The sequence below is a fragment of the Aythya fuligula genome, chromosome 18, assembly GCF_009819795.1.
Source record: "Aythya fuligula isolate bAytFul2 chromosome 18, bAytFul2.pri, whole genome shotgun sequence".
In the NCBI taxonomy this organism is placed as follows: Eukaryota; Metazoa; Chordata; class Aves; order Anseriformes; family Anatidae; genus Aythya; species Aythya fuligula.
This window is the reverse complement of record NC_045576.1, coordinates 7,207,339-7,351,517: the sequence shown is the minus strand read 5'-3', so window position 1 is coordinate 7,351,517 and position 144,179 is coordinate 7,207,339. Positions and strand designations below refer to the sequence as shown.

The 144,179-nt window shown below is 38.5% G+C and overlaps 2 protein-coding genes across 2 annotated transcripts; both read left to right on the top strand.

The window, feature by feature from the left end:
• The first annotated feature begins 54,254 nt into the window (after positions 1-54,254).
• ANKFN1 (ankyrin repeat and fibronectin type III domain containing 1) lies at positions 54,255-108,907 on the top strand. The gene is made up of 17 exons (XM_032199815.1): positions 54,255-54,455; positions 60,285-60,495; positions 64,718-64,912; positions 66,405-66,518; positions 77,042-77,139; positions 78,656-78,746; positions 80,667-80,774; positions 86,959-87,058; positions 88,275-88,407; positions 89,022-89,138; positions 92,879-93,094; positions 95,208-95,374; positions 96,784-96,934; positions 98,741-98,909; positions 102,366-102,532; positions 105,629-105,845; positions 108,057-108,907. Exons 1-17 carry the CDS (start codon positions 54,270-54,272, stop codon positions 108,851-108,853), a joined length of 3,237 nt encoding a protein of 1,078 aa, XP_032055706.1. The 5' UTR covers positions 54,255-54,269; the 3' UTR covers positions 108,854-108,907.
• Positions 108,908-136,869: 27,962 nt separating this feature from the next.
• Positions 136,870-138,467, top strand: NOG (noggin). Its single transcript, XM_032199694.1, has one exon. It carries the CDS (start codon positions 137,443-137,445, stop codon positions 138,112-138,114), a length of 672 nt encoding a protein of 223 aa, XP_032055585.1. The 5' UTR covers positions 136,870-137,442; the 3' UTR covers positions 138,115-138,467.
• Positions 138,468-144,179: the final 5,712 nt, after the last annotated feature.

Here is a 144,179-nt window from a genome sequence, read left to right as displayed (position 1 = left end):
ATTATTAACATGAGTTGGATGCCTGAAAAAAAAAATCTATCTCAGGTACATCGATAAAAAGATTAAATGCATACAGGAGAAAAAGAAATCCAATTCATTGACAGCTTTGTGGCTGCTGTTTACTTTCTCATAGCAGCAGAAGAGACAGGTGTGAATCAATCTCACCCAAGGGCATAAGAAAACATGACAATGATATCCAGAGTTATCAGAGCAAATACAGATATTGGAAATGCTCTTAGTGATAACATGGAAAATAGGTGTAGTGAGGAGATCTCACGTATATGACCGTAAATTTAGTCTGAACATGTGTGTGCGTTTATATATAAACTTGAATATAGTATGAGAGACTGCTCATTGTAAAGAGAATAATTAAATAAGCTGGGACAATTTCACTCATGGTGTTATCACTGAACTTTGCTGTTATTTAGACATTTAAATTTGCTGCAAGTGGCTGAAGTAATTTTAATATGTTTTCAGATATTGATCAATGTGTATCCACAGGTTTGATCTATACCTTCTTAATTCAGTGTAAATACTTTTTTTTTTGATAGACTCCCATCAATTTTAGAAAGCTTGGAATACATATCATTTTCTTGTATAGAAAATTAAGTGGAAATTAATTTAATTTAACTGGGCCTGCCTGCCTTGGGAGTTCTACTTGTTTTGCATTCCTTCATTTTCCTTTAGTGCGTATGATTCTGCCATAGTGACTCCTACAATCATCCTTACACTTTAAGAAATTGCAGACAATCTTCTCTTCCTTTTGTAAGGGATTTACATGAATATTTTTGAAATTTTCAGTAGAAAGAAGCAGAACTGAGGGTTTCGAATAGAAAACAATGAGCTCGTTTGAGATTTAGAAGACTTCCATGAGACTATACAAGTATAGTGAAATTGCCAGAGACCAGCAGTGGGAAGGGAAATATCTTCATTATTGCAGCCAATTTTGTCAGTTTTACTTGAGGAAAGTAGCTGCACAGTCTAGAAATATTGACACCTTCTTGAACTGGAGGTGAAGGAGTTTCATATTTTTGAAAATGAGAGGAGTTGCCCTTGCAAACAGGGCAAGAAAGTTGCAGAAAGAAAAACAGAGACACTGAGCTGAATTAACTGTGTCTCACCAAGCTACTGGAATGTCCACAGGCTTCCTTAAGACTTGCTGTGATATGTCTAGGACTGGGATTTAGTCTACTGTATACAGCACAAGATTAACTGATATTTGGTTACTTAACTAAGACTTATTTCATTACTAGTATCAAAGAAACAAGACAGCAGTTCTTTAGAGATATGTCTAATTCTGGCTTTAACTCAAGTTTGGTACCCTTGCTCAAAACTGAGATTGCTAGTGACTGAAGGTTACTCCTACAGTACAAATAGTAAGAACTACAAGTTAGTACTCAGCTGAGTTTGGGATGTTCAATTTATTTTTTTGCTACGAGAATTTAAAAGCTTGTCTGATAAATTAGTGCATCAATTAACTGTGGCTGGTTATTGGTGATTCTGGCTGATCTGTTCAGATACCAGTTAAAATGAGCTTCACACACTTTGGCATAATCTTATTTACTCTTCCAATGCTATGAATAGAGCAGCAACTTTTCTTCTTACGCTGACAATGCAAATGAGGGGGAAAAAATAAATAAAATTGTTACTGTGTTCTGATATAACAGTTATTTCATGACACCTTCCACCACCACAGAACCCAGCTCAACACTACTTTAGGCACTGGTCTTTGCCTTCTGAACATTATCAGAGGCCAGATACTGTGTGAAGTCGAAGGCTGTCGTTCTCACTCTGGTGATTTCCCTGAGTTTCTGATAAATATTTCTGATTTGCATCTGACTTGGATGTACAGGTTATAGCTAACCTAGGCAAATTGCAGATCCAATTCTGAGCCCTAGACAAGGGTACTATCAAATATTTCCTTTAACTCACTATTTTTTCTTGGCTAGCTATACTACAACTTTCTGTCCAGAGTCCAGGTTGTTTGCTCGCTGTCTGTACAACAAACTTAGACACCTTTCACAGGGTGCTAAAGCACCTATCACTGCTTCAGACTTCCTACAACCTATACAATAGGTGGTCCATAATTATTTACCTGCAGGTTTCAGAAGTCCTATTAATGCCCAAGATGGTCAGTGAAACTTGCAACAGAGTAAACGTAGATAAGTGTCAGGACACTGAAAATAGCTGTGTTCTTGTGCATACACAGTAACCTTCAGTCTTTAGGGCTGTTGATCTGATTCACAAGCACGAAATTCATTTAAAAGAAGACGAAAGGGGGGAAAAGAACATTCTTTAGCTTTTTGAGCCTGGAAGTTCTGTGCTACTGTTTGCTCAGATTTTCCAGCGAGATCACTTCCTGAATGGGGCTTAATATGAATAAACATTCTGAGAGACAGGTTCAAAAGCTAAGCATGCAGAGACTGTCCAGTTTTGCAGTATCCCATTGGTGACAAAGCTGAATTTAGTTGAAGTTTTTCAGTAAGCTCAGAAAATTGTACACTTGCAAATGAAAATAAGATAAGCTTTTGTTATATATTGCTTGATAAGTTTCGCTAAATGTTTAATTTTAACAATTCTATTCAGATTTTAAAGGACCTTAATGTATTCATCCACCTTGTGATTTCAGTAGAGCTATTTAGGGTGAATAGACAAACGCCAGAATTTCATTCTAGAAGTACCTGCCAGATTATATGGCTTCATCTCTTTCAAGTACTATTGCAAAGAAAGTCTGCAAAATATCCAAAGTAGCATGGCTAGCATCAGTTATTTTAATAGTAAATTTGTGTTCTCATTAAAGACCAGGATTCTGTCTAAACACAGTGCAAAAGATGTTCTTCCCATCATCAGTGCAAGCCTACCCAGGAAAAGAAATGCAAGATAAAATATAAAGTAACAGACACCTGGTGGTTTATCCTAGGTCTTGCATAGTAGTTTTTGTTAACAGTAGTTCTTAATGAACTAAGAAAGAATGGCTGTCTTACATCCATTCACCACTTGTGATTAGTTCCTAAGGTAGATGCCCCTCTCACTATTACTTTATTGAGTAACTAAAACTGTTTATGCAGCATAACAAAGCTATCTTAGTTACAGGTGTAGTGCAAAGAGACATTTCCTAAGTATAACAGAAGCATGAAGTACAAAAGTTTACGAAGACCAAATACAAGAAGCACAACATAACTGGTCAAAATAAGCTGCAGTTTCCTCTGTAGCCTGCTAGCTGAACATCAGAGAAATATCCAGGAACAGCCTTGAAATTCTGCTAGCTACAGATGTGACTCCTCCCCCCCCCCCATCCCCTCCTCCCCCAATTATTTAGCAGTGATAAACACTACATTAACTGCCCTCTTCACTAGTTAAAGTGGCATCCAGGCATCACTTTCAATTCCTGCAGCAACCTGGACTCTCAAAGCTTCTTTAATAGAGTAGATGTTGCATCTCTTCTCTGGCCTTTCCTAGTTTTAAGGATCCTTGATCAATATCAGTCTAGGTTTGTGAGATCAGTACTTGCTGTAGTATGGCAAAATGAGGTTTCTTTTTACAGTATCAGGGCAAATAATTTCAGACAATCAGTAGCACTATAAAATATATGCTATCTCTGTGCCTGACACTGGGAAATAGAAATCCATTTTTCCAGCTGAATGAAAAATAGGAGGTCCGAGTGTCAAAATCTCAGCACTAGAACAACTTGGAAACTTTCCAGTGGAACATTTTTCTCTCAGCTAATGCCAGTTCACCAAAACCTAACACGTTGCATGAAAATGTCTATTCCAATGAAATTTTTGATGGAAATGTGCTTGGTTTCCTGCCAGCTCGCCCGCTTTTCCCAGCTCTCAGCTCCCCGGCATCTCACCTGGAATAGAGCCAGAAAGTCAAGTTTCTTCACGTTCTTGGCCTGTTTGGCAGACTGCCACAAAGGATGGGAGTCTGGGCTCCCGAAAGTGGACAAGAAACCTTATACATGCACATACAACCATACACATACTCTCACAGGTCATTTAAATCCATGTCAGTTCATTCAAAGTAAAGTTGTTTTTTTTTTTTTTTGTTTTTTGTTTTTTTTTTTACATAGAGGGTCTTTTAAATATGACCCTCCTATGGAAAATTTCTCATGTTGGAATTTTCATTCCAAGTTGTAACTGAAAAAATTGGGGAATATGAAAAAAAATTCCTCGTAAGGGAAATTCTGGTTCCTGTGCAACTGCATGTTGCACTCTTGTCATTGAGGCTATCAGCAGTTCCTTCTGCATCTCTTTTTCATTGCATAACAAGGTCTATATTTGTAACAGGTAAGGTGTTTGCATACTCAACAAAACAAGATAATATTTTTAGAGTTTTCTAAATATTTATTTTAAAAATTCCTCTTAGGACACATTAAATAAGTCATGCAATCCTGTCTTGGTCACTAACTTCAGTCTGGGGACTAACGGGGCAGTGAGTTTCAATGTCTTTTGCTGAATAATGAACAGAAAATAGGCATATATACTGAAATTCTGTCTGAGAAGTCCCTGAAGCAGGAGCACTGTAGTGTACTTTTCCATAGCCTCATTTCATGCACTGCAAACTGCTCAGTTGCTTGTTATAAGTAAATAAATAAACTTCAATCACACTGTGTTAGGTAATTTCTGACCAGGGGGATGTGTTCACGTCTGAGACAAAAAGCAGTTGATTCAAGTAGCCATTAATGAATTCCTTTTCTGATTATTCTTAATACCTTGGATTAGCATAACAAAGTCAGACTCTTTAGGAGATCAGTACTTGAAGCAGTTAATTTCTCAATTGAGCTTTTGAGAAGCTTGGATTTATAGTAATAGATAAACTTCTTACTATTTCATCAAAAAAAGTTCCTGAGTAGAATTCCACTTCTGTGTAAAATGGTGTTGTGGTCATCAAGTTTCAGACCAACTACCAATCCACCAGAAAACTCTTGCTTTTGTAATAAAAGGAAAATGTTAAACGTTCTTCAAAGCAAGGGGATATCTTTCCTGTATAAGACGCTAAAACTGCTATTAAACAGATAAAATTTATTTCTTAGTCAAAATAAGGGGAAAAAAAAAAGGGGTGGTTCCTTTTTGTAGAGGGCATTGTGTAGTAGACCTGAATTGATACTGTCCTTGGGTCTTTCATAAAATTTCAATGTGATCTGAAATTTCTCCCAAAGCCCTTTTATTCTGAATCAATAAAATGGGATTGATCAGCAAAATACTCAAGTATTAATAATAGAAGGAAGTGAGTAAAAAGTGTGTTGGCTGAAACTTTTTCAGACCTAAAAGCTGTCACCTCCCTTACTGTGGCTGCACAGAATCCTAATATTCTTTACTTGCATTAACCTTGGCAACAGTCTAGCAATAAGGAGGTGAAAAAGGGGTATTTGTATGTCTACATACAGGATCAAGCAATTCAAATTAACCCTCTGAAAGGGGTTTTTAGAATTAATAAAATCATAAGCTTTTAAACTGGTTTCACATGAATTGTTCCTTATTAAAAATGATGCAACAGAAACATGCATATTAATGGCTGTTTTCTGATGTCCCTAAACTGAACTCTTCATTGCCCTCTCTAATCTCCTAATCTTTTTGCAAAGGAGAGTAGAAAGGCCTCTCTACAAAGCAATCTCGAGTGCTTTATTTGAGTCATTGGGGTGAGAGGAAAAAGGCGGGGGGGGGGGGGGGAGCAACACATATCATGTTGTAAATACAATTCAACATGTGCAATGAAGTGACAGCTGAATTCTTCAGGCCTTTATGTCAAAGAATCAGTGTTGGACTGTGGTGTGTAAGCGAAGACGCCTTGTACTGTTATCTGACTAGTGTTCTCTAAGAGCAACAGTCTGACTGAGGGGAAAAAAAACAACTCTCCTGAAAATAGAAGAACACTGGCACTGCCTTTCCTCAGGAACTACCTTCCATAAAGTGAAGTGTGGCTCTTTACAGTAAGACTGAACTAGTTCTGACCTCTCTCCACTGTTGCAGGCACTCACAGCTGCTCTCTGGTGGAATGAGAAAAATTTGATTTCCATACAGAAGTGCATCATTTCTGATGTTGAACGTTTGTCTGCTCATTCAGACATGACCTTACGAATTTTTCTGATTGTTCTCTGGATGTGTTAGGGACTGAGTCCATGCTTGAAAATCTGGATCTGGATCCAGGTCTTTGGCAATTTCTACCCCATAATATTAAGATAAAAACAAGTAACTGTACAGAAAAAGAAAACAGTCACAGTGTTTTGGGATACTGTTTTTCATGTCACCTCAAAGAGAGAGAGATTGTTTTTATGTAATGCATATTCTACTGTATGTTTTCATACAAATGCTGATTTTCTGAATGTAAACAGAAAGTTTGAGATTAGATTCCAGGTGTTTGTCTTCCCAATATAATAACCTTCAGAACAATTTCTATTAGGTCTTATTGTTATATGAGCCCAAACTCACCTTTATCTAGAAGCATGCATCCTGATATATTTCTTAAAACCAAGGAGGGACACAGATACAAAACAGGGATTCCCAGCTCCATATGCTGAATCAGACTGAGACCAATGGCCTGTACAGAAGGTAAATTCTTAAATATTTGGGGTTCAGGAACACAGAGACAGTGCAGTGCTGGCCCAAGGGGAAGAGAGGCAGCAGAGAAAGAGAGAAATCACCAAGAACAAAGTTAAGCATTCTGGCTTGGATTTTCATAGGAGCCTATGAAAGTAAAGGCATCTCTCTTCTATAGTCTGTTGTGAGTACCTATTAAATGATTATATTTGTTGCTGTTGATCTCCTTCCATTTGCTGTAGTAAATTGTATCTGGTTTCTTGATCTATCTTGCTGTAATCAGCTACCTTAATCCCAATAGCTGATTACAATAACTAAATTAAACTGTCTGCTGTGGTATATCGTCCCATCAGATGGCACAGATGAGATCTACAGCCTCCCTGGAATCACCCCAAATCAACTATTAATAGCTGATTTTAATGTAAGAGTTCCTAGGCATCTTCATTTTTTGCTCTCGTCCTAAGATACTCCAGAGGGTTTTTTCTTCCTGAAATTGTTGTGCTGTTTTCGGTACTTAAGAGACAGACTCCAAACGAAGCAGCCGTTCTTAACCTATGCAGACAAAGGGAGTGGTTCCCTTAGCAACAGGAACCATGTGGAGGTTCTCAGAGAGCTCTCTTTTCCCCCTACTCGTGTTTTCTTTTAACTCAACATTTTGCACAGCATCTTGCATGGAGACTCCGACAGCTGGGCTGGAGGCAAACGGTTCTTCCGTCTCTAGCTAACCAGTGCTCGAAAGGCAATTGTTCCACGCTCATCAGACAGAAAAAAATGATAATCATGGGTAAGTGAACTGGCACACAATCAGAGTTCATGCTGTGGAGGGGGAAAGTTTACTGGCTGGCAACCAGAAGCGTCCAGCACTTACCAGTAGGCATGTATGTTTGAAAGAGGGGTTCTAATGTGATGTTTACCTTGTTTACCATTTTGATCCTATGTCTGCATTTAGCAATTCAGGGCTTTAAAACATTAGCACAACTGGGTTCTAGTCCTTAGGATGCTACTGACTTCCTTTATAGTCCTGGACGTGTCACCTCACCTGTCTGTTTTCCTTCCCCATCCACTAAATGGAGATGATACACCATGAGGATGTTGAAAGGACTGTGAACTACTGTAGAAATATACCCTATTGCTTGGCAAAATTATATTTGCTTTTGAAGTTAATGATAATGTGTGCAGAATCTGAGATAAAGTATTCCTCTTTTATTGAAGATTTAACTAAACTTTTCTGTAGACCGATCAAGTTGCTTTTCTTCATGGTGCAATATCTACAGATACAGGAGATATGTGCATATGCATCAAAAAATGTGCACGATGGTGTATAAATTACAGAAATAGAGCAGTTCATTTCCCTCAAAATAGCTGTAGCATTGGTAAAGTTGTAGCTGTGTTTCAATGAAGTCCAGCATATTATAAAATAATGGAGATTAATCTGAGTGTTTTGAAGTAAACACTTGTTCTGCTGTTCCTGAGGTGTTATATATTACAAGAGCTCTTGTCAATGTCAGTTGAAAAGCTTAGTGCACAAACTCCGTAAGTTTGCAATCATTTTACCTAAAAAGAGACATATGAATTCATCCAATTTTAAGCCAGTTATTTTGTGGGATACTCACATAAGGGATGAATTTGTCTCCTCTGCTCACAATTTTTCATCACATTTGAAATAAATTTCAGGCATTTGAATTCATATTTTGACAAACAGTGCTGCATACTGATCATTTGGATGCAGGCTTCCTTTTTTTCCACACCTACAGATGAATCTCCTAATGTCGCATTGAATGCATTTACCACTACAGGCAACTTAGTTGCTCTAATTTCAAATGTGATTACTGCAGGAAAAAAATAGTTATTGGCAACTACATGTGCAGTCACTGCAGAATTGTCATGCATCAGCTATCCACAGTCATGTCAATCATGTTCTCATAATACTTTTCCTATTCCTTGGCAATGCTAATCATCTGTGTACCACTTGCTATGTACTTGTACAGCACCTAGTACCACTGAGCATTTCCTAAATGAGCACAGCTTCAAATGGTCATAACACTCCCTTTTGCATGATCATTTACAATTTGTCTCTTAGCTCCAATTTAAAGAGAGAATTGCCATGTTTGCACTTTTAAGAACAATGTTAGCTTTTGTGTCTGAGTAATGATGAAGGCAATAATGTAGTATAATTGAAAGTAATTGTTTCTCTTTTCTCTCTGTGTTTTTGTTTCCCTCCTTTTATGCACTACTTCAAACAGTACTTCTGCACAAATCAGTTATACCAGCTAAAGTACAGAATTAAAATATTTTACATTTAGCAGGCAGTGTCTGAGTTACAAATTATAGTTCAGTATGTAAAACTTGTTACAGGTGAAGAGCATCCTTTGTATCATCCTTTTAGTTTTTTTAAGAAAAGATTTTAAGTTATTACAGATTGATGTTCTGGTTTCCCCCACCTCCATTTGGTGTCTAGTTCTACAATTCCATTGTTGGTCACTTACCCTATTTTTTGGGTAGAAAATTTTCATTCTGGTAAACAAAAATGTCAGTTCTTTTGCCAGACCTGCTATTAGTGATTTTGTATGAATAAGCCACTGAGAGGCACTTTGAGTTACTTCAGATTTAATGTTTGTACTGCTATTAGTAGTTCTACTGTGCCTTTCATCTAAGCATTTGAAGTACACTGTGAACATAAACGAAGCCTTCCCAGAAATCTGAAGACAAGGAAGTAATACGAAGGGATCACTTCACCCACAAACTAAGTAGATAACAAGAACTCTAACAATCTACAAAAGAGCTATATGTCTTAGAACTGGAAGTAAGGATTTGATGTAGAGGTGGATTAGATTGCTACTACCATCTATGTCAATTCCTCATTGCTTCACATATCGGATACATATATAGAGTAAGCTGAAACTGAGAAAAAGTGGATGTTAGTCTTAAAGATTAAACAAATGAATGATAATTGGCCTATAGGAAGAGTTAAGAGAAGCTTATTTATGCAGCTGGCAGCCAAGAGTTTGGATAAGTTTCATGCTTTTAGTAAGGATAATCGCATATAGATTAAATTTCAGGATTTTACCATTTTTATATGCTTATGATTTTTCAACACTAAGTAAAAGGCAATGCTTAAAATGTGAGTAATTCTTTTTTTCAGTCTGATTTATTCATTAAAAAGGCAGCAGCCATAACTCCTCCAAGATACCTCTGGTTAAAAAGTAAATAATATATTAGTTCATGCATAGATCATGACTTTATATCATAGTTCTGAAACAAGGACTGGTGTGATATTCTGGTGTGATATTGCCCCCAGCGATCTGTCAAGATTCACCTGATCCATTGCTGAAATACATTGTTATCATGTGCAAGTAGACAGAGGGCATCCTCTTCTGTAAAAACTTTTCAGAATCTTTTCTAGGGAGAGCTAGAAAACCTAGGAATTGTGAATGGCTTCTACACATCTGTTTCTAATCCTGGAATTGGTCTGGAATTTTCAGAGCCTTAAAAGATTTAAGAAGCCAACACTAGTTACCATATACAGTCTGTAGCGGCTGTTCAGCAAAGTAGCTAGTCTTGATTCTTGTATCATTTAAGTACTGATTCTGGGTACCTCTACATGGCAAACTTTGTACCATAGCTAGAGAGATGATGAGTCCATGGAACTAATATCCCAGCTTGTTGTATATATAGATGGAGGCCCTGAAAGTAGACAAAGCATCCCAAATCTTTCACTATGCTAACATCATTTTTAGTCATGTTGTATCACTGAGCAAAATGTAATTGTTATGGTAGTATATGCTAGCGTACTCCTGCTGACATAGGTTACAGCAGTTCTAAAAACACTGCAGCAATGGGTTTAGCTTGTTGCATGTTGATGAGAAGACAAACTCTCCAAAGAACCACAAGAGCAACCTGGCTTTTAAGGTGAACTAAATCTAGTGCCTTCATACCTTCGCGTTGCTAACCAGGCCTCCTGTGTCTTGAAGTCCTTTTTAAATTCACAGATATCATACATATGGAAAGACTGAATGTTTCTTCTCTCTACTTGGATGCTATCAATAGATTCCTTATGGACAGCCCTAAGGAGAATCGGTATGACTTCCTCACACCCTCATTTGCCATCACTTGCTTCTATTAATTCTTAAGTCATGGGGTTTGTGGAGTTTGGTTTTTATCCCATCATATGAAAAGCTGATTTTACTTCTTTATCTGTTTTTGTTTGTAGATGTTGCCTATTCTTACTTCCTTTCTCTTATTCTTACATTCAGTGCATAGAATCCTTTATTTTCCTTTCTCTTGCTATACTTTCAGCACCATCTTAAGAAAGTACATAAATGTGTTTTTGTACTATCACTATGTGGAAGATATTCTTAATTTTAATAGAAGTACTCATGGGTTTATCCTTCAGATTCTAGTGCATTTCCTGGGACAGTTGCAGGAAAAAAAAAATAATAATAAAAAAATTAAAAATGTGGCATGGTCTTAAAAATAAACGATAAATATGTTTTATGACTTCATTATCCTTTCTTCTCTGTTTCTAGAAATATTTCTTTTTGATCTAAAAAGGTAAAGCCAAGATCTGTAAAAGTCTTCGCTGATTTTGTGTCCTTCTTTAGTGTCATCTTCATGCCCATGTTTTAAGGATCACCTCATGTTTGATTCACATCAAGTTCATTCCATAGTAGTAAGCATTGAAAGTCTGGAGTGCCTTTTGAAGGAGTGTCTTGAAGTTAAGTATGAACTTAAAGTCTAAACTTGCCTTCCCCAGAAACATATCAGAAACACATACCCAATGGCACTGAGTCAAGGATTAGATTCCTGCTTAAGGGCAGACAGACAGTGAGCTGAGTAAGACAGAGATCTGCAGAAGGTTCCTAAAACACCTTTTTAAATTTTTTTTCTTAAAAAGGCTAATGTCTCCTTTTCCTTTTGCATTCTGACAGTGTCAAAATTAATGATCTCTGGATTTAAATTTCACATGGAGTCATGCTGAGAGTATGTACCTGAATCCAAGTTTCTTCTAAATACAAAGTTGCTGCAGCTTTTGTTCAGAGCTAATCCTTGTGTGAATCATATGGCAACGCTCAGCATGCCTGTTCTCCTGAAGATGTTCCTTTGAGGTCAGCAATTGTCTCAAGCAAATATTTGCCACTTCATAAATCTCTGCTTGTATAGGCTGGATTCTATAGCCTCTCTTTTTGGGGGCAGTGCAAGATTATACAATAGCTATCATGCATCACCAGGGGAGTAACAAATTCTTTTGGAAAAGGACACTATATATTCAGACTGAAACACAATGTTGTAGCCAAAGTAAGTTTTAGATCAGATTGTCACTTGAAATGGATAGGGATTTCAAGTCCTACATTTTAATGACTAAAATAATATGTCATGAAACCGACTACATATGTAGTCAGTGCACTTTTGAAAAGCAAAGGGCAAAGTCTGAAATATTTCACTGAATGTTTGATCTTAGTGCTTGAAGTTTCCATAATAATATTTTAAATTGTAACTGTTTTTCAAAAATTATTATAATAAAGTGTACCAAATTTGTTCAGAAGTTACCATTGAACTAGAATTACCATTTAGCTAGCTGTACCACTTGAAAAATATATATATCACTAGGTATTTTATATATGGAAAATTTGATACATGGTCATTGCAAAAGGATATGGAAAAAAAAATGCCATTTTAATTGGATTCTGTCTTGTGTGACAATACTTTTTGGTTTACGAATAAATCATTCAATTTCTATTTAATAAGTAGCCAGAAAGTTATTTTTTAACAATAATCAACATAGCATTTTACTTTGAGTTGGAATTTAAACTAGATGATTGGTTGTTAGGAGCTCTTAAAAAACAAATTTGCTGACACATAAAATATTCCATGTCTAATTAGGTAATGTTGATTATGTTAACTGTGACCTCCATTGTATAATTCCTTTTGTATAATCCTAGCACTCTTCACCGAGGCACTGCTACTACTGCTACAGGCATGACGTTTTAGGAATTTTAAAAACTCTGTAAGATGATAGGAAAATGAAGTTTTGGAGAGCATACTGGATTCTGAGTAAAGTAAAAAAAAAACAAAACAAAAAAAAAAAAAAACAGGCTGGAGGGAAAAAGTATTTTGGAGGAGCTGAAATTTCTTTCATTTTGCCAATGGCTGTTCACAGTTTGGTGGTAACTACTGCTCCAGACAGCTCCCATCCTCTCTTATTGTTGTCTCCATTGAACAGCAGCAATACTTTACTACTCTATTGAAGGAACAAAACAGAAGCTGCAAAAACTGCAAAAGAGTTTCTCTAAGTGATATCTGCTGTTGTTTTCCTATGGCTATTGATTTACACCCAAGGCATACAGTAATAGAGCTGGGAAAGTATTTGCACTGAGCATTGCCAGTCTTCATAGTCTGGTTCTTGTGCCTTAAAATTAGAGCTAGGATTATATTTATACTTATGATGAGAAGCAAAGAAGGAACTGGGATAGAGAGAGGAGAGAATCTACAGGAGGATGGCAATTGGCAAAGTAAAAATATTTTAGCCTATGACCTCCTAGTCTACCTGGCTACTTGGTCACAGAACTGTGCCTTTGCAGTCAGAGGTGGCTAAGTGGAAGATAAATGTATGTGGTTCTATCCACCATTTGTGTCTTGCATCTAAATATCATTTATAGGTATTAGATAGTTCTCTGCCTGATAGTTTGTTATGAACTCTGTTAAGGTTTCTGGTATTCTTTTTAAAAGGATGATTAATTATAAACATTTTATATGATTTATAAATGAAATCCCCTGCAGGAATCTGTAGAGAGAAGAGAGGTGATGGTAATGCATTGTTTAGGTATGATGCCGAGAACCTGTACTTTGAGATCAAGCATATTTGCTGCATGTGATTTTTTTTCATTTGAAAACTTTTGCTGAGCTTAATATTGTTACTGAGAAATGTGAAGTTTCAGAGTTTTTATTTAAGCTGTTGACATATAGTGTATTTAGTTGTAAACCCAGCACAATCTATGAATTGTGTTTCAGACTTACTCTTGCAAACACTTACTCATGGATCTTGCCTCAAGATGAGCTGTCTGAATAAGTAAGTGTGCATATTGGGTCTTTCTTGCTTTAAATCAGTGAGTTAAGAAAGACTGCTTCTTTCAGGACACTGACTGATTCATGCATGTTATCAAAAAAATGTAATACACCATATTTCTTTCAAAGTGCCCAGCCTGCTTTACAGGGACTTTTATCCTGCTCACAAAGCTTGCCTTACAGGACCTGGTTTCAGCAGTGATGGGCTTCCCAACAGGTGGTTAGATTGTTTAGTCCATGTTACTTAGGCTACTATGTTCCTCAAATAGGATTTTAGCTGTATTGTGGTATTTCAATTTAATATTATAAAGGGGTTTTTCTGTGTGAGAAAGGGAATATAATCTAAAAGCCTCTGAAGTTAGTGCAAGTTTTTTTGGCTGATATCAATGAGCTATGATTTTAGCTTCCAAAAGGTGTTTTGGAGAATTAATTAGCTTATTTATATTGATATCTCTTTTATGAACCTGATAATGTGTTTTCTGTCTTACAGTGGAAAGATGTTGTACTGAAAATCATAGGGTCTTCATGATATGAATCATGAAATTTCCAGTATCCAGTACTGCAGCTGGGCATGCAGTAGCTCATGCTTCATTTTGCTATTCTTTTATCATTGTCCATAAGGTAAAGGTTGAAATTATATACAAAACCCAAGACATACAACCGGTCAGACACTGCATTGCAATGGAACTAAGCAGGCTCAGTTTTTTATCGTGTCTCTACCACTACTTACTATAATCACACGTAACTATCATCTCTTCATCTCACTGTTTTGCTGTGACTTATTCGTACTGAAACCTCAAACAGGAAATAGTTCTCTTACTGAATGTCTGTAGAACATATAGCCCCAGTTTCAGCAAGGGCCTCTTGATACTATAGTAATAAAAATAAACAATTAAAGTCTAGAATAATTGTTTTAATTAGATATTTTAGAGCTGACCAAGTGCAGATTATAGTAGAAATGTCTCATGTTGTCTGCTATACAGGGTACAGAGTAACTGGTTTGTGTCCTTAAACTTGACAACAATATTCTTTCCGACTGGAGTTATTAACCTGTATTCCCCACAAGAACTGAAATGTAACACCAGTATGGTTACAAACATAATAAAACTCCATTCCATGTTTCCATGTATTACTAAATTCTTTTATTTTGAAAAAGTTTAATTATGCTCTCATGTATCCCTTCCCCCACTCCAAAATCTATAACATTAAGGATCTACACAGATCATAATTTATCTCTATAGAGAGATAAATTCTCTATCTCTATAGAGATATATATATATCTCTTATAGATCTATAAGAGAGATTTTATCTCTCTATAGAGATAAATTATGATCTCTCTATACTTTTCCTTTTTTCTTCATACTTCTGTATTAGAAGAGTAAGAAGAATTCTCTTATAGATCCAACCTTTTTCTTCCTTCTGGAAGTTCTGGTTTCCGTTCATAGTTCTCTGTTCTGTAGAGTTGATAAAAATATTCATTAACAGTTGGTCATTTGTAAAGTTCCAGTTTTCAGCTGGTGGAAACTTTCAGTTTTACTAAATTTGTGTTGTCATTTTTAGTAACTGAGTGCTACTACACAAGATGTGCACCATGTTTAGTAAATAGAGAAGGCTGGGGAGAGAGAGACACCTTAGTTTTGTGCAAAGTAGAATTACTGGAGTCTTCTGGTGTGCTTGTCTTTCAGGTGTGAGTAGGGAAATTCTTGCAGATGGTAATACAAATTGACACAGGGTTATAGAAACAAGCTATAGAGAAAAACAGATTAATTGGTTCCTTTCCGTAATGAAACACCAATAGTTTGTACATGATTCTAAAGGTGAAATTCATCATTAATGGTTCAATTTTCAATATCTGAATAGGAATGAATAGCTTTTAAAAGTTCTTACTTACAGTGTTTTATTATATCCAGTAGCAATGGCTTCCACCGTATATGTGACAGTGATCTCTAGAGTGCTGAGAATTCAGCAGACATTAAAAAAAAATAACAGCTTGTGCTTCTGTATAAGCAGTATTTTGAAACAGTGACTTTTAGTAATCTTTATTTATTGGACAGTCACTTCATTTTTCAATGTAATGGTTGGACTCCGAGATCTATACAGGAAGAACTGGATTTTTAACCTGCAAAATCAGGCACCAGCAGATACATAATACACGTCTCAAGATATTTTTGAAATGTCACATAAAATATTAAATAGCTAATAGAAAAATTGCTGCAAAGGAAGCTGAGGTGTCAGTTTATGTGCCTTAGCATATGCAGTAACACTGTGTGGTCACTTTGAACGCTCAGTAAGTACAAGACAGTTTATTCCACTTTCTAAGGATTTGGGTTATGGGGAGTGGATTAACACAGGGAATTACTGCAAATTGGTATACTGTAAATTCATGTCCCAGTGTAATTTGCAGTAATTTCCTGCACAGACAAATGCAACATTTATTAAAAGGAAACTGAAATAAATGAACAGACAGAAGCAGAGCTTGCAATCCAGACTGCAAAACTGAAAAGAAAAAAAAAGAAAAAAAGAAAAAAAGAAAAAAAAAAAAAAAAAAAAGCTTTGCATCTGGCTGTGTATTAAGGATACCAAATCCATAAAAGGGGATATTGAGGATCTCCTACAAGTTCAAATGAGGACAGCTATGCATCCTTCGAGAAGCTATGACCGAATTTCTATGGGTAGGAACATAAAAATAGACTGTCACCAATTTCATGCTTTTGGTTTCATGGTCTGTAAGACAATCACTGGTGGCAGACAGACCACCCCAGTTTGCATCAGACTAAACGTTGTAGGAGATTTGGAAAAAGCAATGCTATTTTTACCTATTTTTTCCTTGTCTGCTTGATAGTGCATGGGGAAGGCTTTTATGTGGTACATTTGGTCAGACATTTTAGGAAGAAGTGGTAAAATTAAAGTATTTGCTAACTGCTGTGAAAATTAAGTGCGGTCACTGTGTAGGGGGGAAGATGGGAGGATTTTTTATGTCATCCCATCCTAGTGTACTGAAGTATTTGTTCCTCAGCAATGTGCTATTGATATAGGAGTGGGACCTAAAGGCTCCACAGCCATTTTTTCTGCCTCATTTAAGTACATTCATTGCAACTAGAAATACAAACATAAAAACTGGCTCACACGAGCCAGGCACCTGAGCATGCTATGTTTTCCTATGAATTTTTATTTGTCTTTTCATTCTGAAATTTAAGGATTGAATATATTGGTCTGATATCTGTAATGGGAACCTCTATAAATCCCAATGACCCCTTTGCAAAATCTTGCCATTTGAACAACAGTCAAATATATGGGCCATTTCCTGGGTGGACTTTTGTTGTCACAGTAGTATATTTTTGCAAAGTGGGATGTTTCTCGCCAAATTTGAGCATCCGTTAACAAAAGCCTTCATTCTCAGAGGCCTCTAGGAAACACATAATCTCACAAATATGTCACAGGCATACAAGGGTTTACCTGTGCATATTGCATAGGTTTATCTGGATTCGTTACCTCTAGTGAATAGGAGCAAATGTCTTATTCACCTGCACCTGCTTCTGCAGCAGGCAAGCTTATTGCAAGCAGAAAAGTGTTTCAACAAAGGGAAAATGAAAGCTTTTCATTGCAAAATGGGAAACATGGAGACAGAAGAGAAAAAGGGAAATAGTAAAATAGACTGAGTCTGTTTCCAGCATCCTTTCTAGGCATCATTCAAAGCTATGTTAGACTGTATGCAGGAAAGGCATGTCTTGATATAGCACTCTCCTTCTTCAATGCTTCCTGTTGAGAGTTCAGCTTCTTGCTTCATGTATCGATATTTTTATTCACACTGCCATACTGTACTAATTTATCAAATTGGACCTTTTCCCATTCCCTGTACTATGTTTCAGCTAAATATATTTATTATGCCCTAAGTGTTTTTCATAACGTTTAGAAAATGTTTTAGCCTATGACAGTGAAGGAGGAGTTGTACTTTTGTCGCCCCTGACATTTATATCCAGCCTGTTCTTTAATATTTTCAATATTGCAGTGCAACAGTCAAACAAGTAATTGGCTGACATGCTTTATTGCCTTTACAAATGCCCAACCTGAACCTTTCTGAATGCTGCTTAAGGCCATTAATTCTTGCCCAAATCACTATGAATAAGATCAGATTATTGCCTTTCTTTTTGTAGCAGCTTTTCGTGCCTTTAAATATTGCCTTAATTCTTCCAGATCTTTCTGTACAGCTTACATTTTCTAGATCTTCCCTAGCTTTTTTGCTTTTTTCCTGTACAGTTCCTCCCATCATTGTGGAATATGTCTGAAGTGCTATGCCCAAATGGGATTCAATATTCCAAGTGAGTCCTCCAAGTGAGGGGAAGATAAGGTGATCTTTCTGCCCCTCTTCCCCAGTTAGGGGGGATCAACTAATCAACTGATCAACTAATATTATTTTTTTATCTTGTTGAAGAGGGGAAGCTAACTTGGAGTTAACTTTGTTCAAAGGGAATAGGGTAGTGCCCCTTCATTAGTCATGCAAGAAACTCATGAAGAAATAAAAATAAATCTGATCTTCATTCCTAGTTTGTTCCAGACAAATTCTTTTATATAAATGAATGTTGTGGTTCTTTTTCCAAGAATGGTGTGGCTTGATTGGCTGGGGAACGGTATCTTTTTAGTTTATATGGAAATTGCCAAGAAAAAGACGAAACGAGAAATTTATTTTCTTAATTTAGCTGTCACTCCAGGAGGCTGATTTCTCAAGAGCATAAACCTCTGTTGCATCATTTTATTTTGTGCTTTTCACAACTGATTAGAGAAAATAATGCCAGGGAACTTAGAAGTAAAAATGAGAAAAACTCGAAGTCATGAGCTGGAATAAGAATGAAAACTTAACTGACATCTGGAAATAAGCTGTCTTGATAAGAAAGTGTTCCTACGGGCCTTTTGTCTTTCAGGGTAAAAAATAATTCAATGTAGTTATTTTCCCATTTTTCTCTGCTGGAAAGTTGGGCTCTGAATTTTGCTATTACCACAAGAAAATTTTAAAATCACATCCTTGATGTTGTATACAAAGCTCTTGCCCTTTCAGATATCAATTGACCAAGGTATTTCAGCCCATGCATAAATATAAGCAGATTAATTAATTGGGTAGAAATGTTTGTGTGAAGTCTTACTCATAAAGACTCAAGCTTTCAAGTATCTTGTTTAACTACATCTAAGATGTTCAGCTATTATAAAAAATAAAATAAATCTGCATGTCATAATACATATCTAAGTATGAAAAAAAAAACAAAACATATTTGTTTTTGGATATACCTGTGGATCCAGGGTTCCATCCTTTGGATTGTAGCTGACTTTCAATACAGAAGATATGTGCACCACTTAGCTTAGATAGCAAAATAGGGTAGCCCAGACACACCTCAATGGAGGAAGGTAACATCCAAATTTTGCTAATCTTAGTAACTCTTTGGAGATGCTTGCCTGGCTCCTTTGACAGTAAAGCAAGCATTTACTCCCTCTTTAGGTACCTAAAATGAAGGCGGGGTGTCATCGTTTCCTCACTATGCGTTCTAGCAATGCTAACAGCATGGCATTTTCATTACAGCGATATCTATCTCGCTGGTAAGTATTTTGTTGCACTTTAAACTTTTTATGTTATTGACTCAATGACTGCATCTGTTTAGACCTAAGTACATACTTTAATATTTTACTGCATAGGAGGAAAAAAGTCTCTTCATATTGACTGAATGAATGTTAGAAGAGAGACCAATATATATGAAATTCTAATGTTGTGTTACTAACTAACTGCTGTAATGATGCTCACCTACTTTATGAAATCAGGATCTGGGCCAAATTTTGTCAAAGCTTTACAGCCTAGATTTTCTTTCAGTTTTCACAGTTTGCAAATGGTGGAAATCTGTTGCTCTGAAGCTTCTAGCTTGTTTTTCAGGCTGTCAAAGCTCAGAAGTTCAGACAGACATTTGGCTGAAAACCCAAAAATTGAAACTTTCACCAAACTGGCAAATTAGTTGAGTTTTACTTGTCAGTGTGTATAATGCTGATACTGACATTTACAGCAGAAAATACTCCTTTTCCTAGCTAGATATTTAAAGCTTTAAAATAAGGTTCTTTAGCTTAAATATTGTGACATTTGTGAACTTCTGCCAATTTTTAACAGCAAAATCATTGGCTCTTTGTAAATAAATACTACAGGCATCTCAATACAACACTTTAGACTTCAGAAATTTCCATCTTTCTCATTCTGATCAATAACCGATTCTTCAGCTGGCAGAAAAACTTCCTATTATATATATGCTTTTTTTTTACACACAGACTTTGTTCATATCAGTGGATTCTGTAAGTGAAATAGTACCAATATACAGGAGGAATGTCCTGAAGAGCAAGGATAATTTTTCAGTAATTGGGCTTGCATATAGAGTAGTGAAGAATTCACATGGTTACAGATGTTGGAGAAGATTAAATATAAAGGCGCTGTTACCTGCAGGAATGAAATCCATCTTGTCAGCTAGTTGGAAGACTCGTGAGAAGGAATTTCCTGTTGTGGCCAATTTCTTCTCTCCTTCCTCCGCCCCCATTACGTCTTTGCTGTGCCTGCTTCTTCAGCTCTATCTGAATATATTTTCACTACGGCACATTTAGTTATCAATCAACAGGAATCTCAGCTGCTGTTGTGCTTGGTGCACAAACTGTTCTTTCTTTACACTAACAAGGAATGCCTGAAATAGCCAGACACACAGCACTGATTGATGCAGCTACAGTTTATGCACCTAGCTTCAGACAGTCTGAAACTGCCAGAATTAATGGCTTATTATTAGAAAAATACTTCTGCTAGACTTATAATTTAGAACCATTTAAATGTCTGAGGCATAATCACTGAAGTTAAAGTTTTAGTTCATGGCTTGACGGGACGAATTAGATACATCAGGTGTGTTTTTTCTTAATGTTTTTGCTATTTTAAGGATTTCCTGTATTCTAGGATGTGATACCAGGGATGATCAAGATTAATGCACAACTTTCTGTAGATTACATTGCGTCCCTCTCTTATATCTCTGAGCAAAAGAGTAAACTGTCCCTGCTGCACTGAGTCAGCCTAGTTCAAGCAAGGTCTGGATCTCCTGTCGAATACAGCTCCTACTTCTCTGCTCTTTCTGATAGCAATGTTCTGTTGTTAACTTCAGGGGGGCATTACTCCTGCTCTGAGCAATAGCCTTGCTTTCTTTCTGGGACAGAGATAATATCTGAACCAGAGTCTACTTGCAGAATACAGGCTCCAGCTTTTGGCTGAAAAAGGGTGCTTCCTCACCAAAACAGAAACCCTTTTAACTCCTGCTATGCTGTGCCATGCCATGTAGAAGTTCAGTGTGCAATTATACTGCCTTTCTTTATCCTTGTGCAAAAGCACAAATGCTTAGTGTAAAAGCCTGGGCAGTCTTATATGGGCTGCTCTGGCAGCGTTGCTTCACTAAATGAAGACTTCCTTTTAATTAATGGCAAAACAATCTGTTTCTGACCCCCACTCCTTCCCAAAATGAACTGAGTATCAAATGTCTGTACCACAAACAGAACAAAGAGTAATGATCATTTGGAGTGTGACTGCAAATGCCAGTTCTATTCTTCCAAGTAAACTTCATGTGATTACTTGAAAGACATCTAGGATTGTCATTTGCATCTCTCCTTCAAGTAACCCTATGGTTTGGTTAAAACCTGGGTTGTCAGAAATATGGGAAAGAGCAGAAATAGCTTCAAAAGGCTCCATTGTATATATCATGAGATTAATTAGGTTTTTATTTATTTTTTTTTTTTTTAAATTATAAAACTACTTGTATAAGTATATTTATTTTTAATTCTTTTCAATTAAAAAGTTAAACACAAACTTCCCCACTGCATAAACTATAGAGAGGGGGAAGAGAAAGACTTAACAACCTTAAGATGGAGCTGATATTTTCTTCCTAATCATACAAGCAAAGAGCACATTAGGAGGCTGTTGCAGTGAGCATGGTTTTAAAAGGCTGAGAATAAAAAATGACCAACCTTCAGCTCAGATAGAATGCCTAAAGCATATTAACAGTCTGATTTGGGGGAAGTTGCAAGAAAGATGGTGGGACCCCAGAAGTTTAGGACTGTGCAGTGTTGCACAAGCAGGAAGTGACCATACATTTTCACTTACAATCTTGGACCTTCTGGTTTGGTGAGTGCCCAGTGCCGAAGTAAACACCAAGAGGCCATCTCTGTAAAGAGTATCTGTATTTGCTGTAGTACTGGCAGAAGCAACAATTGCCTTTTCTCCTGGATTTATTCCATGACATACAACAGAATTAAGGACTTTGAAGAGAACATGTTGTAAATTAAGGGCAGGTATCGAGTGAGATGTGAGAGGAGTAAAATACTGCACAAGCAGGGGCTATGGGACAAATAGCTCCCATTTGCCACACACATTCCCTCTGCCTTTGAATGTGACTCTCAGCCTAATGGGTAGCCTTTCTATTTATGTATGAGAGTTAATTTTGTGACTGGCTTTCATCCTGAAAATGAACCGTGAGTTAAAAGCTCCAGCAGCAGAAAGTGCAGAAAATTGAGCTGTGGGAAACTGAGTGCTCAAGAACAGGGGATGGGCTGCCTGGTGAGGGGAAAGCAGAAAACAGGAGAGGAACTACAAGCAGATAGATTTGCATCAGTGGTTGTAACTGAGATTCAAAGCATAAGGCTGTGTGTTGTCTAAGCAACAGTCTGCACTCAGAAAAAGATACCAGACAAACCTGGATACTCTTGTCACTGAGTAGGTTTTGTAATATGTAGTACACAGCCCCAGAAAGCCTGAGCAAGAACATCAGTCTCTTACATTTTGCTGAGCAGTAAATAACTATAGCGCTGCCACTGGTGTTAATGCAATGCTTGCAGGTTGTGTACAACTGCGCAGAAGAGTGAAGTTATCAATGCAACTAAGGAAGCTTTTATCTGATGGAGTCCTTCTGTGAGCTAACTTAAATATTTTTTTTATGCTATTGCAAATACTTATTTGTATATCACCTGTTAGTTATCTTTTTTATCTCTATTCTGTTGTAGCCTAGTAGATCAGAACATCCAGTGCTTGAATCATTTCAAGCTTTCTGTCAACTCATAAACTAAAAAATATATGCTGAATAGCATCATGTTTTTTACAAAAAGTTTATGCTATAGCAACCATCAGTACTGGTGGTTTACCAATCCGTTTTTAAAGAAATTTTTTTTCAAAGGCCACTATCTCTAAGTCATCAGTTAAATAAAGATTTCAACACTATTAATCTTTCCCTTTTGAACTAAAAGTATTCTGTCTATCGGCTACTGGAGGAATAGAAATGTTTTCAGACTTACAAGCTACCAAGGGAGTCAGGAGACCCCTGTGTAACCTTGAGAATATGTGGGGCTGCATCCAGAGCTGCCTGTGTGCTGAGGACACGCAGTGTCAGTCTGCTAGCTTGGTTGGTTGGAAAATAAATTATTTTCCTGCTTTTGCAAAGGGCATCTTTTTTTTTTTTTTTTTTTTTTTTTTTTTTTTTTTTTTTTCTCCAAGCTAGACTCCTGGTAGCTGAAGTTGACATGTTCATCTGCAGAGCACAGCAGCAGTCTTTGAATGCTGGTTGTCATGCCAGACCATTGTTCCTTGGTCTGTCAGAGCACTAAGTCACTCGGTAAATATACATGGGTGTTAAGTATATCTCTGTGCTTTTTCTGCAAGAGCTGCGTCTGAAAAGGTGTTTTAGCTTGAGCAGTGGCTGCAGAAACACAGTTAGTATTGATTTTGCAGGTTATCTGAGGCAAAGTGTTGTTTTGCTTTCTCAGGATAATTTGAAGTATCCTTTATAACCATGACATTCAGACATCCCTCAGAAAAGAAAGAAATTTGAAGCTTTTTTTTTTTTTTTTTTTTTAACCAATTCAAATACAAGTCCTTTATATTTAGCCCTTCTTGGTCAGTCTCAATACAATGTTGTGTATAAATAAAATACAGCTTTCTTTTCTATTAATTTCCATTTCATTTGTTTCAGAAATAGATTAATAATATTATTAGTTACAATTCCCAAGTATTTCATTTTAAATGGCTCTGGGTTGGTATTATGGTTTTATACAATTTAGGGCTAAATTCATGACATGTTTGAGATTCACTAGGAAGTTCAGTCAAGGACATATTTCTTATTTTTATTTCACGTCCCAAATTTTACTGACTTGGAGTCTTAAGGTTAATAGGCATATTTATAACTGTACCCACATCAATCTATATTGTGGCTCTCAGTAAGTGCTAGAGAGGAGTTGTTTGCACAGGAAGTTCAGACAAATTAACTAAAGATATGATTTTAAAGTATATTAGTTAAAGTGCATTAAAGCTTGGTGTGAATGTTCTCATTCAGAATTAAAGTGACCGTAGTTCACTTTAGCGTAATGCACTTTAAATTCACACCTTTCAGCTAATTTAGCTTAACTTCCTGTGCGGACAAGCCTTAAGATTGTTCCCATTAAATGGCTGTGCTGAGCTTTATTTTCTACTTCTTAAATGCAAACATGTAAAATATTCTTATGTTCTGAAGAGGCCATGCTTAAAAAGAGATTTTGTTATGAGTTTTCCAGTCATGACATTTGCTTAAATGGGGTATTAAGTAGTAAACTTTAGGATAAATTATACTTTAAAAATAAAAATAATCAGTTATGAGATTAGTAAGATGTATAATGTATTTATCCAAACAGAAAACATTAGACATGATGGGCAGCATGTGAAACCATGACTTTTACTCATGAGTCTGACTTAGTTTCACTTGGGAATTCATTGGAGAAGAATGAATAGAGTTTGAACTACTTTTTTTTCAGGATTCCTGAACATTCAAAGCCCTGGAGGAAAGGTACTGTACATACGCAGATCAGCTCACGAGCATATCCACAGCAACTTTGATGCTTTGAGGATGTGTCAGACTGACGGAGGGGGCAGAACTACACCCAGAGAGCTCTCCCCAAGAAACCCTGTCACAAACATGGCAGTGCACAGACATTTGCTGATTTAAAAAATTATCTTGTCTCACTATTTAATAATAATTTTAATGCATATATTCCATCTGGAAGATGGATGGTTGATGATTATTTATTACAGTCTATGTACTTGGGGATACTTAACAGATATAATCTCCTTATTGCTCAGCATAGATTTATCATTAGTTTAGGTTTGTATTATTTATTTAAGTTTATTTTATAATTTGTTTAATAGGATTTAACATATTAGAACCTTATTAGAGTTGCATATTTGTTATATAAATATGTTATATATATAAATATACATTTTTTATAAAATTTAAGATATAAACCAAACTTGGTCTTGCTACTACTAACTGAGGGCTAACCCCTGTTACGTGAATTTATCGTGGCGACATGATTTACCCTTTACAGAAGTAGTGCTTTTGCAGTTACCTGCAGATAGCTGTAGCAGGCGCTGTACAGCTTGGTGATCTAAGGGCGTGCAGCTGAAAACAAGGATGTGAATTAGTGGTTGGGTCTGCAAAGTGTGTTGGTCCTGATCCAGCAGCCTACCTGAGCTGGCACTTAATTTTTAGTATTTAAGTGGTCTCATTGTTTTCAATGGAACTGCCTAGACTTCTGAGGGGTTAAGGAAAATTGTGAGCTTAATGCTTTCCAGGGTTAAGACCAGAACGCTAAACACATTTTAGGGTTTAGCGCTATGCATTTTACTCTGCCGATGACATGAACTTTAACCAGGGAGTGTGTGTTACATTTGCCAGCTGTTATCCGTGCTGTTCTACGGTTTGATCAGAGCTGGCATGTAGCTCAGAAAAGACTGTATGGCAGCTGATAGCTATGGGTGTGTGTAATAAAAGTTGTATTTTTGGTCTTCAGATAATGGTGAAAACTTCTATTTGTCTTTCATACATGTCTTTCTCCACTTTGCTTATTGTTCAGATTTCTTAGGAGGCGGTAATAAAAATTTCAGCTCAGTCCTTATTCGTTTTACTTTGAGCATAAGTTCTGTTCCCTTTTCACATTATTCAGAAAGGTAACGAATTGTTTGAGCAAACTGAACTCTCCAGTAAGTCCTGATGGCCTTTTCTGTAAAAACCAAAGCCTACCTGAAAAAGAAGAATCAAGCTTACAGTGTATTAAATTGTGGGTTTAAAAAAAATATAAAACATAGTAGCCAGATGCTGTAGTCCAATATTTTTTCAGAAACCAACTTTTCCACACACTTAGATAAGTAAGATAAAATACATTAACTGATGCTTGAAAATATCATTGCATCTGATGTGTCCTAGGAGTTTTAGAGAGTACGGATGAAAAAAAAGCTTTTGGCATCATTAATGGTTCACTTATTTGTATGAAAGTTCTGCCCCTGGGAATTATGATGATTACATATTCTGGAGGTTTGAAGGCTATACGTTGCCACCTCTAGAATCACAAGCATAGAGGGAACATGTAATAAACACAGGCAAGAAGTATTGTACAGATATTATTTGTGTTACAGGATCATCTAGAGGCCCTATTTTATTAGGTATGGCAAGTAAGAAAGCAAGCTTGCTGTGCAGACAGATGATGGATGAGGGTGGAAGGGGTCAGAGAAACAGGAAGCGACTTGGTCACGGTCATATAACAAGAATAGAAACGAAGTCTCCTCACTCCAAAACCCAGTGTGTTATCCAGTATTGCACACTGCTTCTCCATCTGTGTGCTTAGTTATTTCTTAAGCTCAGCCACTACTTGAAACCTGAGCCCACCTACCTGGTCATGACAATAAGCACCACCAAAGTTTTAAGTAAGGAAGTTAAATGTGCAGGTATAGCAAATTACAAAGCAAGCCTAGGTCAGCTTTCTAGTCATATCTAGAGAGCACCATTCCATTGCATTTTAACATCAAAATAGCACATTAAGCACAAATAACAATAACAATTTTATCATCTTTTTGTTTCTTGTATACATGTACATGTAATACATGTAGATTTAAAGTTGCATTTCTAGTTGCTTCACAGACAGAGGGGTAGCATGTGGGATGGGTGATAGACTAGTGGTCTCTGCAGCCAGGCTTTTAGATTTAGGGATAGATCTGAAAGGAAACCTATTTTCAGTCTCTTTTTGTTTTGAGATGAATAAAGAACTCCTTATACTAGCTTTTAAGCTTAAATCATAATCTCTGAGGAGTCTTTTCACTGGAAACCCTCTTCCTCTTCCAATAAGCTGCGGTGTTTTTGTAAAAGGAGAAAGTCAGACTTGTTGTTCTGAACCAAATGCAACGGTGCAAGGCTGTAGTGAAAGGAGGAGGAGTTAGATTACTTCATTTATGCAGCAGTGAATGTCGAAAAGAGAGATGAAGCATCCCACAGTTACAGGAAATATTGTCCTGTTGTACATATGTATACATCTCTCAGTTCCTGTAGGTGAATTTATAGCTTCTTATATAATGGCTATGTGTCAGACTGGGCACAACTGTTTTAATATACAGTTGTTATGGTGACTAAAGGATTTCAGTCAGGATGCAATTCTTCACACCAGAGTTTACTGAAGAAGAAATATGGAATACCACATCTCAAGATTTTCTTCTTTCTGAATAAAAACTTTATCTATGAACATATCTACGAAGATCATTTACCTAGAATTTCTGGTAATACAGAAAGCCAACTGGAGCATCAGTGACTACATCCTGTGCTGCAATATCTGATGTAGTAAGATGGCTCTTTCAAGAAATGTTAGAGTGCATGCACTGCACAGTTGCTGTCTGCCTGCAATAGAGCTGACATTTTCCGGAAGTTTTGGACAGACCTGCCCCACTACACATGTGCTTTCAATTCCTGCCGCGCTCACTCAGTAAGTCAAATCTTTCAGGAAGCATCTGACCTGCTCCACAAGTTCTCAGTATTTTTTCCTTGCACGCGCAGAAGATTTGCTCTGTTTCCCATGTGCACAACAATTGTATCCCATACAGTAGGTCTGACATGATGTTTTCAAGGTGTTGAGCTGGCTACACAGGTGTTGCACAGCACATGTGTAAGTATTTCAATCTGGACTTATTATAGGAACCTGGGAAGGTTATGTCTTATGTTTAGCTGAAACAGCTGCAATCACAAACGGTTGGTGTGGCAGAACACAGGGCACTGAATGGTTGCTCTGTAGAGAGAGGTGGAGGTGACAGAGAGTAGAAACACTTCAAATCATCTTCGCATTCAGAGAAAGTTCTTGTCGTGCTACAGCCTTTATGTATGTGTTGTAGAGTAACTTCAAGCATGCGCATTAATCAAACATATCAGACTGGGCAATGTGATCATGAACAGTCTATGCAGCACATGTGTGCTAGGTCTGATGACTTACAGAAGTGTTAGACAATGTACGTGTGATACACAGATCACACTTGTGCATGGCAGCTGTAAATATAGACTCATCCTTAGGCTGCAGAAACACTAAACAGCCATGCTTTACAGTCATAGCAGCTTTGAATATCTCATTTTGCAACTTGTGCTTCAATTGCATTTTTATGACAAAGTGACTTTTCTTCTGAAATACAGAATTTGTTTCTGAATTTCCTTAGAAGCAGAAAGATGAGCTTTACAAGCATGGGAGATATTTTAACTATTGATAGAAAAAAATTACATCGTAGCCACTCCTATGCATGGTTTATTTATACTGCACGTCCTATCAATATATCAATTTATTCAAATTTATGTTTACAAAAAGATTGTAGACAGTATGTTCAGATGTGGTTATCCTATATTCATTGCTTGAAACTTCATTGTCTGCTCTTCCAAGAATTCATTTGCATTAAAAATTACACTTTTGTGCAAATGGTTGGCAGATAATAATTACAGTTTAAACTGTCAGCCAAAATATGCCAGAGCTATGGTTCCCATATTTGCATTCTGTATTCCTCCACTGTCCACTAAAGCAAATTAATTATACTCTGTTTCTTTTGCAAGTCAGCAGGAGGTAAATTGGAATGGTAGAAATGAAAGGGAAGAGTCTAAAAGAAAATTGTCAACCAATTTGTTAAGTTTTCCTTTCTCTTTGCTGCATTGTTTTGCAGTATCAAAGCCTGGAAATTAAATGCCTGTCACTGCTTTGGGCATTGTCCTAGTCCTGCTGGCACAGGAACTGGTAGTGGTAAGTGAAAATGTCAGATGGCTTTTTCGTGAGTATTTGAATGGCAGCTAAAGAGCGTGATAAGGACTTTAAAAATATGTTTCCATTTATTTCTAGTGTGCTTTAGCACTCATTAGATTTAAAAGATACTGAATAATATGTCCTTGATTTACTTTTTTCAGGCTTCTGGTATTTTGGCACTGCATGTGAGGAGACTCCGTCTTATTTTATCCTGGAAAATAAAATCCTCTCTTTTGCAGTCTGTACTCCATAGAAAAAACCTGGGGCATCTTCCATAATATTCAATGGACTTTAGACTTGGGTTTTCTATAGAAAAAAGAGCAGTGTTAGCGTATTATGCCTAGCCTTTGTATCTGTGTTCATATTAAAGAAGCTGAAGAACCTCATTACTGAAGGGTGAGGAAGAAATACAGTATCTATATGCTGAGTCTGATCCAATCCCCTACCCACATTCTCCCCTCAGTTCCTTATCTATTACACCCCTCTTTGCTTTCTCAGTTATGATTTAATATAATGATAATACAGGTTATCAGTACTGTAAGTGCAGTCTTGGCTAAATATCCTACAACATCCTACCAATGCTTCTACCTCTAGAAATTCACATGGAAATAGAGTGTTGTGCACCACTAGCCTGACTGATCGGGAGTTCTCATTGATAAAATTTGAGTGACCTTGTTTTCCGTATTTTGATTTACACAGTCAGTAGTCCCACTGAGAAAATAAGAATAATGACATCTTCTATTATTAGTTCTACAAGAAAAAAGCAATTGCACTTGCTTCAAAATTCTAGGTTAACATATGTAACAGCTCATCTGAATGCCATAATAATTCTTAGAGATGAATAACAGGTTTTTAATTGAATCTTGTTGTCTAAAGTAGACAAAAATTACCCCAAACTGGAGGGTCTCAGAGAATTTCAAGAACATGTTGGTCTAATATTTCTAAATTTGAAATTTAGACAGAAAAATCTTTTTTTTTCCCCAACCCATTCTGTAACAGATTAAAAATTAAAATTAAAAAATTTTGTAAGAACTTTCTTTGAAATTTGAACTGTCAAAGACAAAAGAGATTAAAATCATCAATACAGCTAAGCATTTTTTTATGCTTTTAAGTAACTTCTAAAAATAACATTCATTTTAATCCCTATAATGTTGATTTTCAATTATGTGATTTCAGTTTGCTCAGCAGATGGTGTGCAGTAATAAAGAGGGAGTGACATAGAGTTGAAAGGAGCTGCAAATATTAGAAAAGCCTTTTTTAGGGGCAAGTCTGAAGAGTTCACAAAAGTCAAGTATGTTGGTTCCCTTGTATGCAATAATTCCAGTTCTTTCATTGAAGGGGTTAAAGATCTGACTCTGATCTGAACCTTCAATGAAAGTGCAAATTGAAAGATGTAAATCTGGTCTCACAAGTCTAGACATAAGTGTCAGCTACTTTTAGCCATTGTTCTGTATTGGTTTTCATGTTGTTAGTTTTATTTAATGAACAGGTTGTTTTCCCCTTCCTCTGTAATTCTGATCTTATTTGGTAGAATCTCACCCTGCAGCTCCACTTTAGCTTTCAAAAAATATCTTCTATAACAGGTTCAGAAAGCAGTTTCCTGTGAATTTTTATGAGGATGTTATGAAAATTAAGGTTGCATTTTTGACCCCATTTAATCTCCAAGCATCTGGCTTGCACTATTCTGTTTGGTGATGTTTCTTTCCTCCAATCTGACTTTGATAAATACTTTTGGTAGGCTGCTTACCCTTTGCAATTCAAAGCATTAAAGTTATTTACAACACTCCTGCAAACTTTCCTATTGTTTCCACTGTCCTTTGTATCAAATGAGTTGGAGACCAGCACCAGCTTTGCAGCAGATTGATTATGTGGCTGCTGATGGCTGCTTCTTTTGGTAGTTTTGAATTTCAGTTCAGAGTAAGAAGAACTGTGGAAGTACTATAAAATTATATCTTTCTTGCTTTTATTTTCCCTTTGCACATGATGCTTTTATTAAGATGATATACTATTTTTATTTGCCATGAAATCTTAGTTCTACAAAACTAATTTAGTTCAGATGGCAATACTTGACATATGAATTTTTAAGAACTTTGATGTCCTACAGGACAAAATTCTTTTCATGCACCTTTAGTCGATGAGCTGTATTTTTACTGTCAGTAATATTTACTTTTTTTTTTTTTAGTAGTAGTAGTAGTATAGTAGTACCCCACTGTGAGCAGATACCCATTGTAGTAGGCACTAAACCAACATTTATTAACAGAATTCTTGCCTTAAAGAATTTACTGTCTGAACATGGACACAGAGAGCAAAAAAAAAGTATTGTTTATATTCTTCTTTTACGCAGGGAAAATTTTAAATGCAGGAACATAAAGGCTCAGATCCACAAGGATATTTAACTACTGTTGAAACCATCTAAAAACTGATTTAAAGTCCACGATCGCTCCTTGGATAAGTATCAGGAGGAAAGACACCAAAGTTGGAGCTTCTAAATAAAAATTCTGGAACAAAATCATAACAATATAAATAAGTCACAAATAAATACATATGGTAAATCAAGATGTTTCTATCTATCAGTTGGAAAACACTCTTCCAGTATGACTATTGGCAGCAAGAAATCTAACTATATTCTTAGAATTTTATAGCACAGTGCTCTGATAATCAGAGAAAATGAAGAGCTCAGATATCCAGTCAAGCAGATCTTGGAGTTTTGTCTTTGACCTTGAATGCTAGCATTAGAGGACTTGCAGTTCAGGTACGCAGCCTCGTGATTGTGTGGAGGGTTTGCTTGTTCTATAATCAGAATTATAAATGCTGACTTCATACGGCTTTTGCTTTACATGAGAGATATATGTTAGAAGCTGGATGACCCATACAGTGTTTTTGTGCAATACATGGTCTCATTGATCTACCAAAGAATCCTTATTATTTTCTTGATAAGGATTATGGCATAAAAATAATTAGATAATTTGAAGATCTATGTACAGTCTTAGTAGTTAATGTTTTCCTAATAGCAGTTCACTTAATGCATATCTCAATAGTTACCTTACGGATAGTTGTGTTTCAAAGTTAAGAGAAAATGCTTTTACACTATCTCACTGGATATCAGAAAATCCCCAATAATTAATGCCAGATCTTCAGCTCATGTAGCTTCATTGAAATCATTAGATCTATGCCATTTTACCTCAGTTGAAGATCTGATCTAGCAAGTATAAAAATGAAAATGGCAAGGCAAAAAGATATGAGCAATTTGATATCAATAAAAATGTGCATGAGGTCAGTGGGGACAGTGCTTTTTCAAGTTTCCTTTTGACTTTTTTTACCGTAAAGGAGAACTTCTTTCAGTCATTGAGCAAGGAAACATGCAACAAATGATAAATTACATAACAAAATAATCTGTTGCAATAAAACCTGGGCAGACCCCCAAGTATTTCTTCCTAAAATATTCATTTTTCCTAGCTATATTTATGCCTGAATATACTGATGTTTCTTAAGCATGTACATGAAAATATATTTTTTGGGGGAAGAAACTGGTTTCAGTTAAACACATTTCAAAAAAAAAAAAAAGTTTTTCCTTTTTCAAAATTCAAACTTCAATCTTTCTGAAGTCTCACTATCACAGTTGACAAATTCCAGCTGTTTTATTTGAAAATGCTTGCAGAAAGAGAAATTTAAGTTCAGAAATCTGGCTCTCTTATCAGATTTCTGTTACAGAAAGGTACTCAGTTGCCAAGAACAGAAACTGTTATAGATTAGAGGACAATTTTGTCTCTCACTTTGAATAGCAAACAAATACTTTAAATATCTTTTATTGAAATTATTAACGCTATAATAAAGTTGTATTTGGAGATGATGTATTAATAACTGTTTACTAAAGAAAATTAAATCAGAAACAAACACAGATTTTACTGTTAAGTCAAAAGGTTAAAATTTCTTTTTATTTCACCTCGATTAAAATGGTTGTAAGGCAAATTACAGTTTAAATAGTGAACTTGGTGGAAAAAGAAAGCTCAGACCTAAAACCTGAATGTAGAAAATGCAAAGATTGAATTTTATTGAGCCACTGGGAGAGAATATTGTATTAAGGAGCGGGGTGTGTAGCCCCACATGTGATTAATTAGCTGCACCCAGGTGGTGAGATAAAAGAACAACAAGCAGCTTAGCTGGGAGAGAGCTGTGGGGAATAGGGGGCTGCTGTAGAAGTGCTGGGTCAGGGAAAGGGGCTTGCTCTACCAGCTAGATGAAAGGCCTTGCTTGGTCCACCTGCTGTGTAGACAGCAGCAGTAGCCCTTGGAAGCAGAGGTCTTAAGAGAGGCCAGGCAGTGGGATTTGGTTTATCTGTTTTTTTTATTGATGACCTATGTTTGAACAGTAAATACAGATGAGGATACTGTGATACTAAAGAAGATTCATTAAAAAGCGTGGCTGGCTTGGATCAGGCTGGGGAAACTAAGGCAGTGATGTTGGAGGGTGGTGACATGGCTTGTAGCACACACAGCGAAGTGCTCTTTGATTCTCTTAAGCCTTCATCAGAGTGCTCCCTCCAGCAGCGCTGGGCCTTTGGAGTGTGTCACAAGGATGGGAGCAACTTAGAATGTTCTCTAGCTCTTACCAAAAGCGAACAGCAGTGATAATGTTTAGCCATGAGCTGTGCAGAACATCTGGAGCTGAGACTGAAATAAGTGGATCCCATGGAGGAGTTCCTTGTCTAGAGTGCTTTGGTTGTGTGCTGGGGCCTAGCCTCGTTATAAGGGATGGAATATATGGAATCAAAGTGAAATTCTATATGGGACAAGAAATGGGGTGGTCTTTATAGCAGGGTGGTCTTAAACCGAGGTTTAATGTATGTACAATATACAAACATTTTTGACAGACCATTAACACCTATAATCTTGTAAATATTTGCAATTTTCTAGATCATAAATATAGCTGCATAAGCAGTTCTTTCAGGACATCATTTATACTCCATTAAAGGTTAATTTACAAGTTAGTACCTTATAGAAAGAAGATATGTGTACTTTTATGTTAACTTTCTGTAAAGGGAGACTGGTGTCTCCAGCAGCAATTTGTAATTCTCCTGTGACACTCCCAGTGGCACTATTCAAAGCGCTATTTGAATTCTTTTCATCAGCTCATGTTCACAGCAAACTTAATCTTCTGTTTTGAAGACGGAGGGAGAAAGAAAAAGAAAAAAGAGCAAGATCTTAGGTCTTCTGTCTGCGTTCCCAAGCATCCAACTGTTTGTTTAAACAGTCTCCCCTGACACAGATTCTCATTTGTCACAGTGCTGATGATACCTGCTGCTGTATCTTAGCCCAACTTAACTAGCTTGGTCGTGCTGGAGACTTGGCTGGGATGGGGGGGGGCAGGGAGAAGAAGTAAATAGCAGGGGATTGACTCTGTGGGCTATGACTTTATTCACTGTAATGGCATTTGTGCTTTCTAAAGATCAAAGGCCAGAAAAAGGACGGGGGCAGGGGGATAGAAAGAAAAGTGTTCACTGTGGACCTAGTCAGGAGCTTTAAGAAGTGCCAGTGAGAAATTAGGTGCCTCTCTGCACATTTGATCATCTAACTTTGAAATCCTGATGAGAGGGCTTAAAGAATGATCTGAAGAGAGGAGGGAATAACCACTCATAAGTTAGGACTATTGTGGAACAACGAACAAGGAAACTGACAAATTTAACTGATTTTAATTTATTTTTCTAAATGACAGTTTTTCTTGTTAAACCTGGTAATTAAACAACTGAATGGCTTAAAAAATTGCAGGTAACTGTGGATATACTGGAAAATTTTCTAAATGAATACAGCTTGTTTGTCTGTTATCGGGATAAAAGAAAGCTTTCTCATATGGTATGGCAGGAGTTCCTGCAACAGCCTTCAGGGTTTATTCATCTTCCTTAGGATTCCCAAGAAGAGAGATGAAATTTTTATGCTTGTTGATCATTATTTAGGATATGTAAGTCTTTGTTACTCGTATCTTAAAAGCATAAAGATTTCAGTAGCATTTTTCTCTATTTTAGACTTCTCTGTCTGTTGCAGGATATTCCAAGCTACTGTTTCTCATCCGAGATTGTCTTTCAGCTGGCATAGGGTGGTCAGCATGGTGCATTCACAGCCACCCTAAATAGCAGCTAAGCAGAGATTCTTAATATACATTTTCTCCTGGAAAGATCTTCATAAAAGTTGAAGCCTTTTTCTCAAAATAGAGTATCAACACTGGTAATTTTCACATTCTTCTAAAGAATGTGAAAATGACATGAGTTTTGATCATTGCACACTGAATTTGTGATCTTGCAATCCATATTTACACTTCTTCTCTGAAAGAAGCAGAACAAAGAGTAATTAAAAAACTCTCGGGGAGCAGGTTTGCATTGAGAAGATGAAATGAACTTCTCTTATGAAGTTAGTGATCTAATTATAGCACTATAGAGTCAAACCAATCTGTCAGAACTGCTCCATTTGTCTTTAAACAATTGTTTGTGGTCTCAGAGAAGAACTTTGAGTTACCGCTCATGTAAGTTGTAAATTGGTGTTCCTCAACAACTTTAAAAACAAATTGTTATTAATCAATTTGTAGCTCTGGTGCTGAACAAAGTAACTACTTTCTTGAGGCCTGAATGAATTGGCACATATGTTAGTGTTAAATGCAGTGGAAAGATGACTTCTATAAATTCATCTGGCATTGTACCTGGCTCTAGGAGATAGCCAGTATGACAGTGCTTTCAGTCGTGGTGTCATACGTGTGCTTGGAAATCACTGCATTCTGCGCAACACTTTCACCTGTTTATCAGGAATATCAATTCTGATGCTGAAGAGTGGCTTTGGGGCATAATGATGTTAATCAATGCCATGTGCTGCGTGACACAGAAATTTTGACAGCAGGTTAAAAAGGACCATATTAAATGATAGAACACCATGGGACTGTCACAAAGCAGTCCGTGCCTTTATGATGCACGAAGATGGTTGCTCCATGAGGCAGATTGCTGGGTTTGTGTATGCATAACAAAAACATGGTTTTAATTTACCTTGCAGTAGTTTGCATGAGGGGGATTATTATGGGTGAAGTTGCAAGTGGGTGGGCAAAACAAGAGTAATAATTTTTAAAAAGTCTATCAAGTCTCATTCACCAGGGAACTCAAAGAACAGTTTCTTCCTGCTGACTCTAGGAAAGTGGCTGTGGTGAAGGCACATGAGGTTTAATGGCTGTGTAAGTCTTTAATAAAACTTAGCCTTTCAAATTGGTTAGCCTCAACATGTGCAAATCCCTTCCTTTTTTTTTTTTTTGGTATTGTGCCTACTTGTGGGCCTGTGGCTTGCTATCACACACTTGAGGCCACTTAAAGAAATATGTATCTATGTTAAGAAGCAGCAAATGCATTTTGTGAGAGCCTTTGCTACTCATCTTGCAATCTGTGAAAGGCCTGACTCATCTGCCTAGTTTTTTCTACCTCCTGAGATAACTCCCCACGTGCTTCACAAATAGGAAACCCTTCTGAGAAACCCTTTCTACTGCCCTTTTCCCTTTTCATATTCCTGCATCCTAACTCCAGAATGACAAAAGGGAAAGTGACATTTGCCTATCTAAATTTCACAATAATTTATAGAAGTTTTAGGTTCCCCTGTAAGAATCTTAACTTAAACAAGCCCTAAGGACATAAAAGCATAAAATATAGTTTGAAGCAAGATTCTTCCTTCTAGCTTTATTTCCTAGAATGGACACAATTTCAGCTGCTTCAGAAGCTTAAAGGAGTGACTGCTAATAATTAAAATTAAATACTAAAAATCTAGCAAACTTGTATGGAATTGCATGAATACCTGTTATATAAAATTGGAGCAAAATATGTTCAGTCGCCTGATCTTTGAAGTAACAATATACTATACAGATTTACAGAAGGTTACTTGAGGACACCATAAATATTTAACATCTTTCTGCTGATAATTTTGTATATTTTATCATGAATGTGGCTCTTATGTTCATCCGATCAATCTTTTCCCTTTTTATTTAGAGGCTGAAGAGTAGATGTAATAGGGTAGTTTGTCTTTTCTGTTGTGAGAGAAATGTTCCAACACTTATAAAATTAATGTTGTGGTTTAAGTTTATGACTTAACATAATTAAGTCGATAAAAATGGATGTTTTCATCTAGATGGTGATCAGGAAGAGTTCGTTCCTGAAGCAGCAAAGTTAACAAGATATTAACCAACACTGCATTTTCATCAGAGCTGTCATTCCACAGTACTATTTTGCTAGTCCTCTGAATTATTACTTTTTATTGTAGAGTGTTAGTGTGAAAGACTTCATGTTTTTTTTTTGTTGTTGTTGTTGTTTTGTTTTGTTTTGTTTTTTTTAAGAATGCTTTCATGTAATTCCAAATGCAAGAAAGCAATTTCATCATTGCAATAATTTTTTCTATGTATATTATGTTTTTATTAAATTGCTTTGCTTTAACTAGCTTGTTGCAAATTGACAGAAGAACATTTTTCTGGGTAAGAGTCAGCTTTGTTTTCTGAATAATTGCTTGCATGAATTGAGAATTCTGAGAATGCTTACTGAATGCACCATGCTTCTGATCTTTCAATACAAAGCATAAATAAAAGGAAGAGCTGGTAGAACCATTTATCTCCATGCTCTGAAGATCTGTATTTTCCTAGCTTGTTGCAGTGAAGGTGACCATCAAAGCCAAGAGACAACAAAGATCCTGATATTCTAAGAATGTAATTATCTAACAATTATCTGAATATTTCCCTTAGAAAGCCTGATGCAGTTTTTAAAAAAGATGAGTCTACTATTACCTTACAACTAGACGGGCAATAACTGGGCCATCTTTAGGCTCATATCGACAGTTGCTGAATTGCAATGTAAAACTGCAGGTTGAACAGATTTCTCAATTTGCAATATTCTTTCATTACTCAAAAGCTACTGAAAAATTTGTCTGTCTTTTCAGTAAAAGGGTATGATTTATGTTTTTTGGGGTAATGCTTCAGCCAAATGCATGAGACTTTGGAGGATTTCCAAAAAGAAAAAATGCTTTAGGTGTACATATTGCGGAGATCCTATGTTGTTTGTTGATACTTTCAAGATACAATATGTTAGTGTTGCTTTCTTTGTTACATAAAGTCTGCATAATTGTACCTTGTTTGGCTTTAGCAAAAGCAAATTGCTATTTCTTTTGTAAGAGAATATGACAATGGGGAGTGTGTCATATTTTTTTCAGCTGTTTACAAAATGCTATTGTAATCGAGGAAGTATGCTCACAAGTTATTAGAAGTTTCATGCATCTTTCTACTTTCCCAGACACTGTCACAAACCCATTCTATAAAGATATGTTTATGCATCCTGGACCACTTCTTTTAAGGTTTTCACATTGGATGATTCAGACATACATCTATTGGGACTTGCAAAAGTGAAACTGTGGATAGATTTCTTCTACTAACAGAAATTGTATCTATTTGAACTAGTAAGAGTTATCTAAAAGTATAGCAACCTGAAAGGCATGGGATTTTTCCATCACTGAAATGACATTCACATATTTTAGTCTTGCTCTAATCTATCCTTTCTCTATTGAATTATTGTCCTTTGGTGCTGAATTATTTTATTATCTTGTCTTTCCATCTTGGTCTGGATCTTGGAATGATACAATATAAGTTTCCTCCTTGATTTCTTAACATCTGCAATTTTTAAACCAAATGTGTTTCAATAGTTAAAATAAGTCCCTTTCTGAAGCAGTATTAGGTGGATGCTGCACATTTTGATTCCCTGACAGCTGCTTATTGTTGCTAAGATGATATCAATGGAAGTTAAAGAAGCTTTTAGCTTTGGTGTCTGAATTTCGTGAAAGATGATGCCAATAAAAGAACATAGACGAGCTGTGAATAGGAACAAGTTGCAAGATGTTCCATCTATAGGTAAAAATGTTCCCACATGTCTTATGTGTGGTTCAGCAAAATAATTAAACCAATTAAAACTCTTGAAGCAGTTGATTGGCTCAAATGCTATTGCAGTTAATGGTGGTCAGTAGCTTTGGATCATGATTTCTGATTCATACATGGTCTTCATTTGCCCTTAACTGAGGTTTCTGGAAGATTTTTTTTTGCATCGTTTAATCTTAATATAGCATTATTTTTTTCCAAAACCACACAGATAATGCAAATGCCAATTTTTGACCTTCTCAATCATGACCTGTTAATTCTAAAGAAAAGTTTTTTGTTTCCATTTGTTCCTTATTAATAACTGTAAAATCTCATCTTATTTGAAATATGTCAACTTATATGGTAGCAGGCTGTTTTGTGATCTTAGAGCCAGAGGTGAAAATAAGTTCATGTTTTTTATATGGAACTGATGGAATAAAATTCCTTTCTAATTACTCTGACTTCACTGACTTTCATATTTCACTCATAAGTTTAATTTTCTCACCCATCTGTGTATGCTCTTCAGTTGTATTAATTATTCCGTATTGAAAAACAGTAGTTGATAATTAGCTGGTGATATAATTTGAAGTAAACACTTGGGTGAATTTTAACTTTCTTTTTATTTGGAATTTATTTGCAGTTTTCTCAAGTGATATTTACAGAAAATTATTTATGTGGTAGTCGTACTTGGGGAAATGCAGTTGCTCTGTAGCTCATGGTGTGTATTTCACTTTTCCCCCTCGTTTTAGCTCTTTTGGGTAGACAAGTATTGATGGTGTTGATACAGTAATTTTCATTATGGTAAATTCCTCTCCTGAACAGAACAGAATGTATGGATCTAAAGATCAATTATTTTCTGCATTGCTTTTTGAAGAAAGTTCATTACTTATCTATGAGAAGTCATTTATTATTCTTTTATTATTTGCTTGGAAATACAGTTCGGATGCTTCTCAGCAGAGCAAAGAAAGTTAAAGGAATTGACTCTCTGCTCTGTAGCTTGTATTCACAAAACAGTATCTTTCAGGCAATTTTTACTGCAAATTCAAAACTTACCACTGCAGTCCTAAGTATTTGATTTTCTTGTGTATTTGTGAACTCTCATTTATGTTTAACTTCACATTTCAAATCTATTTCTGGTATGTGAGTGGCATTTAATTCTTACACTGTCATCTAAATAGGCACCATGCACATAATTGGAAATATTATCTGAACTTAGGAGCAGCTTTCTTCTACATTTTGACAACTGATTGACAACACTGAACAGCAGTAGCTCAGTACTGCCGAAGTTTGATAGGAGCAGTGTTTCTGTTGTGATTAGCTGTTTTAATAGCTGAATTTAAAGTTGAAAAGAGTAGGTACATCTCATGTGCAGTGATGTTTCATATCTGTACCCTAATGAAAGATTCCCACTATCCAAACCTAACATCACAGAGCTAAGGTAGTTTCCAAACCACTCAAATCTTTAACAGATATCTCAAAAGGCATTGACGTAGAGGGGTGCTTGATATTTATTAGCAAATATGAGCCCATATCATGGAACAAAGAGCATGTTGCTTGGAGCTGTGGAACTGCACATAGAGAAGATTCATTTCACTTTAAAGCCTGGACTCATTTTTCATGAGGGCTGTATAAATTATACCAGCTAGAAGTAACCAGTTGTATTATTTTCCTTACTGTTCCCAAAAGCCTACTGGACAGGATGCTGCATACTAAAATCATTCAACTGTTTATAGATAAATTGGAAAAAAACTCAGATAAAGCTGGAAAAATGACCAAATTTTCTGGTATTAATGCAATATAACTATACGATTTCTTGCACCTTCAACTTGTTCATCAAACTTCATGACTTCCTTTCTTCTCTTAATGAAACAGTTATTCTACCTAAAAAGCTGTTGCTACCAACTCTTAAATTAACAGACGGCCATCAACATAGAGCTGGTTTTGGTTAATACTATCATAACAAGTGACTGTGGTCATCTTTTAGGAGATAAATAACATACCACTAAAAGAGGAAAAATAAGCACTTTCTGCACAGGACAGGTATATTTGCCAATATTCCTCAAATTGTTTTAGTACAAGACAAACTAATCACAAAGAAAATTTCTCTTTTCAAATCTGTAGCTCTGTTGCTGGCTGAGCAGCAGCACGGGCTGTTGTGTGGAGTCTGTTGCACCAGTGCCTGTCTGGAAGTGTGAACAGAAGCCCAGTGTTGACCCAGAACAATATCTTCAGAGAGACAAATTATATTCTCAGCTGCAATCATTCAAAAGATCTGCATTGTGTGAACTGCTGCAGAATTCTCTTGTCTGGCATCTAATATTTCAGCAGAACTCAGGGATCTGCCCATAGGAGAGACTGACTACATTGCCATGTAAGATATTACCTCTGTGCAGGTTTGTAAGTTTGTTATCCATGAAGTGCACATTGTTTTATAAAAATAAAATAATGCAGAGAAAATGTACTCAATGAGAGTTTTCACATTGTGTGCATTCACTTAATTTTTCCTTATAGCACCTCATAATTTTTCTGAACAGAGGTCATTAATCATTCCAAATTGTATAGAAGTTTGTGCGATAGCTGCAAGACCACCAAACTCTGACCCTGGAGGAAATGAATTCCTAAAGGTGAAAAGCAAGTGTTTTCATAATTAAGCCAGCTAAGCTGCCTGCTTTTGCAAATATTTATTAACTCAATTCAGCTGAAGTCAGATTAGCACTTCTAGCTGCAGAGAATGTTGTTTCATTGGACCACAAGTCCTTGTTTTGAAATCAATGTTCAATCCTTTAACACAACAGCAAATTATTCTCCCCATCTGTCTTCTGTGACAACTCCAGCCAACTTAATATCTGGATGGTGATGTACAAGCACTTTCTAAGTACTTCATTTATATTTATTAAAAAAAAAAAAAAAAAAAAAAAAAAAGTAGTAATTTATAGCAGCTTGTTAGTTTTTCTATACTTTCTGAAATCAGTTTCTAATGTTCTTTTCTACTTGCTCTGTGTACCTGAAATGGAAGTGAACATGTAACTAACAAAATGTTATTGGTGCAGTAAGCTTGTAGGGTAAGTGAGATTGGTATCATGAACGCTTTCCTCCCACCCAATGTCTCTGCACTCTAGGATTAATATGTTTCAGTACAAGTTGAAGAACAAAGGTACTTTGAAACGTGGCTCAGCAGGGGACTGAACCAGCTCAGAGTGGGACAGAACAGGCCGTGCCACCCAGAGCACTGTTGTGTTGTAAGCACCTTCTGCCCCAAGATTAGCCAGCACTGTTCTTTCTCATTTAAGGATGACTGAGAATGTGGGAAATAAAACCAAGAGTCTTATGCTCTGAATCAGATTCTGTTTGACCTTCTAGAAAACAGAGTAATGACTTGTTGCAACCTGTCATGAAAGGTGAAAAGTAGGAATTTATTTCGGATTCATTTTTAATGTTTGGTGTTGAAGGCTGCATTAGTCAGGACATGGGGAAGACGGAGGAATGAAAGAGAAGTTGCGAAGCAAATCCTTCCAAGTAGTATGTGGTTGTTAGAGAGCAATGACCACTTTCTCTTCTGTTCTGGTTTGAGATGGTAGAGATTTGATTCAAGTGGCAGCAAAGTGAGGACTAGTAATAATGTTTATTGCTTACTGAGAGGTTGACATAAATAATTGAAAGGAAACAGATTCATCAGCTTTAGGTCTTAAGGAAAGTGATGAGAGGATATTTTCATGAACTGCTATTCTAACTGCTACATATTTTAAAAGCCACCACTGCAATAAAAAAGTAATGATTTTTGGCATAATGTTACAGATCTCCTGAATTCTATACAGGAAAGATTTGGATGCGTTTCCTGCATTTTTATTTTACTTTTATTGAGCTGTTGGATTTGAGGAAAGAACAGTCATGTATTTTGAGCTTTGCACAGATTTTGCTCTGCCTCGTACCCTGTGTAAAGTAAACATAATCATATGTCCTTGTCTCTGTAAATTCTAAGAAGTGTTTAACAAATACTCTTTTATGTGCATGTAAATTGCCTCTGTAGTAAACCTCAAATCTTCATGATTTGAAAGCTAGCATAAACGTTCAGCAAAAATGAATGTTTTAAATGTGCTTTTCAACTCAATGTGAAATAGAATTGTACTGGGAAGCCTGGAGTTACTTCATAGCAATCATTTCTATTCTGTTTAGGTTTTTGTATTGCTCCTGTGAGACACTGGTTTGGAACTCCTTGGAGTTATTTTCATTCTAACTGAAATGTAAATGAACAGTCACATCAGACCAAATGATTGCAGTATGAATTCCAGCCTGTGCAAAACTCTCATAGCCAGCAAGTGTAATGTTTCTCTATTACAGATGGCCCATGGGGCTATTCATAAAAGCTGGTCTAGTGAGACAGATCTCCTTGTGGTTCTTTCTCCAGTAATGCAGAGAAATAGGCTTTTGGGTTGAATTGTTATCTGGAATAGTCTGTCTCTATCAGGATCCAGAAAGATTATTCTCCCCAGGTAAATGTTAGGCTTTGAAAATAACCCCCCTGCTCCTTCTACTTGTCTTCAGTGTCAAAGCTTTTCTGAAATGGTACTTTATCGTTGTTTTGAAATGACTGATTTTATCACTATAAAATATTTGTTAGAGATCGTTGCCCCTAAACAGATTTGTGCTTTTATCAGGACACACAAGCTGCTCTTCATCCATTTAATGCAATAAACAACGTTTGGGGTTCACAGAATAGTAAGAAATAGTTCTTCTGCTATCATAGTTTTTTCTTTACTCAGCATGAAAAATAATGGCACTTCTTTAGGGTCACTGTGTGTCAAATGCATAGTGTTTAGTTTTATAATAAGTGCTCCAATGCATCAAGCTTTGAAGAAGGTTTATCTTCAGAATAAGCTTTACATTAGTAGTTAGATTGTTAGTTATTGTAATCATACAAAAGATACAAAGAAACCTGTCTATATATATTTTAAGTACGTCTTGGTATTTCTAGTGACTATGTCAAAGCCTAAAATTATTCTGTTCTTTGGAGTATGAAACTTTATAGTTAAAAAAACAAACAAACAAAAACTTTTCTGGAATCATGTGTCTGCCTCTGTGCAGCTTTGTTCTATGCTCAATTTTGGTAAATCCTACTTTTTCTTTATTCATTCCTAATCTAGAAATTGCCAGCTATGAAAAGCTTGTTAATTTCTGTTTGTAAAATGTTCTGCTATAACTTGGATTAAATGCAGTGCAGCTGGGAGTAGTCATGGCCAAACAATACATGGCATAAATTATCTCTATATGGAGTGTCTGACTAGATAGCATAATCAACATGAGGCTGACGAAACATCACAGTTGCGCTGTTGTTGCTGACAACTTCATTATTTCCACAATATTCAGCTGGGTAATTTATTTCTGAGGAGCAGCAGTATCTGCAGCTAGGTCTAATGGCCCGCATGTACTTTTATAAGCTTTCTGAAGATGGATGTGTTTGTGCAAGTTCAGGTTTTCCTAATACAGAGAGCAATTGCAGGAGCCATTAGCAAAGGGCGCTTTGGCCTGTGCTGGTTCTCCCAGCGGGCAGCATCTCCTCCAAGCCCTGCTAGTGGGCAGCTCTGCTGTGTGTGGATCATGCAGGGCAACAACAGCTGCTCTTAGATTCCTACTTTCAAACAGTAACATCTTTAAGGATCTGATGAACTTTTTATGCTAATGTATCTTTGTTTACCTTAACTTACACTCCAGATGATCCCAACTGACTAAGTAGTGTTTTGTAGCTTCAGGCCTGATTCTGCTCCTCTACAGCCCTGGATTAAAATGTCTCAGGAATTTTCCATTTGAAGAGACTAGAGGAAGAAAAAAAAAACACCACCAACAAAAAGCCACGCCATCTTTAAAGAATTCTAACCAAGCAGTTCTTGTTTCTTGCTAGTTCATCTGAAACGGTACTCTGAAATATAAGCAGTCAGGGTCCACGGCTCCAAGACACTGCTGTCATGTAGGCTGCCCCGAAGCCAGAGGCCTCCTGGCTTCCACAACCCTTCCTGTGGAACTGGGAATCTGCACACCTCAGACTCTGGTGGCTCTGCCAGTTTCAGCCCTGCAGCAGAGCCCAGCCATGCTGCAATCCAAGGTGGGTTGAGAGGACTCGAGACCAAGAACCACGGCTAAGGCAGGCAGCCTGGAGGAGCTGGGGCTGCCAAGCTCAGTTTCTTTTAGTCGCTTACATCACGGGTGTCTCAAATATTTCAAAACACTTGGGAAAAATTATTTCATTGGGAAATTTTCTAGAGTTAGTCCAAACACAATTATTTTTCTTCACTCACAATTTCAGAATTTCTTGAGTTTGATCACATCTATGACTGATGAACTGGGAAATATTCGTCTTTTTTATGAAAATACTGAATACTTCTGTGTCTCTGTGGATAATAGGTTATTTGCTATGGATTTGGATCAAGAACACTGGCTAAAGGAACTAGTGAAACAGTAAGACTCAGATCAATGTCCTTGAGGAAACACAAGAAACCAGGGAATAGGACAGAGAATTAACAAATTGGCCAAAGAGTATGTGTGAAAGATGATAGGTAAACACAGAGCCAGAGGGGCAGATATTGCCAAAACCAGAGCTGGAATTTACTACGGTAGTTTATGTATATATGAAACTTTGCAAGAAAGAAGAAGTGAGGGAGCAGAGCAAGATACAGCAAGATTTACTGGTCTGTTGGAGGGGTAGGGCTTTCCCCTTCCCACAGTATGCTTTTGGCTGTGTGGGGGGGTCAGGGAGGGGGGGAAAAAAAGAAACCACAATATTTGGTTTCAGGGAATGCTTTAGCCACCTTCTTAGTCACAGATTTCTGAAATGAGAGAGCAGAGTTGGCCTGCCCATGCTGCTTTGGGAGGGAGGCCAGAGAACCTTCTTCCCAGGCTGGTGATCTGAGGGCCTGATCCCAGCTGCAGCAGTGCACGGAAAGCAGGCTAGATGTCTGAGGAGCGCTAGCTCTTCTCGGGGGACTATTAACAGCCTAAAATACAGCTTTGTCTCTAAAAATGATGAGTTTTGCCATCGACTGACTGGGAAGTTAAGTCAAGCTCCATGTGAAGCTTTAAAATTCCAAATGTTTCAGTGTTTCTCAGGTCCAAACTTCAAAAGCCATTTCTGGACTCCACTGGTCTACTGAGTGTTTTTCACTCCATGTTTTTCACATAGAGTGGAAACGCAAGGATATATAAAAGAGGGATGTTAGATTCTGTATAGGGAGAATGTGCTCGCTGCTGACCTACCATCTGCAATTACGTGTTGGACAATGTTTGCTAGGGACAGTGAAGTAATAATACCTGTGCGTGGCTGCTGCTCCATGGACACCAGGCTTTTGAAGAACTGGGTGAATACTGCCACCTATTGATTGACGAAATGAAAATGAATGTCTCCCAGCCACCCTGTGAGTGTACAGAACAGTCTGCGAGTTTATCACCCTCCACCTGAAAACAGCCTCCCTCATTCCAGAAATGCTACCTGTCTCCAGAAGAAACTACCAGTTTGCAAAATGGAATTAATGGCCAGTAAAATGTGCTGCTTAGCTGCCAAAAGTATCTGTTGTATATAAAGCTGAGATTAAAGGGTAAATATTTTGGTAAATGTGCTGGTTAATCAGCCAGTTTGCATGGTTTCTTCAAATGAAATGTACTGCTAAACTCGCATCTTCATAATAATAATATGCAGCTTTTGGAATAGTGAAAATAATAGCTTCTGGAATCAGCTCATGGTGTGTGCTACAGGTAGGTAAACTGTAGTGTGATCAGGTATGGAGTGAAAACTTGTTACAGAAGGTTGTTTAAATAAGTAGTTTTAGTACAGCAAACCACATTTTCTGCTCAACTAATTAAGCATGAAATATAGGCAAGTGAAATAATAAATGGCTGACATCTGAATCATCTCCTGGAGTCATCAAAGGCTATGAATGTGCAGGTTTCTGTACAAGATCAGGCTAACAGGTCTGCTTACGTGTGATTTATCATAAACACAGGGGGGTGTTTTCTCGAAATCTTTGAGTCTTTTCCATTTTCAGAACTGCACGTAGGTGTGGCTTGGACTTGGATACACTCAGCCATCACTTTTAGTAACTAATTTCTTGTTTTATCATTTGGTAAACTTACTATTAACTCTCTTACCTTACTGAGTGTTGTTTTTTCTCTTCTGGCTTTTGAACACTTTAACAATGAACTTAAATCTATATGACAGGAAGATTAATGATAATGCTTACTTGATATAAACAAAATATCTTTTAAAGTTCTTGCTTCGGCAAGAAAACATCTTGTATTCCACTATTCCGCTAAGCTGTACTTGGGTAGCAATAGAGAAGTGCTAAGCAAAAAGCAAGCACAAAAGTTTTACTTTCCTCCATGCTGAAAGGAGAAAGCAAAGGAGAGAAGGGGGAGTATTGACACACAATGAGAAATTGCTAGAGAGTGTTTAAGAATCGACTAGTTCTAGTAAACAAATTTTAGCTTTATCTAGTGAAAATAGCTGGGCAGTTCCTCATGAAAGAGTTCCATCAGCGGGTTGATGCAGCCCGAAAACTGCTACTGGAGATTTTGACTCCGAAGAAGCATCCCTGTTCAGGACAGCACTGAAAATGCAATTTTTGTGCTTTTGTTTATCTAATTTTGCTTATGCTTAGATACTTCAGATTTTCAGCATTTTTTTTTTCCTCCACGTAGTATCCCACTGTTAAAGTGGTATTCAGGGGGTTTCGAAAGATTTCCCATCTTTCTCTTGTTGACAGGGAGCAGTAAGCTCAGTCATCTGTCCTGCGGACTGCTGACTAATGATCCTCAGAAACAGCAGGACAAAAGAGGGAATCCTGTACACTTTGATCTTGTGATTGTCACTACACAGGAAAAGTAATGTTGCATGTAGCATATTGTCATAGCACCTTGTGTCAGCTGCAGCAAAGCATGTGTATACTTGGACTGTGGATATTCTTGTCGTATGCCTTTGAAGTGGATGTATGCGTGTTTTCAGACACACACACATATATATAAACACTAAAAGAAAATATCTCCCTCAAAAAGGACTCATATCCAGATTGATTTTAAAGGTATAAAATAACAAGTATACTATAGAATAGTATAGACTAAAAAGTATGGAATTTCAAGTCCAATGAGAAATCATTGTCTGGTCGAGGATCAGATTTTAGCTTCAGCTATTTTTGCAAAAGGATGCTGCTTGGAATGGAAACAATTTTTAAAAACTTTTAAAAACTCTTTAAAAACAATTAAAAAACAAACAAAAACAACCACAAAACAGCATCAATTAAAAACAAACAAACAAAAACAAAACAAAAAACCACTCTTCTGTAGCTGGCTATGACAGAACCAGGAATGAAAATGTCGGTTTTTTTCTGCTGCCAGGTACTAGACAGGAATGTTCCAATTACATGAACCTAGTGGACTGTCCAGGGAGGTTAATGGTTTCTAGATGGTTGTTTACTTTTGCTCATCACTTACATTATTTTTGGAATTCTGAGGCTGTGTGAAATTCCATATTCTGACTTTCTAACATCTTTGTGGGTTTCTGTGGGATCCAGTGTTAGTATTTTTTGCCCAATTGTAAAAAATGGGTATTTTGAAATATCACCATTCTACTGTTTTGAAAGTCATTAACACAAATATGTTAAAGTTACAGGATCTCTTTTAGCTGAAATGTAGGCATCAGTAAAAAAATAAATAAATAAATAAATAAATAAATAAAAATCTTATTCATTTAGTAATCTTTTTTTAAGCATAACTTGCTCAGCCTGGGAGCTTTCAAATGATCTTGCAGATGTCCCATAGCTGTGGATATGGTTGCTGCTTTTGTTGCTATGATTGCAGACAGCTGTAGTGGTAGCTTGCTTGAAGAAAGAAGAAACAATACATCACATGCAACATGCATTACTGGACAGACTGTAGAACTGTGATTCTTTTTTTCCTTTTATTGATTTAACATAAAAGTAACTGCTTTAAGATGGCTGTGTTAATGCCTTTTTGATCATACTTTATGGCAAATTAATTACAATTGCAGTTTTGTTTACTCTGGCAGTAATTATTTGTTCTACTTGCATGCTGTGCTGCTGATCAATTTTAAGGGATGCAACAAGCTAAAAGCATACAGAAGTCATGGCATCTTTGATTACGGAGGCAAGAGCTTTAGATATTAGTCATTCCTATAGCTGCAGAGGTAAAACAGTATAGAGTTAAGGCACCAAATGTTCCAGATATTTTACCTGTGATACAACACTATTTGCTTTAAATACTATTTTGCTCTGAGAGCTTGTCAGTCATCTTGTACTTCAGTAATTGCTGCTAATACCAATTGCTAGCAATAATCGTTTCATTTCTGATCATTCATGCAGTATAAGGAAGAGGTTTACTCATTCTGCCCAGAGGCTGAACCAGCAGAGACAGCAAAGCCAATGTGATTCATTAAAGGAAGACACTGGACAATTACCACCAACTTGTTCATATTTTGCCTTGGATAGCCTAAGCTGGTAAGTCAAATTTATTTTTAACACATATATTGTTAACTATTAGTTCAAGAATAAAATTGTTTAATAAACATATTTAAGAATACGTATAGTGTTGAGTGTTTTCTTGTCTGTTGCTTTCCTAAGATCTAAAGGTAATTCTTTTACAGCTATGCTGTGCCCTTCTAGTTTATCTGTCTATACAGTGCAGCATGTTTGTGCCACATGAAACAGACAGTGATCTATAATTTAGACTTTTTTTCTCAACGATCTGATTTTAAAAGGACATGAATATTATGTCAGTACTTACCAATCAAAATAATGCTTTTACAAGGAGAACATATTAATATTTATTTTTGAATTTGACTTTTAAAACACTCTGCTGTTAGGGAATTAAGAGGTTACTTCAGTGCTTAGAAGTGGAAGCAGAAATCTGCTCACAATGATCAAGCTACCGTATGTGCAGCATGAAATGTGTGTAGGAAGACTTCTGTCATTGGTTTGGTGCATACTTTAACAGGGTGGTAGTTATGCAGATGAGACTGTGCTTTGGTGGTTATTTCCAGGATAGTACAGTAACTTTCCCCAGGAATGCAGGTTATTTATTCCTGGAAGCACTGCCATAAGTCCCCCTCCTCTTCCCCCTCTTTTTTTTTTTTTTTTTTTTTTTTTAATTTTTGGAAATGCAAGCTTCTGCTAATTTTATTAACAACCAGTTATAAGAGGAGCTGCTCCTCTTCTGTATAGTTCTGGCCTTTACTGAGAAACCTTGTAACATGCTTGTTGTAGTTCAGGACTTGCTATGAGAATGCTAGTGAGAACACATAGGGCTGCTCTGAACCATACTGAGATCTCCTTTCTCGGTTTCATTTTGACCTGTGCTAGGTATGTGCAGAGGTTTCCATCAATGAAAATCTCAAATGGGTTCATTCTGGACATCACCTGTTTCTAAACCGTTTGTCTGATGTACTGTAACAATATTAGTTGTCACAGTGATATATCCTCAGGTCAAGCATGTTTCACTGGCAGAATTTGTTATTTCAGTGGATGCATGTTTTTGGATTTCACCTGATTGGTGATGTAAAGACTGTGTCCTCACATAGGAGTGGGGAGGAGGGCAGGGGGGCATGAGTTACATAAAGGAGAATAAAGCTGCTTTTGCAAAATGGCATGCATCTATAACAATGAAATGCCAACATCCAGTTACATAATTCTGTTGCTTTTTATTATTATTTTGAAGTTGATATGTCTTTGTTTTCCTTATTTATTATTATGTATTTTATTCCTGATTCTACCCGATCTCATTTCACTTGCTCCCCCAGGAGTCATTTTTACAGCTTAATAAGACCATACTTAAAGAAAGTTTTCCAGAATATGCAGCTTACATTCACCTTTCCTTTTTTGTTGTTCCATACCTTGTGTGTGACTAGAAAGTACATGTATGTTAAGTATGATAATCTTCAGCAGTGTTTTGCATCTTGCTGTTTCAGTGGTCAAGAACGCAGTGCATTTGCCTTACGTTATGCCAGCTGTTGCTTTGTTTTTTTGTGTTTATACCATGCATTGCTTCAGGGTTCTGATGGTTAGCATACAAAAATGCATATTTGTATTTTTCAAGTCATTTCTGGTGCACTGATTCTGTAGTATTGTTGAATAGCTGCAGCTCCTACAGTGTTTATCTAGCTTCTCTATAGATCCACCTGCTCTTGACTGAAGAAACATTTTTAAAAAGATTTTAAAAGATTCAGTCCCCTTCTTACCTTTATGCTAATTTTAAGGAATTGCTTTGGCTCTGTACTCAGAAATGTTCACTGCATAATATGGAAACATTGTTACAGTCCTTGGAAGTCATTGTTCAGATGCTTAGTAACACTCTGTTGTTTTATTCTGAATGTATACATCCCGTGTCTTTGACCAGGTCATGGTGGGAAGGACTTTGCTAACCCCCAGAGATACTAATGTCTGGAGTCAAACTAAGGTTTGGTACAGTCAACGTGACCAGTAGTCCACACCATGGAGAAAAGTCCTGAGCAGACTTGGTATTAAACTGCTGCTAGGCTTTTCAGGGTTGGAGACATAGGCCAGAAGCCTAATGATACCTAAATTTATTTTGTTCCTGAGACTACAGTAACCTCCTACAGAACTGTAGCATGTTTAGAAGTTTCTTTTTACAGTATGCATGTTGAAATGGAACTGACCTGCAGACTGAGTTTTGAATGTGTACTGGGAGATGTGATTATCAAACCCTCAGATTTCTTGGAAAACTGTTCAAAGATTGAGAAGTGCTTTACTCTCTTAAGATAAATTTTCCTGATAAAAGAAAATGTTTCTGTCAAGGTGTTCCATGTAAATAAGTCTCTTCAGTGACTCTCTTCTCCACAAAAAAATTAGGGACTTGAAGTTGATAAGCATGTAGTTTGGTCAAGCAAGATGTAATAACCTAGGGTGACTAATAAAGGCATAAGCTGTGTTAGCTTTAATAACAGGTATTGTTGTTTGGTTTTAGTAATACCACAATAAGTATGAGAAGCCCTACTAAGCGGGTGAGCCTTATTTATTTAATGTAAACTTACTAAATGTCTACACAGCTTCTCAGTAAATTTCCATATTGGCCTGTGGGCTTAATGAAGCTTGTAACTTCTCCATAATGTAATATTATGCCATTCAGAGGTACCAAACTTGTTGCTTTTGGTGTAAAAAAATAAAATCCCAAAGCAAACAAAGTAGTGTATGCTGAGGTATGTTTGAATTAAGTATTGGATGGATCTACTTGGCTTTTTAGTCCATGTCCTGATGACATTTAGGTTTGCAAATTGTTCTCTCTCATACGCTCTCATAAGTGTGATAATTTGGTGTTCAGTATCTCCCCTCTTGGAATCAAATGGCTTTGGGAAATTGAAACTTTCTTTATAAACATACCTATAATATTAACTGGCCTGTTTTTGTATACAGTTTGGGACTGATTCTTGAGCATAGTTTATTGATGAAAAGGAGTCTTTGGTTGATGCTAGCTTCACCCAGGTGAAAACTAAGGTAAGAGGAGGATAAATTTATGTGGGATGATCTGTAGTTCTATATGCTAATAAAAAACTATGAGAGGGTTACTCTGAAAAATGCATTACTTTTTGGTAAATTGCTGAGTTTCTTAAAATGGTAATAGCATGGAATAGTCAAAGATGAAGATCCTTTGGTAATCTGCTATTTTTAAAGCTTTTAAAATAAATATCTGAAAATAAATTGTATTATTGAAGCTATTTTAAACAGACGCATGTAAATGAAATCTTTTGACCATTTTAAAACACATTTTATTCCATGTTTATACTTCCAACTTATTCCATTGATACATCTCTAAAACAAAAGGCTGCCTTCAAAGTTTGTCCAATACTGAAACTCAGCACTTACCAGCAACTTCCATGTGGTAAGGTCTGACGTACTTGGATTCCAGAACATGGTTCTAAATGATACTACTGCTCCTTGGAACATTTGTAAGTTGGTGATCTTAATTCTAGTGTTTTCTCTAGGTGACTTTAACAAGCACATTCTCATTACAGAGACATTGATCAAACATATTTCCCTGTGTTCCTTGGTTCCCACTAAGCCTTTCTGTCTAGTCTATGCAGTCTTATTGCTGGGGGCAGTGAATAAAAAGCTTCATATGAGGAGATGTCCTTGTAGTCACTGCAAACACATGTAATAAAATGCAGGATGAATTGAGTTGCTTGTGTGTGAGCCTCACTTACCTTTCCTCTATAAGCTTGGAGAAAGACAGTCCAAAATTATCCTAGTACTGCTGCTCCCTGAGTCCCAGAGAGCTTGTTTCTTACTATAACCATTTTTGCATATTAGTTTCATGAATGCAACTCACACAGCATTGCTGTCTTCTGATTGCACGCACTGTTATAATTTAGCAAAATTTTCTCATCACATATCATAAGTATGTTGGCTTGATCTCTCTCCAATGCCTCATGAGCTTGGAGAATATATGAGATTACTTGTCCTCAGATATGTTTACTCAGGATGTCTGCTTCACCACTATTTGCAAATGAGAAAGGAAAGTGTAGATGGCTTATGAGATCTGGGTGGTGTATTTAATCTTAGGAACCAATTCATGCCAAAGAGCACATCCAACAGCAGGGTGAGTATTTAGTAAAGAAAGCTTTTCTGATTGTAAATAATAATTAGACTCTAGTCCTGCTGTCTGGTTTGCTCACGTGCAGGCTGAGAGACTATAACAACAAAGTCACAGGGTTTGTATCATAGTACAAAGAATCTAAAGCTTATTTACAGGAAAAGATAGTTTGAAAGAGTAGCCAGGTTTACTATTAAGAAAAAATGGTGCATTTTTGTCACCTTTCTCACTTAGAGACATCCCTGAGGATGCAACTCAGTTCCTTCAGTATGGAACTGTAAACAGCAGCACTCAGGACCCCAGATTATTTTAACTGTAAAATATAGCATGTAAGGTCTTGGTTTGCAGTGCCCTGAACACCTTTTGGCCACGGTAGTTTAAAGTAAAAATCCATGTATTCCTCATAATGCCTATAACAGAACCTAAACAGTTTTTCTTTAATTTATTTGCTATAACTTAATGCGTTAGGAGTCCTAGTTACAGAGCAGGTTCTCCCCTGCCAAATGCCCCTCAAAACTCTAACAACAAAAAGCGGTCTCTGTAGCAAGGAACTCTCAGCCACCTGTCTTGCCCTGGTTGTGCTTGTGTCAACCTTAAGTCACTTGACGAGTTCAAAAATTCAGTAACCTGATGTATTCCCTTTTGGTTAGTTTGGTTTCATTCTGTCAAAATGCAGATTATGTACCAGTTATCCTAACATTACAGTAACATTTATAAAGCCTGTTTTCTGCATTACCAGAACTCACTCTGTCAAGAGTCCATTTCCATCATTAAATGAAACTCATTCTTACACAAATTAGGAAATACTTCTGCAGTGGTCTATTTTTCTATCCTTAATTCTGCCTTGCCATAGATATCCATGGGACTAATTCCTTAAAGAGCGAATTGCCATTGAAAATGCCTAGAAATATGCTTCCAAGTGTTCTAAAACTGTGTGTGAAAAGGATTTTTGCCACAAAAATCATGCAATGTGTTTCTGTGATACAGTTCTGATCAATGACTTTAGTGTAGCAAAACCTTGTTAAACAGCTGTTGTTTTCTTCTAGGAACTACTAGGTGAAAATGACACAGCAAATGCATAATTTAAGTCTCCTCCAGACTAAGAAGAACAGCATGCCGTCTTCTCCAAATGCTGCAAAGCGGTTGTATCGGAACCTGTCAGAGAAGCTGAAGGGTAGTCATACATCCTTTGACGAAGCATATTTTCGAGCTCGATCAGACCGGCTCAGTCTCCGTAAGACCTCAATGGTAATTACTTGATATTTACCAAATTAAGGTAGTTTCCTTCCTATTAATCTGTACATTTTTCCTCATCTTACTTTGCCGGTTCCCTGACTAGTGCTGTGCATTCTTCTCAAATTTAAAATTATGATCCTGTGTCTGACCTTCCTGAAGGCTGAAGAAAAACTGCCTTATGTTGGTGTTGCTTTATTTTAGGAGTAAAGACTTAGCATTAAGGTTGGTCACAGACTGTGATGGTGGTTGCTAGATAAGATAGTGAGAAAGATTACACAGGACCAGTATAGTCTGGGTCCTCTACGCTAGTGACAGAACAGAGCCAGGCACCCTAGTGCTGGTACAGGAAAACATGTAAGCACCTGCTGGTCTTAACATTCGATAATAGTCTTATTTATGCCAGTGCTGGTAAAATTATACAACGTATAGCACACAGATTTTAAACAATGGGATGTTCCTGAAATAATAACAGTACAAGCTCAGTGCACTTCAGAATCTTTTACGTTTGCTGGAGCAAGATGAACCTGCTGTTGATATTGCCATAACAAAATAAAGTCTCCTTTTCCATAAGTAGGAAGAACAGACACATCCTTCAATCTCTCCACTTATGAAGAGCAATGACCTTTGCATAGTAGCTAACAGCTGTACTCTTGTGGCAGTGTGTTTCCAGCCTTTAGTTTGGAGATCATTTGAATTTGGACCTCTATTTAAATGTGAACTGTGGGAAAAGATCTCTTAGGTCATCTTTTCTCACTACTATCCTTCTTGCCTTTTTCTTTTGAATTACAAGTTTGTCTGTAACTGAGTGAAATTTAAAAATAAACTAGTGCTGGGGACCATGCCAGAGCAGACTGACATCTAGACTGAATGAATGCCAGTCTGTTAACATATCTTCTGACCAGTGTTTCTCTAAATACACACTTCAAATTATGTATTCCTTCAAATATGGGATCTTCTGTCGTACTTAACTGATGAGAAATGACAAATGAGGATATCCCAAAGACTGAGGAGCAGCACACTGATGAGACTTGAATCCTCTGCTATCAACAGAGCTATATACTTACAGTCCCACTTCTCTCCCCTTTTCATTGCAGACCTCTCAGGCTGTGGAAGTGCCTATTCAATCAGTCATAATGAGAAGAATCAATTATGCGTTGCTTTTTTGATGGTAGTTTAATGGAATAGAGACTTCAGTTAACTTTTTCCTCTCAACCACTACACTGCTGTAGGAGTGACACAGCTTTTGTCACTGATGACCTACTGTGGGCACAGGCACCACCTGGTATAACCAGTCTGGGGTCTGAGCTGGTGTCTGCAACAGTCAGTGAATAGTTTCCCATTGAACTCAAAAGGCTTCGAAACCCATTCTGTCTATTCTGCCTGGTTTTTTTTTGTTTGTTTGTTTGTTTGTTTTTTACAGTTTTCCCTAGAAATAAATGGCAATGAAGCAATTAGTGAAGGGGTGGAAATATTCCAGGTTAGGTTGCTAGCTGTTGTATTTTCTAATCATTGAGTTTCTGTGGTACAGAGGCAAGTCAGTGACTAAAATCATGTCTCCAGACAAGTGAACAACATTTGTTAGCACTTGTTTTCTTTCAGCTTTGGCTAGTGAGGAGTTTTCTTTCCATTCTCTCTCACTGTGCAACACTTTCCATTCAGTAAATTGTTGTCTTGCTGCAGACATAGCAATGTTCCAAAATAGCTTTATTCTTGAACTCATGTTTATCAAAACAAGACTTTGCAGAAACTACTTTAACGTTTTTTCCAACTCCAGTAGCACATAGTAGACTTTTTCAGGCTAACCTAGAGCAAATATCTTGAAAGGGGTACTTCATTTTAATTAAGCTACATAAGATTGCATTTCTAAACACTCCAGCACTGAATCACTTACTGGAACATAGTTATTACTTACTGCAAAGCAATACTGTAGTTCTTTTCAGTATATACATTTGTGCACTAGTGTAACACCTAAATAAATTAATCACATAACACAGCTGTCTAGCTAATGATTAGAAGCTACAAGACTGAGTCAAGGAAAAAGAAATGTGAAAATTGTCCCTAAACTATACCTGATCGTTTTAAATGTGATTCAGTTTCACTTTGAGTTCAATGGTTTTGTCTTTTCAGAGCAGAATAAATTATTTAGTAGATGTAAATGAAGTCAGAATTTAGAAGATATTTTTAGTATTTGTGACAATATCAACTGGACTGAAATTGAGTACATGGGACTAAATACACTACATCTTACCCCTGGATTGTAAATGTCTGAAAAATGTTGCAATTTTAGAGTCTTATATATAGAATATGATCAGCTTTTTGCAGAAAACCATATAATCTTCAAATATGTTTTTGTTATCTATGTGAAAGCAAATAGTTGTGGAAAAGTGAGTGAGTACTGTAGAAGGTTTTCTAGGCTTGGAGAGCTGGGCTTGGTGCAGACTTCCAAATGGGGCAATTTACTAGCATGGCTGAAAATGTGGTAGATATTTTGCTGTCCCATGAGGATGTTTTTTGACTGAAATAAGTCTGTTACGGTTAGATGTGCGCTACTATGTGGACAAGGGATACATGAACGCCTAGTTAGAAACGTCATATCACAATTCCATGTTTTTACACTCTGAAGTCACTAGACGTGCCAACATATTTTAGACTATTGGTTGCGTCTGAATTGTTCATTTGGAAAACCTTATATTTGCAATTTTGTCTCAGAATTGTTTGCATTGGATGAAGTAGGTTATAAATGTCATGCTCTGTTTCTTTTTTAAATGAATGCAGCTTTTTCAATCAGATTTCTAATGAAATGAAGAAATAGAAATTCTCTTGTATCTTTGCATTTTTGGTGAAATGTTCTTGCCAATAGATTTGCTGGCAAGAGTATTTATAAGGAACTAACTTAAGCATGTGCTCAGATTTTGTTCAGCAAATTACTTAAGGAGAAAACTTCAGAAATACTTCAGTTATTTGGTTTGGCAATCAAGAATCTGAAGATGCATTCTTAAAGACATCTAGGCAGGTCTAAATCTTGACAAATAATCCAAAAATAACAAGTCAAATCGAAGTTTGGAAAATAATTTCACAGGAATCATTCAGATAGGAAAACTCTTCTGTTAAAGTATATGTAAATATTTGGAAAAGGACCAAATGCTTTTGTCAGCCATATCACTGAGTTAACTTCAGCTGCAATGCTGATTTTAGCTATGGTTTTATCATTATTATGTAACAGGGTTTTTTTGTTTTTTTATAATGCAAAAAAATTCTGATATAGTACAGGATTTGAGTTTCACGCAGAATTGGAATTAAAGCCACATAATGGTATTCAGCACTTACAGCAGTGTTCTACAAATGCTTACTCATTTAAACTTTATGCATAATCATAAGGTCAATTAAAAGAGGATGGCTATTCTGATTTCCAAAAGGGGAGAAATTGTGCATGTACCCACTGCCACAGAAGTGAATATTTGATCTGAGACGTACCTAGTTTCCTGTCCTGAACTCCCACCACAAGGCTGTCATTGATTAATATCATCAGTGCTACCTTTTTCTTCTACTCCCCAGCTGTTTGCCAGTGTTTCCTCAAATGAACTTAACTGATAGAAATGGGAACTAATGCAGTCATTCAGTTTACTTCAATCAATTCCCTTTGTAGTAAGCTATCTGTGAATTCACTCTTAAGTAAATTTTTCTATCTGTGATGAATTGCAAGAATAATATGATTTTGCTTGCTTTCTAATTGCATCAACATGGATATGCTTCTGAAGCATAATTCCCCCTTTATTTCATAATACAGCAGTATAGGAAAAGTTCCAAAATCAGTAAGAAAAGAATTTGAAATGGGTGTAAACTAAGATGAAATTAATGCTTTTTAGAAGGTAGATAAGATGAATATTTTTGGAGAATTGGTGGATATATTTTGCTTTTCTAATCATTAATATGAAAAAAGTCTTTCATTCACAGTTCTGTATCCATAATAATGAAATTTCAAAGGGCCAGAACTTTTTTTTTTTCCTTCTTCCAGAGTGAGTTACCTTTTCTATTTAATTGTTTAAAAGGTAGATTTCCAAGTCTGCACTAGTCTCCTTAGGTTCAGTTTATTGCCACAAAGTTCATTTCATCCTCAGATATTCCTCTAACGTAGATGTCTCATTTATCTATATTGAAAATTGGGGGTACGTCTTATTTATATTTACTTGTTCTGCAGATCCCTAATATTCAGCATATTAAAACTTTTTAGGTAACATCATTTTGCAATTTCTTACTGTGATATGAATACTTAACATGCAAAGCAGAAGACCAAAAGATTTCTGTCAGGCCTCAGACAAAGTGTTTAAGGACATTTTTAACTCAACAAGTTCCAAATTGTAGCTGTGGACTCAAGTTTTCAGAACCACTTGCAAACCATTAGTCTATGTGTTTCAGGAGAAAAGGAAAGATGTTACAGATCAGTGCTCTGTCAGAAAGTATTGTTTCACTGAAGGCAGAATTTAGGCAGGGGAATGCCAGATAAAATTGCATTAATTAAAAAAAAAAAAAAAAAAAAAAAAAGAAAGAAAGAAAGAAAAAAGAAAATTAGGTGTTTTGATATGGCTGAAATGTTAATGTCTAATCACAGCAGAAGATAGTTTCAATTCAGAGTTTAGTCGCATCATTAAAAAAAATATATATTATTGTATAAGGATTGTCACTGTGGTTCTTCCATTGTGGGTTTCAGAATACAGGAAACTAGCTTACATAATGTATCTGGATCACTTTGTCCCTTATGTATACATTTCTTTAGTGTGCCTGCTGGCACGATATGCCCACATAGATCTCAGTTCCTTTATGTGACCACATGCTGAGCCCTCCTTGCTTAGCTGGGCCTCTTGCTTCTACTAATTCATTCTTAAGAGAAAAAAAAGCCGCCACACTATTGGGTAATTATGGCAATGGGGAACTGGGAAGGAATTTAAAGAATCTTGGCAAATAACATGTCATTACTGTAGGCTCCAGAATGATGTTCTCATAACAGAAACCTGCAGGCCATGCTACCCTCCTGCACCTGCTTCTCCCCAGCTCATTTAAGAAATGATAGGTTTCTTTGTATTTACAGTTCTTTTATATACTTGTCATTGGTAAGGAAAAAGGTTCACTGGATCTCTCTGCTTCAGAGCTGCTGCCATGTATGTTCTTGATTTTGCTTTCCTTTATGCTTATGCTTACGTTCTCTGCTGATCAGACACACTTTTTCTGAACATGTTCACTGGATAGTTATTTCTACTTTATTTAAAGATGATGTATTTCAAAGCTTCTTCCATTTACAAGTTAAATGCAAAAACATAAGCACCTAGAAATGACTGAAGTGTTGGAGTGAACAGTACCTGTTAATAGCTTACACTGCACCTGTGCAAGTTTTTCTCCAGAATGACTTATTTGATTTGAATTTCGGTTACTTGAGTTTGTATACCCCAGATTTTAACTTTAAATTTAGAGATTGAAAAAATAAGTAGTCCAACACCTTGTCAAAATCATAGTCTTTCTTCCAGTTCCATATCAAAAACATACAATATTTCTTATATGGTTCAATTACAGGACAGGTATCTAAATAAGAGCAAGTTTGTTTTGGATTGGTTTGAATCTCGTCTTAATCTTCCTAGAGCCAAGAACCAAGTTTAAGTACACAACTCCAGAGGCAGAGCAAGTTCAGTTTTGTTGTAAACAACTTCCATATTTCTAGCTGAACCTAGGATGGGGCTGAAGGTTCAATATTTTATAATAATCTTTCAAAACTCAAATTTTCCCTATTTTTTAAAATAGTGACATTTGGAAAGTTCTACTGATTTTATTTTTATTTTTATTGGTACACAGAATTTCCAGTGCAATGAAGCTATGTTTGAGGCCGTAGAACAGCAAGATCTGGATGCTGTTCAGATTCTTCTTTATCAATATACACTGGAGGAACTGGACCTGAACACACCAAACAGTGAAGGACTAACTCCATTGGATATTGCCATTTTGACAAACAACGTCCCTATTGCTAGGACTCTTCTACACATTGGGGCAAAGGAAAGCCCACACTGTAAGTAAAGTACACATATTGAATTGGTTTAGATAATTGCCTGTAAGAGATTAGGTTTGCTATTGTTTTAGGAAATTAATCACATTACACACAAAATCTGACTGGCTTTATCATGAAGATAATCATACCAGCAATAGCACTACAGTGCTGGAGGACATCTGCAGAAATATCTCTTTGTTGAATGTGTGCAAAGCAGGCTGTTTTTGATACACCAACTGATCAATCAGGTTGAATTTATAACCTAATGAATGGAGGGGCAGCTGAGTTAATATCAATGCTGAGAAGAAATCTTTAAAAATACAGAAACTGGTACTGAGTGAGTGAGTGATACAAGATCATGGCATGAAAATGGAGATCGTCATCAAAAATGAAAGGATTATGGGTTATCTAGGCTGTGGTTTATTTTGATTATTTTGGTCTTGGTTATGCTGCCTTCAGGAGAATGATTGTGTTGAAATCTAACATTTCCATTACCTCAGATTCCTGCTCATAACTCCTCATCCCTATTCTTCAAATGGACTAAAATTGCAGTCAAATGAGACTTCAAAGTTCTACAGAACCAAAGAATATCTAAGCACAAAATAGGCCTTCACGCATTACTGGAATACCATTGTTGCTTATAACTACATATTGCAGTTATAGAACTGTCCTTTGTATTCCTTCATGGGCATTTTTATGCACGATTTGTGGGCTGGAGGGTGACTTACCAACCCAATTAATCAACCGTAAACCATGACACAAACTCTGACGCCTTACTTATGTCTAAAAATACACCAATGTATGCGAATTTGTTTCAAACTGTCAATGCCTATATTTAGGACATTCCCAGCAAGGCTATAATGAGACTGTGTTTGAGGGGTTCGGCCACTGCAGACTCTGCCATTAATTTGAAGTTAGTTAAATTAACAACATTTAGTGCTGGCATGTCAATCTCAGTGCTCCAGGAAATTGCACCTTGAGGCTACTAACATTGCCAGTTTTTTCACTGGAGTGTGTGTGTGTGCGTGTGTGTGTGTGCTGAGTTTTTTTGCCAGACCCTCAGTGTTGGTACACCTTTATTGCTTTTCTATGTCCACAGCACTTATATTATCATTTATTCTGGCCTCCTTTAACCTTCCCTGGAGATTTTTGCATAGTGTAGCTGCTCAGTGAAAAGAGTTTTTTAGCTTTATATTTATTTGTTTATTTTTCTGTCATGGTTCATGACTGAGGCTTTAAAAAAAAGTGTGACAGCATTTAGAGTACATGATTGACTGCTGAAGCAACATTCATTAACCATGACAAATCTAGAGGAAAACACAGTCTTGAGTGTTCTAAACAGCAGTAAAAAAGACTAAACTAATTTTTCATTGACCTCATCTGTAAATAAATGCAGTCTGATGGCGAGCAGGGGCAATCATAAATTAGTATTCATTTCCTGTAATTAATGCAAACATGCCTATGAACACAGAGAATATGAATACATAACCACCTCATTTCCATTTCAAAATATACCCACCAAATTTCCACTTCACTTATCTTGATTTTTAGCTTTTCTGATTGAAATAACGGTTGAAGTATTCTCAATAAAAAGCAAATGATTGTTAGTTGTTGTTTTTTTTTAATTATTAATTATTATTATTATTATTTTAATGATTTATGATTGCTACTTAAGAGAAAAATGCAAAAAGTTGTTTTCAGCACTCAAAACAAAGGTCTGGAGCAGCTTTGTATATGACTTTGTTCTTGTGAAAATGACAGTGGCCACTTTATTTTCTCTAGTCTTTCTGCTTTGCTTCTTCTATTTAACCAAACTTGTTAGAATTAAACCCATACTGTTTGTATGATGTCGGGCCTTCAAGAACATGATTCAGCACCTAGTAGGAGCATTTTCATTTCTCTGGTGAGTGAGTGGTGAGCAATTGAGAAAGACTTCTCCAGGCTGAGTAGGAGGGGGGATTTCAAGGTAAAATTCTGACTCACACCAGTTTTGGGACAGGACACAAGTATCTCTTAATCTGATTAAGTGATTGCATAGCACAAATACGAAGACCTTGGAGACTGCAAGGTAAAGAAATTCCCCATTGCAAGTGTACACTGAAAACTTCCTATAGAGAAATCTCTGGCATCAGTGACCAGTGACCCAGCTGAAATCCCATTATAGACTCAATGCTGTAGAAAAGAGGATCTGAAGGAGAGAGAGTTTCCAGCTGTATCACCTGGACTGCTGCCTGCAATAGGCAGAAGAGCAGATAAAGCAATAGAATGTAAAACTATAATCTTCATTTCCACATGGAACTCAGACTGTGTAAATCTTCACAAGAACCCAAAATCTCTTAAAGTAGGATCAGAAAATACAACATTTAAAATATTAATTTAGCAGGGAGGAGGAAAAACATTTGCTGTTGTTGAAGTCTACTGTTATCAAACTTTTCAGTTATCCTTATTCATCATATATGGCTAGTCTTATTCATGTGAACCTAAATATAAATAAGATTAAAATTTCCAGTGGCTGAACTGATGCATTTCCAAGACCTGACAATTGTCGATCAGAGAGGAACAGATACTCAGTGAGAACTTGAACCAATGCCAATTCACAATCACCTGAAGTTCTGGCACATAAAATCTCCTTTCTCAGTCCTGTTGTGCTATCAGATGTGTTGCATGCTTATTGTAGGCATGAAGCCAGGAAACCCCGTCACCTTTGGCCTCCCAGTAAACAGCAGTTTAGAGAATACCAGCAGATTCCAGTAAGCCTGGCCATATGTCTCTGATGTCCATATGAAGAATGATCAAACTTCAAGAAGGATGGCTACAAGCCAGCTTCTGAAAGCAAAGTCTAAGAAACAAACATTCTTCAAAAACAACCTTTCGGATGTCAGAGGTGTTGAGTAATTCTTTGCTCTCCTCCTGTGGTTTTAAAGATCCCATGGCACTTTTCACATTAATATGTAGCATTATACTTAGATCTGATAAAATTCAATTGTGATATTGTAATGAGACAGTGGGCAAAGTTAAAGCAAGAGAGGTTCAGACCGGATAAAACAAACACCTTTTTCACCATAAGGACAGTAAAGCAGTGGAACAGGTTGCCCAGAGGGGTTGTAAAGACTCTGTCCTAGGAAGTTTTCAAGACCAGAATGGGTAATGCCCTTAGTATCTTGGCCTGACCTTGTAGCTGGCCCTGTTTTGAACAAGAAGTTTGGTCTAGAGTGTTTTGATGTCAAAAGCCAGTCAGAGTTTTAGTCCCTTATATGGCACAGTTTGGTGTTTCCAGAAACTGTTACTGGTTGGCTTATGCAAGTAAATGATCAGTGCAGCCTGTGCAACACTGCTGCTGTTCCTTACAAGAACCTTCGGGAAACTAACAGCCTGCTTGTCCCTAGACAGCAACACCATACTATTGCTAAGAGTAGTGACTTGTGCCAGAGAAGAGTCTTGGATAAATAAATCTTTTAAATTAAAACTATTTCAGGATTCTTCTGCAAATTACCAGACACCAGAGAATAGTTATTTTCTGTGATTTCAGAATTCCTTCTTTTATACATTATATCCTGCATATTGAACATCAAATTAGTTGTTGCATTTCTTCTCAGATTAAGTAGCTTTACAAATCCTATTTTCTAATCTGTAAATAGATTTAAACAATTTCAGACTAAGAGCAATTCTGAAAATAGTGCTTGATTCATCACATTTCTCTATATAATCAAGGGGCTGGTTTAGGGCAGTTTTGTGGACTTGGGTTCAGATCAAACCTTTTTTGTTTTGTAATCAATATGATTGTCATTTTTACCTTTATATAGTACACGATAGTTCATACTGGCAATCTGGACTGCTAAATTTTGAATTAAAATTATTCTGAGCACTGGTGAATAACAATCTCCACATGTAAAACTGCTCGCTATCTGTCAAGTCTGTCAGAGGACTAATTAGATATTACATGGGCAAAACTGAGGCACAAGAAAAACCTGGAAAGAGAACCATTGTTTCCCAGCCACGGCCCTTAAGCATAAAATTCTCATTCTTAACTTTTCCAATTAGATCTCTTTTGTAGAGATTTATATATTGTATGTGTTTATCAATAACCAGTACCAACCTCCAATCAAGCTGATGATAAAATATCTATTGGAAGGCATAGTGTTCAAAGATTTGACCTTACATAGGTTACGCTGGAATTCATAAGGCCAGAATTTTGTCATGTGAGTCCCTCAAGCCATTTTTTATTTTTCCCTTTTCTTGGTAGTTGTTGACATGGAAAGCAGGTCAATGCATCTGAGTACATTGGTTCAGGAAGCCCAGCAGCGAGTTACTGAATTGTCTGCACAGGTGATGAATGAAGGCCTTGGTACAGACAACACGGAAAAAGAGAAGCAACTAAAAGCTTGGGAATGGAGATACAGGCTATACAAGCGCATGAAGGCAGGCTACGAGCATGCTAGTAAGTAGAAGAAAATAGTTGCAAAGTTCAGGACAAGAACTCTACAACTGAGAACACTGCCTTTGTTGAAAAAGGGTGCTCTAACTGATTCTCATAGCACTGCTGTGAAGTAGATGTTAGGATGGGAAAACTAAGGCATATGCAATTAAATAGTCTTGCACAGAATGAGAAAGAAATTGATGTTAGGACCAGAGAGGAACAAATATCTGAGAGTAGCAAGCACACAGCTCCTAAAGGGAGTGGGCCATGTAAAACTGTTGAGATGAGATCCACAACTCCTGGTTCAGAATCTAATGATTCTGTCCTGCTTCTTTCACTTCACATTTACTTCTGGATTTCATTTCATGTAATCAAAGTTTAAAATAGGACAATTAGAAAAATATATGAATGTGGATAAAAAGGGAGAGGAACATTAGTCTTTTTTTGCTGTTGTTTTATTCTGATTTTTTAAAATATTTTTGTTTTAAAATAATGGAGTTGTTGTAAATACCTTTTTTAAAGGACTATTTTTCATATAAAACCATGAAAATGTAATTTTTTTGTTGGCATCTACATACAAAATTTCATCAGTGTAGTCACAGATTGGGCCACTTTAAACCATTCTGCAAGTGAGTCTACCCAAAATAAATGTGAATTTGGGCCCATGGGAAGGAGTAAACATAGCTGAACTGTTTCACATTTAGATCTTTTAGCCGTATCCTATTAAATGAAATATAATCATTGCTATAAACATTTTTGCAGCCATCTCTATATATGTGTACTTACAATAAATTTGAGAAAATTTTTTGTATTTTAAGATTACTTCTAGAGAGATGCAGTGCTCCTTGTATTAGACATTAAATATAGAAAATGCAGCAGTATTGTAAGTTAGTATAATGATTTTTTTTAAATCGGCTCCAGCAGTAAGTAATGACATTCTGTTTGATTTCTGAATTGAGTCTGATTGATATTCTGTGAATTAAACTTTTTTATTTTTCTCCAAAATGTTAGGTCTCAACTGACAAATGTATTTTGGAACTACTGCACTGAAACTTTTGTGGAATTTGCAATTTCTGCATCACAATAATGTAAAAATGTTTTCGGTTATTTAATATATTTGCGTTTGTTAGTGAAACCATAAAGGTTTAATTAGCTCTTTGTGGTTTTGTCCTTTCTCTCTCCTCCTACCCACCCCAAGAGATTTATAGGGGCTTTTCATTGACATAATTAGCATGAATCTGTTTTATTGGGTTACATATATGCAGGAAGATATTTTTAACTGAAAGGAGCCAAAAAGCATGATAGAAACAAATGGTGTCTGCAGCATATTGTTAGCAGGAGCACTAATTAAAATTCTCAAAAGGCAGAGAACACAAACACCTACAACACAAACACCTACAACCCAAAGCTCACAATTGCAGGGTGATTTTCAGTGGGTTCTTTGAAGACTCTGAAACATTGTTTGAATAGGATTTGTTGTGCTGAAGAGCTGATGTTTTCTCTTCTCTCCCAGGAGCCCCTGAGGCGCCAACCAATGTCTGTCTCATGGTAACAAGCAGTACATCACTCACTGTCACCTTCCAAGAACCTCTGAGTGTCAACTCAGCTGTGGTGACCAAGTATAAAGGTACTGGATTTAGACATCTTTCATTTACCTTAACAACATCCAAAAATTTGAGGGCCAAATGAGAAAGGTGTTTTCACTAGAAATGTTAGAATTTAATAATTTTCACAATAAATAGCTGTAGTAGTTGAATTTTTCTTTAAAAAAAAAAAAAAAAATCCAAAAAAATCCTCAAAGACAAGGTTTTATTAAAAAGGAAAAATAAATTAACCAAAAGCTTTCTCCTTGAGTGCTTTGAAGGAGTTTACTTGACTTACTGTGGTTAGGACATCAGCTCAGTGACTGGATTGAGATGAGCCAGCTATAAAACACAGGCTAACTTTTGGTGCCTGTGGGCTTCTGAAACTGTGTGTATCCTTGCAAATGCCAAACCCACACCACCATTGCGTAAAGGAATGCCTCTGGAAGCTGAAACTTCTGGCAGAGGCATCATACAGCCCAACTAATTAGCTATTCCAGGGCTGCCACATCATTCTTGGAAGAGCAATACATATGGGGTGGCACCAGTTAGTTGCAAAGTGGAATGAATAGGAAAATGCTTTCATCTGAATAGCTCTGTTGAATAGAAAATGGTTGCAAAACAGAATTTCTCTTTCACAGAAAATCCCAATATTAAAAAAAGTTTTACCAAATATTGAAACAAATATGAAAACGAGAAATTTTAAATTTAAAAAACTCCTCTTTAAAGGAAGTGCAGGTTTTCTAAAGTATTTGGAACAGTAAGGTCTTCGATATTAAATGCAGCAACCAGCAGCCTTCATCTTCAGTAGGAGCTTGCATCCTTCCACAGGTCAAGAGATCTGAAAGCACTGTCCTGAAGATCTGAGGCCTTCTTTGCATACTCCAGGGGAGTGCAGAGCTTGAAAGAGTCTGAAATTATTTTCAACTGTGTTTCTCAATGTTTCCTGTTGTATCTGTTCCTTTGTATTAATAACTAAAACCTCATTGTTATAGGTATTTGTACCTTGGATTTCCATTCACGTAGTAAGAACCATAATGGTTGGGTCCAGACCATTATATTTCATGTTTCTGTGTGTAGGTGTCACAACGATTGCTTCAACAGGAGATGTTCAGAAAACTGCTGTCCATCAAGTGCCCAACAGCTCATGGAGTTCCTCCAAAGGTGGAACATGCTACCAAACAGACTCCACTGCACAAGCACACAAAGGAGTACATGAGTTTATTTTGGAAAAGGCATGTGCCTTCTCAATCTTCTCTCCCTATTTCCAATCACAGATACCAGTCATCACTGGATATGCCCAGAATTATTTTTTTCATAGTGCAAAGGGAAAAAAACAAAAACAAACAAAATGCCAGACATCACTAAAACCATCAAAGTGATTCCATTCTTGATAGCCTCAATAGAAGGGTAAATTACTGTATTACACCTATTCAGCTGTGCAGTGCTGCAGGAAGTGTGATTTGCAAAAACATCAAAGCCCTTTAGGAGCTTAAATCTAATTTTCAACAATGGGTTGGGTTGCCAGGAAACTAAATTTCATTTAAGGGCTTACTACTGCCAGATTTACTTGTGAAAATGATACTTGTGTTCCTGAAACATTTAAGTTCTCTTGAAAATATCAGCCTGCTCTTTGTGATATGCAGGTTTTAAACAACCCTGAAACACTGTCCATATTCTCATTACAATAAATGTTGATATTTTCACAATAAAGCAAATTCCCATATAGAACTGATTTTTAAATCAGAATACTACAGCCAGTTTCTAAACGTTGTAGTATTTTATCTTGCTTATTCATTTGGATTTTCTGTTTCACACCATGTCTGTTCTGTCCTCATCTTAATAAGCACAACATTAAGAGAAATTTAATCCAACTTGACCTAACTTTCTAATCAGACTAGGTAGCCTTGCCGTCATATTTTGAATTACCCTCACTGGTGATCATTTTATGCTTTATCAAGTTGACAGTTAGTTCTGCCAGAATGTTCTTTTTTAATACTTTATCCCAAGAGACTCACATATTTATGGTTAGATAAAAAGAAACATCATTAATAGCTGCTTTTGATGACTTTCGGGAATTAATTAAGCACTGGTTGTAGAATTGTTTATTACATTATGGAGTGAGATTCTGTGTGCTAGTTTGAGGGGTCATAAAAAGAAACATTCAAATGATCTCTTGTAGGAATGATTAGAACCAGCTAACAATTACCCTGAAAGGAGAGCTTGATAACATTGTCTGAGGATCTTTTCAGTCACATGTATAAATCTCCTATACAAAATAAATAAATAAATAAATAAACAAACAAACATCTATGCATTTTGATGATTAAGGGACAAAAATAAAATGCTAGGTTTTATTTTGCTCAATACTTTACCGTTTCTTTTTCTAAGCAAAGAAAAATTCAGAAGCATTTGTAGGAGTGTGTAGGGAATACCTGCTCGTTAACAGAAGCTAATAATGTTCTTTTCTATGGACCAGAATTATAGGGGATAAAAACTGACATCACTTCTGTTCAGTTTAGTTTAGTTCCCTAAAAACACTGAGAAGCTGCCAATTCCTTTTTTTTTTCTGTATTTTTTTTAACATATTTTTCCAAACTTTACTTGCTCAAATGTCATTTAGAAATTAGGCCTGGAACATTATCTAACTGTCTGTTATTTTCCTGTGTGTGATCTTTTCCCTTGTTAGCTGTATGACTTACAAATAATAATACAGGAGAATAATACTTTGCACTCACTCTCTAACCACTAAAACCATCTCACTTCATTAGAAGATTTAATTTTAACCACACACAGTGAATGAGTATTGACTTTGGTGTCCCAGCTGGATGGCAGTTCAGTGGCTGCATTCTGTTGAGCCATTGCTTTAAGGAGCCAGAGTATTCTCTACTTCCTCTCCTGGATTGTTGTTTAATGTTGCAGGCACCATCCTAATGGCTCCCTTCAGTTTCCCTCCAGAGAAGGCTACAACGTGGTGGTAGCTGATGTGAAATAACTCCAATGTATATTGTAACTTAGTAAAGTGTTTTGAGGCTGGAAGCAGACAGGCATACCATAAATCAATAATAATAGTAATAATCCACTCCATGCTACAGAAAGATTCAAAGCCAGAGACACCTCACTCCAGCCAGTTTTAGGAAGGATGTGAAGCATCGCTGTAATACTAAGAAGAAAAACCCATTCCCTTGGTTAATCATGCCCTAAAGCCAAACTTTACATTCCATCATGGAAGTGCTTAAGACCTGCTTTAGTTTTACATTTTTGTAAACACAATCAAAATGTTCCACGTTAATATAAAAAATAACACCACCATTTGAAGCTATGGTGAATCTTTTTATAAAATGTTTTTTTTAAAGTGTTGTGTTGTTACTGCATGATATGTTTTTACCCTAGAGGTATGCTACAGTAACCATCTTGATGCAAAAAAAAAAACAACAACAACAACAAAAAAAAAACAATCAATCAAACAAACAAACAACAACAACAACAACAAAACAGCAAATACATAATCCACCTAGGTGCTACTTGACTCCTAGAAACATCTCCATTTGAGCTGTTGAGCTGACTAGTAAGTGCTTGGTAGAACTCCTAAGACTGGTTGTCTTTCTAGGGTTCACAGGTTCCACACAACACATACACATAGAAAAATAAGATTAATTAAAAGAACAATTTATGATGATAAGTAATTTTATTGCACTTATTTTCTATATATTCTAAACCTGGTATTTATTTTTCTTTTACAGTCAATAAGTACAGGTTAACCTTGTCTTACTGCATACTATTTTTCATGAGTTTTCCATTAGAAATAGTCATAGTAGTGGTCTGATCCCCAAGTATAGGATAAGAAAGAAAAATGGACACAGTGCTGAACATTACCTACTAGGAAGGACCACTATGCAATGGAAAATCTCCATTTATATTTTATTTACCATTTTAAAACAAACATCTATATCCCCTTTTGGAGAAAAATGAAACAGCTTGTATAACCAAAGTTGAGCTAATTTATTTAAGAGCCTGGAACTATTTATGTTTGAAGAGAGAGGAAGACAGAAAAAAATCTGAGACATGTTTGATGTAGCAAACAGAGCTGATCTTCTCTCTGTTTGGATGTAGCTGTGGACTTGGATGCCAAGTTATTTTCCAGATAGTGATGCTAAGCTGTCTAGGCTGCTTTAGCCCTTGTTACCTTTTTATTTAGTTTGTTATTTTAGCAGAATATTTCATGTTAGTCTGGATTGCCCAGCTGCCTTCTAGGATTTCTGTTGGATGGAGAGAAGATTTTTTTATTTTCTATGTCAATGTAACTTTTCTAAAAAATAAGAGGCAGACAGCTTAAATCAGGAAAGAGGGAGTTATGTCTTGCTTAAATTTTGACAAAGTCACTTCCTGCCTCCTTTCCTCCAAGGCAATTGTGGTTCATTTCAGATTTTTTTTGCTTTAGAGTAACTTAAATTGTCTTTAAATTGCTGGTTCAGTCCTAGTTAGAAATGCATTAGCCTCAGTATTTTGCTATAGGATGGCCACATGTTGTATGTCAGTTATAGACAAGCACTTTTATCCGGGAATTTGGTGGTATCATTGGAAATCTTTAATCAAATGAAATTTAATCAAAGGATTAAATGAGCCACCTTTTATTAAGGGCCAACAACTGAGATTATAAAATGAGAAAATTTGCCAGGTTGGGCCTGTAGGATATGTGATCTGTAGCTCAAAAAAGTCAGTATTTGAGATTTTTAACTGACATCTCACTATGTCAATGGAAGTCTTTCATTGAACATTTTGGTGAGTAAAACCTCAAAGATTTTACAAAAACTGTCTATGATTTTCGTGTGATTCTACATGTTTTACATTCAAGAGTAGTACTCTCACAACTAAATAATCTTGTCAGTTTGTGTCTGTCTCTGTCCCTGCAAGCATGTACAAACACTCATATATTGTACGCTTTATAATTGTGTATTTGATTTGTTTATCAGTAGTTGAATTGCCATGTTTGATCGAGTTTGGGTTTGTTCCATAGCAGGCTTCCTGCAGTGATCCATCCAGTATTGCACAGTGGGTTTGGCTCCAGACAGATCTGGCTAGTCTAGTAGGTAGAGTTTACACAAAGACTTAAGTGCATATATTTACAAAATCTCCAGCTATTTTTTTTTTCACTTTGGTGGCAACTAACTGTTCACATAGTAGTATCAAAGGCAAAAACAGCAAGCCTCTGCTTTGTTTGATTTCCAGAAGAACCTTGGTTATGGAACTGAATGCTTGCAGAAGGCAATCTTAGGTACAAAAATGTGTTGCTTTAACAGTATTACCTATGCATCTTCGAACAGTAGATGCTACATCACTGCTTGATCCTGTTCCAATTTATAGTGGAATTGACTACCATTCTGCATTCAACTTGATCTTGCAACCTTTTTCACTTATTATTCAAAGTTTCATTGTATATTCTGAAACTCTTTCTTTCTTTCCCTGAAACAGTTCTTGTTCCATAAAATGGAAAGAAAATACTTTCCTTTGTAAGACATTTGAATTTATCCTGCTGAATAGGTGTGGTCTGATATTTTTTACAGTAGTTCATTTATGGCATTTTATTAGGTCTCCTGGGCACTTTATTTGCACGTTACATTTTGGTAGCTAACAGGACTGTGCAATTTGACTTCTATTTTTATGCTTAGCAAGTATAAAAATGTATAAAAGTTAGAACAAACCTTTCTATTTCTAGCTCCTGTTAAGGTTTGTAGCATGTGTTGAACTTAAAAAATAGTTCTTAAACTTTACATTGTTTGCTGTATATTTAAAAGCACCTTTGAGCCTGGATTAGCTACTAAGTGATGGTGTAGTTATCTAATGTAGTTGATCAGACAGCAATTACTCAGTCCAGTCATTCTTTCCTTCTGCTTTGTGTTTTACAATGATTTTAAACAGCAGCCCAAGACGGATGGCTGTGGGAAAACCCAGACATATAGACTCTGGTTTTGTCTGTCTTTGGTGTCTAAGAAAAAGGCTCATACCTTGATGTTGCTGAATTTTAGACATTGCTTTGCTTTTTATATTTGCTTTGACTTACTGGCATTAATATGTAATTTTAACAATGAATTGTACATAGCTAAGCATTAGAGCTTCTAGTTTATACATAGGGCGTAGAAGAGGTGAATTTCCTGTAGTGTGGCAGGTCTGGAACACAAGGTGACTAGGAACCAGTTTGTCTGAAGTCTTCTCTGATCCATCATGGACTTCTCTTGTTCATTTACAAGGGTCTAAAAGTAAGCCATTTTGCCTCTCCAACCAGAACTTGATACTGCTCTAGTGATTAGATCAGACCCACAGAACTGATAAATAAACGTAAAGTTGGAATCAGGTCTTTGGATCTGCTTCAAGCTCTTACCTTGTGTGTTGAACATAAATTGCAGGGTTTACTGTTTTCATGCATGAGTGCTCAATTAGTTCATACATGAACACCCAATCAATTAATGCATGAGCACCCAATCAGTTCATGCATGAGCACCCAATTAATTTACTAATGAGCGCCCAGCTGGCTCACACACAAGCACCCTAATAACTCATATCTGAGCACCCAATTAGCTCACGCATGAGCACTCACTAATTCATGCCTGAGTACTGCGTCAGGCATATATTGACAGATGTTGGTAGCCGGAGGCCGTGGGTGTCAGAGGAGGCCAGGAACTGAAGGGTGCTGCTCACAGCTGGCCCAGACAGCTCTGAAACTGATGGAAAACCCCACTGCTGAGTATAACCCTCTGGTGGAAGCAAGGGAAGTTGATACTAGGAAAGGGGTGCATAAGTATTTGGCTTAAATTGAGCCTGGGAAAGGGTGTTTGCTTAAGTGATTGCTTAATTGTTTATATTTTCTTTCTTCTCAATCTGAATTAGTGAATAGATTAATTAGCAATAAATTAAATTAAGTAAAAAATCTACAAATCAAGACAGTTTTGCTTGTGACACCTGGCTGCAGTGCTAGGGAGAGGTGAAAAATCTCTAAATTACTGTAGGGATTAGTTTATAAAGGAATAAAAGCCTTAAATATGAGTAATTAACATCTATTCAGCAATGTCCCTCTTTAAAAATATATTACAGGAGAACCAGAGGAAAAGCAGTGGAATCCCATTAAGCAGATTAATTGAATTAGGGTTTGCGTGTTTACTTTCTTTGTTAACAGTGCTATGCAGTGTTCCAGTTTGTCTCGTACATTTTGATAGATGACTTATTTGTTTGCATTTGCCCAACTACTCACTATTAATTAGATTTTAATGTATTATGTTTTGGGAAGAAGCTGAACCTAACCCATGCCTGCTTCACACAAATGAGTTGTCCTTACTTTCATAAGCTCCCATGCTGGCTTTGGTTGCACAGATTACATGAGTGAAATGTACCCACTGGGAGTGGAAATTTGCAGAATCGGAGCCAAGGCTGCTATACCTTCCTAGGGCGTGAAGTCTTTGCATAAGAACCCTATTTATTCTCCAGTCCCCTTTCACAGTTCTAGCATGTATTTTCTCCCACTTTTCTTTTCACAGCCAGACTGGGCGATGTTGGCCATACCAGGGCTGAGACACAAATCTTGGCTGTTATTATAATGCTAAGTTGTGTTGTAGCTTTTTGACCATTGGCCACATTGGAAGGCCATATTGCCTCTTTATTCTAAAGTGCATGAATTGAGTATAAAAAAAAAAAAAAGAAAAAAGAGAGAGAGAATGAGAGAGAGAAAGAGATACAGGAGATACAGGGAAATACATCAAAACTCCTCAGTGCCAAATCTTTGTTTGTTTGTTTTTCCTCGTGGAAGCATTATGCTGGGATCTCTGTGAATACTCTGTACAGCTGGTATAACCTGTCTCCCTGCTATCATTCTTTGCAGAATTTCCAAATTCTGAGAGGCACAGAGAGAGCCTGAACTCAAATCTGCAAAAATTGGTATCCGTTTCTGATTTAGTCTGGAAGGGCAGGTCAAGGCAGTTCGGAGGAGCCGACCAAAAACTGCAAACATAAAAAAATCAAGAATGTTTTTCTCCATCTGAGCTGGTGATGCTGTGTACACCAACACACTGATTCCTCCTAGCTGCCTTGTTGCTTTAAATTGGTAAGACATTATGAGTGTAAATTGTTATAATTATTTCATAAAGATCAGCAGACAGAAAAAGATGATGTGAAGGGATTTCTAGCATTAGGGCTCTCTTTCAGTTTTACATTTCAAAGGAAGCTATTGAACAATGCAATTATTTGTTCAGAGACCCTTGGGAACACAAGCTAAGATCACAGAGTCCTTCATCCTCGGCTCTGGATACAGGGAGGAAAGGAAGGAGAGAGAATCCTTGCTGCATAAGAGTCTGGGTTAAGTCATAGTGGCACAGTGCTTTGCCCAAAGTCACACAGCAAGTCAGTAGCAAATGCAAGAATAAAATCCAGAATCCGACTCAGTACACTATTCAGTAAACCCCATCAACTTAGCAACATAAGTTATGTCCCTCGGTCTAATTAATCTATTCAGCAATTCAGTGAATAATTTAAGTGCAAGCAAAAACAAATGCCAAGAGAAGTGACAAATTCTGCTGTGGCTTGGGCTATTTACTTTACTCAGGAGAAGGTGCTTTCCTGAATGAATCTGCAAAAGCGTCAGGAGGTATTTTATACCACCACTTTGTCTCTTGTCTGTCTGATAAGCCATTTAAGGCATAATCAATATAACAGAAATATAGTGACTGGGAAAGAAACAGGTGAAAACAAACTCGTCCCTTTATTTTAAAGTGCATGAATTGAGTATTAAAAAAAAAAAAAAAAAAAAAAAACACTTGGCCACAAGTAGGTTGCATAACTTAAGCCAGTCTAAAATTATGTGCCAGCAATTTACATGAGTTTTATGTAACTGTTTATACTGCTGTTTATTTAAAAATTACTACTTATCTTGGCTACCGCAGCAACACATCGTGCATTTGCTAGCTCTGGAATACAGGGCACCTTCATTAAAACACATAGTCACCAATATATTAAACACACAAAAAACCCCTGCTCTGACATAACGTGAAGTGTCAGATGGAAAGCCGCAACAGCGAAGACATTCAGCGTTCATGACAAAGCAGGCCTTTGGGGTGTTCAGAACAGGACTGGAACATGCTCCATCCTTAATTCACCCAACAGCTCTCAGGTCCTTTACAGCACAGTTGGTACACTCTACAAGACCAGCTCTTGTTCCTAGGCTCTTATAAAGGACCCTCTTCATCTTCAGGTTTTTATACTTGCATATTTTTATAATGAACTTCTACATTGCTGAAGCACCCAGCCTTTTGTTCTTTCTTAAAGTCCCAAGTACTTCAGAGCTACACAGATAGCTGATACTTTTTGTTTACTACCAGAGCAGTCTCTCCCAACACTCTCTTGGAAAGGAGGCAAAGATTTAGCAATGCCTTCATGATGGGTTGCTCATTCACAAAGTCGCAGGGATTTCCCCATCTACAGTAGAATTATTAAGAGATGAATTTCACTATGTTTTTGATAGGTTTGCCTGAAAGTTTGAGTCTGAAGGTACAAGTTATTAAAGCACAGAGGTATGACTTGGTGATTAACTTTAACTCTAATCCTGGTAGCTGTCATTACAAAAATATAATTTAAGAAGGAGAGATTGTTTTCTTATCTGCAGCAATCAGTTCCCCACTTGCATGTATTTAAAAAAAAAAACAAACTTGTGGTAGCTTTTCATGGTCTGTTTGATACTATTTTACAGTCACATTAATTTTTGCAAGGAATGAGGAAGAATACTGACAGAAGGATGGTCATTACAGACCCTGTAAGTAGAAACTGGGCAACAACTGTGGTCTGTACAAGTTGATGGAAGCACTTTGGTGAAGGTGTTCTTTGTAATTCATGCTGCACAACAGTTTGGGAGGGATCTGCCAGCCCAGAGCCACTTAGTGCACTTCAAAAGTGGACAAGACAAGGCATAGATCCTTTCAGAACTCTAATTTCAGTGACCATTGCAGGACCAGGCTTGGACAAGAGAGCCAAAGCCAACTGAAATCAACAAGGAGAATAGTCAGTGTTGAATCTATCCAATTGGTTATTTCTACACAGAGCAGCCAAGGCTAGGTGATTACGGTTTTGTGGTCCTGTGGAACCCAAAGGACTCTCAGCCTATGCTTATCTATGCAAATATTATTGCAAAACTGTGCTTTTTGTTGGTTTTGATATATAAACTGTCTAATGGAATTAGCAGGTCCAAATCCTCTACCTACTCTTTTCCACTGCTTCCCTTTCTTTAAAAGGAAATTGTTTAACAGAGAGCAAATGTTGACTGAATGTAATTTGTATTGCAGTGTATTTTTAAGCATTCTTTCCTAAAAAGCTTTTGAGCAATATTTTGCTTTTCTTTCTCATACACACAGTTATAATTTAATTATTGTATAAAGTTTTCCTAAACATTATTGCTAAATAGGACTTTTAGTATCCACGTGGAATGGTAAACTGCTAGAAGAAAAGTTAACCTGTGAAGTTATTAAAGTACTTTGATTTCTTTTCTTGGACTGTAATCTGATTCAATTTGTTCCCACTACTTGTTTCCTAGTGGAATGGAGCTGTTCAGAAGACTTTTCTCCCTTGGTTGGTGAAATAATTATGGATAATCTTCAGTCTTTGAGGTGCTCCATCACAGGTCTCAAAACAGTAAGTGCCAAATGATTCATTTAGATCTTGATGCCCCCTGCTGCCCCAATGATAAAAAGGCACTGATAATTTGCATCCATGCCTGTTGTAACAACTGCAGAGTGCCTTTCTTCTAACAGCAAGTTCCAGTCATTAAGCATAATATGTCTGGTATCCATAATCTGAAATTCACAAAGGAATAGACAGACAGCATGAACTGGTTTATAAGTTGTCATGCTTAGAGTAGAGCCAAAAGGATTGGAATGAAAGCTGCTGTTTTCTGGATCACAGGATAATCTTAGTGCAGATCAAAGGCTCGTGAAAGATCTAGTCCTGACTCTAATGACAGACAACTAAAATAACTTCTTTCTCTTCTACTTCTTTCAGGAGCACATTTGATGGCAGTCATTTTCATTTTTGTTATTTATTTTTGTATACTTATTTTACGCTGATAAGAACTGGGTCAACAATAGAGAAAATTCATGAATATTCACATGTATTCTCAACCAGAATAGTTCAAACCATGTGCCTGAACACCTTCTTTCTATCGCCTGTTCAGGACCATTTGTGCAAGCAAATTTGATTTCACAAAATACCTGATGAAAATGAAGCTTGCTCAAAATACACACAACTATTTCCACTGGAAACATCAACAGCAGCCCAAGCCAGCATCCACTGAACTTCAGTCTTTCCACTGAACTCACTGCACACTGAATCAGACCTACAAAGTTATAGTAGGGGGAGGCATGTTTCAAAAGCCATTGGCCAGGGCCCTAATACATAGGGTCTCAAAATGGGAGAATTAATATTAAAGGCTAAGAAATGGACACAGTATAAAACCCCAATTTTATGTAATAGAATAATATATATATATATATATATATATATATATTTTTTTTTTTTTTTTTTTCCTAGCCTTTTCTCTGGAGAAATCTTTGATTTGTCAAGCTGTTTGCTAGGGAGCTGAGCCACAATATGCATTTTCTCTGCTTTTCATTTTCCAGCAACAAAACAAAGTAATTTCTTAAGTTAAAAATCAAGCAAACTTGCACAGTCAATTTCTTAGACATGCTTAAGAACAGTGCTTACGATGTGTTTGTCTATAATCTCCGGAATATATAACATTTGTAAATGAAAACTAAACTTTCAGAAGCACTTTCCTTTGGCCTAGGTTTACACGTCAAGATAAGTGATAAAGGTCTGACTGATTTCAGTGGCAGCCAGATGAAGCTTCTTCAGCTGCTGTGCTTGTAGCAAGAAGGAGAAATGGGACTTCCTTACTCTTGAAGTAATTGTTCCCAGGACTCTGCTGTGGTAGAAGAAATTACAGTTTCTCAATTGGAATCAATGTGTTCTGTTAACCCTCTGCAAATCACCTGCCCTGAAATCTTTGTGCTATTCTTCCATCTGTCATGGTTCATTAATTGACACCCCTAAGAGATTTTCAAAGGAACTTGGGGAGGGACTGCTCTCTAGTTATAACAGCCAAGGTTTTGAGTCAAATGTAAGTTTTGACTCCAGTTGTTTCCATTTTCAGGGTCAGAGGTATTACGTTCATGTTTCAGCATACAACATGAAAGGATGGGGACCTCCACGCAAATCTACTCCTGCATATGCTTCTCCTTCAAGTAGGTTGAGCTTGTTTGCACTCCCAGTTTGATTATTCATGTTGCTGTCAGAATTTCTGGCTCTTCAAAGACAAGAAAAAAAAAATGCTGGAATTCATGATTTAGTTAGCATGTCATTGAGAAGTGAAATAAGTAAATAAATACAATTGAACTCCTTTCACTACCCCCCAATATCATATGTTAACTCATTTTTCTTATCTTTTATTCTTCTCAAGTCCTTCAACAGAATGTTGTCCTCTAGTCACTAACATTACCAAAAAAAAAAAAAAAAAAAAAAAACACAATCTTTTGACTTTCATTTCTTTTTTCTAGAGAGTTCGGTTTCATGGAACTTCTTTTGTAAGCACATAAAGGAATCAAAACTTGAATTCCAACTGGTAGAACCAAAATACTTGCACATATCATATTTTGTCCTATCCATCCTATCCATTGAACCATTGTTATAGATTTCAGTTCTGAAGTTGGTGGAGCTGTGGGATGCATGCAGTATGTAAAATACTCTAGTATGGATACATGTTTTGGTAGAATCTAGCCCATAAACAAAAAATGTTCCAGACACCCAAAAGCCTTTTTTCTTTTTCAAACTTATGGCAGGTATTTTCAGATTCCATTAGGGCTATAAATTTTCATTTGTAGTTTTTAATCTGCTATAATCACATTCTATTGTTAGTCACTTTTCCAGGCTTAGTGTTCGTTGCTGAAATGGCTCAGCATATTATAGTTTCCCTTGTATTGATTAGTGCAGTAAAGTTGGAGTTTTCATTTTATTGCATTAGCACTTGTTTTTATTAGGCTAATGTAACAATTTAATAACCTAGCATGCTAATGTGAGAAAATAAAGCAAGCTGTACCTGGTCTCAATGGTGGTAATGGAGAGGGTTGGATAAACAAGGCTCTTGCAGTACCATTGTCCCATTTCACTGCAATTTTGCTCTTGTTTACCTCAGAATAAAGACAAAACTATGCTAAAGAAATATTCTGTTTGCAAACAAAAATGTGCTACAATTGTGGGAGAAAATTCTACTCTTGGTTATGCGGATAACTCCCTTGGAGACAAATTTCTTGATACCTTGATCCACCATTATTGTGAGTCAGGAAACTGTAGTGTAATATTATTTATTACAATTAAAGTATAAAAATAGTCAAATCTGGAATAAAAAAGCTCTTCTCTGATAGACACAGTTTCATCCTCCAGTTTGTGAATGGATTGTCTACTTTTTAAAAGCTAGACAGATTATAGCTAGCAGCAAAATAACAGCGAAACACTTTTGTAGGTTCAGGGGATGCGGGACAGAAACCGCAGCTTCTGGCCTCTTGAGTGCAGTGCTGAGCAGACTGTGGACTCCAGGGCAGGAACTGTTCATTCAGGTCTCTTTGCTGGGTGTAGATTTTCAGAAATTCTTTTGCTCGGAGTGAGTTTCTGTGGCTACGGAGCTAACTCAGGATGTAGGAAGATGTTCAACCTCTGCTTTGCAAGAAGTTCCCTCTATAACTGCAGGAGAGCCATTTAGCATCCTGGTGCCTCAACAAAATGCAGAATGAGCAGTAGTATGATTTTAGGGAGGTACTGAGAGGGTCGGGATGGTACGGGCTGAGAGCAGCTCTGACACTAAAGCAGCAGAGGCCATTTATGTACTAAAGAGAAATAGCTATTGTCTAGTCAGTCACTACAGGAGCTACTGGGAGCTGATTGTGAGCTCTTTGTTAATAATCATTATGATTAATTACCTAGCTGGAACAAGGCAAAGGAAGCTTATTGTATAAGTAACAACAGCAGACTTAAAAACAACTGTCATTTTCTCCTGTATGCCCAGATGTAAGAATCCCATAAAGCCCAGAAATATCAGAGGCAAGAAAATATTTTAAAACCTTCTCCTGCTCCTTTGTGTTTCATTTCTGTTTATTTCCTTTGTTCAATAGACTGGAAAGACTGCAGTGGAAGAGAACCTCGGCACAGGGGACACACTGAGGCCCTGGAACGTCTCCTTCAGCAGGTTCGAGCAGCTCATCAGCATTATAATTGCAGAGGTAAGGATAAATATCTATGTGGTAGGGCACCAGCTGAAGCCTCCGTGGCGCCTGTAATTTTAGCAGTTCTCTAACTAGGTCATACCTTCTCATTCATCAGGAAAAGAAAGATATTAATATTGGCCCATCTGGAATCACTTTAGCATACTATCTTGCTCTTAACCCTTGAAATTAGTTGGATGAAAACATCTGAAAACTAGAATGTGCACAAGCAGAGACACACCCTTTCTCCCTCTGTACCCTATGCACCTATTGATTTGCTTATTCCTACAAATCAGTTTTACACCGGATTCTGCTAAAATGCTTCAAGGATCTTTTTTTTTTTTTTTTTCATATAAAGAAATACTTTAGACATTTAACAACTGGTTTGGATCAAAAGAGGGACTTGGCTGCCTCCAAATGGAAGACACTAAGTACTCTACTGGATGTGATGCCAATCTATAATGAAAAATAGTTGCACAATGCAGTGGGAAGATAAGATTGCTACATTTTCAAATAGAATGGATCAAAACTGGGAGAGAGCTCGAATCTCAGCCAGCTCTTTGCTCTTCATTCATGAGAAACAGACTGTGCCTTTAATAGTTCAAGAGCCAAGGCAACAGCTTGGCATTCTTTTTAAAGAATATATAAAAACTCCTGTTCTATATGGGTTGTTGAAAAGTGCTATTTATTTTCTTAAAATAAACTTCTAACTGGAATAATCCTTCATTGCAAAGGAACTTATTTTAAACAGAAAACTTGAACTACCATGAAGTTTTCATTTTTCTCCACGTAGTATGACTGTTATTTCAAGCTGCATCAATTGATTTAAAATCACAGAAATACTTAAGGCTAAAATCATGTGGCTGAATTGGAAAGATGCGGCCTTTGTTCTTTATGTGCAAATATGCCACAATCATGACAATCCACAGTCTGCCACAACCCATTGTAACCATAGAAACTTAAACTATTCAGCTATGTTGCTTGGAAAGGGAAAGGAGATATTGCAAGAAAATGTTGTTTCTCTAATTAAAATCCATGCAAGCATTATCACTTGCAGGTGGCCTTGGTAGTGAAAATAAAGTGATGTATTCTATCTCTTACATAGCTTTTTCATGCTATTAAAGAAATCTTTCCATGGTACAGTTTTTCCCTTCTGAAGTTAGTACATATCTCAGGTCTTTCAGGCCACCTTCCTAGTCAACAGAGAATAAGTGATGGAACATCTGAGAATATTCTTAGTATAAATTGTTTTACTGACATTCCAGCCCAGAAAAGAAGCAGTTATAAACAACATGCAGAAAATCCCTTCTTTTAAGAATTTGACACCAGTGCCTGGTTCTTATAAAATACCACTGCTCCAGAAATTAACTCCAGTCTCAAAGCAAAGCACAGACAATTCTGTTACTGATTTCCTAACTCCTTTTCCTTAAATAATAAATAACAACAATATAGAAAATCTGTTTAGCTCAGAACATTTTCTTGCATGTCAGAAAGAGGATGTGGGAAATTACATATGGTAGTACTACACTATGGAGTCAGCTTGAGTAACACCCTTACCTCCAACAAAATAAAAATCTCATAATTGCTTGTAATGTTAACATTATACAGTAGTATATTTTGGATAAATCAGGTTTGTAACATAATAGGAGAGCCTTTCGAACTTACCTTAAATATACAACTAATGTCAATCTGTTGTATATCAGTAATTTGCAAAAGAATAAAGACATAAAAAAAAAAGGCAGAAAAAGTAAGAGTTATGACAGTTATGACATCACTTTGACTCTGAAATTTGATTCCATTATTTGTCAGTCTTAGTGAAATCTGAGAAATCTGATCAAGGATCTGAGATAAGCTATTGTGTGTGACTGAAAAGCTCCCATAAAGTTTTTCATTTAATATAATACAGAGGCCTGTGTCAACTGTCATGGACAGAAATCAGCATGGATATGCTTTTTATACATTTAATCAGTTTTTACCATGTTTCTCTTTACCACACTCTTCTGAGAAAGTGCATATTGTAACCTCTGTTTTCCTCATTTGTTTTAGATATGTCAATAAATAGCTTGAAATTGCTTGAATCTGCTTACCGCCACTGATTTGCAGTGAATTAAAGCTAAGTGAAGACAGAGACAGATTCAAAACTGAAACCTTGGCACCTTGGCTTTCCATTAAGTGATTCCTCAGCAGGATATCACATGCATGGTGCTCAGGCTGGCTGAACAAGAGTGGAGGAGGAGTGCAAAGGTGAAAAAAGTGGAGAGGATAGTCCATCTAGAAGGTCTAAGATTATTTGGATAACATAGGTAAAAGCCACATAATGCAAGAGCTACATGAAAAAGGTTGTGTGTTAGTGCTCCAGTGTGATCTGGGAGGGTTAAATCACTCAGATTCCACACATCTCTTGCTAAGGTCTGTTCATTCAGACTTTGCACTGAAGCCTGCATTTTCCCCTATGCTTTGCATTTCAGGGACTAAAGAAAACAAGCTTACAAAAATACCAGGAAGAATACATTGGAATGTACAGTGAGTTTAAGAGCTTTTGGAATTAGATCAGCTGTTGCTTTTGAACCTGCTCTGTGATATGATGAAATCTCCTAGGGAATTACTTAGGAAGCTTTGCTTTCATATGTTTAATCTTCTGGAAAACCCTGATGATTACAAACAACAGTCATCCATTTGTCTTCATAATACCATGCTACAGACTATCATAACTGAATTACTACAATTGTATGTCCTGGCAACACTTCAAATGTATTTTTTAAGTATTTTTTGCTTGTAGATCATTCTTTCTAAACAGTTCTGAGTGGATTAAGCAATTGTGTGATGCTTCATTAAGAAAAGAACCCAACTCTTCAGTAAAATGCTTACCAGATATTTTTTTTTCTGTAATTTGGTTGAAATGTATTTACTAGAGAAGTCAGAAGTGAAATAAATTTTTTCTAATCATAACTTGATTCACAATCAGAGAGCCTATTTTCATTGCATTTAACAAAAGGAAGGATCTCTGATTCCATGACACATTTTAAAAGTGTTTTTTTTTTGTTTTTTTTTTTTGTTTTTTTTATGAGAATATACAAAAAGAGTCTGAAGAACCTGGCCATGGACTAAAAAGGTCAGATAGACAATTTAAAAAGTTAAAATTTCAGCTGTTGAGCATGACTTTATGAGCATGACTCCAAAATACACCACTCAGTAATATGACTATCATGCCTATAGCTTGTTCATGAGATACAGAATTTTCTTTGAAAGACATTCCTTTTTGAGGTGAGGTAACATGGAATATATGATGATCTTAAGTTATCGAGGTGTCTGTCTGCTATGTATGCCTTTAACTTCTGCATGGAATTATGCCTCTGTGCATATTATCCCAATGTCAGTTGTCTGCACCGCTAAAATTATGTAGCTTTAAATTGAGTATTTTTTTTTCCTGGAAGTTTCCAGTTATTGCATGTGTTTTCATAAACTTGCACTGTTAGTAAAAACTCTAAATCCCATTGTGTGCCCTCTACTAGGATTACAGTGGGATCTAGCTCCTCTTGTGCTAATTTGCTTCATTATTCAGTGTTACCGTTAATGATCTTTAGCTGTTCCACAGACTGTCTGATCTGTGGGGCTAAGATTTCTTCCCAGATAATTTTGCACTGAGGTAATTCCATTTACTTCACATCTGCCCCACTTGAGGAGAGGCACCCGTTTGTCTAGAGATAGGACAAAGAATTCCAGATGATCTTCCTTCTCGGAGAAATGGCACGGCATAACAGACATTCCTCTAGAGCAGATGCATGCTAGCAGGCTGAGCATGCAACTTTGTTCTTATTCCTCCACAGTCAACTTAGGTTGCTTCTAAGTATCTGTTGTATTTAAGTGAACTGCAAAGAAACACTTATAAATCTTACCCAAGAGAAAAACTGCTAAATATAGTTAATTGTCCAGTGTGAAAGCTTCTGATCTAAATATATTCACTGGAACTTCTCTAATCTTGGCCAATATATGTTTGCTTCTGAACTATTAAAAGAGCTCACAGCTCTACCTTATCATTTATTAGTATTGACTTATTTTGTTTTTACTGGTGCTGCTGTAGAAAGGTTACTCTGTTATTTATTAGTTAATTAAATAACAGACTGTTAAAGTTTCATTTCCTATAGATCCAAAGTATCCTCTAATCTCGGCTCCATGTTTTTTGGCTCCTAGACATACTGTACTGTAAAATAAAAGCAAACAGCAAGTAGAAGAATTTACAGTCTCCATCTAGTTTTGCATTATGTCTTTTGCTGTTGGCTTCAAAGAAGCTGTGGACCAAACCCAAACCACTGAATAGCCCAATAACATATATTTCACTGGTAATGTGCCCTCTTACTGTAATGCTGCAGTCTCTAGGTGTTTAATACAGAATTATGTTGCTTTGCTCTTAGCAATTTCCTCTTCTGTTCCATCCATTGCTAATATAGGAGAAAATTGCATAATTAGGATGAAATTTATATTCCTAAATTGGTCTTAACCTTGGAAGAAGGAAACAGTAAGACAAGAGTTTTCATATAGCATTTGGTTTACATTACTGTGATATATTGAAGACAGCTCAGAGTAAAATAAAAATGATCTGAGGAGATATGGATAGAAAAACAAATTATTTTTTCAAAAAGACAAAGAAAACAAAGATCAGTTGCATCAAAGGAGCAGCCATAGATTAGAATGAGTCTATTTAAACTAAAATGAACATTGCATTGGAGAATATGCCATGGAGACCAAGTTTGCAGTGGAAAGACAATGGATTTGATGATCTAATAAGTCTCATACATCAGAATTGTATTATTTCACCCCAATAGAACCTTGCTCTCTTTGTACTTGCTGTTCAGCAGAGCGGTAATTATGCTAACAATGTGTCTTCTTTTTGTGGTTTTCAATGTGCAAATTACGGTGCAAATTTATTCATCACTTAAAAATATGTTGAGTGCTTCCACAGATGGGGTTTTGACAAGAGCAAATTTAGATGTTCTTTAAACGTTCAAATTAGAACTTGCTAGGGAGACACAGATAGACACCTCCTATTTCGCACTAGAGGTATGTGGGAAATATGTTACTCTGAATACACCTAAGCAGACTGATTATCAGCTTTCAACAAATAGTTTTCTTGTAAGATCTTTCATGAGTTATATTTTCCCCTACTGGAGAGGGTTGTCCCTCGAAATGTTTGGTGATTCAGTCTGGATGGGTATCTGTACTTCCTCCAAATAAAGATAAATCAGTCAGATATTGGAAGACTGAGATGTAATTTCACAGTTAGATTTTTCTTTCTGTCTTTCTTTTCAGATCACAGTAAATACGTAAAGATTTTTAAAAATTAAAAATTTAAAAAAAAAAAAAAAAAAGTTTTAGGCACCCATTCCTTTTACAAGCTATATGTATACAACTACTTCTGACAATACTAATATTATTTTACAGTGCATGTTGCTGACTGCCATCTATTGGCATACCTTCTAAAAACCACTTACAGGTATACAGGTGGTCACAGCTGTTTTACAGAGCTTAAGAGTTTCAGTTTCACTGGAAGATTTTTCTTTGACTTAAAAGAAAACTCCAGCCATATATATCAGAGAAGGAAATATATTAAGTGAAATTCATGAAAATAAGAAATTATGTAATATATAAACAAAACACTTTTTTTTTTTTTTTTTTTTTTTTTAAGAATATTGGACAAATATTTATATTTTGAGTCTGTTCTTCGCTTGTGAGAGCTGATCCAGAGATCCTTGCAGACACAAAGCCGGTCTCATGGACATATGTTGAGGAATTACATTATCCTAAAATGCTGGCTGATGGTTTGATTCTCTTGTGTTTTTGAGACCACTTGTAAAATTCATATCCATCCTGAACACTAAGAGTATGTGATACTGGTTTAAGCTATATTTGTCCTAGGAACAAAACAACAATTTTACCAAGTCTGAATTTGCTGCAAATAAGGACATTGCTTGATGTGCAATATTGTTAAGAGAATGAAACTACAAGAAAAAAAAAAAAAAGTTGTATATGAGTATGCTCCTAAGTGTTGTCTGTTGAAAGGAATAAAGAGGACACCAACTGATTAGTATTAGTATTGTGGTTCTAGAGATAAAGGTTCTTTATGTGTTATTAACTGAAATGTAAAAGCTGGGTTTGGTTTTGTTTGTTGTTTTTTTTTTTGTTTGTTTTGTTTTTTCCATTTCAGAAAATTCCAAATTACAAAATGCTGGTCGCAAGCAATCTGTCTCCAGAAGCCTGAAGCACCTGTTTCATTCATCGAACAAATTTGTGAAGACTCTGAAACGGTTTGTCATTCATTTTATCTCCCAAACATTCTGAGTTTTATCTAGCAGTTGTTGCTTTTATGTAATAGTGAACAACACCTTAAAAATGGATGTAAGTACATTCTACTCCCAGTGAAACAACTATCAATCCAAATAAACTTGATAAAATTATATAAGTGTGAGACATGCATCTGATAGGAATATAGTGAAATTGATTAATGATTGCTACTGAAATCATTAGCAATCTTTGATTGTTACTGCTGGAAATGAATTTGAGCTTACCAGAGTGAAATATTGTATGCAAACACAACACTGCAGCTAGTGAGGTATTGTTAAAGTACTGTATCTGTTGCTGCTCAGTAAGGAAACCATGGAATTTATTTCATTCATAATATAAAATGCAGAGCTCAGATAACATGTTCTAATAGATACTAATATCTCACTGGCCACAAGCAACATATTGAGAATTCTGTAACATTTTTAGCTAGGTTTGCAGCCCAGTGTGACCTGAACAAACCTCTGCCTTGATAGTTTTAGCAAATGAAGGTTTTTTTAGACTGGATTATTTCTTTTTTTCATTGCCAGGAGTATTTAGTTTGCTTTTTCTTCTTTGTATTTTGATAAGAGTTTGATTCTTTCAGAAGAGCTCTCCAGAGTTTTTAAATCCCCTAAGGCAACTACTTAATGTATGCAACTAATTGCAAGAGTAAATATTGAAAGGAATGATCTCTATAAACAGTTTTGCAGATATGCTGGCCAAATTACACTAAATTACACTAATGTAAATCCATAATAACCCTCCTGATTTCAACTGAGTTACTTCAGATTTACTCTAAAGTAATGAGAGCAAAACTAAGCCCATTAATGATAAAAAAAGTTCTGGTAAAATTTTTGATTTCCAGAGGGCATAACATCTTGCCCCCTCCTCTCCCCCCCCCCCCACTGGGTACCGTTTACTCTGGCAAAACTCTTAGTAAAATTGATGGCATTGATGGCATTGGCTTGCACAGATTCATAATTCCCTAAATTCTTGTAGTCACGCATCATTTAAAGTGATAAGTTTCCCAAATATTTTTCAGAATTCACTGGTTGAAGTTGCATGATCTATATAACACAAAAGACCAGATGATTTGATTTGCCACCTCAGAACTTAAACTCTATGATTAATTGGCTAAAATTTGGCACGCGTATCAATAGACATGAAAGCTGTTTGACAATATTTCTTTTGTTTCTTTAGGGGACTCTACTTATCTGTTATATTTTTTTACAAAGACAATTTATTAGTAACCAATGAAGATCAAATCCCAATTGTGGAAATTGATGACTCTCACAGTAGTTCAATTATGCAGGATTTCCTGTGGTTCACAAAGGTAATGGGAGCCTAATTTTGTATATTGTTTCTACAGTTTTGTTGCTAGCCATGCATAAACCTTAGCTGATCGTTCTGAACACATTAAAAAGCTAATAGATTAAGTGCTTTACCTTTCACTCATGTCAAAATGTAATTTTCACATACCCTTATATGTGTTAAATTCTGATTGGGTCACTCACAGTAGCACAATTAACTTTTAAATGCACGATCCTATATCAGTGATTGCAAACTAGGAACATAAAACTTTTATGAACATTTAGAGGGAGAACTCAAAAAGAAAGTAACTAGAGGTTTTGAAGTTGGTATTAGGGTTATATCATCTTTCAAGATACCTATTTTTACATTTCCTAATTTCACACTATTTTTAATTTCCTGAAGAACAGTAAATCAATTTTAAACAGTAGTCTAAAATGCAATTGAAATAGGTGCATGATGTTTACAGAATGACTTCTGTGTTTGTTTCCCGTTTATCTAGGCAACTCCTTACCACCCACAAGAAATCTAAATGAACAATATCCACTGATTTTTCTAAGTCCAAAATGCTTTTAGTTTCATTTCTGTTTTTGTAAATGCTGAGAACAAAAACTGACTGAACTAGACATATTTTTGCAGTTGTCTTGTATGTGGGATGACATCAGATGGCTGAGGCAGAATATGTCTATATCCGTGTCCTCATCAACAACACTTCAAGCCAGGCAAAAGATGCTTTCTGCAGCAGCACAGCTACAGGTTGGTTTCATTGCATATTTCCAGCTATTAACTTAGTGACTTTCTGATCTCTAAGGGAAAGTACTGCCAGCTGTCCTTTGGTTCATCACTCTGCACTGGCCTATTCTTTGGAGCAGGGTTATTATCTACAGTGAAGTGAGCTACTGAATCTGTCTTGCCAGCTGGACACAGTTCTATTAGAAGTAATAGTAGGAAAAGGACAGGAAAGAAACAATAGCGGCAGAGGAAGAAACAGATATGAACCAGTAAATAACAACCCCAGCTAGCGCTGTGGGTTTGCAGATTGGGAGTTCACAGGATTGTAACCTGTGAATTCAATTCACTGCTCAGAAACCTCTTAGAAAGTCTATTAATTATTAATATATCTGTGAAGCATTTAAACTCTCAGTAGGATTTAGCACTCCTTTGTGCTATATGGACTCCTATAATAGCAGGTAGATTCTGACCCCAAAAAAGGAAGGACAAGTAGACTGCTGAAGTTGCCAGAACATGACTCTTGATTCATCTGTGGCTTACAAACTACTCAAGAACAGCTTCTAGGCCAGAGCAACACTGTTTGACCAACAGTATGGCTATGCTGTTGTGGTTGGTCATTCAGTATGAATGAATCTGAGGTGTACCTCTGTGCAGAGAACCAACCAGAAACCTGTATAGCCTCTTAAAAACAAAGACTAAAAAAGGTGAAGCAGTGCATGGATTTTTCACTGACCCCTCAGCAGAATGGTAGGGACAGCAGCACTACATGCACGTTCATATCACGTTAAGGCATGGTAGTGACACTCAGGAGACCTGGTTTCCTTCCAACCTGTGATACTGACACAATCTGAGTGATCAAGGGGCTGGAATACCTCTGCTCTGAAGACAGGCTGAGAGGCACTAGAACAGGTTGCCCAGAGAAGCTGTGGATGCACTCTCCCTGGAAGTATTGAAGGCCAGGTTGGATGGAGCTTTGAGCAATCTGGTCCAGTGGGAGGTGTCCCTGCCCATGGCAGGGGGGCTGGAATTAGATGATCTTTAAGGTCTTTACCAACCCAAACCATTCTATGATTCTATGAGTATTTACTGTTGTAGTACAATACATTTTCAAAAAGATGTGGGCATGATTCCTACAGAAAATGTATATCCAGACCTCATTCTACTACCTTTTGTTTGAATGAAGTCACCAAAGCTGCCCAGAAAACTCTGTGGTGCAGTCATGGAATTAATGAAGATCTTCATATTGCTTGGCTCATGTGTCAGCCATGCAGCCATCCCTCTTATTGCCAGTCTATGCAATAAGCTAGATTTTATAGCAGCTGTGAGAGCCAGATACTTTGTGGCCATTATTAAGAATATCCGTGTGGGGTTTGTTTTACATCTTTTGGCAAAGTAAGCTGTACAGGAGAGTAGCCTTCCTGGGCAACCACCTGTCTTGATTGATTTCCCCAAAGTATCCCGAAATATGTGGAATGCCAGTCTGCTGTACCTTTATTGAAGGACCACCTGTGTTAAGCAGCAGCTGCTTGTCAGTCCTTTGAGCTCTCACTGGAGACAGTTTTAACTATATCTGCTGAAAGGTCCCTCTGGTGTGGTTAGCTCAGCCTAGGTAGCACAGACTCCTTTGGTTAGCTCAGTTTCTTTCCCTCTGTGTAGGCTGCCTGTAACAGAGCATTGTTAGTATGCACAGACTGCACTTTGAGATAACCAAGATTCCTAGTACTTTGCATTATTATTTGCTACCGGAGATGTTAAGAGCAGAGCTTGAAGCACAGAGATACAGCAAATGTGCCCATGTGGTATATTGCTCTGCTGAATTTGTGGCAAATTTACTGTCCTTATCGTTTGTTCTGTTAGTTTGGTCCCCTGATGAACACAGGGATTGTCACCGACCTGCCAACCTTTAACAATGTGTGGCCTAATGGGATCCACCAATGGAAGGATCTCAATAAAATTTATGTGGTTGAATACATTTTATTGAGGCAGTTAACAGTCTGACTCCACAGGAATTTAGGACAGAATGGAAAAGATCAGTGATAATACAGCTGCTAAGGGACTAGATCAGTGGATTCAAAGACAACAGGGACTGTAATTTTCCTGCTGTTACCACTTGACAACTAAGCAACCAAAACACAAGCGATGGGATGCCAAGCTAAGCAGACACAAAACTTTTTTAGTATATGAGTAGGTGTCCCCATTCTTTTTTCTGGACTGTCATTCAGAATACAGTCATCAATGACAGCAAAGATCTATTTGCCCCCATCTAGGCACTATCTTATATTGCAGTAATTAAATTAACATCACAACTAGATGGCTAAATATCTACCTGCAATGATTTGTCCCATCCGTGGACACATGAATTAATACAAAATGTATAGCCAAACCACCCAGTGTTACTCAGCTATAGAGGCTAACCTCAACAGGCAGTTAAGAAAAAGAGGATGTGGTATATAGACATCAACAGTGTGCTCTGGAGAGGGATGCATAAAGCTAAAGTAGCTAAGTTATGCTGCATAAAGGGCAATCACTGTGCCCCACTGTGTTATAACCTAGAAGTTATAAATAATTTAACTATTAAGTTTATAAGCAAATATTGTCTGCTAAGTACAGATAAATAAATTCAGGATAATCTATCAGTTTACAATGTCATAAAGTTACAGCACTTCCCTAAATGTACAGTGTGCTACATTGTGAATTCAGGTTCTCATTTTAAACAACCCCCATCCCTATCCAGCTTACTGTAGATCTCTTGAAAAGTCCTGAAGTAATGAGCATATTTTAAATGTTAGGCATTTTTCTTTAAGACATCTGGGAATCTCTTCAGTGGCTGGTCACTGGATTGAGTGTGTTTGCACCTATAAGCAGATGCCTTACTGTGTGAGGAAAGGGATTTTGACCAAAATATGTATTTTATGTGGAGTCTTTTAAAATTACTTTTCTTTAATCCTCACATATTTTCCTGGAGAGCTTTGCCTTGGTAGTTTGTTAGATTCTGCTGGTTTGTCTAGCACATTCTTGGTATCTGAAATAAGAGAAAAAGAGTCCGTGTCTCTTCAAATTCCTTTGTGTTCCTTCATAAACACACCCCACAGTTCAGCTCCAAAATTATTTACATTCAATGCAGTCATGAGTGCCTCTTCCTTTGTTGCTGAAAATAATATTTTTTAAACAGAGAGCAGAAAATGGAGATGATAGTTAATGACCCTACCAGAAAACATTTGAAGTCTCCAAAATGGATGATGTAGGCATAGAAGAAGAATTTTGTATCTCTGATATGCACTGCATCTCTCATTTGAGCATGCATCTAGCTCTTCAGTAAGCTGAAACCAGAAGGGCTTCATTGATACCAAAGGAATCAACACTAGACCAACACTGAGTGCTTTTGAAAACTGCATCCTTTATCTTTATATAACTGGGCACAAAGGGGAAGTATAGGTGAATTACTTTGCAGTGTGTCCTTCTACAAAGGTATCACATCATAGTAGTCTGTTTAATGTTCTCCATCAAATGCTGGACTAAACACTACTGGACCAAATACACTGGAAGATCCATAATTCAATCCACTAACACAACCTAGAGAAAAACTTTTCTTTCTGCCACTAAATGATGTGACTGTTGGGCAAAGGTTTAAGAAAGACTATGTGTCTAGTTTCTATTGAAGTCAACAGGTCTGACATCAGTGAGCACAAAATGAAGTTTCAAAAAATACCACCTTCCTGATATGTGATAAATAACATTCATTTTATAATTTTCTTCTTTTCTAGAATTTGCTGGGAACTCACAACCTAGGTAGAGTTTTTTATGAGCCAATCAAGGATCGACATGGCAACATACTGATAGTTACTATAAGAGAAGTGGAGAGTCTTTATTCATTTTTTAATGGCAAATGGATGCAGGTATCCAAACTACAAAGCCAGAGGAAATCCCTTTCAACTCCAGAGGAGCCAACAGCGTTAGACATTTTGCTTATAACAATCCAGGTAGTGCTTTGCTTCTCTTACTGTATGTTATTTGCTTTTGTAAAGCCTGTGCCAGAGCCCTGATTTTGGAAGAGTCTTGTAGAATTTTAGGCCTTAATCCAGTGCCCAATAAAACTAATGGCAAGGCTCCCATTGAAAGTAAAGACTTATATTACTTCCAAAGGGGCTGGGATCAGATCCTTAATATGTAAAATATCCATGAGATTCTAAAGAAATTACTTCAAAGTCCTAGCAAAGAATGGTACAGTTTCTATCAGTTTCGGGAAGCCATGCTATAGCATTCCTTAGCAAGGGATATAAAAACCTTTAAAATTCTCTGTGATGTTCTTAAGCACCTATGCAGACACTTAAAATTTCTACACTCCATAAGATTTTTCCATTCAAACCTTAACGCTAAATCTATGTTTAAAACCTTACTGTTCTACTTAATAAACTTGTTCTGTGGGGTTCAGAGTTCCTTGGAGCCTGGTATAGTTGCTAAAAAATTCTTTACTGACCATAGCTCTCCTTTAATTTCTATATAACATGCCCCCATACTTCACATTTAGAACAATACTGAGGTAAGGAATGATCCTAGAGGGTGTTTAGCATTATCATTTCAGTTAACATCATTGAGAGCCATGGGTTTTCAGCCCTTCAAGAGTCAGGGTATTTGTAAACTCTTAGTTCAAAGTAAGACTAACATATGTTTTCTGTAGGTAACAGCAACTAATTTCTCACAAAATATCTGTAGCCAGCCTCCCTCTTCTCTACAACTGAGTGGTGTAGTTACCCAAAATATTACAAGACAAATTATTGTCTTACTCCCATCTTTTCTAACCTCAGCTAGACAATGACTACTGTGGTTAATTTTTGAGTTTGAGGCACTTTCTTGGGCAGAGACTGTGCTTTTGGTACCGGAAACTGACAGGCAATCAAAATATGCATTACCGGGTTTTAGGAACGTTAAAAAATTTCCAAAAGACAATAAAACTTACCTGATCTATGTTAGATTTTCTGTATTAAAATGTGTTAAAGGTGTAGAAAAATGTCAATCTGGGCAAAAGTTTTATATTAGGAAACCCAAAATACAGGCCTGATCAGATTTCCACAGAGATCCTAGTGGAAAAAATGTTCCCCTAATGGTTTACACATTCCTATCTAATGCCCACCCTTTCTTGTATTACTTGTTTAATCATCGAATGGATATTTTGCTCATGAAGTGCTTGTGAAAATGAGGGTCTAATTGCATTGGTCAGAGCCAAGCATAGCACTGGCAGATAATTTGATGGTTCCAAGAGTAAAGGCGTATGGCCAGGTGTCTTAATCCTCACCCACTGCAGAGGCGCACATTTCTAGGATGGCAGCAGACATCATTTTTTTTACAAGTGCTTCTTGGGGACTGCTATACATAGCCTTAAAAACTTCTCCTGCCTTGAGCAAATACACCATCAGTATTAATTCTTTCTAAGCTCTATTTGTTGATGAAAATATTTGTTCACAAAACAGAGCCGTTAATTTAACTTTGCAGACCACCAACTCCTATAATTACAGAGATCTTCCTGTTGATAGCAGGTGATACAGAACGGGTTTTCAAGAGATTTAGGTGGTGACTCTACATGCATTTCGGTGACAGTACTGCTTTATGCAGCCTCTCTGTCCCACCTTTCCCAGCAGACAGCTTGTCCCCAATGCCACTCTGCTCCATCTGTGCTAGTTACAAACCAGAAGTGAACCAGGGAGCTGACCTGGCTGAAAAACAACTGCTTCTTTTCCTGAAACAGTTCCCTGACCCAGCTCACTGTTGAAATGGTTAGACAAGAGGTGGGTGCTGTTTAAGCTAGTTTAAATCCAACAGTTGAAGAAGGTTGAGGTCTCAGTTTTTAATGCCTGCTAGTGCCTCAAAGAGCTTTAGGAACCTGTGTATGGTTTTGAGCAGGAAGTTGCATCCAAACTACCAGAGATTATTTATATACTTAACCATGTGCTTAAATGCTTTGTGAACTGGGAGCACTGTTGAAACAAGAAGACAGCTATAAAAGCATTTGTTGCTTTTTGATCCCAAACTCTTCCTCTTATGTGGAAAAAAAAATAAAGATGTTATTCATATGTAGGACTGTTTCCCTTAAAACAGGACATACTTTCCTATCACAAACGAAGTCAGCAACGCCTTCCTTCTGGCTTGTATCTGGGTTACCTTAAACTCTGCAGTTCTGTGGATCAAATCAAAGTTCTCGTGTTGCAGAAGTTGCCTAATGTCCTGTGTCATGTCAAAATCCGAGACAACGGCAATGTCTCCAAGTAAGTGAATATACACGTATTTACATGCATATATTTAGAGAGAGAACATTTAAGTCTAATGCAATTTTACCGTTGGAGAATTGTAGCTGCCAGCAGACTGTGGCTCAGGTGTGTACAATAGAGATCAGTGCTGAACTAAGCAGGTGCACCTGTGTGTTTCCAGCAATTCTGAAGGCCTATCCAGAAAAGATACATATGAGCCCGTTAGTTTCTAAGGGTAGTATTCTGTGGTTGCTCGCATTTTGCACAGTGGTAATGATCTTCTATATGTCTTTTGGGAAGATCGTAGCCTGCAGCCCTGATTCAGCTTCCAGTGAATTCAGTGAAGTTATTTTTCCCTGACCAAGGGGTATTGGTGTTGGTGATTCTTCAGTGTATTCTTTCATGTAATATCTGTTTTCTCACTAACACACAGCAAACATACAGCCTATTTAGACAAATGCTGTCAGCCATTGAACTACTGTGCACCAGAAAACACATTTTCCATTTGTCCACTGCTTTCTTTATCTATTGGGCAAGTGCAGGTATTTCCAGTGCCTAGTCCCTGCTGAGTGGGCAACACATTTTATTTGCCTCCCCCCCATCTTTTTTTGTGGATATTTTTAATCCCATACCATTTCAGCAACCAGCTGAGAATTTTGCATGATTCAAAGAGGAACTGGATATCTATATGGATAACAAGGATATCCAGAATGTAGAAGTTAATACTAACAAAAATTTTGGAAGGAATATGAAACCTACTGTTTCAGGGTTTATAACAATGTCTGACTCTTGAGTTTAAGATCAGATCTTTATTTGGGAGCAGATTGTTCCACATATATTACTCATCTTGCAGTGGGGTTTCTTGTACTTTTTTTTCTTGAACGTTCAGTGCTGGATGCCTTTCAAGTTTGAATAGTGCAGGGTGAATTAAGGATTTGGTCTTAAAAAGATGATCCGTATGTTTATCAGGTCTAAAATGGCTATATGTCAAGCAAAACAAAACAAAACCAGGAAGTTTTTTGGCTCCAGTGGGTACAAGAGAGTTTGCCACAGAAACTAAACCTGCTAACTGTCACTGTTGACATTTTCTATTCATGTGTTTTATGGTTTTTGTTTTTGTTTTTAATATTATAGTAGATATGGAATAAAATATGTGGAAAAGAAAACCTGGAGTGAGAAGTCTTAGTGAAATATTTCAAAGGCAGTTTGACTTTCAGATGTTAGAAAGGAATGTTCAGCCTGATGTACATGTGCTAGAAAAATTAAACTTTTCTTACATTTTTAACCACAAACAATCAGGATTGCACAATTTTAGAGTGTTTTGCTATATGAGGATTAAACTATCAACAGATCCCACATACACTGAATTCCTGCTTGTGCACTGAACTTTTGTTATATTTCTAATTTTAACTCAACTCAACATACAGAGATGAGTGGGAATGGATCCAAACACTTTCTGGCTCAGAATCTGTGGAAAGTATGGATCATACTTCAGACTGCCCTACTCAATTGTTCTTGTATGAGCTCCAGATGGCAGTGAAAGCTCTCCTTAAACAGATCAATCTACCTCTGCATCAGGTATTTTCCTTTGTGGTATTTATCATCCTTTTAAAAACTGATTCTTAAGAGCACAACTAAAAACTACAAACAGTGTAACATTGAAGTAGGAATTAAATGTTAAGGTTGCAAGAAAAGAAAAGCAGAGAAGCTTTCTATCCAATTACCCTAGCTGAGGGAGAAAAACACCTTCAAGTAAACAATTATTTTCCCAGATATTTGAACATATAAGGATTAAGAGACTACTTTTAAAAAGCTTCTATTTTTGCATCTGTTAGCATATTTGTGCAACTTTGGGCAGGTGCAAATACACACTTTCTCATGAAACTCTAGTAGCTGTGAGCACCTTCACCCAGCTGGCAAAGAAAGACAGGTATTTTCCCAGTGAAGCATGGCAATTGACTGTTCCTTTGGATGTAATACTGAAGGTGAAAGGCCTGCTGAAGACACAGCACTTTGCAATTCTTTCACACACACATAAACATAAGTCTTCTAAAACACATAGCTCCAGATTTCCAGATTGCTGTGGGTGAGGAGAGGTATCTGGCTTCTGGCTTTACATTTAGGTACAATAAATGCATATGTGAATAAATAAAGAAGTCAGGGAGGATAATCTATGATGTGAAAGATCCATGAAAAAATAAGCTAAGGAGTTTGTTTCTTGTTTACATGAATTCCATTTTATTTTGGTCTACAAGGGTAAAGAGGTCTTACAGTAGAAGTAAATCATCTTTATATTTCACTTCAAGATCTGTTTGTGCAGCTAGAAAGATGTGGCCTTAAAATAAATGAATCTGGTTCTACATTTCTTGATTTTGAAAGGTTTAGGCTTTACTTTTAAAAAGGAATCCATCAGTGCTGCACCTTCTAGCCTAAGAAGAGCCAAGATTCAAGTAAATCCAAAATTAAGACAGATGGTGTGCTGCCTTGTGGTCAGTCAGTAATTCAATAGGGTTCTGTACAGGTCTCTATGCTAGTGTATTTTCTTGGATGTTATAGCTTTTGTGCATCTCTCTCTCTTTTTTTTTTTCTTTTTTTTTTTTCTTTTTTTTTTTTTAAGCTAGGTACTAAAGTACTGAAATCAATGTGCAATTTGTTCCTTAGGCTACAGTTCTGCCAAGCATTTAAGTTTATCTATTGTGCATGAGGGATAGACATAAACATGGCCTTGCAGTTAAACAGTTATGTTTTGATGATTCAGGACCAAAATTCTTTGTTAATAAATTGAATTTACTTAGGTATTGATTTACTTAGGTATTTTTATCATTTTTGGGGTAAACAGAATCATGGACAGTGACACTGTTGGATACCCAGAGTAAAATGCAGTGCTGCACACAGCAGCTATACAGCAGCCTCAGGCCAAATCCTGTGTGTGCCATTTTCTCCTGCTGCAGCACTTGTTAAACCTTTTCAGTGCTATGTTGAGGGAGAGCTGCATATTTCTCTTAACCAACCCTAAATTGAATCTTAAAGGTTTTTAATTGAATCCATTTTCATGTTTTCACATAATTATGCAATCATAATCTTGAAAAGCACATGGCATGTGATCATTTTCTGCCTAATAAGAAACATAAATGTTGTTTTCAGGGGGGTTGTGCCTGTGTGTGTTGTTTTAATGTGGAACATTGCAGCTTTAAATCTTTATTTTATGTAGTGACATGAACCCACTTTTAGAGCCCCCCCCCCAAATATTTATGTTTTATAAAAATTCCGAGCTTGATGTTGTGCAAATTTTCTTTAATGTTTTATATCATTTGGGGTGTTGTTTATATAAGTGCCATGTTGTAATTCTCTCCTATTTCTTCCCCCGCGCGTGTCCCTCTACAGGCTAAGCACTTCCGTCTGTATACACAGGAGGTGTTGGAACTGGGTCACAATGTCTCCTTTCTTCTCCTGCTCCCCGCCTCAGACGACGTCTGCACTGCCCCAGGACAGAATAATCCTTACACCCCACACTCAGGATTTCTTAACCTCCCTCTTCAGATGTTTGAACTCGGTATAGTAGCTTGCTTCACCTAGAAATATTAACCCAGTCTCCTTATAATAAAATCACAAAGTTGTATCTGTTTTCCCCCTTGTCCCAGTGGAGAGTCAATAAATCACATGATGGCTTTGGCAACAACACTACCTATAACTGTGTACAAGTTATAGAGGGAGCAGAGCAGTTAAAGCATATACTGTAGCAATCGTTATTGAAATGCAAAGCATAGAGCAAAGCCCACAGTTATCCAGTATGTCTACAAGCTTATTTGGAAGACGATGTTCTTTAAAAAACAGAATAAAAAAATTTCAATATGGCAAGTTTGGAGTGTAAAAGCAGATGCAAAAAAGAACCATCCCTCTAAATTGTCACAAGAATAACCAGTTTTGAAGAGGAAGGTTTTTGCAGCTCCTGCTTACAGATAGTCCTACTCAAGGTCTGACTCCTTCACAACTTTGTGAAAGGTCTGAGTGGAGTTTCTGAGGTCAGGGTCATCTTCTTCCTTCTGATTTCTGAAAGAAAAAAAAATAAATGTGGGAGACTCAGTCCTATTGCTGTGGTGCAAGAAAAGCCTATTTTTGTGAAAAATGCTAAAGTACTGGCCTTGAATCTATTTCTTTAGGGAGCACATGCTGTGCAGTGCTCCTCCTGTTGAACTGCATTGCTGACTAGGTAAGAATCCTCCAAAACAGGGTTTTACAACTGTCTAACTGAAAGCAGAAGATGCTTCAGCTCTAAGCTCCTCTATTTCTCATTTCTTTCTCATTGGTCCACAGAGTAAAGAAAGGCTCCACATGAAAGCAGCCCACAAAGACTTCATAGTTCTTTTTAGAAAGAATATGATGAGTAAGGGGACTGCTGAGCCTTATGTATTAGTCTCCTCTGTTTCCTTCTGGCCTGTAAAACTGCTTGTCATTTCTTTACTCCGCCTTGGAGAAGAGAGAATGGTAAGAGCCAAAACTGATGGAGACAGTATACAAGGAGCCACTGCAGAATAGGTCTCTAGTGGCAACTCGGTCCTCAGTGATATATCTGTCTAGTGTTTATGTGATACCACTACCATCACCACCGTATTTGCTATACATCATTGCTGGGTGCTGGTAGAGTCACTGAGGGGGAATGGTAGCTGGAAATTAATGGAGGCTCTTTCAGCTAAAGCTGTGGTTCTGTAATCGTAGTAGATCTGTGACCTACCATCATCCAGCAGCCCATATTTGATTTGAATCAAGCAGAAACATATGATTGTGTTTATATCACATCAGCCAGAGCACACAAAGTGGTGCCCATGACAACTCTGGGTTTTTATCCTGGTTGTGGGAGGACAGATGACAGCTGAGCTGCCATAAAATTATGAGTGGTACAGACAGACAATACGTGAGCTGGTGTATAGTCTGCTGTGGCAAAGTTATCTCTTCAACAGAAAACTAACGTAATTGAACTCAAAGAGTTAGTTCAGTGCTTTGGGTCACATGGCTGTGGCATTTGATGTGGCTGTAGTGCCCTAATGCCAGATTTACTGTCTTCTTGACATGCAACTTTGAGGTCTACAGTTAAGACTCTGTGTATTCAGCATATTATTTCTCCCTATGAGAGGTGACTACTGCATTCACTGTGCAAATTAATGCACAAAGTATATTCATCTCTGGTGTAATTCATCTTTGTATTAGAGGTCTTGCAAACTATTTAACTCCCATCGTGTGGTACATAAACCATGGGCAGGAGCCATGCTCACTTCTGGAAGGTAGTTTTCACTGGGCTGACAAATCAAAAGACACCAAGTGAGATGATGTGGTGCTGATAAACATGCAACAAAGTAATCTCTAAAACATCAGTCTGGGTGCAGACCTCTCTGTTTAGCAATGTTGCTGCAGTGGGGAAGCAATTCATGTCAGAGAGAACAGTATGGAAAGCTGAATTTTACCTCTTTTTTTTTTTTTTTTTTTAAAGTAAGCAGTCATCTGGCCAAAGGCAGATGACATTTTCTATATGACTTATTATATATGTATCCCTGATGTTCTATAAAGTGACTGTGATTCACATCTCAAATATTAGAAGCTTCCATTCCCCATTAGCTGGTGGCTACCAACTATATAATTGCATAACCACAAAAGACTATGTTGAAGTAACATTTGTTAAAGTAACATTAAAGGGTCTGACTTAAAACCACAAAGGCTAGAAACTTCAGCACTGAAGCTGAAACCGCGGCTGTAATTCACTCAAGAGTCCACCACATATGGCATATATACTGTAAGACCACACACTATTCAGACTAGATCCCTGCAATATCTAGGCATCACTGGGAAACCAGAAGGTAGAATTCTTTCTCCAACTCTCTCTCTCTCTCTTTTTTTTTTTTTTTTTTTTTTTTGGTGGGATTTCTGTGTTCAGATTAGGCCTTTATTGTTACATTAATCATGGTTCTGTGATCAGATTTCTTATTTTGAGAAATTCTTGATTTTTCTTATGTTGTTTGCAAGGAATAAATAGACCTGGGGCACTGCTTTTATTTCTGTTTTAATATTTGTGATAAGAAGAATGTATGCATTTTGTGTTTGAAACACCATGAAAAATATCAAGCCCCAATCCAGAAAAGTAGCAGTATTAATCCAGCTGCCATTCACTGCTATAACAAGATCATGCTGTATGCTTGCAATGAATGGGGAAGTATTTCTGAAAACTTGCTCTCCCTCAGCAAGATTCATATGTCTATACTGCAGTTTGCAGAGGTAACTGGCAAGTTCTGATTGAACAAATGCAGGTTCTGGACCAATACAGCTTTAAAAGGCCAGGTAACTTAACATTTGTGAAGCTCCGTGGCTTCATAGCTGTTCTGTCCCTTAGCTCTTTCACAGATAGCTCACATAGCTCTTTGCTACTTAGCTTTCTGTATTACTCTTTTGCACAAGAATTCAGAGGATGCTATGCGATAACACCTATCCAAGTTATAATTGTTTCACTCAAACTGTGATACCACTGAAATGCTTTTAATGCTGTCATTTACATTTGAGTTACTGATTTATGTTAGCCTAGACCAAAAGAAGGTTATCACCTTCCAAAACAATATTTTCATTCTGAAACACTCAATTGAAAAACAAGCAAACAAACAAAAAGGTGGGTTCCGTTTTACAATCATGTTTGCTTGATGAAAGAAATGATGAGCCTCAGAAAAAACAGCTTTTCTGATTTAAGCTATCATGGGCAACATAGCCTCTGCAGCTGCATACTAAGAGCCTGATTATCCCTTCACATAGATATAAATTAGAAATGACTCTTTTGAAATCAATGAAGTAACAGAGTAAGTCCAGTGTAAATGAGAGGAGAATTAGAGCCTGTGTTATTTATTTCTAGCTTAAAGTAACTCATCCAGAGAGTTAGTAATTACATTTAATAAAATGTGTGTTCTGAAAGCTAAGGATTTCATATTTCATAACCAGAATATAAGTGTTTCCTTTGCACTTGGTCTTTTCACAGTTCATTTTTGCTGTTACAAGGAAAAATTTATAAGCCTGTATTGCCGCCTTTCTGCTGTCATAGAGCTGGACTCTCTGAAAACCCAGCAATCCCTAAGGGAAGCAATTTCAGACAGTGAAGTCGCTGCAGCCAAACAAAGACACCAGCAAGTTATAGACTACATACAGGTAATAGTCTGTTTCTGACTATTCCAATGAGATTTTAAGGTGGCTTTCTTAAAAATTGCATAAGGCTGTAATTTGAAATCTAAATGGAGAATTATTTACAGACATCATAAAAAAGAGCAGTTGTATCAAAAGTGCAATTCTACTTTTATGAAATTCAAGCCCAGAACATGATTTTCTTAGTTGTTGCTTTTATACAAGGATTTTTACGGGTAAAATCAAATGACAGTCATACTAGACTGTTATACAGAACTATGTCAGTCTGCTTGTAAAACTCACTCTCATCTAATGCAAGGTAAACTAGTGCCTGGCTAGTACATGGCATTCATTTGGGTAATAGTTTTTCTCTGTCTTAGGGGACTGAAGATATTTTTCACCACAATAAATTGCCAATTAAAAAAAATAAAAATGAAAATTCATCTTAGGTTGCAGAAAAAATCTTTATCAACATTATCAGAGGGAAGAAAGCAGCTCTGTGTTAAAGATGGCAAGCTAACCCTGGAAGCATTCGTACGTCTGTCCAGCACAGAAATACTGTCTCAGTCCCCCAGTTATCTGGCTTGCTACAAGTGAGGTGCAGATCAGTTTACAGCTCTATATTCTTAATATACAAGCAACTTTCTTTTGGAATAGGGGCCAAGATAACCACTTATTGATAACACGTTTGGCCCTCCATAATTATGAACAAGATGATAATATTTCTGTTCCTCCTTTTTCTGAATTCATATTGCCTCTGTCTTACCTACTTTAGAGCTGTTGCTAACCTGCTGGGGAGCAGAGAGAAATATACCATTGTGCTTGCACATCCCCACTGTCTCCACCCTTCTTATCTTCCTATTCTCACACCTAGAAAATCTGGTTTCTCCCCAGCGTGCAGGAGCATCTGGGAAATTTTTACTCTTCACATCAAAAATAAATGTATGTACATATACACTGCATAGACAGTCCTATGTTCCTTTTCTCTGGTGTCTGAGTCACATATATACGCTGGGAAAATACGGGAGAATATTTTAAACTTCAGTGTTTTGTGCTGAATTATTGTGACAGTGTATTAGCCTTGTCAGGTTTCCTCTCAAATGAAAACCAGCTGTATTCCACCTATTGGCAAAAATATCTCAGCCCACCACATACCGCAATCTTCAGTGGTGACCACAAAACCGCGAGAGCAGTTGTGTGATCCTAGATCTAAGACAGTGTTGAAGTTACTACACAAACCAAACATTGTAAAGAGCAAGGGAGTCTATATAAATGCAGTTCTGAAAAGGAGTCAGAGGGCGACTAAAAAGTTTTTTTAAAAACAACAACAACAAAAAGCAGGTAAGAAGCAGATAAGATAATCAGTATCTTTACCAGAATGTTAGTCAGCAACACAAGAAATTTGCAATGACTGAAACTAAAATTGAAGTTAAACTGCAATTTACAGGGCGTAATGCTTCAAATGTTCCTAAATTATTTAAGAACCACACTTCATTAAAATGACTGGTTCATTGTACTTTAAGATACTACAGAGTGGCATCAGGGAGAGAACCAACAAGATTTACATTTTCATAAACTGGAAGCAGTATGATTTTGTTTGGAGTTGCAGGAGGATTACAGAAAGAAAATATAAGATCCCCAATATCAAATATGTGAGAAGTTTGCTAACTGGTCACACAATTGTATTTTATTCATGGAGCTACACTGAAGTCTTGAAATTAAAGCAGATAATGGATGAACCATTTGCTTTTCTTATTGGTATACATTCTGAGCCCAAATTAACTCACTGGCAAGGCTTGCACCAACATCATTGGAGCCAGGATTTCACCTCTACATAAAAATGGATGTACTAGGTTAAAATAGCTATCCAGTTATCCTATCTCTAACAGGGCTCTGCAAGAAATACCCTAGCTATTCTGGCTAATCTGCAGTATCCTTTGGCAAGAAACCTACAGTTTGAATATGCTTTTTGTGAAAAATTATCTCCAGCTAAGAGGATGTGCTGGAAAACTGGTCTTAGAATATATCAGTTTACAGTCTCCTTTTTTCATTGATCCCTCAGTTATTTCCCTTTTGATAATACTCACTGCACAAAGTACCACTCACTTTTGCCTGCCCATTTACTGACCCAAGGCTCTTTGCCCTTTACATTCTTGCAGAACATAGGCTGTGTAACTGCAAGGTAGTTTCCTACCTAAACACTGCAGTATTAATATGAAGGCTCACTGCTTTAAATGCAGAAGCTTCTGCAAGAAGAGAGGCACAGGGGAAGCTCTGGAAGAATACCGCAGCAGATGTATATTATATTCACAGCTTTATCTCATTCACTGATTGCAGCAACATTTACTCAGTTGTCAAAGATCTTGAATTGCCTGAAGAAATTGAAAGTCTTCATTATCAAAGACTCACAAGATGCACATTAAACAGCATCTTTGCATAGATACTTAACGCTGTATCCTGACATTGATTTAGGCACTTGTCTCTTATTGCCATCAACAGGCATGAGTTAGAACTGTCCTAGTATAGATTTATACTGTTAAAATGCATACAGGCTAAAAAGATAAGGGAACAGACGTGCAGTTTGTCTCACAGGTTTGCTGCAGCCCTTCACACATATACACATGCACATATATTCTTCTGTTCAAAAACACAGTTTGACGTGAGCATTCTGCTTTTGAACATAATCCTGGGTTCACAAGAATCCTTGAGACATCTTGATTTCATTCCAATACAGAAAAGAAAAAAGAAAAAAAAAAAAAAAGTAAGAAAAAAATGGCTACAAAATTAGTCAAACTTTATACTCCATCAAAAGATGGTTATTGTTTCTTTCTGTGTCAGAACTTAGGCCTAGATTCATCCCTCATAACTACAAGTTCTTAGCTGAGGTACCTAATTTAAAAGTCTGGTCCTATGCAGACCTTGCAGTTCTGAATGAGAAAAAACACCTAACCAAAGGCAGGTCAGACCATCTAAAATCAGAAGTCTCCTGTCAGGGAGCCTGCTTGTTTGCTGTCTGTTGGCAGTGACTACTCACCTGCTTAGGCACTTGAAACTACACACTTCCACAAAATTAATATACAGACTTAATTGTAGTTTTTCATCATTTCTTTTTTTCCTCAAAAGCAAATTGATGATATCTGGAGGGAAATGAGATGGATCACAGAAGCACTGCAGTATGCCAGATACAAGCAGCCAGCAGCTGGCCTACCAATAAAGAAGCTTGTGAATCTTTCAGAACATTCTCAAAAGAAAATCAGTTCAACCTCTTCACATCTAGATTGTCTTCCTTCACCACCCCCCTCACCTGAGGCTAGAAGCCAGAGGAGGAAAGCTGTGAGTGGTAAGAGAATTTTGTTTATTCATCAAACAAAATCTTTGAACTCACTTTTAATTATAACAGTTCTTGAATTTCATTTTATAAAAGGAGTATTTTTTCCAATACCTGCTAAGGTTATTTTAACAATCAATTTACCAATCATTTGCCACATACTATCTTGAGATCCTTTTACAGCCTTTACAATCTTTTTTTGTTGCTGTTTTTTTGCTTTCAGCTACTCAGAATAATTGTTCATCATCAGCCAACTTTGTCATTCCACTATTCCAGATCATTTAATGTTCTGTCACTGACTTTACCACAATTAGTAAAGTCCATCCATAGTGAAAACTGCCTATTCCATTTGTTGTCTTCAGCAACAATCTGCTATTAATATATGGAAGGGGCTTTCCCTCTTTCTCAATTACAGCTTCATTTCTTAAGAATCTTTGGTAAAGAACCTTCTCAAAAAGCTCTTCAGAGATGGAAGGATGCCTGCATATTAGTGCTTCTTACACTGTGCATATGTTCACAGTCTTACTAGATTGATGAGCTATAAATTACTAAACAAAAGCTACCAGTTCTTTGTCATCACTCACATATTTGTCTGTTCTTTACCACAGTTTCTAACAATTTGTCCAGAATCTAAGTCAAACTTTTCCATAATATCCATTTGTCATCTTCTGTTTCTGTGATAATATAGCCATTTTCTTTCCATGATTTGACTACTCTTCTGCTTTGGAGCAATTCTTTCTTATGTTCCTCTTGTTTTGTTTTAATAGAGCAAATTTTAGTGCCAGTGGTCCGGTTTGATTCAACAGCCATTTTCACATATCAGAATGCTCTCTGTGCTTTAGACAGGCACTTTAAAACACAAAATTACACAAATAAATACCTACTTCATTGGACATTATTGCTTCTCTGAAGAGCTGGAAAATTAAACTGATGAAAGAAATAGATCACAGTGAGTAAAAATGAAGCAAATTAAACAGTAGCACGTAATTTGCTAACAGAAGAAGGACTTTGGATAAAAATGAAAGCCCTTATTCTGCTGAGCTGTCTATAAGCAATGAATAAGTGAAACAGTAGAAACAAAAGCAATAGATGCTGCATTATACAACAACCATGACTGTTTTGGTAATAATAATTTGTTTTATTTTGTTTTATTTTGTTTTTTCAAATTGGCACTTTTTTACAGTTAAGAAAAAAATATAAGTCTACTCTGATTAGACTAGGTTAAAAAAAAAAAAAAAAAAGAAAAAAAAGAAAGAAAGAAAGATAAAGAAAGAAACCCAAAGATTATTGTGCTTTGATTCTTTCCATTATGTGGTGGCGTTCTTTCTCAGCACCTTGTGCTGAATTTTCCCTGTATTACAGACCGTGAACACAGAATAATCCTTAGCTCTGGCACCATATAACCTACAGCATTATCTTGCCCTGCATGGGATTGATTCTTTATTGTTGCACTATACTGTAATTTACACTAGGTCAAAGTGAATAGCCAGCACTGTAGAAAATCCACAGGTTTTTTCTTTGGATCTATTAAAACTACCCACAGCTACGGAGCATCAATCTGTTCTATCACATATGCCACTACTTATTATGTTATTGATCTTTCAGTAGCCAAAGGACAGAAGAGATTTCAATGCCAGTGTGAGTTTTTTTCAACAAATTCACATTTGAATTGCGTGTGTCTGTTTTGGACTTGAACATACATAATTAAGCCAACAGGGAAAAAGGTAGTTTTGCTCATCTACCTCTATGCCTTGCCTCAAGCTTCTGGTACATAAATGCACTTGCATCCTACTCACAGTTAGAGAGGTATCAATCTGCAGTAACTCAACCAACACCTTTAATAAAACCAGAACCTGGATTAGATTTTCTTTGTCTCCTAAATAGCCATCTCTATGAAATTTGGTGAAGATAAGGTAAAAGAAAACAGTTCCTTTCAGAACTTAATCCCAATTCAAATTCAAATTCTTTCCTCTGTTTAGTTGAATAAATGAATCCTCTCTGCTTTTCTTAATTCTGCCACCACCTCTGTAACACATCTTTAAAAACTCCCTGACTACTGTCTTTTCTGTCATCTAGGCCCATACAAAATTCTGCAGAGGAAACAAATGTATGTTTTCAGGATTGTAGATATTATTCTGAATTAAGAAAACAAATACATAAATGACAGGTAAGCAGTTTTTCTCTTGTGCTCGTCTTCTTAATGTTAATGAGTTCTTTTTGCAGATTCCCAGCCCTGCTCAGATGAAGAAGGCTGCTCTGAAGTATTCCTTCCAACTGACAGTGACTATGATTCCAGTGATGCATTAAGCCCCAGAGAATTAGACTTGATTTACTCCTCCTCACATGACATATCCCAGCAGGCAGGCAGTGGCCTGGGTGGTAGCGCACCTGATGTTCTACAAGTCCACGACATGAAGCCTTGCCTAACATTGAAAGAAGGCCTGACAGAATGTAGTGCCTTTGATACTAATGCTGAACATTGCACAGAGTATATGAGCAATCTAACAATGTCAGGGAATACATCAAAAAGCATAGACAAGTCCTCTAGCTCCAAGCAGCCACTGAGCTTTTTAGGGAAAAAAAAGCTAGGGAAACATCAACATTACAACTACTTCAGCAGGCATCATCGTTGGCTGCGTGTGCACAGTGAGACACAGTCTGCCTCTTTGTCTGAAGGCGTGTATACTCAGCATCTCATGAGATCTTCAGATTTATCTCAAGAACCTACCTCCAGTGAGCAGTTACAGATTCCCATTGATGGATCTCGGAGCGCTTTCTTACCTCATGCATCCAGCCTTCCAGAAGATGGGAAAGGCAAGTATGAGGAATCAAGGCAGAATGTCCATAGGATATATGTGGAACCTTATAAAACAACACTTCTGAGTGAAGAGGACAATTCCTGGGGAGTGAGCATGCAATCTGTAGAACATAAGGATGTGCACAATGCTATGCAACAGAAAATGGATCCAGACGATCAGTTGGGTTCTGCTGTCTCTGAAGTATTCAGCAGCACACTTTAACCCCAGATTTCTACATTGCTTCCCATTGTTCCACAAGGAGATACTGAGCATCATACAAATAGGGCCATACTTTGAAAATCACTTGTAAAAATCCAGCTTCTGCAAATGGCAACTTGTGTCACTTTAAAGAATCCTAATCATTTGACTTCATCACCAGATATCTGGTGTTACAGCGGTGTCTGTCACGATGCAAGCATTATTATTTGCATTGGCAGTTTTGCAGGTCGGGTCCTGTCACCACATAACAGAACACTTCGTGGATGCAAATCTAGTAATCAGTTTTTGCAGTTCTCTCGATTTTCACCTATCTCCAAGCATGTAAAATTTTAAGCACGAGTGGTTCTGACTGCAATGTAGCAGACTCTGTAACATCGTTGGTGTGCTCATGTTAGGACTGTGTCCTAATATTCTATTAACGTGTTTTCCACCATTTCGTATATTTTTTCTATTTCTCAGCCCTCCTGAATATATATAGATTGCATGTGACTAAAGTGTTAACTGGTCTAGTAATACAATCATCCCAGAGTTTCTAGCCAGTTACAGAGAAGTGAAAATTCAAAAGTTATCACTGACATTGCATGCACCATCTCTGAACACTGCCAGAGCCTGATATAATAATTATCACACGGTCTGAGGAGTGGGCATTTTTTTTAATTTTTATCTTTTTCCTCAGGAGCTCAGATTTAAAATAAGGTGGCAGGCTATTTTAAAGGCTTAAAAGGCAGTCAACCTTTGAGGTCAAGAATAGACAGAATGAAGCTGAGCTCTGAATGAATAACATGCATGGTCTATGTAAGATCAAAGTGAAGGGTGGTCTTTTCTGCTTCCCACCACACAAGAGTACATTTCTTTATGTTGCAGGCACTCTCAGGCAGACATTAGAAATAAATGTACTTACTTTTGGTCCTGAATATTCAATGTATATTCAGGGGTATTTGATCACTATGTCTGAAATTTGTATATTCTGGCAATTCCAGTTAGGGAAATTTGGGTGCAGTTTGAATCTAAAATTTTTTATTTGTGCAACTGATAAATATTAATATCATAAGCAGGGTAGGAGATGGTGTTTTAGTACTCCATGTTTGTTTAGAGGCAGATCGCAATGAGTCACGATTTTGTCCTTTGCAACTAGAATAAGATTTACAGTACCACAGAAGATGATCTCAAAAATGAATGAGAACCATAACATTTGAGTCACTGAGAAATGAACTAATGAAAAGAGAAACCCCAGCTGTTGCACAAGCTTTAATTTTTCTTAAACAGTTCTTGAAGTTTAATTTTATAGGCCACATTCCTGCTGGTTAAATTCCCTCACTCCATGTTTGTGCAGCCTTCTACCTTTCAATTTTTCAGCCTCCAGGTGGATACATTCTAAGGCCTCCAATAAAGAGATTTGAGTTAAATAGTTGAGTTTACAAGTCCTTGAGGTGAAGGTAAGGATTTGGGCCCATGATCTGTGGTCCTTATTAAAATAGCACTTCCATAACCCCAGCGCTATTAAAATCCCTGTGAACTCAATCCATAAATTCAAAAATAAATGTTATTCACTATTTCATGCTTGGTCAGTATGCAGAAGCCAAGAAGAGTCCTTGCAGTGATATAAGGGCAAAAACTTTCTATAAGGGATTTACATTTTTAAGTTCTCTTTCTTTGGGGAGAGGGAAGTTAACTTTTTGCACCAAAAATATTCATTACCTGATCCAATTCTCAGTGAGGATGGAAAGACTGCCGTTCACCTCCACAGGCTCTGAATGGGACCCATACTGAAAATTCCTGTGGGTGAGAAGATGGGGGGAGCAGAAGTGTCAGTGCCAACTTGCAGCTATAAGGACACACAGTGTGCATTTTATGCCACATGGAACTGCACGGGAAAAACCCAACTCACAAACCATAGCACCAAACAGTGATGTTTTACTGTCACTGAAGGCAGCAATAGCTTGTTACCTTAGATTATGTTCATTAGCAGAGGGCTCTTTACCAGGGAGAACCAGAGCTACGTTGTATTCAGAAGTCAAAATAATTTACATCGTTTTCTAGTATACAGCATCAAGCTCATGCTCCCCTAACCTGTTTAGCCTCTAAGCAAAACTGCCGTATAACTGTTTATTAAAGAATAAAAATAACAACATGCTGAGGCAATATGTTTTTGCAGAAGGTGAAGAGATAAAAGAAGATGTTCCTAAAATGAAACCCACCTTGCTTTGCTTTGGCTCTTCAGGAAAGAATAAAACAAAAAATACCACCGCCACCAACAAAACAAAAACAAAATAAAACAACAACAACAAAAAACAGTGAGGGCAAGAAGTAGTAAAATCTACAGCAGAAGAACTGGTACACACTGCTGGGTAGATAAGGATGTAAAAATCTGTTATCTACTCCTGGTGCTGGGCTTTTCCAGAAGTAGTCAAGTATCTAATAAAGAGCTGTTTTTTTTTACTGGCAGAAAGGGCTTGACCTTATCATAACTTTGCCTACCTGCAAGTGCTAAGACAGAATCTGAATCTAGGACTGTAAATGCCAGCCACAGTCTACACCATCTCAATTTTAACCTTGTTATATGGAAGTGGTGTTTATGTGATGTCCAATGAGGCATACTTCCTTTATTCTATCGAGGCTCTTCCAAAGCTTTAACAGTCAAACTAGTAAATGATAGTTCTGACTTTAAATACTTTTGTCTATAAAGTACTGAGTTATCTTTTGAGAGAAATATTTGTCTTTGTTCTAAATTGCTATTCCTGCCTATTCAGTGAGTCAGCGTAAAGCAGCTCCTTAAAAGAATAGTAATGAACACCCAGAGATAAATACATGTAGACAGTAAAAAGAGATGTCTTTCAAGCACTGTCATAATACTAATCATAACACTTCTGTGGTTCTCTTAGGAAGATCACTCTCATGTTTCACAAGCAACTACAGCAATTCAGAAGAATCCTGTGAAATTCAGCACTTTTATCCCCACTTCATAGAGGCACAGAAGGATTCAGTGACTGCTCTGAGTAGACCTCAGAGTAAAGGCTCAAAGTAAGGAATCGATTTAAAATTAAGAACCTAAACCATTGCTTTAATCACTAGGAATCCTCCCTCCAACTGGAGCTAGGGTCCCTCCCTGAGGATTCTTGCACAGACACAGGAAACACTGAGGCTCAGAGCCCAGAGCATACTAGAATTCTGTGAGTCAGCAAACAGCTCATTCAAATGAGTCTGTACCCACTTACGTCAGCTGAAGCTCAGCTGTAAAGTGGGTACTTAGGTTTTGCAAACTTCTGGATATGTGTCTTTCTTATTCTTACATTTTGGCACAGAGCTTTTGTCCTGTGTTTTTCAGGCAGTTTATATTCGCCTAGGCTGAACCCAGTCCCTCCTAATTTCTAGGCATGACTTGACTGGCCAGAAAAAAAACATAGCGCTTAAATATTATAACCCTTCAGAAAAGCAGTAGAACTATATCTCCTGTGGTCTGCAACATTCCTGTTTCTGCTGGTAGGAAGCTAGATATAGATAAACAGCAAGGTTTACACTAACAATTCTTTGTATATACAAAAAGGCAGACCACTTGTGGACAGTTTGCCTGAAGGTACCTGTGGCTAAAAAGCATTTATTTCCCATAGTTGCATGTGTTTTTGCTTTGCCTTTAGATATTAATAAACAATTTGATTTTCTATACAGTAAGGGCACACACAGAGAAATCTATAAATTAATACTTCATTGCTTAAGTATGCATATTTTTAAATACAGGCATTAAAGGGGGTGCAAAGGGATGTAATATTTTATCTTGAACATTTATGTTTAGAGTGTTTTGGAAAGAGATGGTGCATCTTTACATTTCGTATGGTATAAAGAAATGCATTAAGTTGCTGGTCAACTCTTTTAAGGTGTTCAAACACATGGCTCATGACTGTTACGTAAAACTTCAATACAGCCTTATTAACAACAAGGGTATAGTGTATTTGAAAATATGGTATACAACTTGGAAACTTACTCTGAATTTCTCTGAGGTGTTGAACTTTGCCATCAGCAAAAAGTATTTTTAGAAAAGGGGCCTTGAATTTTCAGACAACAGAGACTTCATCAAGGTAGGTCTCTGATTTTTCCACTACAGCAAAATACTAAATAGCTAGAATACTTTATTTTTAAATATAATTTATCTTCTGATTTCATGAGGGAGAATTCATAAGGCTAAATCATGCCCAGAAGTGCGAAGCAGAGCTGTTGGCCAGTATATTCTCTGCAAAAACTGAGAGCAACATTCCCCAAGGTGGGCTGAAAAGTTATACTCTGGAAATGTGCTCAGGCCAGTAGTTTGTCCCTCGTCTGTGCAGACAAAAACTATAGGCATCTCTTCTAAGTGTTTCCAAACTCATTAGGATTTTGTTAATTTTGTTGTTGATTTTACTGGACTTTAGAGCAGGCCCTGTGTACTCTTGGAAGCTGTGTAGATGCTACTAGCTTGGAGCTCTTACCCAGTTTACTGTCTCTCACACTGTGTTTTAAGGGTGTTGTAAGAGTCACGCTAGAATATTTTCCTCAGCCTTTTTGTATCACAGCGTCTTGGGCAAGATTTAGCCTTTAAACCAGTCATCCTATAGAAGGGTAAAGTGTTATTAAGCTTTCTGTGACTAGGCTACATAAAACCTCTTATTTTGTTGATCAAATAATAACAGATTTTTATGTTTATTAATTATTATTATTACTTTGAAAATTTACATGATCTAAAATAAGAAAAAGCGATTGGTGTAGCACTAACTGATCTACTTTCAAACTGTGAATTGTAGTAATTTATTAAGCAGATGTTAAGGTAAACATGCAGACTTTTTGTGTTTTACTTTATATAAAGGTCAGATTGGGCCCAATTCTGCTCTCATTGGACCTCATTCAAAGTTCTTTTGCACCAGTGTAAATCAAGAGTAGTTCCACTGAAGCTGAGTCAGGTATTCATCAACTTGTATAAATCAGCAGAGCTCCACTCACTCACAAGGCTGGCTCAATACCAGCCAAGGATCTGGATCAGTGGAGTCATCATAAAAACAACACAGTTACACTAGTGTAAAAAATGATACGTGTAAGGAAGACAAAAGGGTTTTTATCTCATGGAATATTCCCCTGGATGTCAAAGACACTGTTGTCTGAGAAGGGCTCAGAGAGCGAGCCCACCCTGCTGCTGTGTGGTACTGGGAGGGGAACACATAGGGCATAACATACTGCTACGTCTTGTAGTAGGGACCAAATTTCTCTCCCATATTATGCAAATGAATCCCCTACTGAATGCAATGGGAGTTCCAGTTATTTCACTGAAAAAAATGAAGACTGTTTAGGGTTATTGGGGGCCTGAGGGAGGGCAAGAGGGGTTGTTTGTTTTTTTCCCCTCAGAGAAAAAGTAATTTAAGTGAAATGTGCAAGGCAGTGTTTAATTGCTTCCTGCCTTGTTTGTACATAGCAATTTGGCTGTTTATTGGTTGTCTTTGTTCAGATTTTTATTGTAACTTGTTGCTATATATGCAACCAAGCGTATGTTAAAGTTTAAACTTTGGTACATAATAATGCACAATTTTATGTGCTTTAAAACTTTGTAAATATATAGATGAACAATGTATGCTGTGCTAACTGTGATCTTGGGACTTGACACAACAATATTTTCATGCATATGTACCTACAAATGGTTTGAAAATAGCAAAATATATATTGAGGATGGCCATGAGCCAAGAGTAAATGAGTGCCGTATGACTCATGCTTCTTTAATAATTCCTGAAAGAGGCATGTATAGTACATAAAATAGACAATAAAAATAATTTTCAAGACTACAAATATTTTTTATAACTTCAGATATTAAATACTATTTTAGAAAAAAGATTGGTTGGTAAAAGAAATCTTAGGTTTATTCAAGTGAATCATTGTCATAAAAATGTTCTTAACAGAATTTTTTGTTTGATCTAGTATCATAGAAACCTAGCTCTTTTAAGCTTTAGAAGACCTGAAGTGCTCTTGCATTCTTACAGCTCCTATGATCTACTAAAATCATGTACTTCAAGTCTTCTCCCTCATTAACAAAAACAAATGCTACTCTATGCATTCACATAATCCTAAATACCATGTGTACTTCTGTATAATCTTTAAGCTGTATTTTTTAAATAGGTTCTGACCATCATCAAGTATCCATGTACGTGAGCCTTACAATCAATGGAAATCTGACTGTAGTTTGTGTTCTTTCTCTAAATTATTTTATTTTTACTGGAAAATATTTTATTTCTAAAGCCAAGCTTTGAAATATGGTCTCCAAATTTTGATTTTGATCTGCATTGTCAGAAATCTAAATTGAATGGGCATGGCTTCCAGACTTTGTGGGTGAAAACAATCTCCCATCAAAATCAACAGAAATTGGAAATCATTTTATATAAATGTAAATGCCTTAATACAGGAGTGATGTCTGGATAGTCAGATTTGAAAAGGCATCTTTTTAATCTGTGTGTTATACCTGCAGAAGAAGTTGCTGGCATACAAGCATCTTCACATCAAAGAAATGAGCAGCATAAAAATCTTGCAGGCTGACAGACTGAGCCCTCTTTTTCTGAGCCTGAAGGCTCTCATACAGGCTCTGTAGCTTTCAGCTGTCTATTTACAATGACAGCCAGACAGAATCTGCTGTTTATTTCTGGTGTGAATCTATGCTTTCAAGCCACATTGTAAACATACGGTATTGTGGGTATATATAATCTGGTTGTAGTCGAGAAACACCCCAGATATTACCTACTGAGGCAACTACCTTATAAAAGTGAAACATGCTCTTCTGTTGTGATTCTGTTTTTCACATATTCTTATACAAGGAAAAGAAAAGCACAGCAACATTTCTAATGTAGTCTAAAATTGGGTTACTCTATGTAAGCAAGAGAAATAAGAACAATCCCATTTTGAATGCTGCAGAGACACTGGAGAGATTCTGCTTGGGGTAATTGTACACTTTGTTTCCAAGACAGGCAGGTTGCTAAATGTATTTTAGCTGCCATGTTGTCTGAGCCTTTCAATGTTTCATGCACTGTTCTCCCTTTTGTACAGATAATGCCGTAACTGGAAAAAGTGACATGCCCAAGGTCACACAGAGAGCTTGTGACAGAGCAGGGACACAATTTTCTGGCTAGCATCCTTACTACAGCATCAGTCTGTTATCCATAGCTTGTGCAGAAGTATATATGGTAATGCAAATGTTGATGAATGTTTGTGTTTCAGCCATGACATGCCAACTCAATGCAAGCTTCAGAATAACAGCATCCTACTGGAGTATCTGTGGATACTTTCACACATGGAAAATATCTGAACTAAAATGCAGCCAAAGTGGAGTTAAACAACAGAGCAAAATAATTCTTAAAATGTAAGATAAAATGTGACTGTCGGTCATTTCTGCTTCCTTGATTTTTAATTTCAAAACATTAAGATTGTTACCACGTTTTCTAAGTTAGTAAAAGAGAAAAACAAATGTGAGCATTTAGTCATGTACAGTACTACTATGAAATTAACTACAAGAAACACCACAAGAGAAGGATTTATTGTGTGCATGTACTTAAATAACTTTGATGCACTTTTGCATGTGCAATGCATTTTTAGGGCCAGGTTGTTCACATGTTTTGCTTGCCCAGAGCTAAGATTTTATCTTTCCATGAGAAGATAAGTGGGTGAACAATGCGATTCCTACAGACCTTTATAGCAAGTTTGCCATGGTTTCTTGCAGACAGTGCTGTTTTATAATTGCCTCTGTGTTCTATGCTGTTTTACTGAAACGCTTTTAAACCAACTGGAAAGAAGCTAAAAAACTCTTATAGGCATGTTTTTGACTTGTTCTTCTGACAGCAAAAGATAACCATTTTGTTGTTCCATTCAAATGTATTAACTTATATAAACTGTCATCTCTCTGAGCGAACTATTAATGTATTTTTTAATTTTGTCTTTAAATAAAAGTTTGGGGTTTGATTTTTTTTTGCTTGCTTATTTTGCAAACACACAAAAAAAATCTTTATTAATAAGCTTCACCATTTCCTTCCCCAGACCACTGCTTAAAATCTCAAAGAAATATATGTTCATTTTGAAAGGAGTTACTAATTGTTTTCTATTTTCTTAGCTTTTTGAATAAATATTAAATATTAATTAATTAGTCCTAATTAATCAGTAGGATTTATGTTACTATCTGTGTGAATTACAGATTTAATTATTCTGATTTTTATTACAGCAATCATGCAGGGGAAAAAAATCAGGTAATATCACCACCCTCCTTCCACTCACATACACACTCAGAGAAAAAAAATGGTGAACAGCAATTTTGGAGCTTTATAAACTAACAGTAAAGTCAATTTACAGACAAACCAGTCTTTTTTACCAGTAAATATTAATGCTTATTTTTGGAAATATCAAAATAGAATCTTTGAATTCAGTTAGATGGGCATTCTTTTGACTGAAACAATGTGGTAATTTCAAAATAAATGGTTTTAAAATTTCAGTCAACTAAATTTGAGTTCCCAGGAAAAAAAGAAAAAAAAAAAAAAAAAGGCAGTGCCAAAATGTTTTGTCCGGTGTTTGCTGTTTGTAATTGCTTTCTGAAAATACTGAAGCAAAACATGTTAAGTGTGGATACCTACATTAAGTGATGAGAAATACATAACAGATACCTGGCTTGAAATACCCTTCTCAGAGAAATGCCAGTATCTGCCACTGCTGTTGATTTTAGCAGAACTCAGGAGTGCTCCATATTTCTGAAAATCCAGCATTTTGTTTAAGTGCTTAATACTAGTCACATATGTACAGGAATGTAGCTCTAGTTCCCCTCAGCTGTGATCATTTCTGGACCACAGAAGATTTTGCCACCTATTTGGAGGTTCTTCACAAGAACCTGTATGGCATTCACCTTTTCCCATACTACTTTTTAAATGCTTGAGAAAGGAAAATGTTGCTTTTTTGTTTGGCTTTTTTCTTTTTTTTCTTTTTTTTTTTCTTTATCTTATTTATTTATTTATTTATTTATTTATTTATTTATTTATTTATTCTCTGAAATGGTAACAGAAAGGAGCTAAATCAGAACTTCGGCTTGAATAGTTCAATACCCAATTCTTGTGGCTATACGTGCTTTGAACCTGGCCCCGGAAGAACAAGGATTTTTTCAAGCTTTCTTCTGGGGTACACTTGTTCCTTCCCCCTTCTGTGCTTTGTGGGTTCATTCTGATCCCCTTCTCTCTCGTGGCTCCATCCTGATCCCTCTCTTCCTTGAGTCTGAGTCACAAGAGCAATAAGGCTGCCGGCTTCAACCTACTCAGTGCCTCAGCTGTTAGGGTAAAGCCCACGCTCCCGCGGGACTCACGTTTGAGTACAACCCCAGGATTGTCAGGGCTCTGGCTGGCAGTGCTGCCGAGGGGACAGTCTAAGGCTCTATTTTAATCTTCTGGAGTCCAGCCAAGCACTGGAACGGAGCTGCCAGCACGAGGGGGGCCCTCCTGCTCACTGCGCCTGACCTCCCATCAGGAGAGGTGCTGGTGTGTTCCTTCTCAAACTACTAGGGCTCTTTCATTGCGCCTGACCTCCCATCATGAGTGCTACCAGGGATCCAGCTTTGACTACTGGGGGCTTAACCCTGGCTCTGATCCAACACACAAGTTACACGCTGCTTGTCTCCAGATGTAAGATCCACCAACTACAGATGCGTGCACCACAGGCTCAGCTGGAGGGGGCTGTTTCAGGTACTGACTTCTCACCGTGTCTCACAGAGGTGGAGATACCCTGCATGATTTCAGCAGTGCTCTATCTTTCTTTTTGGATAGAACTGCATAACGAACATTTTACCATGTGCTCATGGTCCTAGCCTGAATCCACGCTCCTGCAGCTGACTCTTTAGCCTGACAACAGATGAACATTTCTGACTTTATCCTCACAAGTGGTAATTAGGTAAAAAGGACACTGCTGCGTGTTGCAGCTCAGGAGTGGACAAAGTTTGAAGATGCCTCACCCTGTCTTAAATGCCCAGAGATGTGAATTTTACAAAAGACCATTACCAAGGACAGCAGGTTAGCTGACATCAAGCCAGTTTTGCTGCTCAGCTTTGCAGAGCTCCACTTCAATACAAATACAGCCATGACCTCTTCTAGAGACCAGACGTCTTACGCTTTTACATTTGCTGTCTCATAAATAAATCACCACCCAAACCAATTTAATACACCTTGCAATTTAACTTTTTGTTAAAGAGGAATGTATTTTTATTGGCCTTAATCAGTATGACCTTATTAACTAGTTTGCTACTAAATACACCCATTGGGTTGGCTCTGCAGAGCCACACAGTTACGCCTGAGCAGCCCAAAGCCTATGCTGCTGCTGTAGCAGCAAACATGCAGTGAGATAACGCTTTTTTGTGTGGACAGTCGGGGGGCCTTTCGGGCACCAGCAGACCCGCAGCAGCTCAAAAAAAACCCACGTGTTACACGTTGTTTTTTACAGGCTTTTCCTGACCGCATGGCCGCGGTGGCTGCTGAGGCGCTGCTGGCCCGGGCCGCGTTCCCGCCGCGCCTCGCCTGCCGCCCTCACAAAATGGCGGCGGGCGGGAGCTGCGCCGCGCCCTCTCCTGGGCAGCCTGAGGTAACGGTGGCGCCGGGCTCAGCTTCGGGCACCCCGCGGGTCGTTTTATGTGCCAACGGGCTCTGCGGGGGGCTAATTCGAGTACCTATAAACGAGCGGGGTGAAAAAAAAAAAAAAGAAAAAAAGAAAAAAAAAAAAAGGAACAAACATCCCGTGTTTTCCACAGCTCCAGGGCACTTAGCCGCAGCCTGACAGCGGGCCATGCGCTGGACATGGTGGAGCGTCGCAAGAAATTGGCCTGTGTGGACCGCGTCCTCATCGCCAACTGCCCTGGCTGCTGCCCCCCAGGTAGTTATTGTACTCAGGGCTCGTTGTGGTCCCAGGGGTGGTGGTTTCTGACAGAAATGCAGTGGTTCGTGACAGAAATGGTGGCTTGGCGGGTGTCACCTCAGCACCTCAACATGGGGTCGCTGCGTCTCAGTTTTCTCATGGCCATGGCCACCAGCCATCATTCACCATACAGGGATCCACATCTTGCCTTAGAAAACCTTTCCAAATCAAAAGAGATCAAAACCCACTGCTCTCAGTCACTAGAAAACACCTGAAGTGCAAAAACATTCAGGCATGGGCCCACATGGATGAGGTATGTCGACAATCCGGGGCAGTTTGTGTGTCATCTGCGTTGAATGAGCCTCTGGAACACCGTTTGTACATGCATTCTTGGCAAAGTTAAACTCATAAAGATTACTCTGTTTGAGTGATTGCATCACCACAGGTTTCTGAGTGACTCCAAACTCAAGATGCATATTTTAAATCTCCCCTGCTGTTGCTGATAATTTGTTCCATATTTACCATATTACTTAGTACTTGCAAATGTTTTTTTTTTAGAATGTAAATGTTAATTAAATTAAATAGCCATGGCCACAGCAGGTCAAACTCATCTCTGACCCTTGATGTCATTGCAATCCTTGCTTTTAACTTTCAGGATTAATTTAGCACTATTGACTTCCTCCTGCATTAATCCATTGTACTTGGAAAGAAATGGAGCTTTCTTTCATGTTTGTTCTCAGATAATAATTATTTCTATGTTGAGCCTTGTGTTCGCATTGGATCCTAAACATTTTCAAAGGACTCAGCTACTGAAACTGTATCATTTGCTAAAATATAACTAGGTGATGCATAGAAAATACAGTTCTGGACTTTTTCAAAGACCACAGTTCTTATGATATCTACATCTGTAAAGGGAGGATTTGGGTAAGAGTTTAAGTAAAATTAGAGTAATATAAAGGCTTAATGCAACAAGCTTTTAAAACTACATTTACACAGCTGGAGTTTGTATGGCAATATTTTTCCTTAGGTAAAGCTTAGCAAACTCCCACAGTATCAGGAAAAGGAGCATTTCAGAAGAAAATTATCTCATGCACAGGCCTCTATAGTAATTTCATCCAATGTTTGGTATTGTAGCTTTAAAATCCATTGAAAAAATAATACTAAAAGTGCCTTAGTTATTATTTATGAGTAGAATATTCTTTATGTACTTGATGATAATTTTTACTTTGGAGCAAGTATGAAGTCAATGAGATCCATGCTGTTGGGCCCACTAATGAGCAAGCTGGTGAGAGGTCCATTGTTTTTATGACAGATAGATTTATTATTTCACTTTCAACAAGTTCTACATTATTTGCTAAATCAATTTACATAAAAACAGCTCAACCAATGCTGAGAAAAATATTTTAGTTTTGGCAATTAATTTTAAAAACAAACTGAGAATTCGCTTTAGCATCCACTGAAGCCATGAAAGCTGGAGAGAAGTCAGCTGTCTTGAGCAGCAACTACCTGATTACATTCCATATCCTCAATAATCTAGTTTTCAGCTTTCATGTTAAAAATCTCATTTGAAGTGGCAAATTAATGCCTTTCACTGGTATTTTTCTTGGTAAATGTCTCCTCCACTTGTGTTTTAATGAATTATTTTAACTTTAATTCTTCGCCAAATTACCAGATTTACCACATACAGGTCCATGTTAATGCATATTAATACGCATAATAAAGTATTTCGTCCTGTTCAGACTTCAGAAGGTTCAGAAGGATCAGCAGAGATTTATAAGAATGATTCAGGGATTGGAAAACATAGCTTGGAGCAAGATACTTAAGCAACTCTTTCTAGTTCATTTAACCAAGAGGTGACTAAGAGCTATTAGCTCCTATTCGGTGTGTAGGTTTGTGAGATGGATGCTTCAGACTGTAAAGGTGCCTTAACATTGACAAGAAACTGCGTTGTGAGACCCAGTGTCTGAATACTGAAGTTTTGAGCAGAAGTAGCGAGTGTAAGTGACTCTTGTGGAAACTTTACTGAGAGTCAATGTGCCCTTTGCATTGAACTGCTTCTCTAAATTCACATTTCTTATTGGATATGGAAAAATTAATTAACCCCCAGATACAGTTTTTTAAGTAAGGGAAAGACAAGAAAAAAAAAAAGGGCTTGTGATGATCTCTAGAAATATTTTTAATACATATGCCATAAGATACATATACCACAGCATGTATTCCCATGAACAATTTTTATGAGGAGCAAAATAGTTTGTATTTGGCCTTATACATGTATTATTCATAATTTCTGTGAAAGATGAGGGAAATGAAAAAAGTCATTAAAAGAAAAATCAGGTGGTTAGCCCAGTTTGTGGGCCCAAGGTCTGCTTTTTTAAAACAGCTATGTGCAAAGTAGTAAGAAAAAATGAGGAATGGATTGAACTTTGTCCCTGGAAAATGTCTCTTGTATTGGGACATTTTTTAAATTCAAAAATACCCGTTGAATACTTTCTCATACTGGATGATGTAGTGTAGCAATTCCCTACTTTAATATGAGATTAGTGGAAAAAGAACCAATTGTCCCCATTCCCTTATAACTTCACAATGTACCTTTGATGTTAAGTATTTTCAGAATACATTGAGCTAGTCTTGGTGGTGTAACAGATGTCTCCTGCTTTAATTCATACATAAATTATTTCAATAGACGTTATTAATTAGTCTAATAGCCTGCAGCCACTGAAATGAGGTGTATTTCACCCTCAAAAGGTTTAGACTCCACAAATTCTGCCACGTGATGCTTAGCAGTTTATTACTAATGTTGCATTTTGTGGACTTCACAAAAGTAACTGCCCTTTTGTAATAAAAATAACAGCTGTGGAAAAAATTGGGCGGCTGGGCTGTACCTGTCCTTCTGTCCTTTCTGTCCCTGTCTCAGTCTGCAGAGCCCTGCTGGAAAATGCTGCAAATAGCCTGGACCTTGGCTAGTTCAGGGAGCAAGTAGGTGTTCTGACCAGTCATGTTCTCTTCCACCGGGAGCAAGCGCTGCAGTGACTGACCTCACTGCCTGTGTGTTAGCCCACCTGTTTTGGGGAGCAAATCCTTCAGCTCCCTGCTGAGCCTGCTGCAGTCAGCGGCCAGAGAACTTGGCATTCCCTGAGACCTGCGGGAAGGATACTGGAAAACTATTGGCACTTTGCGTGATCTTTATTTAAATCTTTCAGCCTGAGCAAATATATGATGCTGACCCTATTCCATACCCTCTAGCCTGGTAAGAAGGCACAGGCTGAAAGAGCAAATAAGCAGAGTTTGCTGATACCTCGGTGTGAGTTGATGGGGGACAGGCAAAAACATTTACAGGAGCACTAAGGCTACAGAACAAATAAATTGGGACTTTGCACTTGGAAATGAAGTTGAGACAGGAGTTCACTTCTGAAAGGGAAAGACACTGGAAGCTGAACAACCCCCCTAAGAGGGGAGTTTCTTGGAGCTGAACACAGGTGAGAGCGGCCTTTTTGGATTTTGTTTGACTGGGCTAGAAGTTGGCAGAATGAAGCTGACAGTGAGTGCTTTAAAAATCCCATCCCTGCCCTTTTAGTTCTGTGGGTCATACATTCCCTCAGGCAGTGTGAGTTTACACAGCAGCACACCTTTAAGTGCTTGCATGCTGGTTTTGCATATTGACTCATGCCCTTCCTCAGATGCTCTTCTTTAGTTGTCTGTAGGCAGATTTATAAATGATCTGCCGGGGTTTATTTTGCTTATGTGTTTTCTTTAAACATGCTTAGACTTAGAAGATATTTAGTCAGTATCTTTGTCTCTTTAAAGACATTTGCTATAATATATTGCTCTCACTATTAGCCTTTGGCTTTCGCAGAAACTCATAAAACACTCTTCACTGCTTGCCATAGAGACTGCCTGCGTGCTAACTGTGTACTGTTTGTCAAGGTGCCTCTTCTTCCCTAGTTCAGCTTCTTGAACAGAACTTTGTTGGCCACAGTAAGCAGTTAAGTAGCTAAATGTCTATTCAACGAGTGGCCCGCCAAGTTACCAACGCAAGCATATTTTTGTAAAGAAATATGCAGCTCAACTTGTGGTGGCCATTGAGAAGCTTAGCTGCAAAAACATCAACACCACAAGGACACAATATTTTTCTCCTGATTACAACACACTCATTTATTTTGGAATTCTTATGCCAGCTGAGGACTACAGGGCAGTGACAGTAGAAGAGTTGTCCAGATGCCAAGGAAAAGAGAGAACTGTATATGTACTCCTGTTCTGAAACGGTAGAGGGTAGGGAGAAGGGCTGGGTAAGGATTTGAAAGAATACATTTCCATAAACTTGTTTCAGAGGAGTCCACAGATTGCTCCTGCAACAGATACCTGCAGTACTTTGAAAATATGTATGAAGTCCAGCTGATTGCTAAATTCTGATTGTTGTTCACCTGATGAGAATGCAGAGATCTTCAGATTCAGATCAACTTTTTTTTCCTTTTCAAATTAAGATAAATGCTTGCATTTCAAATTAGGCAAGGAAGCCATCACATAAGGTATTCGTGGTGGGAGCAATCCCTCTAATATGCATCCCTAGGGCCTGAGAGATACTGGGCTCTAATATCTGACTGGTTTGTTCAGGTAACAACACAAAGAATGAACAGTAACTAAAGAAGAGACGTTTTGTTTTCTGTGGAAAATTCAATTCACTCTACCTTTCTATACCATATGTAAGGCATTTTTTTTTACTTAATTATGTGATCATTTCTGTTTGAAGGCAACCTCAGCACTTTAAAAATTTTAGATTCACTGGCAGTTCACAGCAGTGACTTTTGAAAGAGACTGTTCATCAAAATGTGTGGAGTGCAGGCTGTATAGCCTCGTGCATGGGCTGTACAAGTTTTTTCTGTATCTTATCACAGTACATACAGATTTTTTAAGCATTGTTTTAAAACTTTTTTTTTCTGTTTTATCTGCAAAACGCTTGAGCCAGGCATAGGTGTGCTGAAGCAGAGCAGCAGACAGCACTGTTTCATTGTCTTTCTCCTCTCATAGCTGCGATGCCTCTTGGTTTTAACTTAGCTGTAGACTTTTGTAGGGTGGGGACTGCTTTTTCGTAGGCATTTGTCCAATACCAAACATGGTCGGTCCATGTCCAAGCTCTTAGATACTAGGATAAATCTTTGAAAGGATATGTATGTGTTATCTTAATAGTATCATCATGTGTGTGATGTCATTGTTATGGTTGGGGAAGTAAGACAAAACTACTGCATATCCCCTAATTGTGGGTGTGCTTACTGAAGCCACCTAGGAGCCGATATTTCATATCAGTACTTCATATGTTCAAAGCACAGCTCCAGTTGGCTTGAACTGCAGCTGTTGTGGATGCGTGCCCTGCTATGAATGGCGTCCCAACTGAGGCTGCATAGCTTAAGCATTGTAGAAAATGAGACACACACATTAAGTGGCCACCTGTGGAAAGTTTTCAGTGGCTTACATGCTACCGCGCTGGGATTCTTTGGCAGAACACAGGGAGAGAATTCATTGCGCTGGGGTGATGTTCAGGTCTTGCAAGAGTTGCCTTTATCTTCTTGCAATCCTCTGGTTCCTTCACTACTTAGCATCTAATTCCTGTAACAAATTAGACTCTTATTTCTGCAAGTCTCCTTTTGTTGTGTACCCACTGATATAACCTGATATTATCATTATCAAAATATTATCATTATCAAAAATGTTTCTTCCATGCTCACACAAAAGCCCTTCAGCTTCATTCCTTTATATATCACCCTGCGGACTGAAGGATGTTGAGGGCCCTCTGTCCCCAGGACTGGTGTTTGAGAAACGGTGACTATTCAGATAAAACCGTGAGAAGCCCTCCAAAAGCAGCACTTGTGTTAAATTTAGAAGGCTGCTTCTAAACAAAGTTTTGTCCGTGCAGTATTTCCTTGCTGTGTGGATTACTTCGAGAAGTTGTGCAGAGAGCAAGCGGTATTTCACGGTGCACAACTGTTCTCTGGAGCTACGTTCTTATTTGTGCATATTCAGTGCCAGTTGATAAGGCCACTGCTAGCAGCACTGCGGAGTTCTGTCACTGCCTTTCATGCGGCTGTGGTTGGGATCTCCCTTTCTAGTTGATGGATAACTTCCACTCTAACGAAATAAGGAGATGCTCTCCAGCCCGTGAGGCCATGCAGCCTGCCTCTGCCAACACCTTCCTGTTACGAACTTGTTCTAAGCAGTGAGCCCTCTTCTTGGTTTTGCTGTTTTGTGACCATGGGCAAGCCAGTTCTGTAGTGCTCTGCGTGCCTACATCTTCTCACCTTTTATCTGTGGCATCTATTGAGGTGATCCAGTACATGCACCTGAGCCACCCTTCAGTCTAAGCATAGTGCCTGCTGCAGAGGGATCCTGATTACAGTGCACCATTATTCACCTAGTACTTTTAGCTGAAAAAAAACAAAGTGAACCACTGACAGAAGAAGCTGAACTTGACAGAATAATCACAGAGCCAGTGTCAAGTACACATATCATAATGCAGAAAATGTGCGCTACTTTGTTTGAAGGATTCCCTTCCAAAAGTCTCTGATAAATCTCTTTCCAAAACCACAGCTGTCCTCGCATGCTGCTCTATTCATGTTCATGATGATTTGAGGATTTTCAAAGCAGCCTTTCAGCAAGGAGCCATTATTTTCCGGTGCTCTTAGCCCACAGTACAATAGTCTTATCTCCTTTTACAAAACGGTTTGTTTGCCCGGTGCCCAGTGAATGGCATAGTTGAAGCCAATCAAACTGAAATGTCATTACAAGCAGCACCTGGTGTGGCACAGCAGGGTTTTAAAGCTGTACCTGGTGTTTCAGAGCCCCAGGTTTGGTTTTCGGTTGTCATAGATAAATGCAACCGCCTCCGCTCAGGCAGTGTCTGTCCACACCTGTATCTGGAGTGAGCCTCGCAGGACAGCAGCAGCCAGAATGGGCCTTGGTGGAGAGGGTGAGACAGGGTCCTCGACAGAACCAAACTCCCGTCTTCATTTCCAGCTGCTCCACATCACAGCTCAGCATCTGGCTCTCCACTGCACACACCGTGGTGTTGCCACTGCTCTGAGCAAGCATGCACGCCTGGTCTGCTTCCTGCTGGCTTCACGGACACGACCTGTGCCAAGACCATGACTCAATAGCAGGGATCTGGAAGAAAGCTGTTCCCCGAGTGGTGTGCTCCCTCAGGAGGCTGGCATTCACTGGCACTCAGCAGCAGCATCCCTCTGTTGGATGTCTGCTTGTGTGAGCACACACACGGCTGCTGCCTTTGGGTATGCGTTTTCAGCAACTGAACAACCGGGGATATGAGGGAATCAGGAGACCTGGTTGCTCTTTGCTGTCTTTTGAAAGGCTCTACTGCCCATTAAAATCCACATGAACTTTTTCTCTCCCTTCACAGGCTTCTGGAATGAAGCCCTTTCCAGTGCCAGGATCTAAGCTGCAGGATCAGGCTCTTACCTTGAAAATCTGTGCATTAAGTGCCTCGTATCGTGTCTGTATAGCTGTTGAACTAATCAATAAACACTTTACTGGTTACATTTATCCTCCCAAGCTGAGGTATCACGCACCACTGGCATTGAAAAGGCTGAATGATTTGCCCCGGTTCATGCTTTTGAATAAAATTGACAGCTATGAGATGGAAATGTTCAGCTCTTTTTTTTTTTAATTTGCCGCAGGAAAGATTTATCGGACAGAGGTGAAGTCTTTGACCCAGTTTTGTCCTGCTGGGGTCTCTCTGAACGCCTTCACAAGCTGCAGAGGGAGAGGAGGCGTCCCAGGCACCGATACTTTCAGGTACCTCTTTCTCTGCCAGTTCCAGCCGCAGCACCCCGGCTGTGGGATCCCTCAGCGGCCCAAATTTCAGCCTGCGCAGTGCTCTAGCAGGGCTGGGCAGCAACTGCAGCCAAACAGGGGCTTGGGGCTGTGGGAGCAGGGGGCACCAGGCACCCCAAGGTGCCACATCCACCCACGAATTGCTGCGGGGTGCAGGGAGGGCCTCAGGATGCTGCAGCCTGAGCAGCTCTGCCATCTGGGGGGGCTGCGGGTAGGACCCTGGTCGGGGGAAGCGTCAGGGTGGGAGCGGGGCCGGGGGGCTGCCGGGGCCCAGCCGGGAGGGCCGAGCTGGGCCCAGCTGAGGGCTGCGCGCCTCGTGGGGTGCCGGCGGCCCGCGGGCCTGGGGGCAGGGCGGCTGTCTATTTTTAGTGAGGGTTTTATAGAGTGGATCCCTGCGGTCTGGCTCCACACTGAAATATTGTCCTAGTCTCAATGACATAAACACAGGGCCAGCCTGTGATCCTGGCGCCAGCGTCAGCTTAGGGAATGTGAATGAAAGTACCAGTGGGGTCCAGGCAAGAAGGAGAAGAAAAAAATCCCGACTGTAATTACAAATAAATCCCAAACCCTTTCGCTCTCATGGCTCACTTAGTACAGCAAATAGCCTCTGATTCTCTACAAATAAGACCCAGCTTAGTTACTGACAGATCTACCAAGAGGCAGTTAATGGAATAATGACTAAGGGAAGCTTAGGGTAATTTACAAACGGTTCCCGGTGTTGGAGGGCGATCGCCCCCACCTCGCCCCCCACCCTGCTCCAGTCCTGCAGCAGTTAGCCACCGGGCAAGAGCTAAGCCCAGGCACACAAGGGGAAGGCTGTTTATTTATTTATTTGTTGAAGAGAGCTAACGCAGAATGATGACAGGCAAACTCCAATGCCTGGAGCCGAGTTGTGCCCCTGGAATGAGTGATTGAGGTTGGGGTCTGCAGAGCAAGGTTATTCTCACCTTCTGTTTTGATGAGAAAAGTGGAGAGATCTTAAATGAGAGTGGCATAAAAAGGCAGCTCTGCCATGAGACACTAAATGCAGCAGTGTGACTTTCTCTGTCACAAAGGCAGGTCTCTTCTTCGAATCACTTGTCCAAATCAATCCCTAATATTTGAGTTAAAGCATTCAGTGTGCTTACAGAAGTTAACCTTCATGTTCAAAATATGCAGAACTCTTGTGGAACTTACAGTGCTATCAAGGCAATTCTGTTTTTCTATTGGTTATGATCTTTTCGTAAATAAAAACACAGTTTTATTCCAAAGACATGTTATCTCATCACGAATGGGAGTAATGGAGAGGCTGTTCCTGCGTGGGAAGCAATTGCACACGCATGCACACACACCCATGTGCACGCGTGCACATGTAGTCATAGAGAGAACAAAACCAAATTTGTGCCTGGCATCTTACTGAACAGCTGATGTGTTTGTTGTGAAAACAAGTCCTTTAAAAGTCAGTGTGACTTCAGAAGGCACGCTGAACAGCAGCTTCAGCTGAAGTGTCATTATCTAAACCTTGCTTGAAAGAAAATGATCTTAAGAGCAAGGTGTATGTGTGAAAGCCTAGCTGCTTTTTAGTCCTGTGATGGATGCTTTCTTCCTACTGTGCCAGCATAGGATTTCCAAGTATCTGCGTTAAAAGAAGGAAAGTAGTAAACTTGTGAATATTTTTGAATGGTTAAAAAAGCCAAACACCTCACTTGGGTTTACTGAAGGAAGTTGACTAAGCATAAGGGATGCTTTGCTCTGAGCATACTAGTAATTTGCGAACCACCTCGTTCTTTGCTGTGGAGATGTTTGCTGCAGAGGTGTCTATCTCGTATTCGTCCTACAGCCCGTGTCAATTCTCTTTCAGAGATGGTGGTGTTGTGGGATATTGCACTATCCCCCAAAATGGCTCTAAAAGATTTTAACTCTATGCTATAATTGATGTGTTGTGTAAGCTGCAATAAAGGAAGGATATTAAAAAGGATGGGGGGAAGACATATTTAATGAGGATGAGTAAACACACCCAAGATGTAACTGTAGATATAAGAAAAATAAAAGCAGCTGGGGGGCTTCTGAGACATTGTTTGTCTTGAAAGTGATGAGAAGAGGCACCATCAAAAGACTTGTTTTACTACAGTCATGCTTCATTATGGGGAAGGAGAGTGTGGGGAAGGGGAGGGGTAGGGGTTCCCTACGTGACCAGGTTGCCAGAAGAGGGAACCTAACTCGTTTGCATGGCCTAATTAATCCCTGAACCCAGTCAAAGCCTGAGTCAGAGGGAGAGAGCAAATGTCAGATCTGTGTCTGGGAAGCCTAGATTCATTATTTTGCTCGCTTGGGTCCCTTTGCCCTCGCAAGCAAAGACTTGAAACTCCCAAGCCAAATGAACATGTCCCAGAGGTTCCTATTGAACATTGGCAAGTTTGGACTATGTCTCTTTTGTGTCTGTTTCTGTATCTGAATTAATCAAAAACCCCCATGTGTGTGTCTGTTTCCTCATGTGGGAGAGAAAGTGGAAGTCTTTCCATTTGCCAATAAAGGTACAAGTTCCTTTGAAAATTATTCCCATTGAACGTAACAGCTTTTCACAGCCAACCCTGTCACTGTGAATTTGTATTTCGTGACATTTTGTGGAGGCTGCAAAGATAATGTTATGCACACAACTCCGGCTGATCATGGTGATCTACTTCTTTTTGAAGAGATCAGATTCCCTGAAGGGATAAAGCATAACAAGCAGGAAAGAAATGGTACATATGAAATGCTGAGGATAGACGTGCAGCTTAATCTTTTTCTAGTTATTCAAAATCCTTCATTCTTGCAAATTCCTAGCCAGAGCAGATTTAAAGGATGTTTAAATCAGTGCTTTAATAAAGCAGTGATTTCCACTTTGCAGGACCTTCCTCTGTTGCATTTATTCTTGAGGCAAGATGGTAGTCAGTTGTTTTATAGATACTGGGGTAAAAATGTGCTCCTTGAGTATCTGTAGCCAAAATATTTCTTGTGTTCACAAAGTGCAGCCGTTCTAGATTTGGTCAGGGGGTTCTGAGTTCAATATACTGGTGATCCTGCTTCCCCTGGCTCTCTGGTCAGGTTTAGACCCTGCCTTTGGGATTTTGTGCTTCCACAAACCCCGTGAGTCTTTTGGAACATTTTGCCCCAGTATCTGAGGCAACATTTACTGAGTGCAGGGGACCTTGGGGGGTCTGGGCTTAGTTGATAGAAGCACTTTTAAAATAAGTTTAATTTTCTTTCATTCACAACGAAGTGGATAAATATGATGTAATCGGATTTATTTTTTCCTCTTCGCCCCCACTGGAGCCAGGAAAATGAAGTAGTTGAAAGAAAAGGGGTTGTCATTTTCAGTGAAGCAGCCATTCATCACATAGCATTAGACAATTAGCAATAAAACATTTCAAGGGCTCCATTGGTGCTAAAAGGGCGAGAGGGTCTTTTTAAATATCAGAGGTGGGAAATGTTATGTATCAGGGTTATTCAGTAGCTGGCATCAATGAATCACTCACATGCACACAGGGCTTGATTGGGGGGTTGCTGTATTTTTTGCTTCATTGAATCTCTGTCACTCAGTTGTCTTTGCTGTTTTATAAAGAAAGGAATAATAAAAAATTGGTTTACCTCAGTAGATGTTTATCTTAATAAGCTAGCTGGCAGAAAAAAAAAAAAAGATAAATACATTCCTACTTGTCATGTGTGTATATGTGTAATATATGCTGCAACAGGGAGTTTGTTTGGATAAACAACGTTGCCTGTGTGGAAAATCAAATCCCCGTCAGGAGCCATAGCTTGTAAATGTAAGTGTCATTTTTTAACATAAAAAATGCCTTGGTTTCTGTTTCATCTTTGCCAATTCTCCCACTGGCCTCTCTCTTCATAATGAATTGGTCTGTAAACTGCGAGACACTCAGCCAGCTCGGTCTCTTCTCTTGACTGCTGAGATGTTAATATTTGGCACAAAAAGCAGGATGGTTAGGTGGGGTGAGAGGAGGGGGAGAATATTAAAAAAGCTTTGGGTTTCTTCTGTTGCGAACCTTTTGCAGTAATAAATAAATAAATAAATAAAATGTTTAATTCCTCCAAGTGGGGTTGCAGCCAAGAAAACTGTTCTGAGAGATTCAGATTTACGGCAGAAAACACTGCTGAGAGAAAAAGCGAGAGACAGAGACAGTGGAGTTCCACCTCCCATGATATATAGAGCCAAGGGGAGGTATAAATACCCGCCACTTCCCGGACCCTCTTTTAAAAAAAAAGACAAACACCCAGGATCCTGTCTCTGGCTGGCTTGCAGCAAGGCGCCCTCATAAAAGCTAAGATAAACAGTTTATCAGCAGATGAATGCACAAGCCCTGTTCTCAAGACAAAAGTCTATACCTTAGGAAAAATGCAGGAGCAAGAGGAGAGCAGGCTGAGAATCAGGGAGGCATGGTATTTGAAGAGCATGAACGACATGAAATCATGAAATGAGAAAAATAGAGCAGTTCTGTAAGGACCTTGCAGGATTTTTTTTTTCTTTGACAGCTTTCCTTTTTTTTTTTTTAAAGGAAATGTATACGTTTGGCAAGTGTCAAGTCTGTTCTTTACATATAGCTGTACTTGGAGAATACTAAAAAATAACTTGTATTTGTTATTTGGGGGGCTTTTTTTTTCCTTTTTATTGCTTTAATGCATCAGTCACCCTAGGATTTACTCTGCTATAAAACATTCATTCCAGAGCTTAGTTTCAAAATACATTATTTATATACCATTTATCACTGCAGATACAGGTTCTTGGCCAAATGCATCCATCCCTGTTTTTGTTCTATTGGGATTTCAAGGCAGAACTTTGCACTCTCAAAAAAAAAAAATGTTTACCTTCCAAAGCGTGTGATCCATAACTGTTTTCTTTCAGAGTAGCTGATCACCTACTAGCATTGTGTAGTCCATTAAAACAATCCTTACTCCATAGCCCTTTTCATGAATTTGGAAGGGGAAGGAGAAGTGAGTGAGGTACCCTGAGATGCAGCACTGCATTTCAAAGGCCTGGCTATATCTCCCTGACCCTTTCTGAACTAGCGGATGCAGCTTGGAAGCAGTGGAGCAGTGGTGCATGGATTGCTGGGTGAGGTCACACATGGCCTGCAACAGCTAAAAATGTGGGTTGGGTAGATGTCATGTGGCATATATGAACTACATCAAATGTCTGTGTATCTTCTTAGGAAATATTTTAGGGATTCACAGTTAAAAAAAAAAAAAAAATTAAAATGAAATCTTAAGCAGTCTCTTACAAAATGTATAGGGGTGTGACAAAGAGACGGGGAGTTGGTCTAGCAGCTAACTAGGACATATGAGTAATATTTGAAATCAGTTGTCTGCTCTATCAGTCACAGATTTCCTCTGTAATTTTCGTAAGATACTGGACTCTCGTCTGCACTGATACAGGTTTACTCTAATCAGGCCCTCCAGCATCTCCGTGAAAGAGGCAAGGGCTGGCATTCCTGCTTTACAAATAAAGCAGAAAGCTAGGAAATGTATCGCCCAAAGCCATATGAGAAATTTGCATGAGAGCTATGCAGAGGATCTTTTTGGTTGTGTTGTTGGTTTTGCTTTATTTAACAAACCATCGTCTCATATGCCAACGTGTTTTTGAAAATAAGAAGTGAGAGGCAAGGACTTCATGATCTATGTTAAAATAATCTTCAAGTATAAGGGAAATAAGGATGGTTGTAAGGAAGCCTCCTCTCCTAAGGAAGACACAGATTTTCCAAGTGCACCTGGCATAGTTCTTCCTCATCCCGGTGTTGTGGTGGTTTGTTACTTTCTGAGCGGTTTGCTCCGTGCTACTTGCTTACAGACCAGGCTGGTTCAAGCCCATGCACTGCGAGCAGCGTGGCGGTGCTGAGCACGGGGTTGGGTGGGTAAGGAGGGCCGTTTCCCTAAGATTGAATGGGAAACAAATCTCTCCTGAGTTCTTTCTGTGCGCCCTTGCTCTTGTGGACTGAAATCAGATCCTTACATAATGTGTTTTCAGAGCTGTGCCTCCAGAGTCCTAACGGGGCAGGCTGCATACCTCTTCTCTCCTCATCAGAGATGTGACCCTGCAGAAGCAGCATCTCAGCCTTGCCCACATTGGCTTCCTGCGTGCCTTGAAAGTTGTATTTGCTTTGTCTACTGAAAAAACACATTTTTACTACTGTCAGCACTCCAGAACCAATAAAGCTGAGGCGAAAGGAGTTGTTTCCTCCTCTGCTTCATGCTCCATTGCCAGTAGAGTGACCAGCTAAGGCCTCTATGAGCCGCTGGCCTCTCTCCCTATACCAGGCAGGGCTGGCATCATACACAGAGTCTGGATCAGGCCCTTTACCTCTGAGCTCCATTTACTGCTGTTTTCAGCAAACCCTGCACTGAACCCGTTTGATGGGCATCCAAATCTCTTTTCCCTCTGACCCAGAGGCTTCTGGCAGAGCTGTTACTGGCAGCTCTTCCCCAGTCCTGCTATCAGCCATTCCACCAAGAAATTCTTGGGCCACGAGCGACTTCTGTCACTTCTGCTTCCCTCGAGCTCTCGCAGCCTCGCCAGGAGCGTGGTGCTCCCCACGCAGGCACCTGTGCCGGAGGAGTTCCCAGGCCCCAGCCTGCCCCACTCAGGCCATGTGGGAGGCAGCCTGTCCGTCCTTCCTCCTACCTGCAACTGGGGGCAGCAGCGTAAGGGCTCTGAGTGCCTCCTTGGGAGCGTGGTTTTGAATTAGAATCTTAAACACACACCTGGCATGAAGCAGACAGGACACAAGCTTTATAGGCTTTATTTTTAGACTCTGAGACTGGTAGTTAAAAAAGTGTTTTTAACTGAGCTGAGTAAAACCAAATTTATTATTAAAGGAGAAATACAAGACATCATGCTCTAACTTCAGAATTTTTGCTTTCTCTTCAAAACACTTTGCTTTAACCTATTGTTGGGTTTTGTGCCTTTGTTTAAACAAGGTAGTTTAAGAGCAAATTCCCAAACATTTGCATAGAGCTACAGCTTACAACCTTTCCCAGCTTTTCCTTGGCCAGCATTGCCATGTACACAACGAAGAGGAACCGGCCCGTACCAGTAGCAAATTTTCGCAGTAATTTCATTGGGAAAACAATCTGATCCAACCTAATATTTGACTACCTTCATAGAACTCTTTTTGAAAGAAGTGGAAGTGTGTCAACAAAGACTCACAAAAGAAAGGAGAAAGGAGGAGGGGATCCAAGGAGGAACGGTTTCTCTATTCCTCGGACACGTAACACTGCACATTCCCATTTTTGTAGTTGGTCAGAAGTCACAGTCTGAATGAAATCCCTCCCCAAACAGTTCCAGTTCTCCCTGTGAAATAAGACTGGCCAGAGGAAGGAAGATAGTGAGGAAAGAGCCAGACAAGCAGGCAACCCAAAAACCATTAACCCCTTGCTAGGATTCATCGCCCATCCTCTCCACCTCTCCCTCCTGAAATCAGGCACACCAGGCAATACTACAAAACAGAGCAGTGCTGCAGCAGCACAGCTGAGCAGGTACATCGGTGGTTTCACATCCTTGTTCCTTGACAGAACCCAGCATTGCTTCTGCTGCTGGGACGTGGATCAGCCGATGAGTGCTGAGTGTGGGCTTAGGCTCCGAAACGCCATTCCATTTTGTCCTGCGGGGTGACCAAAAAAGGAGGGTGAAGGAATGAGAGGGGATGAACAGACTTTCACCAGCTCAGCTCTGGGACAGAGGACCTGCTTCCAAGAGGGCATCTCCCAGCAGGCAGGAGTGGAACCAGCACGTGAACAGGCCAAGACCCGCATGGAGAACCTGAGCCAGAAGCAGCAGCACTTGAGCAACCTGCTGGGTCTGTGCAGACCTGAGCACCTCTGTGTCCTGCTGGCAGGCAGTTAAGTAACCAAGTCACATCCAGTTGAAGACCAAATCCAGCACAAAGTTCATCTTCATTTCCTGGTCAATTGCTGCTCCTTGAATTTTGGGGGATCTTATTTTGAAAGACTGGAGGTGTGGCTTCTCCCTTAGCACATGGACAAGTTGAATGCCAAGTTTCAGCAATGAACGTTCATCAGGTTCTGGATGAAGGTAGAGACCTGAACTACCAGGTGAAAAAATACCTTCTAAAACTCCAGCAGATCCTGCGCTGACATGGTAGTGGCAAGTGTCACCGTGAGGCTCCTTTCCCAGTGCAGAGCATGTGTTGGCTTTCCATCCTTTTCATGACAGTTATTTCAGTTCTGTAGGGTTTATAAAATACCCTACCTGCTCAGGAATAAACAAAAGCAAGATTTAAAGCAGCATTGCATGAAGTTTAGCTTAGGGAGTGAAAATAGATGACAAAAATACAGTTAACTCAGACAAACAGCTCACCCTGGGTAATACAGTCTATACATTGCTTTCCTTAAGACCCTAAGTTTGAAGAGTAACACTTAAACAAACGCATACATAATTTAGGAGAAATGACAAAGCTTCAGCCCCATTAAACTCAGACTCCCGAGCGCCTAACAGCCTGCAGCAGCGGCATGCGAGCACTCGAGGCGATTGTCCCGAGATCTCAGCAGCCTCCCCTGCCAGCCGGCCGCCTGCCTGCCGTTACCGAGGGGCACTTACCCCGGCCGCGGGCCCGCTCCTGCCGCCGGTGCTGGGGGGCTTCGGGGCATCCCACCGCGCAGCCCCCGGCCCCAGCTCCCCGCAGAAGCGCCGACACCCCCGGGGCTCTCCCCGCCGCCTCCCCCGGCCCCCCGTTTCGCTACCGGAGCCGATTTCTGTGGCCGAGCCGAGCTCCCCGGGGCTCCCCGTTGTGCCGGTGGCTGCGCTGCCCGGGGCGGCCCCGCTCGCCCTGCCCGTGCCCGGCGCGGAGCGGAGCGGAGCGGCGCCGCCAGCAGAGGGCTCGCTCCGCCCGGGAAGGTGCCGGCAGCGGCCCCCCGGCCGGGCACGCAGTGGGAATTAGAGCAAGGACCCCCCCGGGCCCCCCTCCCCGGCGGCCAGGTAGCGCTGGCCGGGGCAGGGGAGCAGGAGTGGGGCAGGCTGCGCTCCGCCGCCAGCAGCGCTGCGCCCATGGGGTGACCGGCGCCAAGGCCACCCCTAGCCCTTCTCCTACCCCTGCCCCTGCTCCTAGCCCTGCTCCTGCCCCCGTCCTTGCCCCCGTCCCCGTCCCAGCCCCAGCCCCAGCCCCAACCCCTGCAGCATCTCCCGGGGCGCGGCGGCGGCGGGCGGCGGGGGGGAGGCGGCGGCGGCTCCCGCCTGCAGCCTTCCCCAGCAGAGGGTGTCTGCCGGGTGGGAAGGGGGAAGCTCTCCTGGACTTTTGTGGGAGTGGGGGTTGCGTTGTGTGTGTGGTGGTTCTTTTTTTAAGGGGGGTGGGGTGGGTTAGAAGAGAGTCTGTGGTTTCCATGGAGATGAAGCTGAAAGTGCAGGAAATTTAAAGGCTTTGGGTCCTTGCAAAGCAGACAAACTGGTGCCAACGTGCGTGGCTGCTGTTGCTGCTGAGGAGGCTGCTTTGCGAACGGCGGAGAGGAACGGGGAAGAAGAATCGGCAACAACTTCTTCCACACGCACGGGCAGACAACGCGGAGCTGCAGCAGCGAGCAGAATTCCCAACAAAAAGCGGCATCTCCCCTGCCCGGGGAGGGCGAAGAGAAGCAGCAGCAGCGGCAGAATTTTGGAGCGGCTCCACCAGGAGAAATTTTACAGAGAGGCTTGCAAGAGAGAGTGTTTGCAGGGGGCTTGCTCTCCTGGCATATTCGGGGGCCGTCTTTGCTGGTGGCGCGGGGAGCGGAGGGGATCCCCCGTAAAGACAAGCTATTTTGGATATCCCCGTACAAGTTTTCTGATGCATTTGCTCGCACCTTCTTCCCCTGCCGTTTGGTGAACCCAGCCCCCCTCTCCCCCCCCCCCCACCGGTCTCCCAAGGATGGATCATTCCCAGTGCCTTGTGACTATATACGCCTTGGTGGTTCTGCTGGGTCTCCGGCTAGAGCAAGGCGCCTGCCAGCACTATCTGCACATCCGACCGGCTCCCAGCGACAACTTGCCCTTGGTGGATCTAATCGAGCACCCGGACCCTATCTTCGACCCCAAGGAGAAGGATCTTAACGAGACCTTGCTAAGGAACCTCATGGGCGGACACTTCGACCCTAACTTTATGGCTATTTCCCTGCCCGAGGACCGGCTCGGGGTGGACGATCTAGCCGAGCTGGACTTGCTGCTCAGGCAGAGACCCTCGGGAGCGATGCCCAGCGAAATCAAAGGGCTGGAGTTTTACGACGGGCTGCAGCCGGGCAAGAAGCACAGGCTGAGCAAGAAGCTGCGCAGGAAGCTGCAGATGTGGCTCTGGTCCCAGACCTTCTGCCCGGTCCTATACACGTGGAACGATCTCGGCAGCCGCTTTTGGCCCCGGTACGTCAAAGTGGGCAGCTGCTACAGTAAAAGGTCTTGTTCAGTCCCAGAAGGCATGGTTTGCAAACCTGCCAAGTCCGTGCATTTAACGATCCTGAGGTGGAGGTGCCAGCGTCGGGGAGGGCAGAGGTGCACATGGATACCCATCCAGTACCCCATCATTTCGGAGTGCAAGTGCTCCTGCTAGGGCTGCCGCTCGCCCTTCTCGCCCCTTCCCTGGCGGACTCACGTGGACCTTTGCTGCAACAAAAATAAAAGACACTTGCTTTCTGGTTAACGTTGTAATGCACTGTAACGTGTAGGAGAATGTATATTGTGTGTATATATGGCACCGTTTTAATATACTATTAAAAGGTCAGTATTATACGTGAAATAATCAGCGTCTACTGTATTTTTAAGACTATTACCCTGATCGTTGCTAATGTATCTTTTTTTTTTTTTTTTGGTATTTATATTCCAGAGAGAAGTTGCTTCGCTTTGGCGAAGTAGGTTGGGGTTGCTGTTGTGTGTTTTCTTTTTTTTTTTTTTAATAAAAGGATTAAAAAATACAAACCAAACTTTTTGATAAGAAAACGTTTTAAAGCTATTTTCCATTATACGGAAAGCGTGTGTGTGTGTGTGTTTCTTCTTCCTCCTTACGGACTTTAGATTAAAAAAAAAAAAAAAAAAAAAAAAAAAAGAATAAACGCCTAGAGCACAACGTTATTGTAAATAGAGAGAACAGTTTGAATGACTTAATCCTATGTAAATGAAGAGTATCTGCTATTTATTCTTTATATCCCTGTAGTAAAAGCGCAGCGCAGAATTAAAGTCAACCACTAAAACACGAGCCGTCCGCAGTCTGTTTGCTCTCTGCTCGGGCCGCCCCCGGGGGGGGGACGCACACACGGGACACTTTCTTCTCCCCTCACTGGGCGCCGGGGGGGTGGGAACGTGCCGGGGGCCGGTGCCGGAGGGCAGCAGATCCCCCCCTGACCCCCCCCAGCCCCGCAGCGCCCCGGGGGGGTCCCGTTCGCCCCGCTGGGGGCCGCCCGCTGCCCGCCGCGCCCCTGGGGCGGACCCGCACCGCCCGCCGGCCTCGGGCTGCTGCTTTTTTTTTTTTTTTTTTTTTGTAACCGCTTGACATTTCATTTACAGCGGGACACGTGTCTTTCACACCTACCATTGTGGTGGGACACTGCTGAAACTTGACCCTTGGGCTTTGGGGGGTTGCAGCGCGCACACGGCGTTAGCCTGATCCTCGCACAGTTTTCCCGGCCGGAGGCAACCCGGGAACCCTGCGGGCACCCGCCGGCCTCCGGGGCATCCTCCCGGGCACGGCCCGGTCCGGAGGGGCACGGCCCGGCTGGCCCTGCACCTCCCGGCTCGGCACGGCCCGGCCCGGCCCGGCCCGGGACGCCGCTGCCACGGCTCCAGCGCCCGGCGCCCCCCGGCCCCGCCGCCCCCGGCCCCGGGCTCCGCTGGGCGCTGCGGGGAGGCCCCGGCGCTGTGAGCGCAGCGCTGGGCTCGTGCGCGCTGCCGGAGCCGCCGGTAGGATCTCGGAGATAGCACTGCACAAACAGCCCCGCCACGTGCTCTCCAAAGGCTGGCTGACAGTGCAGAAAGCCTTTTCCTTATTTATCTTGGAATCAAAAAACTTTTTTAAAAAAAAAAAAACTCCCAGCGAATCTATGCTAATTATTGTAAACCCGCGGGTCTTTCATTGACGCAGCCCAGCCCTGCGTTCTCTGTGCCGCCTATCTCTGAATGCATATTCATTCCCTCTCGCACACTTTCGGTACGTTTTACCATCAGTCTCTTTGCTTTTAATTTCAATAGTTTGAAAAAAAAAATCAGATCTTGGGACATTTAGGGTATTCATTAACCTAGTGAAGAGGAACAGAGGCATTATTACTCACATAGAAGGCACCCTGCCCCCATGTCTATCTAAGGGTTCATTGTAAAAGGATTAAAAGTTAAAGACCTTCATCTTATGATTCTTTCATTTAATCTTCGTGGCGCCTGAAAGACATGCTGGATGGATGATCACATTTAAAATATTCCTAATGTCGGCTACCTTAGGACTCCAGGCAGGGCAAACAAACGTAATTTATTTCTAGAAGAAAGGGGATATTGAGATGTTTAAGTTTATGAACCACCATTACCATGTATATTTGTTAGGTTCTGACAAATACCCAAATAACATTAAAATCAGCCATTCATCACATATGAATTTATGCAAAACCTTCTATGCCTGGGGCCAATATTTTTTTAGACAGAGTTTCACTTGCAAAAAAAAAAAAAAAAAAAAAAAAAAGTTTATTTAAAAAAAAAAAAAAAGCCAAAAGCAAGAGTTTTTCATGACTGGTAAACACGAGAATTATGTGAACAGAAACTATTTCATGCTGGGATGGCAGCCAGGGACTCGGGAATGTCAACAAAAGTTCTCCGAAGGTTGAAAATGTCACTGGATTACAATACAAGGTCCTTTGCCCCATTAGCAAACTTCACTAAAGTAATATTCCCACTACATAGGGAGGGACTCACCCAGTGATTTATCTGTCTGTGATCCGAGCAATGGGGCAAACAGAGGCTTCATCTGGAAACCACCTCTGCCTGTTTGCTTGAGGATTTTAAACTTCACGTGTGCAGAGATGTGTGTGTTTGTGGGTGTTACGTGAGTGTCAAATAAGTGCGTTGGTGGTAATCTATCACCATATCTGTCTGGTTTCTTAACCTGGTAGTCACTCAGTCAGGACGGTGTATGGACACACAGCCTTTCTCAACTAATAATGCCCCGGTACTAACACATTTACAAGAATATTTTGGGTTTAAAAAAAAATCAAGTTTCACTATCCACAGGGCCTGTGATTTTATTTTATTTTTTTAAATAAATAACTAAATTTTGTCAGCTGGTAGAGCAAAAATAAACGAGTAGTTTTCACCGTTGTTTCTGGTCAGGTTCACTTTCTGGTCCTCCTGCCCTAGTGTTGAAATGTTTGGCTTGTAGTGGAAGTGTTTCAAGCCAAACAAATAAAATATCTTTCTGATGAATGTTTCTATGCAAATCTTTTTAATATTAGATTTTGTAATATGTTTTTAAAGCAAAATTGAATTATGGCTCTTTTAAATTGAAATCAATTCATAACACAGCCAATTTTTGTTTGCTCATCTTTGTAGTGGCATCATAAGACCTCACAGAGACCACTGTGGGGAAGAAAAAAGAAGGGAAAGGTTGAAATTGAGCTTTTAGTTACTCTTCGGTTTCTTTTGCAATTTTAGTGTCTTAAAGTGTAATGCTGGAAATTTTAATTCATTTCCACCTCCCCCACAGAATGCGTAACCTCGAGTGAGTCCGTTAACCTATGTGCCACAGTTCCTTGTGAGGAGTGTACAGGACTTGCCTCCTTTGTCTCTGTAGCTAGTTTTGTCCAGAATAATGTGTGCTCTCTTATCGCATGTTAATTCAAAATCTGGTAGAGTAAGCCCCACTGTCTGGGGGGGGGTTCCTTGGTGGTACTGGGCTTAGCACCCAAGGCATTATCTTTGCCAGTGCAGAGCAGGAGCTTATGCAGCATTCTCAAATGCTTTATACCTCTGTTTATCAGAAAAAGCATGTGACATCTTGAAAGGTATGGAGTTGTAGGCTAATTTGAAAGTGCCAAAAGCAACACGGCTGATGAAAGGATGAAAATACAGACCAGAGGTAAGTTGTCCAAAAGTTTGTAATAAGCTCATTCAAAATTAGTCCAGAAAGTGTGCAGAAAACAAACCGACTCAGAAAACTGTTATACATGCCATTAGAGGGTGGTGTCCTTGCACTTGTACTTAAGTGAAAAAATATATTTGATTTGTTTTATCCTTTTCAAAATACCACTACAAAGATATATTCTTGAGATTGCCTGACTGCATGGTGTAGTCATCACAAAAATAACCACAGCGAGAAATTAGAGCAGCAGTGTTTGTATAAATACTGGACAAGTTTTTCCTCTTCCATAGTTTTAACAGAGAAATAATCTTAATTTAGTAATGTCAACAGCCATTAAAAAATTCCTAGCAGTTCACCTTACTTGGGTTGTGTTATATAAATGTAATCTGCACCATGTTGGCTGGATCTTGGATCCATTAAAAAGAAGATATTCCAGCTCGGAGGTTTGCCAGGAATCTTCATTGAAAGTTGAAATAAATATAATGACGTCATCATATAATGTAACATCATCGCTTTCAAGGTAAGCCAAACCAAAGGTATGTTGGCAGGGGAATGCTGCCACCTGGTAGATCCATGCTAGGAATAGATATGATACTCTCATCGCGTGGGGAGGAGAATAGCCACACTCTTCCTGCAGTACCCACAAGGATCCTGCAGTCTTTCTGTGCGTGTAAGTCCTCTGGGAGCCTTACTACACGCGAGAGCTGCAGAATCTATGTCAATGCTCTCTTTTAAGAGAGCAGCTACAGCAAATTTGAAGAGACCCTTTCATTCCCTCTTCCTTGCTCCCAGACCAAGCAAGAAGCTCCAATGGTTAAAAGGAAGGGAATGAATACATTCGCTTGAAACAACTGTTGGAATGGTTCAGAGGGGAACAGAAATATTCAGCAATCAACATTAAAGACTCTAAATCCTTCGAGGTGTTATTGCAGGATCAGCAGCTTACAGCGCTCTTTCGTGAGGGCTGGGTACCAATGTAGTACTGTTAAGTCTCCTGCAGCTAGTCCTGTGCCGGGAAAAGCTGCTGCAGCTGTATGTGATGTGCTTTCTGAAGAGTTGGAGGGAAATGGGACTGGGAGAGAAATCTGCACAGGTGCTTTCACAGCGAGCCTCTCACTTTTGTGAGCAGCAGGAGAGGCTCTGCAGAGGTGGCAGTACTCAGCCTCTGGCTCTCTAGGTGGATACTGTGGGTGGAAAGCAGCTGAGAGGAGATGTTCTGGGGGCTCATTGGTGGAGCCCTCTGCCCTCTCTGGGATGTATTTATGCTGCCATTAAGCGTCGGTCTGCGGCAGCGCTCAGGACCAGACCAACCTGCACATGTGCTTATGCCTGGGGAGCCTTCAGATGTCCCGGAAAGCTGAGCAGGCGTCCCTGTCAGGGCCTCCTCTGGCACTGCGTGGCTGCACTGGTGCAAGAGCTGCAAGAGCTCCCACCAGCTAGAGCCAGCAGCTCTGGCTGAAGGCACACACATCTCAGCTCCTCACCTAAGGCAGAGATTCCCCAGGACTCGCGTCTCTCTCTTAGAGTCCAAGAGTGCGAGCTGCATCAGATAATCATAACAGAGTTTGAAAATAGGTTTCACACTCCCTCCTTGTATTTTTTTTTTCCCCTCATGAGAGGGGGAGTGGCAAGACTCCCATCACAAAGAACGTTACTCAGAACCAGAACAGTTCTTAAGGCACAACACTAAAAACCTGTATGCAATGGAGAAGGACTGGGTGGCTCGAGGGATTGGTAATGGTATAAAGAGCTTTTCACCGCTAGGCTTCTGGCTTCAGTCCAGAGGTAGTAACTGAAAGCCACAGTCATCTGATGCCTGCATCGTGGGCTGTGCAGAATGAGTTGTTGGTCTCAGCGTAGATCCTACCAAGCGGGATCCAGATCACAAAGCCACCACCAGAACTGACATGCCTGCAAGGTTTCTCAATCAGAAGAGCAAAATGGAACAGGAATGAGGACCTTTGATCTGTGTTTGTGATTTAGGAGCAATAAGGGTGTATTGTTTGGGGGGTTTGTTTGTTTGCTTGAGCAGAGGGTGGGGGTTAACATTGGAGAATATAAACAGCCCCTTACATGGACACAACGCTAACAGTACATAGCATTTTCCTTCTCTCACAGTAATATCTTTATACTTGACATACACCTGGCATCTTTTTACCTGGCTTGGATGGCAAACCATGGTCCAGAGGAAGATGCAGCAAATGCAAGGGCCTACCCTGCTGTTAAATCAGGAGTGTCTGCTACACAGTGCAGTGCAAATTACTTCCCAGTAAATTAATCTTACATTCTGTTTGCTGGGTTGGTCTGCTTTAGGTAAGGCAGTGCAACGTTGCCAGGCTCAGGGTAGAGGTTACCCTTTCACAGCACTCCAGTCATGCAGCTCTTTGACCACACGTTTCACTGAACAAAGGATGGAGCAGGCTGTGATTCAGAACATGCTTGCCAAGCTGCTGTGTTGTACCTGTTTGGTGCAATAAAAAAATCCAGCACCTTTTCTCAGCAACACATAAGCTGAGTTGAACTTCAAGTATTAGGAAAAACAAGTACATAAAACCAACACATAT

What these genes read in the sequence shown, in the direction of transcription:
- ANKFN1 (XM_032199815.1), top strand. Translation starts at nt 54,270, where the DNA reads ATGACACAGCAAATGCATAATTTAAGTCTCCTCCAGACTAAGAAGAAC. An exon ending in TCAGCATTATAATTGCAGAG is followed by an intron (nt 80,775 to 86,958) that starts GTAAGGATAAAT and finishes TTTCCATTTCAG; the next exon opens with AAAATTCCAAATTACAAAAT. An exon ending in ATTTCCTGTGGTTCACAAAG is followed by an intron (nt 88,408 to 89,021) that starts GTAATGGGAGCC and finishes ATATTTTTGCAG; the next exon opens with TTGTCTTGTATGTGGGATGA.
- NOG (XM_032199694.1), top strand. Translation starts at nt 137,443, where the DNA reads ATGGATCATTCCCAGTGCCTTGTGACTATATACGCCTTGGTGGTTCTG.